This window comes from Pholis gunnellus (assembly GCF_910591455.1).
Source record: "Pholis gunnellus genome assembly, chromosome: 13".
Classification (NCBI taxonomy): domain Eukaryota; kingdom Metazoa; phylum Chordata; class Actinopteri; order Perciformes; family Pholidae; genus Pholis; species Pholis gunnellus.
Window position 1 is genome coordinate 6649750 of NC_136540.1, and position 131290 is coordinate 6781039.

The 131290-nt window shown below is 41.2% G+C and overlaps 7 protein-coding genes across 8 annotated transcripts; 2 read left to right on the forward strand and 5 right to left on the reverse strand.

The window, feature by feature from the left end:
* Window positions 1-21020: 21020 nt before the first annotated feature.
* LOC306704815 (forkhead box protein O1-A-like) lies at window positions 21021-32785 on the reverse strand (the record flags this gene model as incomplete). Its single annotated transcript, XM_079171340.1, has 3 exons — window positions 32192-32785; window positions 22469-22660; window positions 21021-22178 (listed from the first exon to the last, which is right to left on the reverse strand). The coding sequence occupies exons 1-3, from the start codon at window positions 32780-32782 to the stop codon at window positions 21021-21023; spliced, it is 1941 nt and encodes a 646-aa protein (XP_079027466.1). The 5' UTR covers window positions 32783-32785.
* A 1733-nt stretch (window positions 32786-34518) lies between these two features.
* mrps31 (mitochondrial ribosomal protein S31) lies at window positions 34519-37520 on the reverse strand. The gene is made up of 7 exons (XM_079172181.1): window positions 37375-37520; window positions 36208-36702; window positions 35924-36076; window positions 35635-35778; window positions 35476-35552; window positions 35084-35224; window positions 34519-34999 (listed from the first exon to the last, which is right to left on the reverse strand). Exons 1-7 carry the CDS (start codon window positions 37485-37487, stop codon window positions 34764-34766), a joined length of 1359 nt encoding a protein of 452 aa, XP_079028307.1. The 5' UTR covers window positions 37488-37520; the 3' UTR covers window positions 34519-34763.
* Window positions 37521-37826: 306 nt separating this feature from the next.
* On the forward strand, window positions 37827-43055 carry taf6 (TAF6 RNA polymerase II, TATA box binding protein (TBP)-associated factor). Its single transcript, XM_079172209.1, has 15 exons — window positions 37827-38021; window positions 39163-39320; window positions 39461-39547; window positions 39660-39813; window positions 39913-39969; window positions 40076-40195; window positions 40321-40442; window positions 40631-40708; window positions 40817-40918; window positions 41021-41203; window positions 41308-41382; window positions 41475-41600; window positions 41784-41957; window positions 42045-42236; window positions 42492-43055. Exons 2-15 carry the CDS (start codon window positions 39165-39167, stop codon window positions 42780-42782), a joined length of 1917 nt encoding a protein of 638 aa, XP_079028335.1. The 5' UTR covers window positions 37827-38021; window positions 39163-39164; the 3' UTR covers window positions 42783-43055.
* A 692-nt stretch (window positions 43056-43747) lies between these two features.
* On the forward strand, window positions 43748-46752 carry sat2b (spermidine/spermine N1-acetyltransferase family member 2b). Its single transcript, XM_079171227.1, has 6 exons — window positions 43748-43857; window positions 44022-44073; window positions 45090-45173; window positions 45436-45537; window positions 45679-45719; window positions 45821-46752. The coding sequence occupies exons 1-6, from the start codon at window positions 43795-43797 to the stop codon at window positions 45998-46000; spliced, it is 522 nt and encodes a 173-aa protein (XP_079027353.1). The 5' UTR covers window positions 43748-43794; the 3' UTR covers window positions 46001-46752.
* A 1145-nt stretch (window positions 46753-47897) lies between these two features.
* Window positions 47898-50845, reverse strand: LOC306704711 (claudin-15-like; the record flags this gene model as incomplete). The annotated part of the gene is made up of 5 exons (XM_079171203.1): window positions 47898-47997; window positions 48090-48200; window positions 48354-48435; window positions 49078-49242; window positions 50629-50845. The coding sequence occupies 5 exons, from the start codon at window positions 50843-50845 to the stop codon at window positions 47898-47900; spliced, it is 675 nt and encodes a 224-aa protein (XP_079027329.1).
* A 5624-nt stretch (window positions 50846-56469) lies between these two features.
* Window positions 56470-59847, reverse strand: grk1b (G protein-coupled receptor kinase 1 b; the record flags this gene model as incomplete). The annotated part of the gene is made up of 7 exons (XM_079171773.1): window positions 56470-56753; window positions 56854-57055; window positions 57169-57293; window positions 57454-57537; window positions 57896-58053; window positions 58189-58316; window positions 59149-59847. 7 exons carry the CDS (start codon window positions 59845-59847, stop codon window positions 56470-56472), a joined length of 1680 nt encoding a protein of 559 aa, XP_079027899.1.
* A 6840-nt stretch (window positions 59848-66687) lies between these two features.
* LOC306704875 (cytoplasmic polyadenylation element-binding protein 4-like) lies at window positions 66688-93293 on the reverse strand. Of its 2 annotated transcripts, XM_079171452.1 has the most exons (10): window positions 92867-93293; window positions 90804-92033; window positions 82171-82261; window positions 77015-77065; window positions 72857-73027; window positions 72531-72620; window positions 71975-72093; window positions 71723-71837; window positions 70694-70875; window positions 66688-69047 (listed from the first exon to the last, which is right to left on the reverse strand). In XM_079171452.1, exons 2-10 carry the CDS (start codon window positions 91986-91988, stop codon window positions 68820-68822), a joined length of 2232 nt encoding a protein of 743 aa, XP_079027578.1. In that variant the 5' UTR covers window positions 91989-92033; window positions 92867-93293; the 3' UTR covers window positions 66688-68819. The 2 variants fall into 2 exon arrangements, with proteins under 2 accessions (XP_079027578.1, XP_079027579.1); XM_079171453.1 differs by lacking the exon at window positions 77015-77065.
* Between the last annotated feature and the right edge of the window lie 37997 nt (window positions 93294-131290).

Consider the following 131290-nt stretch of genomic DNA (forward strand, 5'->3'; position numbering starts at 1 on the left):
TGTGATATTCAAGTGTGGAAATTAAATTTCTATAAACATAGTCTGGGTTTACACTCACCTGCGTAGTAGTTCAGTTGAAAATTGTCTGGTGTATGATTCAGTCGTCTGGAATGCCTCAGATCTAAACAGCAGTGCATTGCTACAGCATGTGTGACACAAGTTCTCATTAACACAGAGTGGAAGAACATGATTCGGCAACATCCTGACCCAAATCTCTGAAGTTTCTTCATTTGTCTGTGCAATGTAAACACAAGTTAGTGGTTAATTCCACAGTTGGTCTGTTCACTCCTCAGCAAGAGACGATATTGTCACTCTCCATCTTTTGACTTTATAAGTGTAGACTACACCATGTGGAGAAAATGGGGACACCCAGACACATACTTTTGCGTGCTTCTTTTACATTTTTCTAGGACCGCTTTTAATTTCCCCCTAATCTCCAGTTCAGCGAAATCTCAACATGACAATGCCCTTAAAGGGAAATCTACTCAGAAAAGTTTCTCTGAGTTTGTTGAGGATCTTGGCTGGCCTGCACAGAGCCCTCAACCCCGGCCAACATATTTGGGATGAACTGGAACACCAACTGTGAGGCCTTCTCAGCCAATCACGAATGTCTAGAGCTCACTGTAGTGCTGCTGTGGCTGGATGGGAGCAAATCTCAGCAGCCAAGTTCCAAAGTGTGGAGGATGTTTTGGCAGCACATTAACACTCACAGTATCAGAACACATGGACAAAACGTTTGCTCTGCACAGAGAAATCCCCACATAGATTGTACATTTTGAAGATGGTTGTGGTATTGCAGCTCTCACTTGAACGTGAATTGTTTTCAGGATTTTGTAAAAACACAGACGCATTCTTTCGTGCACGTGTGTGCAGTTAAATAGATTTCTTGCTGTTGGTGGCTAAACTTCCTGCTCGGACACAACACTCTGCTTTGCATATGTTTGGTATTTCCTCATGACTGTTACCCCTGCAATCATTTACTTCTGTTTTTTGACACTTTCAAGTCCAATCCAATTCGACTCAGTGCTGCCCTCTACAGGATACCACCAGCAGCGTCCGCATAACGCACACACCTACTGTGGACATGCATGATGGAGCTCAAACGCATTTAATTGGTTGGTTAGTTTCTTTTAATGAGCATTATTCTTCTTTGATGCCATTCATTTTAAATTCAGTTTATTGTCATTATACAGTACATAGTACAGCAGTGCCTCTTAGTGCAATTAAATGATTGTGCTTTGGCTACACACCACCTATTCAACTATGATACACACATACAAGTAAAAATCCTTTACATTATCAGAGAAAACATTGCACCATATAAAGCATATTCAGTGTCCATGTATAAATATAGCCATGTGGATCTGACTCTAGTATAGTGCTCAGAAACTCACTGCATATGTGTGACAACAAGCCTCGGCTGAACATGGATCATGTGTTTCAGGCACAAGTGAAAGGCAAAGTAAAAACTGAGTTTGTGTGTTTGTTTGTTTTTTCTTTATCGCAATGATGGAGGGACATTATACATCCTCTCCTCAGAATAGAATAGAGACTTTATTGCTCATGCATTCATAAGTAGTAAGTGAAAAACAGTTTAAAAGTTTTTGTTTCTCTGCTTGTCACGAGATCAAACCCTGCCAAGGCCATCTCTGTTGCCCTGCCCAGTTCTTATCGACTAATACAACGCAATCTTCCACTTGTGGGCCCCGCGTGGCACAAGGTCGCCTCTGTCTTGCCTCCTCGTTTGGCAGCCAAGAAGAAGACACAGGGGACAGATTTCAGTCAGGCCAAATAGATTGCTTACCTTAAAGAGTGATGTTACTCAGCAATAACTTCACATGGAGGAGCGCAACATCACTTTTGAGCTGGGAAAATTGTAATTGCTCGATGGTTAAGCGGTTCTCTTTAAAGTCTCTCTCATTATTTGCTGCCGCGTAGATAGTTCCCCCCTTTCTTGTTATTAAGACTGAATATCTTTCATCAGATTGAATAAAATCACAAAAATGACTGAATGTAAATATCAAATATTACAGAATATAGACTTTTAGCTTAAGACTAAGTCACATTCATGCTTTTTACTCATCGCCCTGTTAAACACGTCTGTCAGAAATCCCCAGGGATCCAACAGATTTCTAATGCATTTCAATAACTGTTTATATGTGCGAGTACTGTAGAGTATAAAGTGTATGCAGCAGTACGTGTGCTTAGTATTGAGTGCATGATGCAGAGTGAGCAGGCCCGTGACATACCAAATATATATCGTATTCATTTCAACTCATTGCACTTTGTGCATACACACAACTTCCGGAGCGTCTAACGGCCGTCGCCAGATGACCGTGTGGGGCTCGGCGTTAACGTATGCAGCAGTTTGGCGCCTCGTTCACAGCCAGTGAAATTCCAGCAGCATGGGAAGTGTCATCAAGGTCAGCAGTAGGCCACTGCAGCTTTGTAATAGGACACTCCACCCTGAGCATGGGAGGAGGAGCTCTGCAATCAGAAAAAAAAAGAATGCAGGTTCAGGAAGGAGGAGCGTTTTGTTTGGCAGTCACTCAAATGATTTATTTTTGTAAAAAAACAAAACAACCAAAGACAGGATGTGCACAGCTGTGGTAAACAATGACCACCGAGCACAAGCGGCTTACTTTTCTCAACCACTGAGGTTTTGGACGCCGTGGCTGAGTCGGCAAGTTTGATGTTGCAGGTGAAGTTGGACTTGCCGTTGGGCAAGTTTTTGAACAGCAGGCGACAGATGTTGCCGGGGAAGATGCGGACTCTGGCGCGCTTCTTGAAGGGGGCGTGCTGCTCCTCGTCCGGGTCGGTGGTGTCAAAGAGTCTCTCGCCGTTTGTGTACTTGCAAAACGGTTCTGGTGACCCAGCGGGTACCGCGTATTTGCAATCCATCCTGAGGAGGTGCTCACCTATTGAGCAGTAGTTCAACTGAATCACCTTCTGGGCTGACGCAAAGCCTATGAGTAGTATAGCACAGAGAGAGGATCCGATATTTGAAAAACCCACTAAAAAAAAACTAACTCAGATGAGAATATCGTTCATAATGTAATAAAAAGAAACATGCAGATATCAGGAAAAAAAGTCCTTTATTCACATTTTCTAAACCATAAATGATCTTACCAAAAAGTAAAACTGTGGCAAGGAAGAACATTCTCCCAAGTTTCCTGCCAAAAAAAAAAAGAGTTATTCAATAAAACAGTCAGAGCAAACTAACATCAGGTAATTGATATACATCAAAACCAAACAGCTGGCCTATTTATTTAGCTGTTATGTCTTTTCATTATTAAGGTCCGAGTCAAATAAAGCTGACTTTGCTGTACTGAGCCGGGTCAGTTTTCACAGACATTAGTGCCACACTTCTGCAGAGGTTACTGTAGAAAAGTCACCAGACCATCATACTGAACACACTACAGCCCCACTGTGTTCACGCTGCAAAGAGACGAACTGCAAACTTCACTGGTAAACTGCCAACAATGACACATTTTCTGTGCACACCTTTTGTCGAGTGCACGCGCTGATTGTTTGCCTACTTGTGTTAAATATGTCAATAAAATACATAAAGCAGTTGAGCTCTTGTGTTGTTTGCTCGATGCAAAGCTCCTCTCGCCTTCATTCAAATATTTGCTTTAGTGCTGACTCCAGTGTTAAGCCTAATATTTCATCCAGACTAAAAGAAAAGCATTGTGCATGGCACAGTTCGATATTTTACCATAGCTCATATACAGCGAATAATAGTGTATGAATCATTCTCACCTTGTCTGATGCAGTTTGAGCTTTCCTCAGTGCTCTGCAGTGTGATGCCAGGGGTAGATACAGTAGAGGTCGGCTTATAGAAGAAACAGAAGAGAGAGAGAGAGAGAGAGAGAGAGAGGGAGGGAGGGGAGGGGGACAGAGAGAAAAGGGGAGTGGGGAGAGAGAAGGGGGGAGAAAATGCTGCTCCAGTGGACTTTGGGGACATTTATCAGTATTGAATGAGAGTTTTATTGATTTTGAGCCTCTGTTTTACCACAGGAAAGAGGATCGCATGTCAGTACACAATACACCTCTGGCCTCATACTGAAAGATTGAATTCAGGCTGAATGAGAAAGAAAAAGGAAATGTTGTGATGAGGGTTTGATCAGCTGAGACACCTCAGCAGCTGTTCTACATTTCCTCCTCATTCAGTGTGCAAGTTCAATACGTGGCAGCAGTATATATATATATACATATTATACACAAATACGCAGATGATTAAATTGAACTAATATGTATACTACATTTACGTCTACGTAAAATAAAAAAACACATCATAGGGGAAAACAAAAGAACACACTGGAGGATATAATATGTGCTGTTAGGCTTATGATTTCTAAGTATATTAATATTACATTAAAGATGTCAGAGGGACTATAAAGAGGGCTCAGTCAAAGCCGCAACTGATCTACACACTAAATTTGAAAGCGTTGAAAACGCTGGGACAGCGTGTATGTATGTCTCACCCTGAGTCCTTACCAGATGTTGGCTGTAAAGCACAGTTTTATTGTTTGTGATTGAAATAAGATGATGAAGAGATCTGAGGTGTTTTAGTGTTATTTTTATATCTCACCGTGGAATTAGCGTTTTCTAGCTGTATGCCTCTGCCGCCAACCAGCCAAGTTGTAGTTTACATCCATGTCTGTCCAAGATAAATATCATCACTTTATCATTTTATCCTCTCAGAAATTTTTTTTTTTCGTAATTTGCATAGAAATTCTTGTGTTGGCCAAAAACGTGTTTTGATCACAGTGACCTTTGACCGCCAAAATTCAAACAGTTTATCCTTCAGTCCAGGTCGAAGTTTGTACCAAATTTGAAAAAATGAATTCAAGGCATTCCCGAGATATTACGAGAACGGGACGGACTCAAAATCACACACCAGAGTCAACAGGATTCACCCTCTGGAGATCATTCTTCTCTAAATTACACGGTAATCCATCCATTAGCTGTTGAGATGTTTCAGTCTGGACCAAAGTGGCGGATCAACAGACTGACGGACCAACGATGCCGTCCCTACTGCCAAACCACTAGAATGGCTTATAGTCACTGCTCGGCCAGTGTTAGTATAAATGAGAGCTATATAGCCTATAAATAACGTGACAAAATGTTTCTCTATGTGTTAAAGAACATGGATAAAATGATGTAATATTGGTTAGTGTTGCCTAAAAAACAACAACCAGAAATGTGTCTTGTCAAATTCACTGAGCTAGGCCCCCTGGTTCCCCTGTGTCCTCTCCCTGTATCCTCTCTATCCACTGCAGCCTATCCTCTTCGCACTGCTCATCCATTTTGTCAAGGTCCTTCTTGGACAGTTGCTGAACAACTGCCATACTGAAGCAGTCTCCCAGGACACTGACAGAAGTGTTGCAGAGGTCTCTGAAAGACACAGTCCACAGCAAACAATACAAGCAGAGGATTTCTGTCCCTTTGCACTGTACTCTATTTAATATAGCAACGCTATATATATATATATATATATTTTTTACAATGTTGTCTCCTCCCTTTTCACTATGAAAAGCAGATAAAGCAGGTGTAGTGATCCCTGCCAAAAGTATTCATTAAAGATTCTGTAGCTGTGATCCCTGCTGCTCCTCTGCTGACGCTGCTGTTGATACACTGCAGATGAAACACAGAGCCTCGTCAAGGATGTACACTATACTATTAGTATACGATCACGCTATACTTCCATTATTCTATTAAACTGCATTAAGTATTGATTTGTTTGGTTTAGTTGAAATTTCTGCATTTTATAGGAAATGTATTTTCAACATTTTCAAATGTATTTTCAACATTTTCAAATGTATTTTTAACATATGAGGGTTGACCAACAAAGACATTGTAAGAATATTCCACTTTCTGCATTATTGCTTTCCTTAACTTATATATTTGAAGGAAGTTATCCTAAAGCATTATGCTACAGGAGACTTCGCTTTCTGCGATGTTTGTAGAAAGTTTGACAGTCCGGAGCGCAGACTACATGGTGCAGAGAGGTGAGCAATAACAGCTTTGACATTCAGCTTCAATCTGCGTAGTAGATTTCCCAAATGTATACTGGATACCAACTGTATAACAATTCCAGAAAATATGAGATATTAGTGACAAATGTACATTATATGAATATTTTCATGTAAAACGTTTTTTTTTCTCTTCCAGTAGCTTGTTCTATGTCCCACTGACCCAGCACACAGTGTAAAGACACAGCGTGGGTGCAGTCTCATCTGCAGCCCGCATTGGGCTGCAGGCAGAACAGCAGACCCAGGCCTGCTATTATTGCACCAGTTGGATACAGTAGCATACTGTATGTATGGTGTGGATTGAAAGCGTCTTTGATGCTGCTTTAATTGTGCTATAATCAATGCTGCTTTAATCCTTGTATTCTAGGGCTGCATGTCCAATGTTCTCATGATGTCCCACGTTGCACATTGCAGATCATTGCAGGTCTATTGAATTCATTCACATTTGAAAAAAAAAGAAAATCCCTCCTGCTGCTGCCAGCAGATATTAAGTCAACTGCAATGCATTTGTACATGTGAAATCACTGAACAGCAACGAAAATGTGTGAGCAAGAACAGTTGCAAGTCACTGTTATTGCAGTGGAGAAACTAGCCAACTGCAGACATGCAGGTTAAAAACTGTGTTAACTTTTAAAAAGCTAAAACTCTCTACAAGCCTGGAGTGAATGAGTGGAATTAACAAATGTTGAATTAAGTTAACTTTCAAACTAAAAGGCTTTAATGTTCTCCACCCGATGACCATTTTTATAATGTCACAAAACATTTTTTGTCGGTGACATATGCGGTGGCGTTCCAATGTTCGTCCTGCAGAGGGAACTCTTCCTCTGCATCAAGATACGACAGCTTCCCCCAAAACAATAATCGGTGTAGCGTTGGCAGCACTATGGAATCTAAATTGATTGCCATTGTGCATAAAGTTTCAGTTCATCCACTTTTGAATGTAGACACTCCAAAGACTTCACTCCAAAGACGTCAGGCACGAGTCACACATGACGAACTAATGAGCATTAAATGCTGTAACCTTGCTCCCCGATTCATGGAATTAAAGTGTAATTAATTCCCCCGCTCCTGTATAATGAGGATTTAGTGTTTTTTTTTTAGGACGACAGCCGATCTGTATTTGTGCATGTTTAAGTCACTGCGTAGGCTACAGAGCAATAACAGCATCCTCAGTCCAACAGTGAGCGCTGCTCTGCTGATGCTGATGCTGATGCTGCTGCCCCGCATATATCGGCACATCGGCGCAGATCCAATTCGGGACAAGGACCGCATATCAGGTAAGACCGATTGTCTCATCTGCAGGGTGGAGAAATAATGTTTAGACATGTCAGTGTAGGGGAATTTTTCATTGTCGGATCGGGTTGCCGTGTATCTGCAGCATTGTCTGCGTGGCTGTCCGGTTCTTAAGGACACACTATGCGCATACACAGCAAAGGGGAGATCGGCAGCTTGCTGCAAAGCGGAGACACAGCATTGGGCGTAGTCCTTTATCTGCATTTGGGCTGCAGACAGAACCCGCACATCCAGGCCCGCCATCACTGCGCTTTAGAGGAATCAGGGGGCCTTTATGGTGCAATAGGCTACTTAAAAGGTTGCGTGATTATACTTTGTGTCTCTAAAAGGGTTGTGCCGAGCAGCTTGTGGTTTTCCTGGGACTGCATGCGCAACTTTCTCATGTTGTCCCATGTTGAACTCTGCCAGGCCCCGAGGTGGTGTGAAGGTTATTGATCAGATCGCCGGTCGCCATGGAGCTGCACCTGTTCGCCACGGCCTGTCTCCTCTTTGGCAGGATAATGATAACGCACCAAACTACTCACAGTATGTGTCATTTTTGTTGTTATTGTGTTTGTTTATTTTTCAGATCGTTAAATCTATAGGCTGGGGGTCGTTGTAGCCAAAGTTAGTTTGACGTTGGGGACTCATATTTTAAATTGGCTTTATAAAGGCCTATGGAGGATTATGACAAAAAGATGAATATAGTTGCAAAAGAGAAATATAGTAGCTTAACAAAGTGCCTGTTTTAAAGTAGGTTTAAGTCAATTTGAGATCAAGTCCAGATTGTCCATGACAGACAGATAACAATTCAATAATACTGCAGAAAAAGTGTCATTATAGAATTTCACCATATAGATCAGTAAAGTTTCATTATGATGATTTTATCCTAATGCAGAAGTTTAAATAGACACTTTATTACAAAGCCAATATACTTTAGGAGATGGGAGGGGATTAAAATGCAGCTAAGGTGACAAAAAAAAACATATCACAGTGACATCATCCCCTTGGACTTCTCTTTTTTTAAAGAAATAAATATCAGCATAGACTTGAATTAATAACATATACATGCAAAAGTATTACTAAGCCCCAAAGTGGTCAATATGGAATAAATACATAAAGAATAGGCGTCATGAATAAATAGTGTTCATTTTGTAATGAGTCAGCATCAATGGGACAGTATTAACAGCAGCAGCTATAATGTTGGCTGGTTACTTCTGCCACGTTTTGAATTTTAAAGATGTTTCTTTGAGAAAGACACACAACTGAAAAGCAAAATGACAAGAGTGTTGTCATGTCACGTTGACATTCAAAAAGAGGACCACAATGCAGAAAACCAGACAGGCAGGTTGGATTTAACAAAATTCGAGAGCTTTGATAACATAAAGCAGGTCCAAGAACAGAACTGAGTGACCAGGCAGCAGAAATACAAAGTACAGAGGAAACACAACAAACTGAGGACAAACCAATATGACTCGAGGAACTTCACTAACAAATGCAGACGACCTGACAAGTGAAAGAGGGACAACACACTGACTACATACTCATAGCAGAGCAGGGTGACTAGACACAGGTGGAACCAATCAGGGCCGGGCAGATGATCACAAAGGCGAGAAACACAAAGACAGGAAGTAAAGCAAGACAAGACCCACGAGGAGAGAACTTTCAAACTAAGGGAACAACTAAAACAAAAAGCCAAGGACCATGACACTAACCACAACGTGATATCAAAATGAGCTGAGTTGTAATTATTGCCTTACTTAATTAAATAAATTGTGCTTTACACATTTTATTCATATGTTTATTTATTTCAGAATGGCATTTTTAATTGATCAATATTGAACACTTTTGGGCTCCATAAGTACCTTCTTGAAGCACAATTGATTCTTTGTGATTGCAAATTGACAATTTTTGTCAATTCTGCCAGATATGTCTCTAAATATTGACACATGTCATTGTGTAGCTTTGGCTTTTTGGGATCATCATCATGCTGCAGATTACAAATCCCATAGTACACTGCTCTCGCAGAATTGTCTCCAGGCTTCCTCTGTGTTTTGCTGCTTTCAATTCACATTAAAAAAGAGATCATTTGTGATTCACATCCCGTTGGCGTCTCTTTCAGTGAACTCAGTGTCGACGTTTCTGTTCGCTCCTCGCGGGCCCCAGATGTTTCCGTGTCTGACATACCTGGAGCGAAACGTCAGGGTGGACTGTGAGTTTCCGCCCACCTACCAGGTCCCCGGTCCGTACTGTGAGTATCGGCAGGACAGCCGCCTGGTGGGCAGCACCTACCCCAACGCCGTCATCTATGTGGCCACAGAGGACCGCAGGAGGAGCAACGTCAGCCTGGTCACTCCTAATCTGTGCCGCCTCACCTGGGCCCCGCTGGCTGATGAGAAGCCTTTCACCTACACCTGCAGGGTTTACCAGGGCAGCAGCTGGAAGGAGAACAGCATGGCGGTCCATCACAGTGAGTGGAGTTTGGATCTTTATGAGGGTCTTTGTTTTTCCTTCAAACATCAACCGAAACAAAATCTAAACTTGACTTCTGCTCTGTTACAGGGATTCTTCCAATCTGCTCTGCAATCAGTGTGATGTTCCAGTCGGCACCGTGGTTTTTGTCTCTGGTGATGTCACTTCCCATGGCTGTGGGTCTCCTGAGTCCGTGAACTCTCACTTTCACATGGTATCGACTCAATGGACCTTTCTCACATGATTTGTGACTCACTGTGGTTCGATGGTTGGCGGTGGACTTTGTGTGGGATGATTTTATTTTCTATCATTTTATTCCTTTAGGCAGAGTGCAGAAGCCTTGAAACCCCCTCTAAATAAATCAGACTGGATGAAATCAACCTTCCATTGAGCATTGGGCTATTCTTTAAAAACATACCTTTTGCGGTGTGAAAGATTTTATACAACAGACTTCATTTTCACCACTGTACCTTGAACACCATTGTTTCACAGTGCTATCAAAAGGGGAAATAAATAATGACAATATAAACAGTGATCAGTGTTCATTTTCTATTAAAATGGCACGTTTTTAATTTGTTGCGTTGATCAGGTCTCCCTTGTAAATAAGATGAACTGGGACTTATTCATTTAAACAATCACGTCGTTAATGGCCGAATAAATATACATTTTGTGTTTTATTTTATTTTTGAAGAAAAACAGATGCTTCCTATAGATTTATATTGCATCCTATATTAATGCTCTGAACACAAGTGGGTTTGATTATGTACACTGGCATTAAAAGTGGAGCCCCTTCCCTCAAACACTAAAGGAACAGAGAGCCTTATGATTGGATTTATTAAGATACCGACTCATTAAAGAGTGTCTGTCACTTCACCCACTTATTTTAACTTGGCTTGTAGTAAAGTCTCACCAGTTTGCTCAACTATAGATATATAGTATGTAACCATAGACCGGTATTAAGGTGGCTGACGTGGCTATTGAGTAAAAGTAATGGATAACTGCTCAAACACTGCCTTTCCTGCTAGCAATGCTAATCTCTGATACCTTCAGTACCTTTAAGTAGAATTAAGACATCTTTATACTGGACCCCGATGTGAGGTTTACCGCATTACAGTCTCTTTTCTACTCCCCTTGGACAGCAATAAGACAACTACTTGATTGGGATGACCTTCGGGGAAAAAGGACTCTAATGTCAGTTCACCATGTTTCACTCAGTGCTTTGATGCTAATCTGCCATACAGCCTAAAAAGATGTTTAACAGTTTTAAATGCTAGTTTGCCAAGTCTGTTTAATCGTGTGGACGATGCGGAGGTTTATACTTCAGCTGAATGACAAAGTCGTTTCTTATGCAGCTCAAGTAATAACTGGTTGACAGACATCGCCCAGATGGTGTGTGGTGATGTTTTGCACACAGCGAGTATTAATTGTTTAAATTAGACATCGCTCTCCTACTGTATAAGTACGCATGTTTTAATGTACACAGAATATGTGTAGTATGAAACAATATTGTAGCTTTACATCTTTTTTCAAAGCTGCTTCCGTTTTTTTATATTTTATGTTTACAGGGCAAACGCCTTCCACACACACATTTATGCTGCTAATTTAATTTAAATGCTATTTTATTTTTTACTTTGATGTCACATTTTCAACAATAATTGTTGCCTTTCTGTTTTCTGTTACCATTTTTTTGTTTTATTTGCCAAATAGTACTTGCCATACAGATGTCTTTATATATTTTTAAATAGATAAGTCAGCTTGTTTTGTTTATTTTCTTCTACCACCCAAGGTGTGCTAAATGCTACAGCAAAACTAGAGTAACTAATAAAGGTTATGCACAAGAAAAGCTTCCTGTGTTCTCTCTGCACAAGTCACTCTTTCTGTATAGAATACATTCTTGCTGATAGTAAAATGATTTATTAATGCTCAAGATGATCAGAAATATATTTCCTCCAAGACCCTAAAAAGCTTCGCCTAATCAGCATAAGAAACTGAATTAAAAGGTCCGAATCTCTGACTGTGTATCAAGCACCTCACTTCCCTCTTACACTAGATGTCCTCAAAGCATTTAGTTGCTGTTTTATTATTTGACAGTTTTGCTTGAACGTTTGGCCTGCAGGGGGAACCCTTCTTTCACACTAACATTTGACAGTCCCCTAAAAACACACAGTATGTTCATGGTATTGAAGTTTTCAATTGAGCCCCTACATACAGTATATCAGGATCTACTTGTCTTTTTGAAAGAAATCGATAATAAATGTAATTTGTGCAATCAATAATGAAAATGGTTGAGTTCTATTCAGGCCCAGGGTGCTGGTATGGTGTACGGTGCTTGTCATGATTTACTGGGACATTTAAAATTGAACTGAGCCATTATTACATGTTATGCTGATACACCTGCTACACATTTAAACTGACCTTTCAGAGGAAAAATGTGTACTTTTTACTTCACTATTTGGGAATACGTTAAAATAAATATGGTGGATTGTCATTTATCGATGTGCCAGCAGTATATAAAGAAGTTAAAATAGCTCAGCACACTGTTGTATTGCTGCTTTTCATTTAAGTAAAAGATCTCAACACTTCTTCCACCAGTGCACAAAAGTCAAACAATCTACCGGGAAAACCCCACTCCTGAAAAAACAGTATGATATAAATTTTTGGATGACTTTGATGATAAACAAGCGTGTCATGTTGAAACCTAAGCTGCTTGATATTTGCCAAAAGGACACAATCTCGCTCTGTCTTTCAAGCATGGGTCTCTAGAGTATTCATGAAAAGAGGCAAAAACTATAATAACTATAATATAATAATCATGGCGATCAAATCCCGGCAGTGGGTTTATAAATGTCTGTAACTTTTATGTGGGAGATGTTTCAATTGTTGACTCAGTGTGCATGAAAAGGCAAATTCTAGATGGACTGTGGAGTCACGTTCTAGTTATTTTCTAATTGCGATTGTTCACAGTAGAGTGCAGCTAATGAGTCTAAAAGGACAAAATGGTGCCCTTCAGTAAGAAGAAGAGGTTCCCTTGAAGAAGCTGTCTCAAAACTGTGCTGCGAAAACAACAGCGTCACTAACGGTAAAGAGATATAAAAGAATAACATAAAGCAGCTGCAGCTGACGTCACTTCCTGTGATAATAAGTATAGTGCAGATGAGAGAAACCAGTGGAAATGTTGTCTGCATGGAAATGACATGCGGGCTCTGAGTACAAAGGAACAAATTGAAATACTATGATTGGCTTCCTGTATTTATGAATTGAAGTATACTTCCCCTCAGTTAGTACCTTCTTCTTCTTCTTTTTTTAATTTACGGATCAGCATATTAAGTGTTTATAACACAGATTGCTTAGTTGTATGTGAACTTTGTTGGAGAGTGATGCAGCATATAACATTCAAAACGGCAAAGGATATGCGTATAATTAACATCAGTAACAGAAAGTGACAAGATTATGACACTTACAACCAATATATTTTAGTTTGGGTTTATAACACAGTACTCCATTGACGCTGAATTGGGTCATGTTTAACCCAGTATTTTAGATCAGTGTCTTACTTTATAGAAGTGTTACTAAACGGCAGGAGTGTCCTTTCAACAGAAAAAAATAACGCCATCCACATTATTCCCATCCATTTCTTCCTCTCAACAACATTTACTTGTTACTGACATTGTATTATATTGTGCCTGAGAAATACACAGTAGCATCTCTATGTAGGTGAGTTGTTCGCCCTCGTAGGACCAACCTGATTTCTTCTGTTTCCTGTGTGATGGGACTTGCTGCTGCCAGGTTAATGTCATCATGAATTCATCTTCCTCCCGGCCTCCCTGTGAGAGACACATCAGGGATGCTTTGCAGGTCTGATGCTGGGGTGTGCATGTGCATATTGTGTTTTACATTAGCAAAGCTCCAACGGCCCAGACAGCCTAATTTCCTGGCTTTGTGCCTGGGTCCACACAGATAAATTAGCCCAGCCCCAGCTCGCTGTGCAGCCCCTCCAGGACAAACAAACATGGCAGGGATAATCTGCATCAGCTCTGAGCATTAAACAAGCATTCATCTTCCGCTGCGTTTAGATGTTAATAGAGGTGCTGCTGCTTTTTTCTACAAGTCAATTAGGAGCATCAGCCGGGAGTGGGAGCGCAGGAGGACACCTTTAAACCACATCTGTGTCATGAGGTAATGATTGTGCTGTATGTGTTGTGCTGCAGAATGATCTCTGCATTCAGAGTCAAATGTTTGTCATTGTTAAATAAATCGTTGGTGATACATTTGTGATAAATTACAGCCACAAGTTACTCACAGACCAACATAAAATGAGTGCAAGAGTACTAACTTTCAATTAAATAACACATTTTACAAACACGCAGTTAATTTACACTCCAGCGGCTGTAAGGTTTTTATTATATATTTATGATACATGTTGTGTTATGAATAATTATGTTTACTACTAAATACTGAGAGAATGGAGGGCAGCAAAAAACATTGAAGTGAATATTCAGAAGGAAATTAGATGAGAAGATTTACACCATTCTCACGTTCCCACACTCATGAAGCATCACACTGCCCAAAATCTGCCTTCCAGCACCTCTAAAGCTCACTAATTAGCACCTTTTTAAATTCATAAACAAACGTAAATGTAAAAATGAGAAGTTGTGGTTTCACAGGGAGTTGGTATTCAGCACATTTGTTGACCTTTGGGCAGAGCCAGGCTAGCTGTTTCCCATTAACCCCGCTTCCAGCCTTTTATGTTAAGCTAAGCTAATCGTTGCCCGGCTCTAGTTGGGCGAATTTGCATCTTTCCATCGACTTTGATTAATAATGCTTGCCCTCTCGGCAAAAAAACCCCAAAAAGATTATTTTCCAAAGCATCAAACTTTTTCTGCAAGTCTTCCGTACTCGATCTCTACTGTAACTTTAGAGGCGGGTCATACGTACGTTAGAGAGCATGTTTTGTAACCAATGAGGCTGACAAGACGTGCCCCATGTCAAACAAATACATGACAGCGGGTGTCCCTTTGACCCCACTCAGCCACCCACCTTGCTTCTACTAATAAACTTTATTGACCAGTCAGGCAGGAGAGGTGACCCGGCGGCTTTGGAAACAACAACCACTTAAGGGGTATGGGCTTTGTGATCTGCCTCCCGGCCGTTGAATGGCTCTCATTAGGTGATTAATTGTGTGTAAAGCAGGCTGTGTGTGTGTTAAACTGGCTACTAAAATGTTGGAGGAATAGAGTGATGAGAGAAGATTACATAAAATGACATTAATGCACGTTTCCTTGTGATAGCAAAGCCTTTGGAATGGGCTGCTGTGTGCATTCAAATTGATCTTTTTTAACTGATTCTGCTATTAAATTGATCAACACAGTCGGAGACACTAAACAATGCCTCGTATTGTAGCTGCAATGTGGCCTCGTTTCAAACAGGAAGCCAGCATGTTACCGCTGACGTCAAGTTTGTCACGTTTGACAGAAACCAAAGTGTGATTCGATGCTGTGACACTTTAATTGCCTGCTTTCTGTCCTGTTCCATTTGTTTGATCAATATATGCTTCAATGTTTCCCGTCCTCAATAAAAACCAGGCTTGAAAAAAACGAAAAAAGGCTTCAGGTGGCAACGGGAAACCGACCACATGGAAGATGACTAATTAACAATTTTGTTTGCTTGTTCGCTACCATAAAAATCGGTTTCTTGGAAGCAATTCTGTTATTGTGGTTTGTCATGTGTTGCAGCCAGTTCATGTGAGTGCTCAACTTTTAGCCATCAGCTAAAGTTTCACAACCCCTGGATTTCAATCTGGAACTTAATAAAAATCCTACAAAACCTTGTGATAAAGAAAAGGTGACAGATTCATCTGCTCATCTACTCCTGTTTTAAGATCATACCTCACATGTCTGGTGATTATTTTCTGTGCTTAAGGGTTTTCTTCATGGAGGACTGCATTATCTTCTCAAGTCTACAAAACAACAAGCTCTATGTTCCTATGATGTTGATATGCTGTTTTCCTCTCAGTATGTTCATTGTGTTACTGTAACTCATTTAAATGGACATGGCTATTTATTAAGAACACACTACAACTCTTGAAGAAAGGTAGAGGAGGACAGTCACCACTGAGCACTAAGAGACCTGTGAAGAATAGATCACAAACCACACTTCACACAGATCACATGTCTCTCCACAAACCATGTCACCGTCAAAAGTGTACTTTCAGAAACTGACAATCTAACAATCACAACCACCTCATGAGCTGATAAAAGTATGCTGGATTTGAACTTTTTCTTTCTTACTTCAATCACTTTGTGATGTGCAACACCATGACTGTCTGTCATCCATTGTCCCCAGTTGTATGATTCATTGCATGGAGACTACAAAGACACGTGATGTTTGAAGCACACCTACGCTGTAAGGGTAGCCCAATCTTTTCAAACTAATGGTTTCCGTTTCTGTTAAATGCTAAATGTCTATACTGCCAGAAGCCTTCAGTTAAGGCTCTAACAGCGAGAACACAGGTTACAACTCATGCAATGCCAGTCAAGACTCAGTGGAGACTGAATAAGTCACAGTAGGAAGGATTGAAAATGTGCCCTGATAGTAATCAGACCTGGAAACTTTTTGTAGAAAGCGTGTTTAGAGGTACAGCGTGTTTTTGTTGCCCAATATAATTTGATTCAACAGTAACTTGTTTCATTCATTTATTCCACTTCCTACGAGTAAATGCCGAGATGTCCTTTAGGATAACGAATGGCCGCATGACTCAACGGTGTGCTTTCATTGCAGAAAGACTTGCACACACACACACTCACACACACACACGTTTATACAAGCAACGCAAGAAGATGATGCTTGCCAATTTAAGGAATCAACACTAATCACATCACCTGCCTTAATGAGCGGGATGATACACTTATTGAAGCCTGCAGTGAGATGCCACATTCAAATTGGTGACTCATAACTGTCTCGCACATCGTCGGAAACATTCTCATTTTCTAAAGGTTTTTAAGGACAGCTGAATAACCGTGGGACATATTCTAGATATATTTCTTTAAAATGATTCATATTTGACGTGGCTGTATCTATCGTTTTGTCATTTCACACCCTAAAAATCCCCGATGTAAGCAAGCTTTACTTGAAGAACGTAGTGACCTGTGCGACCTGACATGACCTCCGACTATCATGGATAAGAGCATGCGGGCTGCATGTGTGCTTAACGACGGGTGTCCATCCTTCACGAGTCTCCCTCCTCACATGCCAGCGTCACTGTTTGAGATGCTCGGGAGTTGCATAATAGCTTCAATTCACGCTAGGTCAAGGTGTCAAAGGTCTTGTCTTCCCTTAACCCTTAACACTAAACAATGCAGTAAAGATCATCCAAAAACACTCAGACTGAAGTAAGCGTTGATGTCTGTGGACAGCAACATACATTAACTAATGTAGATGTGGTAGCACGGCTATTATGGGGAAAGTGGAAACATTTCAGGTTACAACCGGTGGGGCTGAGTAAGCTCTGACCATCGGCACAGTCAGAGCCGAGGAAGAAGGAAAAAGCATCTTAAAATGTTCCAGAAATCAGTAGGAACCCTAAAAAAAATGCTACACGGGGACAAAAATTAATATATATAAATATGAACAGACTGATTCAACTTTAAATTAATCCAGAAAATGTATTAGATGCCACACGGATAACATTTGGTTGTTCACATGGTGCACATGGTGATTTATGCACTGAATGGGTTTCATATATAACTGCATTATTTAAAGATGTGGATATCTAAGATAAAATATGACTGCATTCAATTTTCACTTAAAAAATGTGTGCACAAAAGTGAGTTTCATCATTTCTTTAATGTCCAAGATTACATAAAAAAATGCAATATACTCTCTTTTTTAAGTCATAAATCTCATTTGTTCAAGGTAGCAATTTGACCCATTATAAAAATGCTCCCATCACACATTTATTTCTGATAAGCTTTCGCAATTACAGAAATAGTTGCATTATTCTAAGATATAGTTCTATTTAGTTCACTGAATTCCTTTCCTTGAGTTTTAACAGATGAATTCATGTTTTTAAAAAACCTTTTTCAAAATGTATAATTTCACGCAAATACATGTTTGATTTAAAATGACTTACTTTGCACTGGTACAAAATATCTACAAGAACCTAATGGCTATAATCCTCCAACACATTAGAAATACAAAGGCAGATGGTGCATTACTCTGAACAGTATTAATCAAATACATAAAAAGAAAAAAAACTATTTACAAAACAAATTGTCAAGAATGAAGACAAATTCAATACATTACTTACTGAGGAGAATGGCAGGAAAAACCCCTTCAACACTTCAGAGGTAACATATTTTGAGGTATGAGTGTTCATATATTTATTGATATGGTTTGGACTCTGATATGTAAACAACCATTTCTAACACAATCATACATACGGTATAATACTTCAATATAATCCAAACAAGTCATTGAAACCCCGCATATACAAAAATGTACTTCTAAGGAAAACAATATGTACAGCGTTATAAGTCTGTGAGAGCGTGGAGGCACAGTGAATTGGCACGTTGTCTTTGATGTGTGTGGTAGAGCTGAAACTCTTTGGTGCATAACAACTGTAGCTGCTGGGAGGTAAACAGCACCCAATCATGTGCTGTGTCAGCTAAACTTTGAAGGCCATGATCCATTTCCAGTCAGTTTAGAGATTCCGTCATCAGCCTCTCTGCTGCTTCTCCCACTCGATCATACGTCTGAAGTCCGGTGAAAATCTCTAAATTCTACAAAATGTCCCTTTTTTTTTAGAATTTGACAAAAAAAGACCTCTGGTTTGAACTTTATCGCCATGCTTTTATCAGTTTTTCATAACTTCAAGCGTGGTAGAATGTCCCAATGTCAAAGACGTTAATGTGAGCCGAGACTATAGAGTTGGGTAGGTTTCCCCTGACAGCAACATTGAGTCCCAAAAGGCGAATTAAAATGCTGAGGAGCATTATTCTTGATAGCTGTTCCCAAACAGCCACATTTTCTAAATTCTCAACTATTGCATGTAAACACGACTAACGTAACAGGGAGCATTCACAGTGCACTTTAATACAAAAATGTAGATTGATATGGACTTTCAGTTAACTGTTTTTAGAAGGTGACATCTCTAATGTATCTTTAATTCACTTCTTCAATGTTAGTTTTATGTAAAAAAACAAAATACAGCATATCATGTAACTCAAACACAGTATATACATTGTACACAGCATAGGCACGCATTTTTATACAAGCATAGAAAGTACAACACAAGAATCCAATGATAAGCTACGATTAAAACAAAAATATGAATAAATACCTTCATAAAGTATATGAAAGACAAATTCATTTCAGTCAGAGATGCAGTTTGTCTCACGGTCTCTGAATGAAATCTAATTGTGAGGAGATATGGCTGATGTTCCATTTGAGTGCTGAATTTGATAGCACTGTACCAAGATATCTGTGTTTAAACATTTAATCTGTGTACACACCAATCAAAATCATTTCAGGATTTATTGGCGTTTGTTTCATAATCTGCTCTGTGATGTTGTCCAGAGGTCTATTCCTCGGGTAGTTTCTCTAGGTCACTTTAATTCACCATTGTAGCTAGAAAAGATCTCCTCCAGGTATGTATCTACTCTCAAACAAAAAAGAGTTCAATACCACTTAATTGTCCCTCACGACTGCCTTAAGTCAAGATGGCGGCGAAGATTAGAAAATCTGGGATTTATTCATCTTGTATCGTGCCTGACTTTAGCGGATTATAACCGATCACGTTCAAAGTTAGACAAAATGTTTCTATGGATGTTATTTCTGCTACTGAAGCAGCTGATGATCAACTGCGGCCCCCTATCGACCAGTTAAGAGTGAGGGGTCAGCAGTCAATAAACTGTATAAAACCGTCAATAAATATATGTTTTTTAAAAAGTGTGAATCACCACAGCCCATGGGAGGTCTTTGAGCATACAGTCATAAATGAGCACCAAACATTTTAGACTGATGGGTCGAGTAGTATACGAGATCAGCCGTGGACAGACAGACGAACGCACACACACACACACAGGCTTACGCCTGGCGGAGATAATAAAGTTGATTGATATGTATCAATATGCAGATGATACACCGGTTTATCTAATATTCAAGCCAAATGACTTCACTAGGTTAACACTCATTTGTCATTATCGGCTTTTCAATCAACCCTCAAAAACTAACTGATCAGACTATATAGAACACATTTTGCAGGATTTGCTCCATTAGAATGTAATATCAAGTTCTCCTTTAAAGATACGGATGCTATTTTAGACTTGATACTTGAGATTTTAAGCACTGGAACAAAAAAAACACTGCTTAATGGTTTAACTCAATATATACTCTGTTGGCCCCAAATGACTCCAAATCTGGCTCATTTCACTGAATGGTAGCTAGTAAAGACCCGATTTTAAAGCTGTTACAGCACCTAGAGAGCAGTGTGTGGTCACACCCTAAATAACTATAACTGTGCTGCTGTGTTCCTACGGCAATTTCAAGTCCCACAAGTATGCTCAGCCGGGCCTATTGACTGCTGCAACGCTCATTCTTAAATCAAAAGGTGATTGTGCAGTCATGTCAGACTGGCCACAAATCATACATTTTGAGAAATTAAGTACAGTATGTTAGGCACTCTGATTGTATGTTATGTCCTATGTAATATACTATATGCTTCTATGAACACAAATCAGCCAAAATAAACAAATATATAAATGTTTCCAGTTTTGGACAGGTAATTGTAAACAAGGCTAGTTTGCAAATGCTGGCTTGTCTCTCGTTCATTTTCTCTCTGCAGAGCTTATTTATGTTCAACGCAGTTATGAATCAAACAGTTTAGACTGTTGTGTCATTCAGTATCTTGATCTAAATGGTGAACTTGTTTCGTTTACTCTATCAAATTTAAAGGAATAACATGCATTGGTGTACACGGAGCTGCAACTCAAGACATGTACATTTTTTTTTGAAAATGAGTTGTTGCCGAATGCTCTGTGGCTGATTCACATTTTCCAGTCTTGAATGAAGGAGAGCAGTGGCGGAAAGCTGAGAAAAAACCTGTGAGGGAGAACGGAAAATGTTCAGGTATATGAAACATGGACAAGAAAACAGCCCGTTTCATTTTGTTCTAGTTTTAATACATGTATACTTACTGACATGCTACTTGTTGGTCTCACCTGCTGTGATCCACCGTGCGTCCTAGCCTGACACCCAGCTATGTGTGGTGGTCTTCACCCTCTGGGGAAACCCATGAGGCCCAGCTGTGGGGTCAAAGTTAAAGTCCAGTGCCCCGCCATCCATGAGGGTGTCATGGAGGACGGTCTCCATGTCGCATTCGAACCTCTCAATGGACACGTTGTCCAGGTCACTGGGCAGCCGCTCCTGGTGATGACCGTGTGGGTGAATCAAGTTGAGTTCCCTGTAGCCGTTGTTGCTGCCGTAGCTTGCCGAAACAGCGTAATTGTGTGCCGGGTGTCCGCGGGGCAACTGCACGCATGTCCTCAGGCTGGTCATTCGAGGAGAGGGCCCTGAAAGACTAGTCAGGCTAGTCAGGGGGATCATGTTACAGCTATTCAAATATTGCGAGCTTGAAGGACACCGGCTATGTATATCTTGTGGATTTACATGAGGAAGTAGGAGACTTTGAGGAGGAGTCATCATTTTTACTCCATTATGAACCCCCATGTGGCTCTGGCGGCTGTAAGGGGGCATTAGACAACCTCCCCTCCCCACCTGCGCATCCCTACTGGCCTCTGCATCTGAGGTCAGCAGCTCTTTGAGGAGGCCAGCAGGGCAAATATACTGGTTCTCATAAGCCCTAAAGCCCGGCTTGGTCTCTGGAAGCGTCTGCATGGGAGCAGGGGACAGGGAGTTCATCCTGACCTGGCTGTACATGCACTTACGGTAGTCCTTCTGGGGGTGTGGGGTCAAGCCAGTGGTGCTGTAGGGGCTACTCTGAAGCATGGCAGCATTTGATGAATGCGAGGCGTCAGAACCGAGCTGGTTTTTAGGAGACAGCACACTCAGGTTATCCAGCAGACTCTCCATGACCCTCTCTGAGCCATGTTGGCCCATGGATCCAGTAACCTCGGACAGGCTGGGCAGGGTGGAGGTTATCTTGCTCCCCGCTGCTCCAGGGTACATCATATGGCCATCCGACTCCCCCAGGTCATCCTGTTCAGAAGGAAAGGGTGAATGGCAACCACTCAGGGTGCTGGCGTCAGAGCTGGTGCGCGTCCTGAAGGAGCTCCAGGCTTCAAAGTCCTCGTTACTGTGGGAGTTTGGGCTTCCCAGCCAGTTAGAGTACTGGGAACCAGGGCTGCCCGCTCCTTCCTCAGCTGCTTCCTGTAGAGACATCTAAGGACAGGAAAACAATAAAGGTTACACACGCTATCGTAAGAATTACCAGTGTATTGTTAACTTACATCAAAATGATTAGAATAGTACGACATTTTGGGGTCTGTCCAAAGGTGACAAAATGCATGCAGTAACTGTTTGCACGATAGCAAATAACTGTATTTTCTAATATGTCAAACTCTTCTTTTAACATAAATTGAGAAGAATTGTGAGAAATAAACATCGTCAACCTATATACAGATTGATTTTATGAGTAAGTGAGTGTAGTGTTAATGAAAGGGAGACTTTACCTTTTTCTTCGCGGCCCTTCCTCTGCTCTTGGTGAACTTACTGTTGTTGTCCATGGAGGCAGCTCTGCGTCGAGGTGACTTTCCGCTCTTTCCCCCCTCTGGGTTCAGCATCCACCAGGAGCTTTTCCCCGTTCCCTCGTTTTGTATGCGCACAAAGCGGCTGTGCAAGGAAAGGTTGTGTCTGATGGAGTTCTGGATGGGAAACAAGTGAATCATTTGCAAGTTATCTGTTGGCTCACGGTTATGTAGAGGCTACAATGCAGCTAGAAGCATCAAAATAACTCCAAAGATTATTTTTTTTATGTCGGTGTGCAAAGTCTCTCTTTTCAAAGGTCAATATTTCCCTCATGAATTATTCTAGTGCAACTATAAAAGGTGTTGTTTTGCGAAAAACAGCACCTGTGAGTGATCCATGAGAATGAAATAAGAAGGTGTATCGCTGCAGAGGAAATGTTTGTCCTTTTTCATACTGAATGGAGAAGAAGCTGGTAGTTGAGTGTGATGTCAAAGCCAGCAGATGAACAGGAAGTATGCATATGTCCATATCCTCCGTCAGCAATATTATGTCTACTGAGCCTTTTCCAATCCCTCTTCACGCTCTCCAGCAAAAGACATTAGTTACTTTGGCATGAGGAAGCGAGGGATGGACGGGACATGTGGTCTCATTTATTTTACACTAAATAAACATGTGTTACCAGACAGACGTCAGTACAGCTAGAGTACAATATATCCGTTTCTGGATAAGACGGCAAAACAGCAAAACAACATTTCCAAACAAAAGAACCTAAAAAGAAAGAAAAGTTAACAAAAAGTAGAAACAGCAAATACAAGTGCCACAGGTTGATTTAAAATTAGCATTTTAGTGCACTTTGACTATTTAGCCTGATTATATCATATGGATCATCTCTGTGGACATAAAACTAGACTGATATTTTCACAGGACTTCTTGTATAATGTCGAGAAGCATTTTTATCACATGAAAGTATTTTAACTTTTTAAGTCAATATTGTTTCGCTTTTTGTCCTTTAATTACTTGTAGCTGAAGCCATGAATTGAACGTTTGCTTTGAAAGCTCCTATATTAGAGTTTATTAGCGGTCATTCTACTCTAATCCCTCCTCACTGTATGTGAGGCCATAATCACATGCTTCCTGTGATTTACAACATGTTTGATCTGCACAGCAGATTCTTTTTACTGAAAGAGCAGATTAAAAAAAAAACCCTCCTAAATATGACTTTTGTATGCGGTCACATTTGTCCTTGTGCCAACACGTATACACCTAAAGCCTCATTCAGTCCATTTTCTCTAATGCTATGTTATGAACTCTAAAAAGGACGCAGAGGCGCCTCCTGCGGTAGATCTCTCAGGAAGAAAAACAACGATAGAGAGACGGTCACACAGGACACAGATGTACTGTATAGCCTGGTCTCTCTGGACAAAAAATGCTGGTCTTGGGTTGAGGGGCATTCAGTGCATATTAGTCATCAGAATGTGACTCATACTAGTCTAGCATATTAATATGAGTTATTTCATACTGAAGATGGCTTTGTTTTGGCTGACTGTCCTCCATACGAAGGCACTGAACCACAGCAAGTTCAACCTCAAACTATACATCAACTCGTGAAGCCCGATCCTCAGAGGGGAGGCAGCAGCAGGCTGTGCATGAATGAGAAATGGTTTACTGAAAAAGAACGCTGGGGGAGGTTACAGGGTTCGAAGTGAGGGCGACAGAGTGAGATGTTTTTGCCGGCAGAGCTGGGGGTCAATGAGTTCACCGTGCACTGAACACGAGCTCTTCAGCTGGCGCTGACAGAGACGTGCAAACAGGTTGGATGGTGCAGGAACACAGAGAGAGAGGAGGAGAAGCATCAGATGTGACGTGCAGCCGGGGTCGGACTGTCTGCCCCCCCCCCCCCCCCCCCCCTCACCTCCCCTTGTGAACCGGACTCCTCCCTTCTCCTCCGCTGACTTTTTGAAATAAGGCTTCCTGCATCCTGCACATGCAGACTGGAGCTTTGCTGCATGACCTCAAAATGCAACGCTCAATCTCGTGATCATTTGATTCGCGACCTTTTCTCCCCCCTTTTTTTAAATTTTTATCTTGATCTCAATCTGTAAGAGAAAGACAGGAAATGAGTCATTAGCAGAGGACCTGAAATCTGAGCAGTGTGCTGCACAGACTCCCTCTGTGAACCAACTTATATATTCCGCCAACCAAAAGCGACACGTCTTGCTCACACACACACAGTTGAGATCACTAGTGATATGCAAATGTCTGTAGCCTCTGATTAGTGCCCACAATAGATCATGGACTGCATGACTGGGCCCTGGGAAGGGGAATTCTCTACTCCGCCAGAGATAATCCTTGTCTGAGACAGACCTCACCTCAGCCCAAAGAGAACAAAAGACGTCCCTGCCTCACTAATTCAGGAGGTGCCCCATTCACACATTATGTCTCTGAAAGCCCGGCCCAAGGTGGCCTATAAGTTTCATTGTTGCTAAAGTTCTTTATAAAACATATTGTCACGGCCCTCGTCTTTTAACTGACTTTGAAGCGGTGACATATGTGCACCTGTAACTGCACGGCGGCTCATGTGAATGTGGGGAATTAAGAAATTGATATGCTCTCTATTGACCTTTCATGGCAACCAGGGGAGTTCCCAGGCACAGATTATGTAGGCCTCTAAGTGACATGAATGTGTAAGAGAGGAGACATATTGAGTAATTTTGAGCAGGGATCCCACACAAGCTTGTGCACAAGTTAAGAGAAAAGAGAAAATATTGTAATATAATGCTAATTAGGCGATCTTGACTTGAGGAAAAAATATATTGCATTGTGTTTGTGTGTGTGGTGCATCATTCCTACTGTAGCTTTGTAGCTACCAAAAGTCTTTTCAGAGTCATGCTATTTGGCCTTTGGTGAATCTTATGTGCTAAAAAGAAATATATTGTAAAATATATTGCTTTATATCAAGCTTTGTGAAGGATCAAGTGGCTCTACACTGAAGAAGATGTGACACACTCTATTTTCAGTTTGCCCTCGGAAGAGAACAGCACGTTGCAAATGCAGTGCAGCAGAAAGCAGTTGTCTGAGTCTGAGTCCACCTGCTGCTACCAAGCTCAGATACATGGGAGCACTCAGTGTTAAGGAGAACCATCCACCACCATACAACACTTCAAATGTACCCAATGATCTCTGAATCATGTGTGATCAATGTCATCAAGACGAGCTGCTGCAGCATGAAGCAACTCCTCCTCCCGGACTTCAAAACAATCAACTTGACACAGCTGCTGTTTTTTTGTGTAGTGAAGCATGAGGCTTGCAGCAACGGTCGCAGGATAAGTAAACAAACCACGGCCAGTTGCGGGGACAGGTGCAGCCACAGTGAAAGTGGCCTCACTTGCACTGTGGCTGGTCCAAACGTACAGCATCAGACACAACCACAGACAGGAGAGAGGATCCCCCGGGAGACCCACTGCTGGAGACCAGCTGCTACTCAAATCAGTAACTCAGTTCTATATCAATGATGAGGCCTGATAGTGAGTTAGTGATGAAAAACTGGAGGGAAAAAGAGAATCGCTTTTAATTTACATACATGTAACGGCATCGTGCGGCTACAGTTAACACATAAATATTGAAGTGAGGCTGTGTAACTTTGATATAATCATTTTTCTTACTTCTAATCAGAGCTTCGGTAACCTCAGCGATGGGTGCAACCGCCTCTCAGTGCATTGTTTTTGTGGTTGCTTCTGCCACAAAGGTTTTTAAATGAAAGTTGTAGTGAATGAGGAAATACGTGAAACAATTGCCCGTAAATCAACATCACATTAATGGTGAAATAAGGAAGTATGCTAATCTCTTTTGGCTGCCATTGACTACAAAGAGTTCAGCTGTGGTACGCTGCATGACCAGTTTGTTGAGACTTAGAGAACTAGCTGATTGTGTAGCTCACAATGTCAATGCACAGATTGACTTCCTATTAGTGATATTTGGGTGACATATCTGAAATCAGTATTACAATATAATGTGATATATATATCAATCACATTATGGGAAATGTATACAATCACATGAAAAATGAAGCTGATGTTCAGTGTGTTCCACTGAAGAACATTACATCCCTTCACACATAAATATCTAAAATATTAATTATTATTCCAAATAGTTGTTCCAAAATTATGAAACAATATGTTGATATCATAACGATACAATTCTGTTGAAAGATAGTGCTGCAGACATATTTCTTATTCCTGTCAAAGTCAAATTCAAAGACAGGCAGATGAGGTTTCGTATTTAGCAGCAGCCATATCTCCAGCTGCTGAATAAAAAAATCATCTTATGAGTAAAGAAGACGTACCTGGTGAGACCAGAGTTGACACTGCCTGACCTAAAATGAGTATGGTTAACGTACTGCTTCTTGATCTTACACCGCATGATGGCTCCGGGTAAAAAAAATACAATTGCAGATGGCAATTAATCAATGCCGTTATTATTAATAACTGCTGGCATATCACTACGTCTTCAAGGCATGTCAGGTGGTGTAAATAAGAGAATAAGAGAGCAAAGCACTTGCAGAGATTGCAGCAAAAGGACAAGCCACTTCCTGCGTGTCTTCCTGTGACCCCCCCCCCCTCCTCTCCTCTGACCCAGGAAGTTAAAAATGAGCAAGCAGGACCTGAGTTCTCTGTTACAGGACGGTAAAAAGGCATGCGCTGCTGCTGCTGCTGCTGCTGCTGCTGCTGCTGCAGAGGGAGAAGAGCCCTCCAGCTCAGTGTGGTGACCATGTCGCCTCTTCATGGCTCCCGGCACAATGCAGGCTACTTCATTAACACTGAGCATCACACTGAGTGACCTACTTCTGCTGATGGCTTCAAAGTGGGACTGTGAAAAGGAATGGAGAGCTTTTGTGTTACAAGTCTGGCTTCAGATAAACAAGGAGGGGGCAAATGAGAACGATAGAAACAGTTAAACATCATACGTCATACTAAATATTCAGACATACTAAGCTGATTAGAAACTTGATCTCTAATCTTTCTCAGCCTAATCTTGAGAGCGACACACATTCTTTGCACACTTTACAGTGTAAAAAAGCCAACTGTTTCTTTTACAGGATTTGGCACTAATCTCAGTCACCTCTGATCCCGTTTCTCTTTCTTCACACCATATTTCTTCTCCTCCCTCTCGGCCCCCCATGTCCTTTATATTGTGCATAATGGGTTTGAGTTCATGTTCTGCCTGTGAACATAATAAAGGCGGGGAATATTTCCCCGCGCAGGGCTGGAAGACAATGCAGAAATCCACATGCCACAGATTCCACAGGCTCAAACACGTGCAGGCAGCAGACTGTACACAGGCCTCAGCCCAGAGACAGCCAGTCAGCTGACTGATCCCCTCCTTCCCTCAAGCCACGGACGCTCCTCTTTGAAAGCCCCTGCCCCAAGCCTCCCTTTCTTCATGGGGTTACTTGAAGCTTTCAGTGGGCCTCTTAAGTAAAGGAGAGTCCTCCCTTTTTAACCTTGTGATCCCAAGACAAATCGCTGGCAGCTATTCTGTTTTTATTGTTGCCCCTGTTAGCCCCTGGAGCGTCAATGTGTGTAACACATTTCATGGGAGTCCTTCCAATAGTTGCCGAGTCAAAATCACAAATGGCAGATGTTTCAGCGGAAAAGTCAGCGGAACACCAAAGTCATTAGGATTTAACCTCAGGTGACCATGAACGGCTGCACAAAATTCCATGGCAATCCATCCAATAGAAGAAAACTCAGTCTGGACCAAAGTGGTGGACCGAGTAACCGACAGAACATTTCCATCTCTAGAGCCGCACCGCACGACGAGTGCATTTTAAACCTGGGTTATCGAAATAAACTTCAACTTCTGGCAGTCTTTATTCATACTTGTGTAACCTTCACTTACATTATTGTAACTTTCCATTGGTCACCAAATTACCTGAGACACTTCAGTCCCGTGGCGGAACAAATGTAATTTTCAGTCAGGAAGACACACACACACATTTATACAGTTGCATGCTTATCCCTGAAGTTTATTTCTCGTTCATGCTGCCATTCACTCCTCTCACTCATAATTTCCTTACTGTCGTTGGTCAGGGCTCTCAATCATGCAAGCGCCAAAGACTCCAACAAGACTTTATTATTGCACATCATTTTTATTATATATATTTCTGGAATAAACAATGATCTTTTCTACATTTACTTGTCTCCCCTGATTGAAATGTTAATTCATGACACTACTAGCGTCTTCAATCATACGTCTAACTTGCACTCCCACTAGCAGGCACGTTCATCAGCTGTCATTTGATCTGGGGGATGTTGTTCAAATGGAGGTAAGAGTGAGCGTTTCCACTGAGCTCATCCTGAATGAATACCATCAGTAATGTCTGTCTGTAGTTTTGGTCATTATGCAAACATTAGGAGCCAGACTGCACAATCGACAGGCTTCTGATTTGTAGTGTTAAATCATACAGTAAGAAAAACCAACGTCACAGCTGCCTTGTATCTGTGTAGCACTACAAACCAATGGCTTTTACACACTTCATAACCTTTAAAAAGTTCAAGTAACTCCTCGTAAAAATACTTTCTTACAATGTACACGTTTTGGAATGAACACCTCAGAACCTCTGCGTCAGTTATACTGAGGAGTGCTACTTCCTGTTGCATTATTTAAGGTCACAGTTCACTGAGAAAAACAGTGGCTCTACCAGTAAGATGGTAAAGTACCTTGTACGCTGCACACTGCCACTCACAGACCCACCGATATCCCAGGGGAACCAGTTCTACCAGTTGGCAGAGGCCCCTCTCTTGTGGTAAAGGCGTGATGATCACCACACCATTTTTAGAGGGAAACTAAAAAATAAAAATCTCCATGACATGAGGGAGACAGGAAGCTCTAGCTGCAGCAGCAGCAGCAGCGTCGCCCTCGTCCTGCCCTCCACCCACCTTCAGTTCTCTAGGTGGAGCTGTATAATCACTGAGGTTCAAACACAACGCCCTCCACCCACCATGAGGTCTCTGGCTTATCTCTATCTGTCATTACAATCAGGGAACCTCATGCATGTGGAGCCCAAAGTCAATACCTGGGCCAGGATGTGACACAAAACACAACAACAAGCAGGCTAAATATTTCTTTAAGCATGCGGCAGGAGCGCTGAAATGGGATAAAATGACTTCACATAGAATTAGGCGGCACAAACATGATCCATGTTCGGTCTCTCCCATTAGTTACTCCTCTTTTTCCAGCCCTGACCCTCGTGTTTTGCAAGGCGGGGATGTTAACACATGGCACTGTTTTCCATCCACTCTGCAGGAAATGCATCATAGTTCATTGTGAGGGGACCGTCGTGTTTTTTTAACAGGAAAGTGTAAAAATAACTATAAGCCGGTGGTTCCAAGGCCCAGCTACGCATGCCAGCTTTTGGGAATGCAGAGGTTGAAGTGGCGATGTGTTGATTTAATATGAAAGATAAACAAGCGGGTGCTATTGTTATTGAGGCATTTGCTGCTTCTATGAATGGCACACAATGAAAAAAGGGGCTACCGTAAAACCTTTCTCTCTAACCCTGTGAGTAAAAGGGTTAAAAAGTAACAAAAAAGTCAATAAAACCAAACATCAGGGGCAGCAGGGTGAAGTGGAGTGTATGACCAATCAGACATTGGCATGTTGGCTGAACTTCCGGTTAGATGTGATTGATTGCTGTAGCTATTGTGAGTTTATAGACATTTATAAAAAAAAACCTGTGGATTCTAAACTCAATAAAAAGTAAGAAAGAACAGGCCATTGTTTACAGATATTGGTGCTGAAAGGACAGTTGGCGTATGAAATCTCTCCGAGCTCCTTCAGCAGAAGGCCTGAAGGAGGGCAGAGGAGGAAGTGGAAGGATAAAGAGCAGCGATCCCTTTCTCCAAGCTGTAGCATCCGCTGAGGAAACTCGAGATGACAGGGACACAAAGATATGAGCACACAGCTCAGGAATGGAGGATGTTTGACGTTGTTCCCAGCATTCCCTTCTCCCAAGCCCCTTCCCCTCCGACACACTCCCCAACACTGATTGAGCTGTTTGTGTCGCCTCCTGTTATTGTCGGGGGGGAGACTTTACTCTACGCTGCTTCCTTGGCAAAAAACCTGATTTCATTCCCACCAGCCAGTGCACCTTTACTGTCTATGTAACAAAGTGTAGTTGAAGAACTGCAGAAAGACTCAGAAAGACTCAGAAAAGGGAGGTTTAGCAGAGCTGTAAGTCATGATGGGAGCTTTTTCACAATCGGCTGTTAGACAATGGAATCTATATTTGATTGAGGTTCACAAAGGCATTTCTTGACATAACTTTAAAATGGCGTCTCATGGGAGGCTACAGGAAGGGCTGCAAAGATGAAATATATGAATTGGACTCATATACATTTTTTGAGAGTGTGCAGATTTTAATTTGCATTATTACTTTCTCTGTCTGCTCCCCGCCTCATTTCTATCCCTCATGGCTGAGTAACTTCCTCACCCGGCGAGACAATATTAAGACCTGGATTAGCATGTTTGTACAGGCATTAGGCTACTGCTTTCCCCTTGTGCTAAATATTTCCAATACATTTCCAGGCCAGAAAGCACAGCTTTGTAAACTTCTAGGACTGTACCAGTTTTTCCATGGACGTGGAAATGCTGTTTTCAGCGATTGCTCACTCTCAAACATCTAGTTAGGTGTCCTCAGTATTCTCCGTGCGAAACATGTCCAATATTTTTGCAGTGGTGGACTACAGGATTGTACAGGGAGATAAATGTGTGGGGTGTTTACAGTCAGACCTGCTGCTTCAGAGCTGTATGTCTCCTCACTGACACAGCAGAGAGGCGTGCACTACCTTTGACAGAGGAAACCACTCCAAAACTTCAAAGGTTACTGACGTACCAAAGCTCAGCAGCCAGATGCAAGAATAACTATTCAGCATTTTGAAACCACGTTCATAGATCTGGCAAAAAACGAAAGTTTTGCACAAAGAAAAAAATATTTTGCTACTACTACATCACTATACTGAATGTGCATTCAATATTGGCCTGTTTTTTTCTTCTGTGGGGTCATGTTGAACTGACTGAGCACATTGCAATCAGCGATGTCTCACCAGGTATACTTGGCTGATGGTAACAGTTGTTTGGGAAGTAAAACACAGGTGAAATATAACAAATGGAGTTCAGCCATTATTCATTTTAATATCTGTGATTTTCCGACTGTGACATGTCGAATTGTCCTGACAAATGCCTCCCCATATTTCCTATAGTACAACAGCATTCAGCAGAATAGGATGGAGCCCGTTTTTATACTGCTGTGTTGAGGATTGGAGTGATTTAAGAGACGTGTGTTGTTATTTTAAGAGGAACTGCAGAGGAAATTAATCTGCAAGACTGAAAAAAGGCAGGAAGAAAAACTCCCATCCTCTATAGAACTTTACTCTCTCTGCTCTTTAATTAATTAATAATTTAATTAAAAGTGTAAAATGTGCATCAGTGCAGTTAGACACTAAATATCTGCACATTCAGATTCATATTGTTGCTGCTGCTAATTGCATTGATTTACACTTGTCTTTACTAGGCTATATGTTGGTTTTTATATATTTTTGGATTGGCGTTAAAGGGGTTAATGGTCCCATCTCAACCATCAAAACATCTCAAGTTCATCCTGTTCAACTCGATGCTTCACGCGTACACGCGCACGCGGGGACACTCACCTTCCAGCCCGCGGAGCTGTTGCTGTCTCCTTTATCCTTGAAGTAAGGCACGTTCTTGACCATCCAGTCGTAAATCTGAGACAGTGTCAGTCTCTTCTCGGGGGAGCTGTCTATCGCTTTGGTGATCAGGTCCGCGTACGACATGTTCCCCCAGGCGTTGCGACGGGACGAGCTGCTCTTCCTCTGGACGGAGCTGCCCAGGGGAGCGACACCCGGAGGGGGCACCTGTTGCGGCTGAGGAGGCGGCTGCGGACCGGGGAGCTGCTGCGGAAGAGGATGATGGTGGTGGTGGTGGTGCTGGTGATGTGGAGGCGCACGGCTTCCCTCCCGACACTGAAAGTCATTGCAGGGCACAGGCGGTTTCTGCTCCGCATACTCTTCATAGTCCTCCTCCAACAAGCCGAGGTTGCTGATGAACTCGGCGTTTCCTCCCGGCTCCTGCTGCACCGACGGCGCCGGGGACGACGTGTTGGAGCCGGCCGGGTCGTTGAGCTCCGGCCGGGGCAGCGGCCAGGTGCAGGACCGCGGCCGAGAAAGGGGCTCAAATTCCGGGTCTATTTCGACCGGCTGCGGTGGCGGTACCTCAGCCATGTCTGAGTCGGTCTCACTGTCACGCAGACACTCACATAAAAAAATAAATGATAAATCAACAGGTAAAAAAGAAAATGTTGGGTTCACACACCAAATTATAGATAGACAATATAAAGAGGTCTGTAATTTAGAAGTCAGAGAACTGTTGCGTTCAAGGTCTTCACTGAAGTTCACACCATCCTGCAGCGACTAGTAGCAACTCTCAAGTCTGCCGCTCTGTCAATACAGACAACCGTCCACAGGCTGATGCTGCCTTCAAGGACCACTGACAGGCTCGGTCATCTGAGTGCTACAACTTCACGGTGCATTCAAAGTCGAATAATTTATATCGACTCTGTTTAAGTGCTCTTTGGTTGGGAATTCAGAAATGGACCCGGTTTCAAATTAAATGTGCATTTTATGTGCACGGTATTTCTTTAGAGTTTTAAGTTCAGCTTGGATAATTAAGTAGGCAATCATTAATTAGCACACTAGTCTTCATGGCTTCTCAGACTCATAGAAGCTGTCGATTCAGGAGAAACAAGAGCTTCAGGAGTTGCTGTGAGATGCTGCCATGGTGTCCTGCATAACAACAATTAAAGTCTGTATTGGCTCAGCAGTGAGTGAAAATACAGTAGGCCTCCTTGTTATTAACACCTGATTTGAACCGTACAATAAAAGTGATCAATCATTATAGCTGCTTTTCAGTCACTAAATCTCGTTCAACTCATTGTCATTGCAAATGATTGGATTATGTACCTACACATTTTGACAGCACCTAAATGCACCACACAGGCAGAGGAACATGCAGAGTCCCTCTAGTGCTTTGAGAGATATTATGCCCACCTGATCACAGGGAACAGGTTTCTTTTGTGTGTTTTTCACAGTAAAATATATTTACAGATGTGCTAGTTTAAGAACAGTGAAATGTTTATATTGTGTAGTTGGTTTCCCCCACACATTGTCTTGTTTTCTTAAACAGTCCAGCCATCAGTTGGTATGTTTGGTCAACAAAATGTTTTGACACCACATGCAGTTTTATCACAGTGGTTAATACAATACATTGTTGAAATATTTAGGGTCTTGTTGTAAAATAGTTAAGATATCCTAACATAAAATGGGCCATAGATGTGAGTAGTGCCATCTAGTGGGTTATTTGCATACAAGACATTTCTGAGCAGAACCAGGTGCCTTTCCACACAAAAAACACAGTTTTGAACTTTCTACTCATACAAGTCGGGGAATGTTGCCAAAATCTTATCGTGACAATCATGTGTTTAAGGAAAAGTGAACAAAATGGGGAAATGAGGCGCTCTCAACGGCCACGCTCTCATTTTCCACACTTTCTCAGACAATAGCTCGCCGAGTGTTTTTAGACCAGAAGGAATCTGAGTGGTACATTGTTAACATGTTTGTTTTTTTCCACTTTAAAAGCACTTCCCTTACAAAGGGCACACGGTTCATGGTCTCGTTACCCTCCTACTGTAAACCTGATCTGAGGTCCTAGATGCTACACATAAGTTATGCTTGTTTTACGACCTGCCTGGGAAAACACTATTAATCACGCTCACAGGTGTTTGGATGACCTTTTACACAAAAAGAACACAAAAAATGTTTCCATCATCCTGTTTTCTTTGAATGTGAAGGTGTTTAACCAGCTATCCAACTGAACAGTCCACTGTTGTTTTTGTATGTAAAGGTTGAACGAATGAAATAAACAACAGACCATGCCTGTACTTTTGTTGCTTTATATTGTATGTATACTTTGTACAAGCACCTGTATAAGCACCATTTCAACAGTTGTTCTACAGTCTGATCAGTACACACTGTTCAATGTTCCGACACCAGGACGCAGACTTGATGCCAGTCCACTCTAACAGGCCTCCTGGAAGAGTTAAGAAATCCAACCTGTGCGAGTAAAAAAATGATCATAGATGCAAAGCCCCGCTGAGTAAACAGGGCTTAGTTTAATGTGTCCACAACGTATGCAATTGTCTTGAGCTCAGTTGAGGTAAACGTCAGCCTCCTTGAGGACTTCCTCCTTCTGGTGGAAGTAGTCTCTGAACCAGGAAACGTGTTCCCTCTTCTGTTGGACTGTCAGGTAGGGGTTTCTGGACATACCGGCCACCACGAGCTCCATGAAGTGACGCACTGGTCCCTGTCGGGGGAAACCCTCCTCCAAGTGTTTCTCTAAGAAGATGTGCTCGTGGAACGGGACACTGGCTTCCTCCTCGAGGCCTAACATAGAGCGAGAAGACTCTGTCAGAGTGTCATTTTGTTCTTCTCTGTACATTTAGTAAGAATACAGCATTCATTACTCACCAACTTCATTGTTGATGGGGTATTGCCACATTTTCCCCTCTTTGGTCCACTGGATCATTTCCTCAAGCCCGTTGCGGGGCGCTTGGTTGGTCGACAGAGACAACTGATTAGCAAAGTCCACGTCCCATAGAGTTGGCCGTGCTGAAAATATGACGACAGCAGCGTTATGGGCAGATGTCCCGATGAAGTTAAAACCAAAAGCTTTTGCAAATGTCACGTTAAGGAGAGACAGCGTCCGCCTACTTGACGACATCTCATGACAATAAGCAGTAATAAAGGCTCAATTCTCAATACATCAGTTATTTCTAAGGCTAAAAAAGTATCTATACAAATAATTATTTTTCCCAGGTTCCCCTGGGATATTATTAGAAAAAATGTAAATTCCTTATTACCAACTGTTGATTCAACTCCATCTTCATCAGTAGTGGGAGAGAAGACGTTAAGTCTTTTCCCTGAGAACAAGTTCCTCCTAAAAAAAAAAATGAAAGGCACATTAAACACACGGTCCGTCTGAAAACCTAAACGAGTAAAAACATGAAGAAAGTCTTGACCTCCTCCGAACACCGTCCAGCTCAGCGGTGATTCCTCGGTCGTGCGTGTATCCTCGCCCGTCGTCATCAAAACGGATCTGATTAGCTGGCCGAGCGTTCTGCCGGTTGGGATTCTTTCCGACTTTCATGTCAGCGATTATTACTCTGAGAAAAGATTGTTGGATTAACGTTTATTACACATGAATGATTTTTTTTAGATTTTTCCACTATACAGAATGAAAATGCAGATAAAATATCACAGTCTCATTTAAATACTCAGTCCATTAACATTCCTATACTAGACACACACCCCAGGTTGTTCACGTCCCCTTTCTTCTGGGCCTCAGTGATGGTCTCGTGCTGCCTCAGCTGCTTCAGCAGCTCAGACTCAGCCTGGCTGCGGTCAGGCAGAGTGGAGGCAGCAGCAGACGCGGCTGCAACCAGTTCAGGATCCAGTGTCTCTCTAAAAAAACAACAACACAGTGGACGAAGAGAGACCGGGGCTTCAGATATCCTCCCGAGATTAGGGTGTAAACTCAAAAGAAACCTGCACTTTAACAAGGCAATGATGAATAACCTGAAACCCCCTCTCACCTCTGTGATGAAGCCTCCACTGTAGCCTTCTGAAACATACTGATAGTGCTCTCCATAGCTGCTGGCTTTGACTTGGGTGTCGACTCATAACTCGGCTTCACTGTCATGTTTTTGAGCTTCCTCTTACTAGTTACTTCCACCTTCATGGCCCCAAGAAGGTCGAGGAGACTCTCTTTCCCGCTCTTCGCTGCGTCAGTCTTCACTTGTTTTGGCGTGGCCACGACCTGCTCAATTTCAACAGCCACCTGCCGCTGCGTGGTACCTCCCTCATCTGTCTTTAACACCGCCGGCTCCTCCTCCTTATGTTCAGCCATCTTGATAATGTTGCCGTCATCTTCGGCTATCTGTGTAACCACAGTTGGAGTTTCTGTTGGCTCAGCGTCTTTATCTGTATTTGTTTTCTCTACTTGATTAGAATTGTCACCATCGTTTTTCTTTTCACAGAGTCTGACTGAACTTGTGCTGAGGGCTTTGACTCCACCTCCAATTGCAACCCTATGTTTAGAGAAGAAAACAGAGTTAATAGTCATCGGGGTCTGACTCAGAAGGGATGCTAGAAGCTTGAATAATAATAATAATAATAATAATAACACTATTATTACAAATGAAATACAAAACAATACAATAATTAGTTTCGGGGTGGGCCATGCCGTCTTAAAATAACATGATAGAGCAGAATATGATATTCCTGATGATAATAAAACACTTTATTACTATTTGCAGCAACAGATATTATATTGTTTGGCTCTTTCATAGACACTCTACATAATAGCAATAGTCTGTGAGGGAGGTAGAGACCATGATAGCTTTTTAAATGAATAGTAACTGTCTGTCAGCGAGATGTTAAGTTCTCCTGTCACAAGGAGGCTGCTGGTACCATCTTCTCTAGATTCACATCATTTTGTAGATGCAAACTAGCTGCTAGTGATGAACCTGAGCCTCTCAAAGAAATGTCAATCAAGATGTCCCGCCCCTTTAGTGCAGGTTAAGTAACTTAACAGCTAACATTAGCTGTCCAAAGAACACATTTTCAAGGTATATAGAATGCACATTTTTGTCACAATACAACGTTTTTATTTACCAAACATACACCCAAATAACAGCCCAATAGGTAGCTGACGTTAGGTCGTCACTGTGTGCTTCATATTCACTCACAGACAAACTCACCTTAAGACTGGAGCTGTAGACTTGTCATATTTAGCTGTAAACACACACGACTCAAATACACTGACTGAAGAATGTCGTGCTGTGCACACTGTCCGGAATATAAATCTATACATGATTGCTTCTTGTAATGTCCTTCCACGCTCCTGACATTTGTCTCCGTTGCTACATCATAAGGTCACCGACGTAAACTCGAGGATGTCATTAGTTCCGGGCACCGTACTTCATACATTTATGGTGTAAAGGGTACTTTCCATAGAGGAACTGACATTTAGTTAAGTTATACTGTCAATTTATATAATTGTGGTATTGGTTATTTTTGCCGTTCCAAACACACTTCCCGTAACTGACTTTGGATAAGTTACTTTTCGATAAACGGCTGCTCTCTAACGGTCCAGCGATCTGAATCATAGTCTCGCGATATCTCAACCGAACGTGACTCAAAATGGCGACGGAACATAAGCGCTAATTCACGAAAGGAGGTCCCAGCCGCAACCCGTGAATTAGTTAGTTATTTATATCGAAAGATGGATATTCATAGAGAAGAATTAGCTTTGCGAAATAATTATTGTTGCAAATCTCAACATTGACGGTTTTTATTCGCGTAAGTTCCTGCTTAAATTCAGAAAGGAGAGGACAACTTCACACAGGTAACATGTCATCGGAAGCTAAGTTACTAGCATGCGAGCTAAAACACACCATATCTAGCCGCTGTAAGTTAATATTAAAGAACTATGCAGTCGTCAAGTGGCTTACAATCATCCCTGTTAAGATGTTGTACATGAAGTCTTTGCACTTGCATGGATACATCTCTACTTTAGAAGTGGCTTCAGTATCGCATGCTGCTAGTTGATTGTTTTTCCGTCAGAGTGGATAACCCGCTCTCTGTGGAGCTCACTGTTTATTTACACACATGAAGTATAAAACCCTTTTAAAGTGTTTATTCTATGGACTTTTTCAAGTGTGCCTTGTAAACTTGTAAAGTGGGGGTAATCAGGATTATGAGTAAGATAAATATATATATAATATAGTATCGTAACGTAATAACCACCAAGTCGATAACGTTATTTCCTTCAGGCTTCTGCAGTAGAAATGACGTCTGTGCTGACATTACTGTTTTGACTTCATTTATAGCTTTGGCTTTATGTTTGCGGTGTTTTTCTGGTTTAACCATGTTAAAGAGTGGTTTGGCTTTTGGCTTATTTGTTTTATAAGAGTGCATTTGTGGTCTCGTGCACCATCGAGCCTTCCCGCACTCCATGTATTGAGTTTCTCGTGGGCTCTCTCACTAGCTGAGATGTCACAATATCGTTTTCAACACTGACTTTCTTTTTGTCATCATCCCTCAAAGCTGCATTGAAACACACAGGTGTGTGCACATTGTCTCACATGTCAGCCATGGATACCAGTCACTTCTTGAGTGATGTGATTGGCCTCTTGTTGAAACTATCTAAATGATGAGCTGCAATAAGACGCACGTTCTACTATTTACATTTGGGGAATTGGAGTAATGACGGAATAGAAGTAAACAATAGGCTGTGTATAATGTTTGCTGAACCATCACATAACTATATCAAGACTGCTTGTCTAATAATATGTCAAGATGCTGTGTTTGTGGCTTCTTTGAGTGTGAATTACTGGCAGGGAACCATTCACATTTTGTACAACGGAGCAATTTTTTTACCCCCCCAAAAATAAGTGTCTACTGAATAAGACAAGTACATCTGTTTTGATTTTTTGTGTGTGCACATTTGAGGGGTGTTATTCACAGACCTGTGTCCTTTTTGTTAGCCATGGCGGAGGAACGTCGGCAGAAGCAGTGTTCGGTCTCCCTGCCCACAGAGTCCATGAAGGCCATGGCGGAGTCTATGGGAGTGGGGCAGTTACAGGAGGAAAGCTGCGCTGCCCTCAGTGAAGAAGTCAGCTACAGAATAAAAGAAATTGCACAGGTAAATCATGGATGATAGATGTAGATATTGTCTTTGTGGGGTGTGTAAATTGCTCTCAAACTACATGTGTGATTGTCTATGGCATAACTGATACATGATCTTAATATTTTTATTTTGTTTCCTTTCTCCTGTTTACTTAGGATGCTCTCAAATTCATGCATCATGGGAAGAGACGTAAATTAACCACCAGCGACATAGATAACGCTCTCAAACTAAAAAACGTGGAGGTAAGGGATAACTTGCATACCTTTAACTTTTATTAAAGCACTCGATAGTTGTTGTTCAAAGGAAAGCTTCTTTTCAACTTCTGTGTTCTGAATACATTTCTTCCTGTTACAGCCTCTGTATGGGTTCCAGTCGCAAGAGTTTATCCCTTTTCGCTTTGCAAGTGGTGGTGGAAGAGAGCTTCATTTCTATGAGGAAAAAGAAGTCGACCTCAGTGACATTATTAACACACCGCTCCCCAGAGTTCCACTAGATGTGTCTCTCAAAGGTACGCAGATGATTAGTATTACATGCCGTTATACTCCAGGATATTGTGTTGTCTTGTTTTGATTCTAAGCTCACACACCATGCTTGTTTTAATCCACAGCCCACTGGTTAAGCATTGATGGGGTGCAGCCTTCTATTCCAGAAAATCCACCACCAGGTCAGCCCTGTTTTAGATTTTTTTTTCTCTCTTGAAAGACCAAAAAATACATATACATTTATCTGCAGGAAAAACTTAATATTTGGTTTTATTTACTGTTTTTCAGCACCAAAAGAGCAGCAAAAGGTTGAATCTACAGAGCCGCTCAAAATCGCCAAACCTGGTCAGGAGGACGACGGCACGATGCAAGGCAAGAGTCAGGGGGCAACACCCGCTGATGGCAAAGGTCAGTATCTTGTGTTGTATTAGAATGAAACATTTCTCTATTTTCTTCTCCTGTCCCCCTGCCTTCCTCCCTAATCCGTTATGATTTTGCCTCCATCATACCATTTTTACATCCGTCTCTTTCAGGAAAGGACAAGGGTCTCATAAGGTTGAAGCCGCGCAGCACTCACGAGCTGTCTGTGGAACAGCAGCTCTACTACAAGGAAATCACAGAGGCGTGCGTGGGCTCCTGTGAGGCTAAAAGAGCGGTACGTCTTGCTTGTCTGTCTGTTTATTTTTTTTACATGCTGAGTAACAACCTGATAACCTTTTCTTGAATCATTTTTGTCTAGAAGTTATATTGTGCGTTTTGTTAATTGGCTTTAAATTAAAGAAATAGGGCTCAAATAGTAGTTTTAACCTTTTTCTGATAAATGTTTCCTCTTGTCTCATTCAGGAGGCTTTACAGAGTATTGCCACAGATCCTGGACTGTATCAGATGCTTCCAAGATTCAGCACATTCATTTCTGAAGGAGTGAGCATCTTTTCCCTCTTCTCCTAATGTTCTGAAACATTTCTCACCTCGTATATAATAACCAAGCATACCTGTGCTGGAAGTACTGACTTGATGTTCTCCTCAAAGGTTCGTGTGAATGTGGTGCAAAACAACTTGGCCCTGCTGATTTATTTAATGCGGATGGTCAAGGCTCTAATGGACAACCCCACGCTGTATTTGGAGAAATACGTGAGTACAGAAAACAAACACATGTTATGTTACTTTTTGAATGTTATAATCTCAACGTTTACTTTTATCCTCATGCTTATATTTCTCTATCTGTATTTGCAGCTGCATGAGCTCATCCCAGCTGTGGTGACATGTATCGTGAGTAAGCAGCTGTGTTTGCGACCAGATGTGGACAACCACTGGGCTTTACGAGACTTCGCTGCGCGCCTCATGGCCCAAAGTTGTAAAACCTTCAGTACTACGACCAACAACATCCAGTCTCGCATTACCAAGACCTTTACTAAGGTGATCACTTCTTTAGATAGATAACTGTTACCCTCACTGAATTCAACATTACATCATTTTTTAAAACACTTCACATACTAAACCAGACTGACTTGTTTCCTCAGAGTTGGTTGGATGAGAAAACGCAGTGGACGACGCGTTACGGCTGCATCGCTGGACTTTCTGAACTAGGACCTGATGTGAGTGGGATTCTGTTTCCTTCATGTGGGTCTTTATCATTTTCACTCTTTTCAATCGGCACCAACCTCCTGACTGTTTCCTTCCCCTGCAGGTGATTAAGACGTTGATCCTTCCCCGGCTTACTATAGAGGGTGCTCGCATCAAAGCAGTGATGGAAGGACCAGTGGTCTCCAACATTGATAAGATAGGAGCAGACCACGTTCAAAGCCTCTTACTGGTAACACGTTTGTGATTATTATGCAGTGAAAAGTACACGACTTCCCACAGATTATAACACATTTGTATACTATAACAGTCAAAGCATTTCCCTAAAACATGACGTTCATCAGTAATTGTTTTACTTTGTATTAGACGAGCACTTAAGTTTAATTTTAACAAAAATGTGTTTTGTTTTTTAAAGAAACACTGTGCAAGTGTTATTGCCAAGATCCGACCTCAGCCCGACAACGCGGAACAGTATCGGACAGACTATGGGTACCTTGGACCGATGCTCTGCTCCCATGTGATGAAGGCCAGGACTCAAGCAGCACTGCAAGCTCAGCAAGTCAACAGAACCACATTAACAATCACACAGGTACGTTTGACACCGACACAAATGTATTCTGTTTAACGAAGTCAATTGCTGCTGTTCGTTCGTGAATGACGAATCCTTTTCTTGCAGCCTCGTCCCACCCTTACCGTGTCACAAAGTGGGTTAAGTGGGTCGGCAGGACCGCGCACTCCCAGCATCATTAAGGTCCCGAGCTCCCTCACGCTGATGTCTCCTCGACCGGGGACCCCATCGCAGCCCTCTCCCCCGGCAACAAAATACATCGTAATGGCAACCAGTGCCGGAGCCGCCTCAACTCAGCAGGTACTTTGATTTATTTAAATTCAGTTTAACGCTCATCAGTTGCTCTACAGCGCTACAGGACATCTCCGCAGGGTAACTTCTCCTGCCTGTATTGATAAGATAGCAGCTGCAATTTCAATTCAGCCATTTTATTAATTAGTTATGTGATTGGTGTGAAATGGAACAGGTCTTAAATTGTCAGAGGATTTACTGAAACCCTTCTCTTTGAAATCACAAGAGTATGAATTTACATCGGTCTTTTTGTCGTCCCTCTAGGTAATCACCCTCAGCTCTTCCCAGTCAGCCTCACCAGTCACTAGCACTGTTCCCAGTGCCACGTCGACCTTTCAGCCTTTGGTAAAACTGGAGTCTGGCAGTGGCCCGGGTCTGTCAGGTTCACGACCAATGCAGAAGTACATAGTTGTATCTCTGCCCTCGTCTGCCTCGTCCTCTTTGGAGACTAAGAGCTCCGTGCTTCCAACCTCACTTTCCTCAAACCCACTCGAAGCAGTGATGAAGCTAGACCGGTCCGAGTCTCCTGGAGCAAGCACCCAGTCGCCACACTGAGACTTGTGTAGATAGTGGGGATTTTTACCATGTTGATGCAGCTGAACACACAGAGTGGTTCGTTGGGGCTGAACATAAAAGGGTTAAACTCTGGCATGGTATGAAGGGGAATATCTGAACTCTTGACAGATGAAGAGCAAATGTGACTAGACATTGTAAATATGTTAATGCCCAATGAAAACTCAGGTCCAGCTGTGAGATCTGTAATGTTTCAGCTTATATTCTAATTGATTCCATGTTCTTTTTTTTACTCTAAAATAAATCAGATTTTGTATGAAATCCTTGTCTGGATGTTTTCTTTTTTATATTTGCATTATGATTTTTTTAGAAATTTTTTTATTGTCTACAGTTTGCCATAAAAATAATGTCCTTGTTTATCAAAACCAAATATCGGAACAACTGTTTAAACAAACTGCTTTTATTCTCTGCAACTGGCTTGGTGTCATCACGGACCACAAGCCAGTTTAAACCACATGAGTGTTGTAAAGAAGAATAAAACTATTATGGACTTCCTGTCGGTGGTAGGGTTTAAAAACTTACATTTGTTTTGTATATGGACGTGTGAATGAAAATATACCACTAACTATGGCTATTAAATCTATGTAGCGGAGTACAAATAAAGTGGCATAAAATGGAAAAATTCAAATACGTACATGAGTAAATGTAATTGGTTACATTTCACTCCTGCTTCCGGTCTGTTGGCAGACCAGAGTTCCAGAAGTAAATACATGAAAAGTTGTTTCTAAGTTTAAGACCACGGTAATGAACAACGACTCCCACTGAACATTACGGCCAAGATTAAAAGCTAATTTTAGATTTACTCTTTGTTGAGAAGATTTCCCAGCATTTCTAAAAAGTGCTCGTTTTTGAGTGAAATCCTTTATTTTGAAGGCAGAAATTGCAACACCGGAATCATTTCCTGTGAACACCCTGTAATCAACAGCGCGGCTCAGATTTGAGGATATTTGACTTCTCTCTGAGGAAGAAGACTGAAGTTTGGACTCCAACAAACATGAATTTCAAAGTCCGAGCTGCAACAAAAGAAGACTGCAAAGAAATATCGAGAATGATATTGGTGAGGCTCAGTCCCTCGTTGTAATGCCACTAAACCTAAAAAACTCGTTCTGCTTCACAATGCCGAATGTGAAACACATTACTTTAACGTTATGTTGTGAGTATATATCTACGTGCACTTTGGTGTATTTGCCACACGTAACGTTGAGTCCCGTCTTTCCTCAGGAGTTGGCGGTTTATGAAAAAATGTCCGACCAAGTGAAGATAACTCATGAAGGTAAATCTGTACTTAATATGATAGAAACATGAATGCTGAGAAAAGCATCGGAAGCCTCACCAAAGGGTCGTTATGCAAAAATAATGATTGGAACGATTACACCTGTGTTTTTCCTGCCGTGTGTGTGTGTGTGTGTGTGTGTGTGTGTGTGTGTGTGTGTGTGTGTGTGTGTGTGTGTGTGTGTGTGTGTGTGTGTGTGTGTGTGTGTGTGTGTGTGTGTGTGTGTGTGTGTGTGTGTGTGTGTGTGTGTGTGTGTGTGTGTGTGTGTGTGTGTGTGTGTGTGTGTGTGTGTGTGTGTGTGTGTGTGTGTGTGTGTGTGTGTGTTGAAATATTTTACAACCAGACTCACTTATTAGCACTCCATCTACTAACTAACTGTGATGACATTTTAATTTAAGCTGGAGTGAGGTTTTTTAAAAGTGGTTGTATGTGTGAGCAGGCTCCATTGCACTTCTTCCTGCTCTTTGTTTTTAAAAATCATTTGTCTTGCAATATGAGTTTGTTTATGAATTCCTACAAGCAGTCTCTCTTACAATTCTATCATTGACAGTTGCTTGAGTCCTGAGTGTAGCAGCCAGATACTACAAAGTAAGACTTTGATGTGTTAAACACACACACAGTACTTTTTAAAGGTACCTGGTTGAGTTTTTGAAAACTCCAGAGCAACGATTTGAAGAGCGGGTCCCCAAATTGTTTGTATCTCGTGTTCTACCAGCGCGAGAATGCCACACAGCACGAGCAGTATGATAAAACCTGCAAACATATGAGATGTAGGATGTGATATTTGTATGACTTGCTTCTTGCCTTATGAACAATGTTGTAGTAATGTTACCATGTGCTTGGATCTTAGCTGTTAATATCAAATAAGAGCAGAGTTGAAAAACAGTGATTAATTCATCTTCAAATGTTTCAATGTTTCTTGCACTTGGGTGCTGATGAATAATAGTATTACTTGTAATGTGAAGATGAAATGTTGCCGTGTTGTTGGGTAAATGATCTGTCCTGCTTTGCTTTAGAACTGGAGCGGGACGGTTTCTGCCACAATCCCTTCTTTGAATGCCTCGTTGCAGAAGTGCCCGAGGAGCATAAATCTGAAGACGGTAAAGTGTTGATCGAGGCCTCTTTCTACAGTATTCCTCTGTCAGACAGATTTAAACATGTCGGCGTCTTACGCAGATAACAGGTCTGTGACCTTGCTGTTTAGATATATTTCCATCTAACAAATCACGATGACTCCACAGGTGCCACCTCATAAATCAACAGAGTCAATTAAATATTCCATTATATTTGTAGAGATTACATTTTTTTTCTGGTATTCTTCCTGCTTGTCTTTTTGATTGCTTGTACTTTTCGTCCATGTAGGATTCACAATTGTCGGATACGGCCTTTACTTTTACACTTACAGCACATGGAAGGGGCGGTCAGTGTTTCTGGAGGACCTGTACGTGATGCCAGAATTCAGGGGTAAGATATATTGAATTGTTGTCAACGAAACACTTGCTTTGGTTGTGCAAATCATCATTTCTTAACGTTTCCGTTGCATCTTTTTCTGCAAATGTTTTGTCCCCAAATAAAAACATCTCTTTTAATTGATTTCCTTTACAGGAAAGGGCATCGGCAAGGGTTTACTGAGCAAAGTTGCTGAGGTAAGAATGTCTTTGCTGACCACTAAATCGTAGTTTTTCTGAGGAGAAATCTGTCCTGTGTGACGACGAGGTAACGGTGCATGACTGGTTTGTTTCCTCAGGTGGGGAAGAAGATGCAGTGTGTGCGGCTGCAGTTGTCTGTGTTGGACTGGAATACTCCCTCTCAAGACTTCTACGCTGCTAAAGGAGCTCAGGACCTCACCGCCAGCGAAGGCTGGCACTTTCTACGTTTTGACGGACAAGACCTGGACAATTTAGCGAACGAAGCTCCTAAAGATTAGATGTTTGCCAAGTAAAAATGTGTATCTTGCTGTGAAACAAATGTGTCTGTTAAACATTCACCCTGAAGACGGTGCCAAACTGTGCTTCACTGTAACCCAATTCCTCACTACCTCGTCTTTCTACTAGTTAAACAAAATCATTCATTTTGCAGGCATGGATGCATCTGGTTCAGCTTTGTCATCTTTCAGTGCAGCGTGCAAATTCAATTTGCGGACAACCTTTCATCTTGTATGTCAACATTTGTAAATGTATAAAGAAACAAAATATTGCCTTTATTGGGAAATTAAACATTCCAGCCCTTAATGATTTTAGTCTTTCTAGGATCTGATGATGCTTTGGTGAAGATTTTGGCAAATTTCCCAGCAAGACGATGTGATTTGATCTGATTTAATCCAATCCCAGATGTGATGCCATATCATTCCAGTAGGTGGCATATTTATCCAACTGAAGATGAACTCTCTGAGTGGAGACTCAGGCAATGCAGAGGTTAAATGTGCAATACATTAAGCTCTATGTCTCAGCTGTGAGTGTTTTCAGCTCTGGTTAAAGGAGACGATTACTTGGAAACTAGTTCTGTAACATAAAACCCGTTTCATGAAATCAAAATCTCTCATTAACACTTTCATTGTTTTTTTTTGCAATCAGTCACTGGAAATGATATTTATTTTTGTATAAAACATACTGAAATCCAAAGGAACACATGTGAAATCAGCCTAAAGAGAAACTGTGACATTACATTTGAAATATACACGTGTGCTAAAAAAAAGATTATAATACACAAAACCTACAAAGGCTGTGTTTGTGTTTCAACCCTGTTACTCAAGTGTTCTGGTTCAAAGACAAGCGTCAAAATGAAGTCACCCTGTGTGAAAGCCCTGGTGTAGCTATTACTGGTTACAGTTGAAAGTTAAAGTAACACATTTCCTCCATGACTTTTGCACAGTCAAGTTACATAATCAGATTTCCTCTCACTGATAGACATTAGATCCTTCCGCTCAGAGCTTTACTTTAAGACCAGACAGATTATTGATCAAGTACGTTGCAGAAATTTTGGGAATTGCCATCTAATTTCCGAATGGGAAGAGCTTTTAATATTTTGAAGAAATATTATTCTGAATTTGTAGCACAGCCACAAGAAATGTTGGGTTTTGTGGAAGGGGAGCGTCTCTCATCTTTCGTGACCTGATGGCAGGTTTGAGGATACACAGAAATTACAAAGGATTACACTTTATATACTCGAACACGATTGTAAAACAGTTTAAGGTGATCTAAGGATTAAATATTTCTGATTGTCCTAGTAAGACTAGTTTTTTTTTAAATATATTCTTAAAACCTTTAAAATAATGTCAAAGTATATCTATATACTTCAAGGCATATTTAACAGCTTTCTTGCAACTTTCTCTCATGATCAAGTTATTCTGCAGCAGTCATTAAAATACAGAAAAGGAAAAATAATTTGGTGTAAATGTGTGCTTATGTAAGGCTGTTAGAAATATATTGGTACCACCACCACGTTCTGGACATGTAGTCTAACATATATGTTCTTCACATAGACTAATTGTAATTTATAGCCGTGATCAACACTAACAAATGTTTGTTTTCATTATGTTTTTCTCTTGGTAAGGCGACAGCAAGCTAGTATGGTAAATTGCATATATATATATATATATATATATATATATATATATATATATATATATATATATATATACAGCATACATTGTTCACTAAAAGGTTTTGGATAAAGCCAATGAATCAAATCAAGGTTGCTGCTCTATATACAGTGATCACGAGGCTTTACAACGGTGTTTTCCATTGTAAATCCTGCCTTCTCATACTGCATTCAATCTAGTGAATTGACTCCCAAGCTGGCTTCCACTTCTCCACGATCACCTCTCAGACGTACGCGTTTCTACCATAGTTGCTCGGGACCGACTGAGTCATTGCCACAGTGGACAGCACATGTCCTCTGGAGGTCGGTTGGTATGGGTATGGCCTGGAACACAAAGGACGCGTTTCAGTTGAGAGATTATGCACCAATTCTACTACACCCAATGATCAAACGTTTCAGCAACACACGAAACTCACATTTTTTCCGTGGGTGTGTTGACTTTGCAAGCGCACATCAGGCATGCACCTCCAAGAATGGCAAGGGTGGCTGACGACCAGCCGATATACAAGCCCTCTCCGATCTCATACCTGTGATTCAATAACATTGAACATATATTTATATATATATATATATATATACTGTATTATTATTAAATCCATAACCGCAACGGCGCTTTGTGCCATTCAGCTGTCGTTTCTTTTCAACTCAGTGACACACTGATGCAGAGAGTATTGACTTACTTGGTCCCTGGATAAAACTGGTCAAAGAACTGCTGTGTGATGTTGGCTGCATACCAAGATATAGCGATCATGGTGGAAATCCCTACAAAACACAAAACATTGTTTACTTTAGACAGAGTGGGATGTTTTTTCAATGCACGCAACGCAGACAGTAACAGGCTGAGATAAAATGAACAAAGGTCAAAATGGGTTTTTATAGATAATATCATGATGTCAGTCCTCACGGGGCTAAAACCATTTCATACAACGTAATGAGATTATTCATGACGCCAGTCATATGGAGCAGAGTTACCTGCTTGTTGCAAAGGAAGGACTACTCCTTTATATCCACTCTACAACATGTAGCTTATAAGTGTGATTACTATGTAAATATAATGAAACAATATAGTTCTAACGTTTAAAAGCCTTTCAAATCAAACCGTAACAATAGCAAGTGTCCCGTCACCGCTCCTATTCTCACAATACAAATACCGTTGGTAATAGCAGGCTTTTGTGCATCAGCAGGTTTGTGAGACTAAAGATAACCTTTTGAACTGGTGACTCATTTTTGTTAAAGCTTGGAGAGTGCCAGACATGATTTATCTTTCTAGCTGATGTTCCTCACTTATTTTAAAGTAAATGCAGGGACCACAACACGTTTGAAGACACTTCTGACCAAACATTTTCTCATTCTCATGCGTTGTTTTGTGCCATGGCCATGTCATCCATCCCCCCGGGTCCTTACCCTGTAGTAAAAAGAACACTCCTCCAATCGCAGCGATCCTTCCCTTCAGGACGTAGTTTTCTCCTCCTATTTTTGAACACTTCATTCCAGCGAGAGTAGCCACGAGCCCGAGAGTCCCAAACACAATGGCAGCAATCATGAGCGCCCGGGAGGCCTGAATGTACCCTGAGTGCAAACATGAAACACATACGATGATATATGCGATGTGATTATGGATGGGACAATACAGGATTTCACTGCGGATTGCTGTAAAAAAAACACTGACAATAAGTTGAACGTGGGGAATTTCCATTATCGGGATAATTGTGAATATTGTCACATGAGACACTTGGAAAACCTGTCTAGCTCTTTATTATGGTAGTTAATCAAGAAATATAGCTTCATTTTAAAAAAATAGTAATAATAATTTATGATTATCTTATTTAAGATTGACTAAAAATAGTCACATTCTGTGATAATTGGGATAATATTGTTAATTGTGACATTACATTTTCATATGGCCCCATGCCTACTTGTAAGAACACGTTACACATAAATCTATATATATGTACAACATAAACATTGAAAGAAACTCAAAGCAAGTATCACATGTTCTTATTGCGTTAGAAATGCATGCTTTAGCCACAGAGATGACGTTCACTGTTGCAGCAGGACAAGGCTATTGTTGATGCAGGTGGGAGCCCCCTAGAGGCTCACTGACAGTAACCCTGGTCCTATGAGCACAGGCTGAGCCCTCTCACAGACAAGAGGGCAAAACGTGTGCCAAACAGAACTTCTGCCACAACACTTAACAAAGATATTTTCTTCAACCGGTCCAAACATTCAGCGTTTTCCAACAGATGAATTCTAGTCATAGTTGTAGATACCTCTGTAGCTTCAGCTGGCTGAAGGGGAGCCACACAGGTTTGATTCCTTACTAATACACAAATATAGAAACGTATATGTATGTGTGAACTGGAAAGCATGTTTATGCTGTGGTGAGATGAGGGCACGTTATACCTCAGGAATCAAGACTAGGGCTAGGCATCCAGTTTCATGTGTTTCATGTGTTATTTGTGCTCTACAGCGCTTAAATCGATGCCTTATCAGTAGTTTTGACCCAAGCATATAACAGTCTACAACAGATAGGAATGACTACTCTTAGAAATGTGTTTTTATTATTTTATGGGTATTGAGTTTGTCTGGGTTCACTGTTGTAGTGCTTATCATATCTTATATTCCCCGCCTTTAATATAGATTATAGCCAGTACAGTAGATTGCTCCTGATATGCTTTTAAAGGTACACTAATATACTGTCTAAGTCAAGGTAAACAATGCAAATAAGAACAGACAGTTCTACACTTTTGTGCTTGATCCAGCAGTGGTGTAAGATTCAGCTGAATTCAATGAGAATCTGTTAGAGTCAAACAGTTTTATTGTACATAACATTCTCACCCTTTTAGACATTGGAGATGAATTACTTTGTATTTTTAGTTTTTTCCCTCCATAACTTTTATACTATACTGCTTGAGGAGTAACGTTTTAAAAACTGTTTCTGTGTTGGCCACGTACCATTAAGTGCGAGCAAAGATGGAAAATCCCGGCAGTTGTGAACTCCTGTAGAGTCAGTTGCACAGGACATCCATAGGTTTTCATAGATGGTTGATGTGGTGATAACGTTACCGTCCACTGACGAGACCTTCCAGTATCGATTTGGGAGGGCGATCCCAACCATCAGCCAGGCCAGAAACCCCAGAAGGAAGGCCAACGCTTCCACTATCGCATTCATACTCCCTTGTTTCTTCTGTCAAATCGTGTACGTTATCCAGAGAGAGAAACACTTAATTCACACGTTGACTTCAAGCTATCTTCCTGCGCAAACGTGTGGATTTGTTGGCCCCAAATTCTCAGTTTGCCAGACTAATTCCCACCAACGCCCCGAGCGAAGACATTACAGAAAACCACAAATTAATGATTCATTCCAAATCACCCTCTTATGATGGCACCTTTTATTCTCCATTCTTTTGAACCTTTTCAAAGACTCCAAATGTTTGCCCAACTTAAGGGACAACAGGGAGGTGAAGTCCAACCTTCAAGCCTGCTTATTGATGACTTAAAGCTTAAAGCTATTTGTCACTTTTTGACGTTAGCTTTGAACACTGTGTCAATAATATCAAACCGTTATTGATGGGTTTCGAGTCATGTTTCGGCTCCTCACTTCCCCCTGTGTTCGGGCGATGATGGGTATGTTAGTGGCATTTAGGGGTGAGGTAGCATTACGACACACCGATCCGCAGAATGACCAGGTGTGTTGTCCAGCAGATAAACCTGTTTGCTTGTCTGGCAACTGAGCCCAAAAGTCCTGTTTTCACTTGTTTCACACATCGTTCGTTATCAGGCCCATTATCATCACGGTGACAAAGTACCACTGCAGCCTTTTGGCCACACATGAAAAAAAACATTTTACTTGACTCTATACCAAATCTTTACAACCTAAACACAAGAACTGCTTTACGTCAAAGTTGACTTTCTGGACACTTCTAAAGAAATTGTTTCAGTGGTTTTGTAGTGAATGTCATTATATCATTAGGAGTTCACTGTCTCAGCAAGAACAAAGTACCATTTCACACGAACTAAGAACAGCTTGGCTTTACTGCTTATTGAATACAGAATGCAGTTCCCACTCGTAAGATGGCAGTGCTCACTGGATGTCCCAACATATGCATTAAATACAATGGGTACAATGAAGGACACTGTAAATAGAAGCACCAGCACAATGTAAGGATACTCTTATAGCGCTACAGTACTGCTTGTAAGGTTTATGAAGTTATTTTGCTTTATTTAGACTGTGTTCATCTAAAATATAATGTAATCCAGTATAATCTATGTTGTTAGAAATGTTCATAAAGTGGATGTAAATTCCTCTTGTATGATGTAAAAAATTTTTTTACAAGCGTCACAAACTTTACAGAGCTATTGTGTTGGATTGTACAGCTGCTAATTAACATATATGTATGGCACCGGCATTGCATTACATATGTTTATTATTTTTTAGTTTTGTTAAGTTTGGTTTGATTTTGTATGTGTTGTTCATATTAAGTTTCTAAAACGAAAAAAGAGAAGCCTTAATCAGATAACAATTTCACTGACGGAGATAATAAAATGTACAGTCAGCTGTTACATAAAACTGCATCATCAGAGAAAATCTGAAAGCATAAATAGTAATGTCAAAATATTAATAGAAGACCAAGTAAATTGTTATAAATTACCAGTAACGGTCTCATTTACATTTTTTTACAGCAGATACAAAAAAAAGTGACTTTTCTAAGATCTTGTATTGTAACAATTACTACTTCAACTTACCTGGGAGAGCAAAAAGTGATGGAAAGTCACGGCAGTTATAGATCCCTGTTGAATCACTTGCACAAGACATCCAGAGGTTCTCATAGATTGTGGAGGTTGTGATTACGCTGCCTTCTGTGGTGGATTCTTTCCAATACTGATCTTGTAGTGATATGAAAATCAATATCCATCCTGCAAAACCTAGAAAAAGTGCTATAACCTCAATGATCTCTTTCATCTTGAAAGTAATCGTCTATTAATAATTAGCAAAAGTAATAGATAATACCTCTGTGAGGAGCTCTATTCCCAACTTCTGTATCTGATATACATTTTGGGAGTGTGAGAACTGAACTGATTTTTTTTTCCCCCCTCTCATGCACTCAAACCTGGACTAATTTGAACATTGATTTGTTGGCTGTAGCTACATTAGAAGTCTGCTATTCCCGCCCAAAATGCATGACATTTCACGTGCCTGACATATTACCATATAAATGTAAGGATACAATGAGCTTTTCTTCCCCCCTCTTTGGATTGGCGGTGGAGTTATAGATACTCTCTTGTAAAATAGTCATCACAGCTTTTGGCACTGGTTGCTTTGATGTGCCTTTGAAGCTTCTTCAGGAGGCAGTTAACGTGACAATTCATTGTTTTATCAGTGGTCGTATTTTAAGAAGCATTGTAGTCCGTAAAATATATCATAACTATATGATCAGGATGATCAGAGAAAAGTGTAATTATGTGGTCTGTGACGTGATATTCTTATTGTACTGCAGCTTTACTCTGTGGGTATCATTCTTCTGCTTTTTTTTTAATTTGCTCACATCATCTTGTCCTCCTGCCTGTATTCCCTTTTGAGGAATTGGTAGCTTGTGATTTTAGGGAGGTCATTTAAGGTTCTATAAGCTAATGGGAAATACTGAATAGAGGGCAAAGCAAACAATGAAAGCTGGGTAAGCCGGGTGATTTATTGAAGGCAGAAAGGGTCTATTTTAGTACTGGTTAAGCATTAACGAGTCTGCTGCGGGGACAAAAGATGCGTTGAAGTTCTTGCTCTTTGTAAGTGCATTATTTGTACTGTAGCATATAGATTTAACATGATGAAATGTTGTGTTGACATAGTACAGTGCTGTCACCTAGGAGACCAAACCAGGCTGTTCTAACACACCCTTATAATGAATCGGTTGCCTCTATACATTAAGCAACGTATGGAAGTACGCTAAAGATTCAAGATCTAGAAGTTCCGATGTACTTTAAGTTCAGTCTTTACAAAACCTTTGCAAAAAACCTCCTCAAAACTCCATGAAGATGACTTTGAAAGTAAACACAGATGTTTACCGTTTGTCGAAGTTTACGAGTAACTTCAACATTTACAGTCAGTATCTTATCAAATGTGAATTCTCTTTTGCCGACCAGTAATCAGAAGCACGGTTCAAAGTACTGTCATATACTTACAGTATTGAATAGACATTCAGCCTTTAAATCATAATCTTATGTCTGTTAATATTTTATTTACTTGCCCTTCCCTCAGTCGGCTGAAAGATTTATGTAGTTTTGAACGCATTGACCTCCCTCCTTAAAGGGAAAGTTCACTCGGGTTTGTCGGGCTCTGACTCTGGCTGTGACCATAAGTCTGCACTGGTATTGAGGTCACATCAGGTACTTAACCGAGAACAAATACATGCATGACTTTATGCAGAAAATGGTTGGAGCTAACATTTCAGTTTAAAATGCTAAACTGATTTTAAAACGACTTTCAATCTTTCATCTTTATTCTTTGTCTGCTGTGAATTCCCTTGGTTGTAAATAACTACTGTATTCGCACAGAGATGTTTGATCTTGGAAAAAGTTTAAAACCGTCCTATTTAACAGAAAAATGTGATGTATTATTATTATTATTATTATTATTATTATTAGCAGTAGTAGTAGTACTAGTACTAATAGTAGTAATCTTCCTTGAATAGCAAACGTGTCGCTGTGGTTTGACGTAGTGTTGGCAGGTGAACACTCAACAATTCCCATAAATACTTCCAAAAATAAAATAAGAAATGTGAACTTTTTCTTGCAGTTTTTTGTGTATGTGGCAGAGACAATGAATACATCATTTTGTTCCCCAAGCACAGAAACATTAGTGCTGTGCTTCGACATTTAAAACCTTACATTTGCACTTAAATTACTATTCAATTAAAAAATATATATAGAAGAAGTGAGTTTAACAGCAGCTGCTGTCGCTGACCAGGTAACCATGATATTGCACACAACTATTAAGCAAGCTCTTCGGCCTTCAAGATGACTTTGGAATGATGACTGAAACATCTCAACAACTATGGGATGGATTGTCATGGTGCCCAGAGGGTGAACCCTTGAGACTTTACTGATCCCCTGACTTTTCCTCTTGTGCCAACAGGTTTACATTTTCTTTTTTCGTGTGTGTGTTTAAGAACAAGTACTTTCAAAACTAATGACGTACCCATCAATCTCATATGTAGGCTACTTTGTGTTTAGTTCAAACTAATGTGGTGAACATGCTAAACATTGCATACCTGCATCAGCATGTTAGCATCCTAATCTCACAGCAGAGCTGTGCATGGCTGTGGACTCATAGTCTTGTGAAGCAACAATTTATTTTCACAACTGAACTCTAAAGTCACAGTTAATAGTAAAGTGATGATTTTCACTGTACTATTTCAATCTTTATAAAGCAATATGTGCGGGCAGTAATTACAACATAATTCCTTGTGAATTTGTGTTAAAGTAAGACCATTGTTTAGAGTATACCTGACAATGGTATCTAATCAAATGTAATCCCACAGTCACTTTTACTGCTGCTCCAAGTGTTAATTTAAGATTAACTTTTAAAGTTAGACCTGAAATGCTCTGTGGTTTAATAATTTACCCCTACGGTAACCCAGGAGACTGAGACAATTTAAATAAACAAAGTGTGGTGGTGATTTCAGTTATTGTTTGACCGAAATTGAAACTTTGTTGTATTGTTATCTAAAATAGAGCGTCGTAAAGTTAAACCACCCCATCACTTTTGTATACAGATATCAAAAAGTGGTTTGATGTACAAACTGAATATGTCGTCTGATAAAGACGTCGCTGTTGTTTGTTCAACGGAACACAAAGATTTTCAATGTGCTGTATTACATTTTATTAATAAAAGGGTTTTATAATAACATGATAATGAAGATAATGGTTAATATAAGAATATATGGTAGATCCTCAAAAATTCACATTTTTGTGTCATTTTCAAATGTAGAGTCACTTTTTTAATTCACCAAACTTCTCGTCATTGCTATCCAGTTATTTATGTGACTTAAGGTTTATAAGTATATCATCTTTTTCCGTGACAGCTTTTTAATCTAAGCTTTTGCAGAATATTCTTACATCATATGCTAATGAAGATATTTAGAAACAATAAAATATCCGTATTAAATACAAAAGAAAGAAACGCGTGATGTGTGTAAGATCCTTGATGTTTTATTCATGAGGTGTAATTAGCACTGAACTTTTATTTTTATTCTCTCTTGTTGTCATGTGTCGACGGCCTCATATAAACACACTGATGTGGACAGTAAAGCCATGAAAAGGAGAAAGAACACACACGTTGTGCTTTACAAGATTTTATTGATTGTTTTTTCTACCATAATAATTTGTTATATAATTAATAAATAAAGAATAATTACATAATGTCGATACTTTCTATAAACATTGTATATAGTTTCTATACAAAATTACTTATATTAAATTTGTCTGTAATTACTAAAATATTGACATATGTGGTCCGTCATTATTTTTGCAACCATATTTACATTTTATATTACAAATATTATTACACCATACAGTTATAATATATGTTTACCATGCTTCCACTTTTACTTCAACACTATAAGTATTACCATATAGGTACACGATAGTGACATTTAAATACGCAAATAGTATGAATTCCTCACCACAATGACAGACAATTGTGCAGATGACAGATGACAACAGATTAGGATTAAGTGGCACCAAATGAGAAATAACTGTATGCAAATGTGTTTAATAAGAAATCCTTCCCTCTGTTTCTGCTCAAAGCAGCACACATCCTCCACCTTTGGCTTCCACGTAGTTCGGATCGAGGTCATTGGGCAGCTTGCCGTTCTCTCCCCAGATATTCATCTCTCCAAACACACCTGTCTCGATCATCTCATCCTGCCAAGGGATCGGGACGTTGCCAGAAGAAAAGTCATTGTAGAACTCTGTGTCCTTGGCGTCCAGGACCACACCTTTGATCGAGCTGAAGGCGCCCACATCATCAATAGCTTTGGCATAGACCATCTTAGGGTCGGGGACAAACGGTGGAGGTAGCATACCTTTAGATTGAACACAGAAGAAGAAACACATTCAATACCTATTCTTTTTTTGTAATTCACCACGGTTTGAGCCGACTGTATCCAAAGTGTCCCTCTGTACCTGCTTCCAGGCGGCCCCAGTTAATCTCTTTAAAGAATGGCTGATTCTTGAGTTCTTCACACTCGTTATTTTTGAACCCGAGGCGTTTTGATGGGTCCTTTTGCATCAGGCCTTCACAAAGATCCGTGCATCCTTTGCTGAACTTGGGTGTGTATGGAACTGGATCGTTCAAGATTCTGCGAGCTACCTCGTCATTCTCAACCTGAAGAAAGAGACCATTATATATATATATATATATATATATATATATATATATATATATATATGTGTGATTTGGCATAAAAGTCACCCAATGTGTCTGTTCTACACATGTACCTTCTCGCCTCGTAGTCTAAAGGGCCCTTTGGCGGCAATCATCTCAAAAACGGTGACTCCCAGCGTAAAATAGTCCACCGAGTAGTCATACTGCTTCTTCTCCAGCAGCTCAGGAGCCATGAAACCTAAATTCATCAACAACATGATTTCACACACAGTAGACTGCTGAGAGAAACATGCTCCTCATGGTGGCACAGGGTTTTTTTTTCACAGTAATATTGACATGGATGGGCCATGTCAATATTACTGCGCAACTTAATATTAATATATTGGATTTTTACTTACCTGGAGTTCCTGCGTATCCAGTAGTTGTGTCTTGTCCTGGTGGAAGTTCAACAGCCAGACCCAAATCAGACAGGCGGACGTGTCCTGAGTGAACATGTGGCTATTAAATAAATAACCAATATATCGAAAAAACAAGTCATAGTATAGTGTGTTTTAAACAGTCAGAGTAAGTCATAAAAAAGTCTTTAGAAAAGTCATAGTATGGTATGTGTTAAAAAAGACTTACTATAGTATGTCATAAAGAAATCTGAGTTTAGTATGTCATAAAAAAAGTAATTGTATAGTATGTCGTAAAAAGTTATAAAAATGTCGTAAAAAAAGTAATGTAATGTAAAAAAGTGAGAATATAGTATATCGTAAAAAAAAGTCATAATATAGTATGTCATAAAAAAAAAGTCGTAGGATGGTATGCTATGAAATGAGAGCAGATTTAATGGCTCACCTGCATCATCCAGCAGTACGTTCTCTGGCTTCAGGTCTCTGTAGACGATCCTGTGCTGGTGAAGGTGCTCCAGCCCACAGATGACCTGAGCCGTATAGAAACATGTCCTCTTCTCATCAAAACCAGGATTCTTTTCATCCACATCATACATATGAAACCTGTAAGAGAGGGTGGTATGTTAGAGGGGTTTCTGAAGCCTCTGTGAAATCAGACACCAGTATGTAGCATGGGATTTAGAAGCATAGTGCGTAGGTCAGTGTGAGTGTATATAAAGCTGTATTCATATAGAGCACCTGAGGTCTCCACCATTCATGATGGTCATCACTAGGCAGAGGTCCAGCTTGGTCTGGAAGGCGTACGCCAGCGTCACAATAAAGCGGCTGTGAACTTTTGCGAGGATGCGCTTCTCCACAATTGCTCCCTAAACACAAATCAAGCATCAGAACATGATCAATCCAACAAAAGCAAGGATTAACAATGTCAGCTAGTAGGAGTATTTAAAGGCCCGATACACTTACTGTCCAGCCACACAGGTACTTTACCGGATTACACCTCTCCTGATGCCTTAGCATGTCACTTAATGCCATTGCATTTTAAATGCTGGCTTGGGTTGGCCAACCATGTGCCACGTGCAGGTTTTCATTCCAACCAGTTACCTCAGCAGGTGATTTCAGCAGCTGACTTCTTCTTTACTTGAAGCAAAGCCAATCAGGTGTCTTTAGTTTTAGTTTAACAGGATTAACTAATTCCCTAGTAGTTACACCTGTGCTTCTCTTTCTCCAACAAGTCAAAATGTCTGTTGTGTCTATTGTGATCTACTGACTGACCCAAAGGGAACAGAGACAAAACTGCCCTGCGCTCTGAGAAATGGTCTACTCTTATTTTACGTCAAGTACGTTACGCAAATAAGCAGTGGTCTAATCCGCATTAACTGAAGAAACCTGTTTGAGTAGACTTTAACAGACCGGGTGGGTTTTACTTGAAGATCTTTTTTTTAAGAATTAGGCTCAAGTGTTTACTGTCTTTGAGCTGCTTTGTGAGATCTTAAAGAGTCTCACAAGCTTCTTTGCATCGAGCCTTATTTTTCGTAAAAACTAACTGGGTTGAATTCTCTCACAGCCTGTTCTTTCTTATTTCCTGCTGCAGTTGAGTGTGAGGTTGCTAGTAGAATGATTTCACTTTGTGTTGTAACTCTTTTTATACACACAGAGAATGGTTGTAGGTGGGACATAGACGCCTCATCATTGCTTTACCTCGTAGCCTCTGCGCTTCTTCAGCCTCTTTTTTTCCAGCTTCTTGTTGGCGTACATTTTGCCCGTTGCCTTGGCCTGACAAGCAAACACTTCCCCAAAACCTCCTTTACCCAGGACCCTGAAGTCCATGAACCACTCCTCGTCAAAAGGCTGGCTCTCCACCCATTTGAACTGAACAAAACGCAGAAAGAACATGCTGTTCTTGAAGGAATCTGTGGCCGTCTTGTCCAGGTGTTTGAGAAGCTGCTGCTCGCTCTCTTTAAACAGGTCACCGCGGGCGTTCTTGAAGTCTTCAACGACTCGAGCGACGGCCTTCTCTTCCAAGAAGCTGCAAAAACTCTTTGAAGCTGACTTGTAGTATTTATTGACATGCTGTTGAGCCTTCTGCACCCTCTCAGTTTCTTTACATATGGTGTATTCTTCGATGTCTTTCCACAACTCTACAGCATTTTTATGGGCTGCGTCACTCTCCAGAAACTGTTGGAACAGGCGCTTGCCGATGGGCTGTTTGACACACATGCTGTCAAAAGTGGCGTCTAAAGATGTTTTCATGTGTTCACAATCTCTGATGTGCGGAAGCTTCACCCTGGCGCGCATCTTCTTGTCGCGCATGGACGCTGCTGCTGTTCCATCCAGACTGCCACGAGCCGAAACGTAGGCAGAGTTTGCCACCACTGTCTCCAAACCGCCGATGTCCATGGCTGTGCCTTTGTCTGGCACACACAAATCCAGGAAGGAAGTTAATGAGGGACTCAGGATGACAGCAGAGTCTTGACATTTTTAATACACAAAAAAAGGGATTTTTGATTAAATCTGCTATCATATTCTATTCTATTCTACCTCTGATTTTACTTTATCTATCTTGTACAGTTAAAAGCTTTTTTTGTCCTGTTTCCTTTTAATTGACTTCAATAGCACCAACACCATGTTATAATCGTATTCAATTTTCATATTATCATTAAAAAGCTTTTTGTACAAAATGACATATAAGAAGAGGCCCTGATTGTTTAGTTTTTTCTTAGTTAAACATAACGTTAACGTATTATAATGTATGGGTTTAGTCATCAATAGCGAATGTATTCCATGAGTTACTTGGTTTGATCATGTACTGTTTCAGTGTACTAATTTCCGCAGTGTTTACGCACCTACTGCTCAAGAGTACACTAACAATAACAATGACTTTTTCCAGGTAAGAGGAAATTGAAGTTGGAGAAGAACTGATGTTGTGATATGCTGCACCCTGCTGTACAATTCACAGAAGAGCGCTTTCTATTTCAGATGCAACAGACAGGAAACGAAGCTTTGCTTGTGCACGAGATCACGCAATCCAAGGGATCTGGGTTGCGTTGAGATGAGAGAGCATTAGCTCGTGCTTATTCGCCCAAGGTCTTTCACTTCCTCAGCCTGGTTCATCTCTGTCTTTTCCTTTCTGCAGATTACCTCCCTGATGCTGTAATGTGAACTGAGTGCATTTCCCATGCTGCATAAATACCACAAACAGAAGAGATGTTTATTGCTTGGCCTGCGTTTGCTGCACAGTTAGTGGAATTCTCATTCGATTTCTTCCTGTGTTATTGGTGCAAAACGGTCATTTAAGAAAGGAGTTTTTGCTTGTTAATGCTGAGAGACTGAGCCAAGAACATTCATCGTGGATCACAGATGTTTTAGATTGTTCAAAAGATATCAGCCGCAATTAAACATTATTTTATCTCTGCTGATGTCACACTGCATACTGGGTCCTTCATGTGCTGTGCAATATGTAGAAAAATGCATCTCCCTGCAACAAAATGGGACAGGAAATGAATCGTGGATCATTAGATCACTGTGTTAAGTCTTTCTGGGTGTAAATGTCATGTGTATAAGCTGCTCTATTTTGACCTGGTACATGTAGTACCAAAGGTGATACTGTGGTGCTTTCCTGACTCTAATCCAATGAAGATTGACTGCTGATAACGGGGATTTTAAATTCAGATAATTGTCATCCTTGTTAATTAACCTACTTCTTTAGACATGCTACTAAATGTGTTTAAACAGGTGGAAGGCTTAGCAGAAGTGAGGACCTTATCACGTATAAAATGTTATTCTTGGTCCGATTAAAAGTATGTAGATATTACCGACAATCTTTACTTTAAGTATCACTGATAAAAGTACTTATTGTTCGAGTGAGATGTTTTTTGATTATTATTACTGCTACACATGTCATATCAAACCATAACAATGATTTTGCACTTGGAGGGAAAGAGAAGTATAGCTACATGCTCTTCACGTAAATATATTACTGTTGTATTAAATCAGGCTTTATAGTCCAAGAGGTTTTTAAATAGTTAATTTAGTTTCAGATGAAGGACAATTTTCGAAACCTATAAAAGAACACTTCATCAGAAAAATTCAAAATCCCCACATTTTGAGATACGTGGATAGCATGTGTACAGATTGTAAAGCCCTCTGAGGCAAATGTGTGATTTTGGGCTGTACAAAAATAAATTGAATTGAATGTCACTGAAGTAAAAGTGTGTGAACAATTTTACTCTCAAAAGTAGCTAGTAACTAAAGCTGTCAGACAGATATTGGGGAGTAAAAAGTATAATATTTGCCTTTGAAATGAAGTGCAGTATAAGTATAAAGTTGCATAAAATGGAAATACCAAAGTAAAGTACAAGAACCTCAAATTCGTACTTCACTACAATACTTGAGTAAATGTCCTTCGTGACATTCCAGCACTGATTAGTCTTTAGAAAATAGGATTTCGTTTTTTTATTTAAATATAATTGATCATAAAAATATCTTTAATGTGTAGTATCTTTTGGGCAAAACCAATGAATTAATAATGCCACAACAATAAACATGTTATTTAAGAAAGACAGTATTTTACATCATGGTTCCACAGCTGACACTGATGCAGCAGCACTCACCGTATACGTTTCAGCAGGAGCAGAGAGTCAAATGAGGACTTGAGGGCAAAAAATTAAATCCAGCTGGGCAGCATTCAACATATATGTTCTTTCGTCCTCTTATCACCCAGAACAAATATAAATCTTCTCTGTCCCGTTGGATCCTGAACACATTTCCTTTTCTGTCACGTCTCTGACCATTCTGTTCTCGCCCTCGTTCCTACAGTGTGGTGTGTTGAAAAGGTCGGGGCATCGGGTCGAGGTTTACTCTGCAACTGAAATCCGACTTGATTGTTCATTAGCTGGTAAGGATTACACCCTGACATTATTGGAGAGCAACTTGGCAGAAGCTATTAGTGTCACTCAGCAGCAGGAGTGATTACTGATAAGGTGCTAAATCAGTATGGGCATTGAGGTTTTAAGGATTTTATACAAAAAAGGGCAAAAAATACAAACCACGACCCTTAATTGATACTATTCTTGATTGATAAATGTCTTATTTTTCTTGTCCAATCTATGTTTTGAATCATACCTATGAGGAAAAATGAAGGCTGAGATGCATAGCAAAGTAAAATCAACACATTTTGACTTAATTCTGCCAAACAGTCTGATGAGAGACAGTCTGTCGCAGACTGCAGATTGTAAGTGGATTGTTGCCTGTAGGTATCTAAGAGCACAACAATGCTGCAAGTCTTAACATAATCTTTGCACTATACTCTAAGACTGTATGCGAACGTACTGTTTCTATTCATTGTAGATGCTGCATGTGAATCCAGATCTTCACAAAAGTATTCACACATGCTTGAGCATGTGAGGGAGAAATGATGTGGTTATGTTTCAGGTAAGAGGATTTAGGGCGGCTAAGTAAAAAGAGACGAGGGATTTAAATCATGCAGCGGAAGAGGACAAAGACTACGTCAAACAGCAGAGAAACTACAGAGCACCTGTTTAAATAGTAACATTCGTGATTAGAAACACAAAGCTGCTTGCAATAATGTAGCTGCTGAAAGTAGAGGCCATTTAATTATGAGAAAGGGGCAGCAATGCACATAAACTGGTGAGTTTAAGCAGCTGCTATGTCACACTGTGTTTGCAGATTAACATATAATGAGCCAGTTTCCACTTTCAATTTGCATAATACCAAAAAGTATACTTTTATATGGCAAATCCTACATTCTTAGAAGGCAACAATATTGTGACAGTACCTCACTGAATCCGTTTACTCTTTCAGTTCTGCATCGAGCACAATCTTAACAATAAGCCTCGGGAGTTTTGGTAATATGAGCTGTTTTTTGTGTAAATGTGAGAATTTAGCAACTCCCTTTGGCTCTTTGTGTGAAGATTTTGGCACGTCGAAACTTGGTTGTGGGAATTTATGCAAAGCAATCGTAAAACACTGTAAAAAGTGTTGATGTGTGCAGATTCTCAAAAGTTAAAGAAATAATGTCGTGAAGGTAATCTGGAAAGAGATATGGTATCTTTTGTTAAAATAGAAAAATGATTTCAGTAAAAATCTCTTCAGCCTTACAAGAACCTCAGGTCTTGTTTTTCTATCAAACATATTCTACATTTTACATTTAAAAGCTACTAAGAAAAATAACAGTTTACAATCTGACCGATATTAACATTTTGGAAAGAAAACAGGTTGAAGTAAAGTAAGACAATTCAAAACAAATAGGTGGATCAACTTCCTGTCCTGTGCTTCAGGCTGGGGCACAAATCCTATTTGAAAATGGAGTAGAGGTGAAACAGACTTTACGTTCATGTCTAATCTAGCTCAGTGACGTAAAACAAACCCACCCAGACAAGGAGTTCAGTCTAAGACACTTATACTTGCACAGATCTAATCTAGTTAGAGCTGTTGAACTCTGCTCGCCGTCGTCGTGTTGAGAGGCAATCGAAACGCTCCCAATCCCGTATCTCGCACCTTTAAAGATTAACTTCACAAGACAAAAATCTTATTCTTTGATGACTCGGTAGTTCCCCTCATATTGCTACAGTGATGTAGAAGCGTACTCCAGGGTGTGGTCAGTACACCATGACGTCACTGCTGGGTATTAGGCAGTGAGGTACCACCTTTAAGCTGGTTGTGCACATCTTTCACTACATGGAGAGCCAAACTGTGATTACGATTGTAGGGTCTAGTAGTTAGCGGGACCATCAGCTTTAAATGTCCAAGACTTAATAAAAAAACAAGCACACCAGGCACATATTTTCATCACAGTTAAGATTTATTTCATTCAACATTTCACATTACAAATATTTAAAAATTATGCATACTGTTATAAATAGTTGGCTGCAAACAATTAAATAACATTAGATTTTTCTTTTTCGTTTCACTAGCACTTCTACAGACCAACTCCTAGAAATATGGACATATCCGTATTACATAACTTAATTAGAAAGGAAAATACAAAAATAGGAACTTATAAAGTGAAATGACAATAAAAATTAAGGTGATATCTTAAGTAAAAAAATGCTATTAATAAATACAACAACCTTCCCATACACAGTTAAAAACTATTGAAATCTTGCCATTAAGTAACATCATTAACAGACAAATATTTAAATATTTATTTTCCTTCAGAAAATGTGAACCATATATTGTGGAGCACAATATAGCAATTAGTAAAAACTAGACACTTTAACATATTAAAAGCTTCACCTCAAAAATATAACAAAAATCTGATCAAAATTATAAAAATCAATTATACATTCCAATTAAAAATATACCAATAAACAGCTAAATACATTGTTGACCTAATAATTACAATGCAATCAATCACAGTAGCTTAAAATAAACAAAATAAGCAAATGAGCACAAAACCTTTAATGTTTTAAAAATAACTTCAATTATTTATATTAGTACAAATAGTTTGATTTCTTTTCTTTTTTACAAACACCAGCATGAAAAGGATTACAATAACAGTAGAAAATGACTGTGAAAAACATATTAACATCTTCTTTAATTAAATGTCTGCAATTAAAAATGGCATTAAAGAATTACATTGCAAAGAGTCTTTATCTGGAAAAAGGTTCAAAAGAAGTATTGCACATAACAACTTGAAGTTAACTTGCAACATTTACCACATTCAAGTCTTTAAGCTCCCCTTCCTCCAGATAGGTCGATATAAGATCACCTCGACAGACAGCGGGAATGAGTTCTCAAGTCGTTTTAAAACAGTGTTTTCTATAAAGGATGCTCAAAGTCCTGCACTGCCAAAATCGATTACAAGTTACGTTTCCGTCTTGTTTTCTCGTCTTATCTCTGTCATGTGCATCCTGCAGAGGTCTGCAAATGGGGGAAGCGAGGAGATCAACACGTGGGGAGGGGAGTGGGGAGAGGGGGGGTGAGGTGAGGTGAGAGCAGGTTTGGGGTGTCCTTAACAACTTAATAGTTGAGAAACATTTGGTGCACACCACAACAATTAATTTTAATAGCTAATTCATGTACTTGTCATTTTCTCTTCTTTTTTTTTTTTTTTGTCATGCATGCTAAGGATTACAATAGGTGCTAGTTGGCAAGTTCAAGAATATATATATATATATATACTTTTTTTGAAATATTAAAATATCTAAACACCAAACATCCATTCTTGTGATACGAGATTCAGCGTTAAGCATGAACCAAATTTTGCATTCTCCTTATAATAAGTTATACTCCATCTATGGAGAGGAAACCAAGACAGAAGTTACCATTTTCCAACTAGTATAGCCATGTTTAGAGACATTAACATCAATTTCAAAGGACACCTGTTTTTTGTATTTTTTATTATTCTCGCCATGCTGTTATTGACCAGATTGACTGGAAATATCTAGTGTACGAAAAGCTAAGACCAAGAGAGCGATACACTTTGGTCTCTCCTCTGCAGATCTGAAGCCGCATCAACAGAATTGCGCACTTAGTTGTAAAGTTTCCTCAGCACTGAAATGTATAAAAAGCATAATTGAAAATAATATATATTGAAATCACCCAACTTTTTTTTTCTTAAAATGAACATTTCCATATATGCAGATCTCTCAGTAACAAAAGTACAAAAGCTACCTTTCACAATGTGAAAAATTGAGGTATTGCAAAAAGGAGTTTCCCCATTTGTGAAAAATGTGCCTAAAATGACTGTTGGAAAAAGAAAAAATATTTAGAAAAGTAGTGCATAATAAATGTTTATATGTGCATGACAAAATAATTTAGCTAGAAAACACTGTACCAAAAATCAGCAGGCCATGTATAAAATAATTTTTTTTTTCATCTCATTTAACAGCAAATTCTTCACAAAGTGTTTTAACTTCTAAAATGCTCACCCACCACACCCACAAAACTAACGTCCAGGGTGCAAAACTGGTGCAACAACGGCGATATGAGGATACGTTACTCACTAGTGTGTATAATCAAGTTTCTGTACTAACTCCCTGACATAGTTAAATGCTCGGCTAGGTTACCACTGAGTGACTTAAAACGTCAAACAAATGTAAGGATTAGTTTTACTTTTGCGGTGTGACTGTGCACTTTATGTTAAACTTTCCGCAGACCTATTTGAGATAAAAAGAACTGTGCCTACCAGCGTGCACCATCATTTTGAGCTATGAGGCCTTCTGTCTGTGTGTGTGTGTGTGTGTGTGTGTGTGTGTGTGTGTGTGTGTGTGTGTGTGTGTGTGTGTGTGTGTGTGTGTGTGTGTGTGTGTGTGTGTGTGTGTGTGTGTGTGTGTGTGTGTGTGTGTGTGTGTGTGTGTGTGTGTGTGTGTCTACAAGCCCTGTTGTTTTTCCAGTGGTGTTCTAATGTGTTTTGACTGCACTGTCAAATATACATATATAAATATATTATGTTCAAGGCCAATCTTTGGTTTGCTGGGCTTGACAGTTGAGCAAAACTGGGTAGAAGTGACAGAACTTAAAAAATATATATATATGAGAAAACATCCTTAAAGAAATGAGAAGGAAAAGAAGAAGAAAAGACCTAAATAAGAAATGAGCTACAGTATGACCCACTACTGCACAGCCATCTTTGGTTCCCAAAAAACCACTGGGTACAAGCGACTGTTATCGAGAGCAAACTGCATGTGGGTCACAAGTGTGGAGTAGTAGAGCACACTGCAGAGACTATCTTCATTTATGCTTCAAAAACACTGGATGCTGAGTTGGATTAGCTTAGCAGGAGAAAAGGATAAAGGGTTCGCCGAAAGGGCGGACCCGTCCGTGACTCAAATGTGTGCTGACGACTTTAATTGCTTCTTTCATTAAAAAGTAGCTGACTCTCAGATGCAAAGTAGAACTTTTTCATTAAAGACTGGGGAGAATTGCACAAAAAGCATTTAAAGAAAGACAAAAAAAAAAAAAACACCAACAAAAAGGACAGGCATTTCCTGTTTGGCGGTAGCCCCGTAGAAACTGCAATAAAAAGGGCGGCCACTTGACCCCCGCCTTCTCTCTCTAGGAGTTACCATAACTGCAGTCCTGAAAAGATCCGGATCCAAAACCCAACAGACACAGGAAGCAGGGTTCGATCCACGAGGCCCGCCACCTTTGTTAGCCGCTAGCTTAGCAGCAGAGGCCGCAGGCAGACATGAGGAGGGGTGGGGGGGGGGGGGGGGGGGGGGGGGGGGGGGGGGGGGGGGGCTGGACTTATCTCTTTACCAGCAGGCCCGTCTGTCTCTCCTGTAGCCGTACATTCCCCCTAATACACTGTACGATGCTCTGCTCTGTCCCTAGCACGACCCTGGGTTTGAATATAAAAATAAGGAGGTGATGAAGCAAGCGAGTACAAAACGGTGCCGGTCACATCACGCTCTGCCTGTTGCATCACTTCCCTTTGATTATAGTTCTAAGGAAAGGAGAACACAAGCAGGTAATAATGTTTTCGTTTTCTTTTTCTTCCTTTCTTTTTAACTGTATTCGGCACATTAGCAGCTGAGTTTGAGGTATTAGTTTTTGCATGTCAAAATGGAGATCGAAACCCAAATGTGTGTTGCTAAAATTTCGTTTGCGATTTTCAAGTAACATCAAAATATTTGTATGACGTTGGAAATCATAAAAAAGAAAAAAAAAGGTTCAAACATGTTGACACGGGAGGGAAAAGAATCTGCAGTGGGCCCTCTCTGTTCTTCAGAGTTAATTCAAGATTCCGCTTTGGTTAACTACGAAGGGTCTCGTGAACCGTCTCTGCACTCTTCAGGATTGGAAATAAGTGCACTCTTCTTTAGCAACACCTTTTTCAAGTCACATTTGTTCTGGAGCCTCTTGTACCAACAGAGAACTTAAATCACACCTCTCAGAAATAAAAAAGCTTCTGGAGACTCGGTACACCATAAAAAGCAACAGCTCTGCTACAAAACAAGTCAATCAAATGTCAAATGAAGTGTATCGTTTTGGGGCGTCTTGTATCAAAATTAAAATTTAAATACATTGTTTAGAAAACAAAAATGCCAATAGAACAGCAGAGTACCATATCAAACCTCAAACGTTCCTATATATGTATTTTTTTTGAGAACTAATAAAATATAAAAAAAATAAAATAATCAAACGCATAAATAAAATTATGTTACACATCTTTTTTCCTTTGCTGGACAATATTTGGATATAATTCCAGTTTTTCTTTTCTATCTTCAAAATATAGATATATATTAACTTAAAAAAAAACAAATTAGGAAAAAAGGTTCAGTGAAATTGGAACGAAAAGGAACCAGCAACAGAAAAGTGCATTTATTTGTACAATGATTTGCGACTCCTGCACTACCTGCCCTCCTGCTCCCCTGTTGCCTCTCCCCCTCTCTCTCCTCGTCCGCTCAGTTCCAGCGGAAGGAGATGTGACGCGGCCGGTCGCCTCCTTCCTTCACCAGGGGTTTGTGAAACTCTCGGCCGGCGCGCGAGTGGATGGCCGCCCAGCAGTACTCGCAGTAGTACTGCAGACAGGTGACGTTGGCGCAGAAGAACGGTGCAAACTTCCCGCCGCAGCGAGTTCCCTGGCACTCATCGCACAGCTGGTCATCCAGCACGTATGGCTTCACTTCCACCTGCAATCAGAGGCGGGAATAATTGGGGATTCAGTGATGGCGTTTCTCCGTCTGTAGGCCAGATGTTTTACAGCAAACTTGCAGGAAAATTAAGCAAATGGAAAGTAGAAAATTCATGTGAAAACGTATTGTTTGTTTGGAAAATGTCACAAGTGATACTACTGGTATTATTCAGAAAAGCTTTTAGATTTCCAATCAAAGCAGCTTAATATTATTCCAGTATTTCATACCATGATGTTTCCTCTTCAATAGAGATTTGTTGGATTTCTGTTCACTCACCTCTATTGTGCAAATGTGAATAATATTTGAGTAAATTCCAAAGTCATTGGCCGTCATAAGCCACCGCCTTAGCTCGAAAGCGTAAACGCGCGTTTGACTGAAGTCAACCTTCAACGTTTGTTATACTTTCTTGAGCTACTATCAATCCTTTTACACATTTCAAGGATTGAACCCTGAGAGCATAAAGCTTTTTTTTCTTCTTCCTGCATCAGATTATAACAAGGAGCCACTAGAGGGCAGTATTACAGAAGAGGACACCATGAAAGCCTCAACCTATTTGCCTCAGGAGAATCCCCGGGCCACGACTGATTCCCCACAGAATACAAGAGATTTAACCAAAAAACACAATTTATAATTATGCCATAGAAACAGGTGAACTCCCAGAATCACTTGAACAGGAACTGATTATTGTTGAACCCTATCAGCTCACACAGGCCCATTTAAATTGTACCCTGTGAATATAAACTTTTCCCCAAAGTCAACACGACCCGAACGGAATTCATTCAGAATAGACCATACAAACTAAAAACAGACATCTCGGTCATATTTGTTCTATCACGCAGCACTAGACGGGGCTGTTGTCTCTCTATTATTCGCTGCTGACTTTGAGCCTCTGGCCATTCATGGTATATTTGGTGACTGCGTTCATACTTTATGTTTTAATGCGGACGATATATCGGCAAACCTCACAAGTCCAGACGAATCTATCCCAGCTCTGATGGATACACTGAGAGAATATGGTGAGATTTCAGAATACGAGGTTAACAAAAATAAGAGCGCTACGTCACGGGGTCTTGAACAGTTGTTTAGATTATTATCAGGAGTTCATCACATGCACAGATATTTTCATTATGTGTACGAAGCCTGCGTGCACAGCGGTGATGTACGTCCCCGTGTGACTGGTGGTCACTCTGAATTAAAAGGGAGGAGACATTGTTTGTGTTGATTTCGTCTAAATCTAACAGTCGTTTGTTATACTGTCCTGTGCTCTTACTCCATGGCAGACATTTTGGTTGAATTCAATTTGGACTAGTGAGAAAAATCTCTTCTTGAAGCTTGGAGTCATGACAAGTATTGCTACTTGCTCTGATCTTCTAAAGTGAATCAACTATTATGCAAAATGTACTTCCCCACCACACATTCTCCACTAATAAGCAAACACATTATGTATACGGTGCTGCATTTTTTTCAAGCTCTAGAGAGACTTTCTCTCTTCCAGCACAACTCAGAAAAGGAGGAAAGGCAAGAATAGTTTGAGAGAACGAGAACAGGAAGTGTAGATGTGGGGAGACAAATGAAGAACGAAGGGGGCTGGAGAGGGGAGACCAAAAAAAAAAAACACTACGCTCTCTTTTCTTTCCACTCACCCGTTTATCGATTTCTCCATGCTGCAGCTGTACAAAGCGAGCACTGATAGCAGCAATGTAGCTCTGCTGATTAGAGAAAGCGACCCGCCCTGCTCCCTTGGGGTACTTCAGCTCGGGGTCTGTGTCGATGCCGGCGTAGCAAACCCCACCATACAGGCGGTCCATGATCATGGCCAGCTCCACTGCAAAGGGAGGAAAAAACAAGACACGTTGAACAAAAATATTCCCAAAAACAAGTGTGACGCACAGAAGAAAAAGACATTAATCAAATAAACATTCTGGCACACACACACACACACACACACACACACACACACACACACACACACACACACACACACACACACACACACACACACACACACACACACACACACACACACACACACACACACACACAGGCTTTACACATGAACTCATGTCCAATGTAGCCAATGAACACAAACACAACATGTTGATGAAGGTTGTTGATCTGAGAGTTTAAAGCCGTCGACACAGATGGATTTAAGTTCAGCAGAATTTTAAAAAGGGACAAATATGAGACTAGTGTCTGCTGTGAAAAGGGCTGCAATAAATCCCATCAAGTTTATTTACGGTCTGGAATGTGTGTCTCTTAACAGCAGTTCATTTTAAAAAACATGCAAATTAAGGGGAAATAAACTTTAAATTAAAAAGGCAGCTTTACTTGTTCAAACATTGAAATGGCAGTTTTATTTGTAGTGTGTATATTTTACACGTGTAAATTGAGACCCAGAATTACACAGGGTCATAGAATATTTGGTGCACCACAGGGACGCAACATTGCTATCAGGATAAAGAGCCATTTAATATTCTTCACAGCCCAGTGTGCCACAGAGGGTACTTCCTGACAGGACCAGTGTAGGTCAAAGCTGATCTCAGCACACAGCGACTCTCTTAGCGCGACCCTCTTAGCAGGTCTAATGTTTATCATAAACACAAGCTGTCATCATAAAACGCTGATTCGTTGTGGATTCACCTCGTGGAAAGACTTATAAAACGGACGGATACCTGCACGGAGCGGACGAGGGACGCCTCCCACAAAGATGGTTTTCCTCGGGTCCAGAGGCTGAGAGCCATCCATCACGAAGTCGCTGTCGTTCAGGTTCCACGGGCGGATCTGGACCTGTCACACCCAAAGCCAACAGGTTTCAGCACTCGCTTAGCACAAGCTGGTCATAACCGCAAGTTTCACTGAGTTCAATGGAAACGACAGAACATTTGAGCAGATGTGTGTGTGTGTGTGTGTGTGTTCCTACTGACCGGCTTGTCTTTGATGGTGGGGCTGGACACACAGAGGTACAGCTTGCCGTCCTCTTCGATGCAGGCGTCAATCAAAGCCTGCACTGAGCTCTCATCCTGGAACAGCAGGAAGGCGTAGCCTGCACAAAATACAGCAGCGTTATTCAGGCTGCTGGGGACAAGATGTACTGACAAAGAGTCACGCTGGAATTTAGCGCAACCATTACTGTCAACACAACATTCTGCATTCATAGCAGGAAGGCATAAGCTCTCGCAAACAGACAGAGAGACGGACAAACAGTCCACACATGGTTACAAAACGCTTCAGACAGTAGCCTTAAGACACAACCAGACTGCACACATGAATAGTGGTAGTACACAGATACAAGGCTAGCAATGCTGTACTGAAGAATACTAGAATCAGTTACCAAAAAATAGACGCACAAAGACACTGAAGCAATACCTGAAACATATCTGTTGTAGTAATAAATTGGTTCAGGAAGTAGTACGGATACATTACTCTCACAAAACATGAATGTGAGAAAATAAACCGCACAGAATGAATCATTTAACAAACCTTTGGGTGGGAAATAGGATTTGCTCTCCGCTTTGTGAGGCCAGTCCACAAACAGGTGTCCAAAACGCCGGAAACTGGCGGTTATCTCATCTGAAATCAAGCAGACAGAATGCATGACTTGTTGGCAGCTTAAAAATAAAATTAAATAAAAGAAAAAGCTAAAGATTTACAGGAAAAGCCCTACATCAGACGGTATCCTTAATGTACAGTAAGATGCTTGTGCTGCAGGTGTCTTGGGGCATAATTTGCCCTTAAGTTACCCATCTCTTCAGTTTCAATCATACCCAAAATATGAAATCCCTTTGATCTTAATGCAACTACTCTACCTTCATCGATGTCCGGGGGCAGTCCTCCCACAAAGACCTTGCGTGAGTAACGCTCGACGCGCTCTCCGTTCTGGTGAGGAAAGCAGTGTGGAGAGCCCAGGCCTGCGAGGCCCTGATCACCACGCTCGTCATCAGGGAATCCATCCTCCATCGGGAAGAGAGAGGAGTGGCCTGAGAGAGGAAGAGGAAGAGGAGGAAAAGTTGGTGTAAAAGGTTCAGGAGGCGTCGATGTTTTCACGGTTACAACATTAGGGCAGTAATGAGAACTCTACATGAAACCGTTCATTCACTTTTCACTGCAGTGAATAGTCCACCTGGTGCTGGGTGGAAGGCTAAGAAGCTAGATATGCATTATAGTGTTGATCTAACATCCCTTACCACATAATTTAGGCAAGTTAGTAGCATGCACACGTTTCTATGGATGGATTATGACATATATTTCACTTTCATTGGGCACTGGGGGGCCTTTAACGCCCTCTGGTGAGAGTGAAATGTTGCAGGTGTTGGAGGCGCATGGAGATAACTGAAGAATAAACAAAAAGTAAGAAAGAAACAAAATGTCACGCAATTATTATTAGTTGCTATGCATATGAAGTACTGAACGTGCATGCAGCCTCTCTGTAACAAACACAGCAGCTTCCTCAGGGAGCCAGTCTAGATAGTTTCACAGTGTTAGGGTATGTGTTGTAGAGACCTATTCCTGAGCTGAGCTGCTTTATGCAACAGAGTTAGCCTCAGCTTAAAGTATGAGCTGTGTGTGAGTGAGGATGTGTGTGTGTCCTGCCATGTGCCTGGCCATGTGCCTTTGCTTCTGCTGCAGTGTGTGTAAATCGCATACTACAATTTCTGTGTCTCTCTGCTTCATTAACTTCCAGCTAAATGGGACAAATAACAACAATTGTCTGACTTAACAATATTGCATGTGTGAGAAAACGAGTAAAAAAAAGAAAAAGAAAAGCAAGCAGAGTCGAGCGTAATGAGAGAAACGCAAACTAAACGATGAAAGATGCATAAGATCATTTCACAAGCTTACAACAACCATGCAGACACACGCGTCACTTCACCGCACTGATACAAAGCGCAGAGTCATTAAAAAAAAAGAAATACATCTAACAACTAACGCCCTACGACCCATAAAGTCATAACGGTAGCTTCAGTCAATATATTGAGACCTAGAGAGTTGATTTATGCCGGACGTAACACACCCATGAATAGATTTTACCTCGTCTCCTGCTATAATTCCTGGCTGCATGTGGAATCAGGACAAATCAAAGAAGAGGGTGATTATAAAAGATACATAATACACTGAACCAATAAAAGTGTGCCAGGTGCTTCCATTGTGAATGACAATCAGCCTGTAAAACCGTCACCATGCCACTTAATTGAGGCTAGACTATAAAGTTAAAGTCCAAGTCGAGCTTGTGAAGGTCTGTAGACAAACACTTCAGGGAAGAAAGGCACTGACAGCAGCGTGATCGTGTCAACACGATGACGTTCTCTCAGTGTATACTGAAACAGAATGGACACTTTCAAACTAAAGCTTCCTCACCATCAATGAGATCAAAAATACAATCCAAAGAAGACAAAGGAAAGATCAGGACAACAGTAACAAAGATTATATAAGTCCTATAACAAAGGAAAAGTAACACAAAACAAGTAAATTAGACATTAGAACAGAGGCTTGCGTAACAGTGGAGGGAGATTTCCTGCCTTCTAATTATGACCAAGAATAATTTAAGGGAAAGAAGAACTTGTCCAAGGACTGAACCTTGAGGCACACCATAGGTAATAATAAGGCACAGTGATAAGAAAGTAAGAGTTTAGTTCACCAGGAAACAAATACAAAATGACATTGACCTCAAAAAGAGAACAATATATGCGTTGTACCAGATTTAGCTCATATCCTATCATCTCCACTGCGTAGAGTCTGTTGCTGATACGAATGCAGAGGAAGCACTAGTGTGGCTAACTGTGGGTTAGTTACCATCAAGTGTTTCAGCCATTTCACAATATGTGATTTACCCTCCTACAGTCACACAGAGTTTTAAGCAAAATGCATCAACAACCAGTTACTGTCGCAACCTTCATTGATTCAAACACAATGGCAGCCCAGGAGCCCAGGGAAGGCACCAAAGACCGTTATGCCACTGCTATGTACGTGCGTGGCGATCTGCTTCTGTCGCCCCAGCTGATAATGGTTGAACTTATGTGACCATGGCAAGATATAAACATAAAAAAAGGTAACACTGGCTGATTTTTTTTCGGCTGATTTTACAGGTCCATCCGCCCACAATGCAGTTGACTTTCATACGTGTAGTCAAGAAGATGCTCTTTCTGCTCATTGGATTTAATACGCTCACAGGAACACAATGTTTCTTTAGCGACACTGGAGAGATGGAAGCATCGACCCGTCTAAAAGAGTAAGGACATGGAGAGGATGAAGGAGCGGCCAGAACACACAAGCAATAATCCCTCAGTGGAGTTTCCAACCCAGATGGACATTAACTCTGTCGGGCGGGGCAGCGGGGGGGGGTCAAAGAGAGCTAGAAAGAGAGAGGGCAGAGAGAGAAACAGAAGAGCAGATTGAAAGAGAAGAGAGCAGAGTGTGCTATAAAAAGGTGCATGTGTGCATGTTTGTGTGTGTGTGTGTGTGTGTGTGTGTACATTTGTGTGAGAGAGAGATAAATAGATTGGAAGAGATGGAGAAACGAGCTGATAATACACAGTGTGTGGGTGAGAGAAAATGAGAGTGAGCGAGAGAGAATCAAGAGAATGGGGGAATGCAATCTGTGTACACTGATGAGACACACACACACACACACACACACACACACACACACACACACACACACACACACACACACACACACACACACAGAGACAGGGAGGGAGAGAGAGCTCTGGTGTGCAACCTCTGAATCCTGCCTATCCGCTGGCACCATCTGTCTCAGAGCTTGATGACAGCTCCTGACCATGTGACCTGACCATGTGACCCAGCGATCTTGTGAAGGAACTACTGGCCTCTCGTGTTTTACATCCTGGCCCAAGACCAGAAGGCGAAAGCTACAACAACACAATTACATAATAATGAAGGGAATGAGGGTGCGCGAGGGCAAAGGAGAGGTAACGGAATATTAAACTGCCGTTGTGGAAACTGTGGCACGTCAAAGGGATTTTATTTTATTCAACCATTCGAAAAAGAGGTAAAGAGTTATTTATATACAGTTTAAAGGCATTCTTTACTTCTGTGCAACAGGACCATATCTCCTCATTGCATCTTTCAAATAATTAAGAGTATTAGATTCTGTTACTGCATTGCCTATTTCTCGCCTCAAATGTTTGCAGAAACACATTTTAAGTGCATCATTTAGCTTCAGAATGTGAATGATTGTGAGCCGGCTTCCATGTCGACAACAGTATAGAGCCGAAACCAAACAATGCACAATAGGCAATAGCTGTGAAACGGTCCGCAGTTGAACGTTGATCTGTGCGGAACCCCTCTCACGGTTCTGCACACACGTGAACAACGGATTAATCACACAGTTTAACTGCACATCGTTATCGACTGATATTCAGTAAGATATGTGGTCAGTAGATCAGCAGTGATGCTCTCTAGTCCCGATCCCTGATAATGCAACACTGTGAACAACAAATACGTGTTGAAATCAGCAGGAGGAGCGCTAGTGACGTTGCCAGTTACAGTGCTAACAGCCAACATACGGAGGTTCAGATCAATTTGTATAGAGCCAAGTTACATTATAACATTATCATGTGTTCAAATGTAGAAGGAATCGTTTTCACAGCAATATAAAATAGATATTAGAGAGGGAATTATGCCCCTCTTTGTCCATCTATGTATCTGAGTGACAAAGCCGTATCAACAGTCAAACGAAAGGAGCCGACAGGAGTTCATAACTAGGTGAAAGGTCACTTCTTTACTTTGTATTTAACCTGCCGGGTGGGTGCATATTGTCAGATTAATGATGATTAACGACAGCTACATTCAAACACTCCTTGAAACGTGATAATCTCTTCTAAAATGACATTTAATCAAATGTGTTTTAAAAGATAATGGAGACATTTTTCACACCAAATCCCTATGATTTATATTTGATTCCCTGGTGGACCCTTGAAACCCGAGTATGTTGCCATACGTACCATTGAGGGGTAAAGGGTTGTCTCCTCCTGGATGAGGGAATCCCAGACGACCTGCACAGGGAGACAGAACCGAAATAATGAACCTCCTAACAGGACGACGCCTGAATACACCATGCAGACGTGCGACGCTATTACTCTAAACAACAACGTGTGTTTCAGTAAAACGTAGAGAAGTTTCCATTTTGATGAATGTATAGCCTCCAAATAATATCCCATTATTTAAAGCCAATTTTGAGATTTAACAGAAAACACGTCAATGATGAAGTACAGATCAGACAATGGCAAAAGATATCGACACTATCCGAGTAAACACAGCACCACTATCAGTTAAGCAGTTTGTAATTTGGTAAAAAGGCTGTGACCATGATAATGATGTTGATCATTGCCGCATGTGAACAGATGTACTTCGCTGACGGGCAACATTTGAACAGTTCTGCACACAATGTAGGACATATTCCTCGGTGTCACCTGTGTGACACCGACCATCTCTCTCCCTCTAATCGACCTCCATTTCCCTGTTTGTGCCTCACGCTCGCTGTCTCTGAGCCGCATATCATACATTTCACATTGAGCCATTTGCCAGGCCCGTCTCGCACACACACACACACACACGCGCATATACCCACACAAATACATGTTATGATGCCAAACAATCTTCAAAGTTATGCAAGGCCCAGCTTGCTGCAGAGGGATAATGAGATGAAAGCGCTGAAATAGTACAGCCATTGTTGTACGGGTACGAACCACCCTGTGATTGGTGCATTCCGACGCCACATGGAAAGCTGCTGGCCCCTCCCCCACACCTCGCTTATTGAGTCCCACAGCGCTCCGTAGATGTGGTGCAAACACAACGAGAACTAGACCACAGAAACCAGGACGGGACCACCCGTGGCTCGAGCCTGAGCACTAACACTACGGCTTTCCATACATTCATCATAGTCGTGACATTATGAGCATCAAAAACACAAATCACTCTCTTTCTACCAAACACTCAGTTTAATCAAACTACAAATTACAAGTGCCAACAAAAAAACTGATTACACAGACGAGCTCAATTCCTCTTGACTGCGTGGCACATTTCAACAGTTTATCTCTCTGTAATTTAGCTTAGTAATATATGTGTGCTGATAGGTGCACCGCCTGAAATCAAAGTCCATCTGAGCACAACCCCGTCATATTGGGCGTTTAAGAGCCTTTAATAGTCTCTGAGGAGCAAGTGCGCCGACACGTACACCACATCCCCCGGTGTGTCTGCGGGGTTCTCTGTGCCTGCTCTGTGAACCGGATTTGCAAGCGGCTGGCTGCGTACATGTACAGTGCCGTAACAGTTTAAACACATGCGTGCAAGCACACACACACACACACACACACACACACACACAACACGGTGGTGTGTGTGTGTGTGTGTGTTGGCTGAACAGAGGGATCCTTTCTGTTCGTCAGGACAATGTTGGAAACGATTCAAAGCCACTTCTACTGTAGACATTTTGTCTCGCCTCCTCCCGTGCTTCATCGCGTTCACTTTGTTTAATGCGTTCTGCTGGAATGAGAGATTTCTGCATCTAAACGTGCTATGTGTAATGCATGCGATCTGAGATTATTATACTCGAGTGTGTGCATGCTTGTATGCGTGTGACAGAGAGCAGGAGGAGGACGCAAGGGGCATTTAATCTGGAGAAGAGTCCGCGCTACAGAAAATGCGCTGTAATTATGTTTTTCTTTTTTACTTTGCTGCAAGGAAAAAAGGGAAGGACTCACTAAAGTCACTGCTACACTTGGCACAGCAGGGTACAAGCTCGGACTATAATTACAAAAAGGAGGAATAAACATGTAGCAGGCCAAGGGCTACAAGACAAAAAACAATAAAGAGTATGGTGTGAGATATGTCGCGATGCATCATGTGAAAGCAGTAAAGAATGGGGCACTGAGGGCAATTAAGAGGGTAGAATGTAGCGATACAGTATATTGGACAAAGCATCAAATGAATTGTCGAGATGGAGGATTCATTCGCTATATAACAAATGAAAAACATACAAACAAGTCTGCCTTTCCGAAACAAAGAAACAGAGCTGCGACACAAAATGGACACAGCAATCACAGTAAACTGTTACAGGAAGTCAGGTCAACAATACCTCATCATTTAAAAAACCCTTCACGGTTCAACTCCTAATGAAGCAGAAGCGTGTGGGTTTTCAATTTAGAAGAAAACTTGTCGTTGCCAAGCTCTCGGATCTAATCTAGTCGCAGGAATCTGTGCCAGCATGGCTGGAGCTAAGACACCAGAACACGGCTATAATGAGGTAACCTTCCAGTCTTCCACTATTAATATTGAGAGAAGATTTACTAAAAGGGTTGACAGCAGGACATTAGATCACAGCTGGATGTGGCTGAGCACAGTGGGTGTGAGGCTGAAATAAATACAAGGTGATAGTGAAGTGTCTGCAGCTCATGAGTGTTCACTCATCTTGTTCTTCTGGTCGTGAAACTGGTATGCGTGTGTGTGTTTTTACTAAGCTGCTTCTTTCTTTGACGAACATTATATGGGATTAAATATGATTAAAAACAAGTACGAGGAGTAATGCACTTACTATTTTCTTTTTCTGCACAATAACATTTAAGATGTTCAACAGTTCGACGCAGTCAACTGTAAATGCAAACCAGAAAAGGAACAACGTAAAAACTCTACACCCAAATCTCTTAGATTCCACTAAAGGTTGAAAAAAAGGTGTTTCCTTTCAATCAGTCATTACCAGAACTAGTCCTACGAGCTACTCCCTCTCAGCAACGTGAACAGTCTCCCTCATTCTTTTCGTTTCCTCTCATTCGTTTGACAAACAGAATGTGCGCTAGTCCTCCATTTTAGCTCCAATGTTATAAGCAGGCTACATTCAGGCTCCCTCATGTGGCAAGGGATACAGAAAATATGAATGCTAAATAAAAAGATTATAAAAGAAAGTCTGCACGTGTGTTTGGCAACCTACCTTTGGGTCCAGAACAAGTTTCTGGGACTGGCTGCTCTAAAACAATAAACAACACCGTCTACCTGCCGTATTTCTGGGTTACCATTGGCCGATGTTGCCTCACACCATTCAGCCAATAACAAACACGTCTCTATTAAAATAATCCAAAATAGTTAAGAATCCAATTTCCAATGGATGATTCTCTTTTTCAGCCAATTACAAGTGTTAGCGCCTACTTTGTAATTTATAGAATATATATTCAGTTTATTAACCTACTAGTTTTAATAAGATGTACCTATTTTTGTTATTTTGTCAACCCAATTCATATCAATAAAGATAGGCTACTGTAAACACATCTCAGTATAACAACCAGCCTCCAAAATGACCACAAAGTGGAATCACCACGTCTCTAAAACAAGAACTGAATATTATAGCTGATAATTAGAACTTCATTAAGGGAGGATTGATTGCAGAGCTGTTGCATTCGACTGAATTAGTAATAAAGGGATTTACACAGACCCAGAAATTAAACATCTCTTTTGCCAACAAGCAAACAAATGTTTCCTTTTCACACTTTTTTTACTGGCAATATGTGGAAAATATATTCATTCTGATTCGACGTGTTGTTAATAGATAAACAACCACCGAACTTCACACTACAGGTAACGGCAACATGCATCTGTATCCGTGTGCCAGACCTTTTGGATAGAAACAACTGTGCGTCATTGTGTTTTTTTTTTATCATCCTTCAAAACGGGAGGCTTTGCAGCAGTGATCATTAGAAACTAATGATAGCCAACAACTTCAGTTGAGCTCAGTGGGAGTCTTTCCATCTCGCTCACAAATCCCGTCTTAAGTACAAAGCCTAAGCTTCCATCGGCCCGGGATTCTCTCTGCGGCTCCTTCTCAAAAACGCACGAGAGAAAAAGAGGTCAGACTCATTGCATTGAATTTGATCCAAAAGTGAGAAAACTTAAATTCAGTGTGGGAAGGAGAGAAAGGGAAGACAGGGGTGTGAGTTGACCTCCCTTTTTATTGTTGATCACAACACTAAAAGACAACACTCTGTCTAGACATGTGATCTGTGGAGGAAGTGAAACTTTTCTGTTAAGGGATGGTGTTAAATTGTGAATAAGTGTGTGTGTGTGTGTGTGTGTGTGTGTGGTTATCAGCTCTACCTTGAAGTGAAACCATCCTACCGAATGTTTGGCCGACGTAATTAAATCATTACACATTTGTTTTCATATTCATCACATATGTTTGATGAGAATATGAATATTTTATATAAATGTGAACAAAAACCACATCCGAAAAAATTATTGATTCACAAATGTATTTTGGATGCACACACACACACATATTTCTTGCTTTAAGTTAATGTAATAAAAATCCACAAAATATTTGGATTTAAAAGGATTTGAATTTAAAGTTGTTACATTTATATAGAAACTGTATTTGTATAAACCTCCGTTTACAAACGGCTTGTCATGTGTGAACTTAACTGTGTGAACATTTTGGAGACTCCCGTGACGTCGCTCAACCAGCGACAGTAAAACATGAACATGAGAGTTTATCTGCCTTTACCAGTTTATTAGTAATATGACAGTTGAGCGAAGTGTGTTAACGCTTTCCCAGGCTCCTCACTGCTGTGCCACTCGTCTGCCACCGTCAGTAATCGCCCTCGCCGTCTCTCCGGCGCTAGAGAACGTTAGCCAACGTTAGCGTAGCTACAAACTATTTGACTGAAGACGGCCTTTCCTTCAACATTGCGGATGTATCCTTCAATCCAGTTGCATATAAAATGACGACTATTTTTGTGTGCACTGAACATGTGTGAATCTGTCTGTGTGCATTCATGAATGTATGGTGTTCATGGCAATATTTTTGGAGGCTTAATCATTATTTTGGAGCTTTCAATTTTATATTTTAAATGAGTTGACACATGACCATGGCATATGTGCACCACACGTTGCTAAAAATGCACCGTAAGTAGAGTAAAATACACTCGTATGTCGTAACATATTGTATATGGATCATCAGTGAATGAAATCCAAACATTAATGTTGTTTTGACCACAACATATCACGATAGCTTCTATGCACTACGTCTCTGCTGTTAACAGAGTGTAAAATGAGAACTGTAGTATTGCTGGCGGTAGTCTGCTTAGTGTTTTATGTTCCTGGTTGACGTCTTTACCTTTCAGGGTGTCCTGCTCAGCCCTCATGATGTCGATGAGGGAGCTCTCCAGCGTGTTCATGTTGAAGCTGTCGAATGACCGGGTGCGTTCCTAAAGAGAGGAGAGAAAGAGGAGACACACCATTTACTTTCATTTACAAGGACGAGCCATTTAAAAAAAAAAAGCCAACAGTCTTTACAATTGGTCCATTGGAGCAACTGGGACAATTAGATTTATCTACATCGTTTCATGTAACTAACCCAAGCTGGACAAAGAGCAGAGAAAAGAGGAGACGAGCATGCTGACAGATTCACACTCTAAACACAGCCTGAACATTATGGACACTATTAATTACAAAAAAAAAGAACTTCATTCTTGCTTTAGCTCGAGCATATTTCAAAGAAAAATACAAAAAGACACGACACCTCGCTTAATTTGTGTCAACTCGTATTTCTTTGAATACATGCAATACCGAGATACTGTGAGGATTCCATATATTAATTTAAGATTCTGGCACTGTTGGCATTGGCATAAATAGCGGGAGTGACGAACAAAACAACTCAGGAGTGAGCCCTAGTTTCACACAAGTGGAATCTCAAGTGATTCACTGATATATTCTGCCAACTGATGTAAAATCGGAGATAAAAATAAGTTGGATAAACCTTATTTAAAAAATACTTTTTTCTGCTCGAATATTCCCCAATGCTGGTTTTCAAGACAGCAAACCGGAGTACCCATGTCTACGGCACAGGTGTGTGAACCACTTTTATTAGGAGACACTCCTTATTTATGTTGTCAGCATTCATTTAGTCTTTGTCTTATTGCATAGTGAGTTTGTATTGTATCTTCTTTTTAAATTCCCCTCTTCACATAGTTATTGTGCGTTTAACTGCTGTTACTTGAAAACTTAAGTGACAGAGCTATAAAGCTTACTCATTCACCTCGGCAGCATAATGGAAGTCAACAGTAAAAACATCAGCAGGAGCTGGAGGAATTCTTGAGCGACAGCTTCGTCACCCACAAACAAGGGCATCCTTGGCATACCAACCATACTGGAAATGTTTGTATGCACACAGAAATATGTGTAAGAACACACAACTGTAAAATGTGTATACACAACATGAGCCTTCCCCCCACAGACACACTGCAGTGCCATGCTGATAAGACTTCTGTTTTGACTCCACCTCACCACAAAATATGCAGCCTTTGACAACAACTTCTTAACACATTCTGATAAACTATTTTGGCTTCCTTCTGTACAAAACAACCACAACTCAGGCAGACACTGGCGCTGAGGACCACAGAACAGAATTCATAGCCTCCTTGTTTACATTTATAGTTGGTGCTAAATGTCCTCATAACATCGTGTGATCGATTGTCTCATTTCTTCCTCCGTCTCTTCCTCATTTTTCCAGCCGTTATTCAATGCTACCTTAAAAGCAGAAATACCTTAAAAAAGATTTCTATTCCTCAGTTATGCGTCAGAGCTCTCACACTGCACAGAGCCAATGACTCTTCTGGTTACTAGTTGTTCAATAAGCTGTGCATCGTGACTAAAATCTTTAGTCATGATTGTGTTTTTTCTTTACTGTCTGGTCACGACAGAAATACACTTTTTTTTTTTTCCTTTCTGCATCATATTGGTTATTTTAAAGTACAGCTGTGAAAAAGACATAATGAAACACTTAAATAATATTAATTAATATTATATTGGTAGAAACCATGATTCAAACATTTGCAGAGATACTGTCAAAACAATACTCTGACCAGGCGTGTGAAGAGTAAGGTGTTATTAATAATAACGCTGCAGATTGCATTGCTATTTTTTCTACCCTTTAAAAAAATAAAATAATAATATGGTGCATAGTTTAAGAGAAATTCAACATTTCCAGAACAGCCACCATTGTTCTCCCGTTGAGAATAATAAGCAGGTGTAGCAACAGTTTACTTTAAGGTCTGATTGAGCTCTATTGTACGGCCGTCTCAAGCTAACAGCGAGTGAAAACAGACAACTATGAGCCGATGTTAAAAAGAACACATTTACATTAAAAAGTGTGAATAAAGCTTAACATTGCATGAAAGCCTGTTTATTAATAGCGGCCTACAACATCCTGCCTTCATCTCTGTTTAATCAGCTCTGCCCTCATCATGACTGATAATAAACGAGCCTTGCACAACAAGAATTACCCAACCTGCCTGTCAACCTGCAGGTAACCTATCTATATAGTCAGTCACTCTTCATTCGCCACGTTGTCTGTCAGACAAATGCATCCAAGCACAACCTCTCTGTTATGTACTCGTTCGTACAGCGACCAGGTAAGACCCTCGCTACAAACATCAGACCAATGTCTGAGGAGAACGATCCGAAAGCAAAACCACCTTGAGGAGAAAGCCTCATATACTTTTGTTACACCACGAACTCCACAAGGGGTCAAATGCTAACGGGTTCAGAAAAACAGACCTGCGTCAGTGAACCACATGACCAAAGGTCGGGGCTCATTTTTTCATCTACCGTCTGGGTAGTGGCTCCTAGAATCTAATGGCTGCTTTCAACTATCTGATCTGAGAGCGTGGTTGGATGCCTGGCACACACTGGCTGATGAAACGGCCAAAAACTCCCCCAAGCTGTAGCCAAAAGTTTTACCAGCATTTTTGGCTGGTGCCGATTACCCACACTGACTGAGGGAACATACGAAACACAGAGATGACATGGTAGGAAGAACACACCCAGTGCACACTCTCTCCCTCAAAACAAATATCAACACAGGGATATAGGCCAGACTAGGTCCACTATTTTCTCATATCCGCCTCGGTATCTTATGTGGACTTAGGGTATTGCTTAAGGTCAAATAAACCAAACAGTCAAAGACAAGGGTAGCACAAACGAGAGGTTACTGTGGCAAGTACACACCACTAGTGAGTATATAGCTGAGGCAAGCACGTAAACACATTACCCAAGACAAACACGGATAGGTGTAGCAACAGAGTGCCATATTTGTGGGATCTTTTCCAGAGGTTCTGGTCTTTCTGTGACGCATTATGACAACCTCCTACTTTAGTGTTTTAACAGCTTCACGAAATTGAATGCTTTCATTGTGTGTCATTATTCTTTACAGTACCAGCTCACTAACGCAGCACTGCGAGGTAATCCTATTAGATTGTTTCAGGACGATAGGAATTAATTTTGCGGCCCGAGATGGACGCAGTGAGCGGACATGAGGCCCCGGCTGGTGCTTGGCAGTTGCTAAGCATTAGCCTGGATAGGTGCAGAGGGTGATTAATCATCAGATTCGTGCATTCGTCTCTCTCTCTCTCTCAACAACTGTCCAGCTGACCAGCAAAGTACTCATCCCAGACAGATTGCACGGCAAGCACAAATACACACACACACAGATTAGCTGCAAGACACACAGAATTTAAAGTGCAGATCACATTATATGCGTCTATGAAAGCTTATCCATGGATATGGCAGTACATAGTATGAACAGTGAAATGTAGCCCAGTATACGTGGGCAATCAGAAAAAAATATAATAACCATGAACCAATCAAGTTAAAGCTAAATGGCTCAATACGGCAAAACACGCCCCTTTTTTACAGTGGCTGTCAATAAAAACCTGCGTGATGGATCGATTTGCATTATACGGTAAAGCAAAGTGCATCTACTAAGCCCTGAAAGTGGATATGGATCAAGAAATCTTGCAAATATGTGTTGTCATATAAACAGCTCATCTGAAACTGACATAATAGTACTGTGATGCCAGAGCTGCAACGATTGGTCGATTAATCGGTTAGTTGAGCAAATGTTTTGATAATCGATTTATCATCTAAGGCCTTTTCAAGCAAAAATGACGAACATTTGATAGTTCCCCGGCGTGACTTGATGAAGTTCTTTGTCCTCATCATATCATTTTAGACTGAATGGTCTTGGGGGGTTTTCAACTGCTGGTCCGACAAAACAAGACCATTTAATGACCCGAACGTGGGCTCTAGGAAATTGTGGTGACCATTTTTACTTTGTTCTGAACGATTCAGCGATCAATCAAGAAAATATTTTTAAAGCTGCATTTGTAACTATAAAGTGAAAAAAGGTTGAAATGACAAAATGGATCAGATGGCCTGTCATTCAACTCTAGACAGGTTTTACTCTTAGGCACCATAAAACAGAGAGGGGGCAACCTCCAACAGATTCTGATGACACATAGGGAAGTTAAGAATGATTAAAAACAGCAAGCTGTGGGTGATTAACTCCAACATTAATCTTCCATGTCGCCTGCCTGTTAATGAAACATGGGAGTTGAGGTAGGGTGGAAGAGTGGAAAAAGTAAAAGGACATATGAATATATAGGTGCATTATGTTTTTTAAGTTTTCAAAAGGCGTACGATGTTCCACATTAACCTCACATTCATTTATAGGAAGGCTGATGTTTTTACCCTTATTGTCTTTCATCTAATCACATCCCCGAGACAACAGGGAGAGAGAGGAAGCCAAAAGCAAAGAAGGGAAGGGGAAAATAGATGAAAGAAAGGGGATGACGGAGAGAGAGAGAGAGAGAGAAAGTGAGTAGTGAGGTAAGGCAAAGTCAAGAGAGAAGAAAGGAGGGCAGGAAAGGGAAGCAGGTTGTGCTTTCGATGCTCGCGATTATGTTTCTTCCTGGTCAAAGTATTTCAAAGGCCCGCTGTGACATTAAATACCCCAAACTGTCAAAAACAAAACTATCACCCAGTGCTGGCTGAATGGCGTGCGAGTGTGTGTGTGTGTGTGTGTATCTGGGTTGCCACAGGGTGACGGAGGTAAGGGTTCCAGCAGGATTTGCACTGACTCTACTTTATTGCATGCTATAAGCTACAGGGCTAAGCTAAATACAATATGACACTTTTGCGCCGACTCTGCTTTGTCGTCTTCCTTTGTTAAGACACATGTGCAGAAGACAGAGGCCAGGGACTAATTAGGGCTTGTGCACTCATGGGCACACACGCACGCTCGCTCACACACGCGCACACATACACACACACAAGCTCTCTTTCTTCTTGTTTCAGAGCGTCTGTCTAGGGTGTGAGGGGGGGCACAATGAGGCTGTATGAGCAGCAGAGTTAGGTGCTTGCCAGCACAGCTCAGGCCGCTCATTAGTCTAAAAAACATTTCTCTCATTTAACACCAATGTCGTAAAAGACCAGAGGTAATGGCGGAAACCTCTACAGCTCGATGGCTCGGAGAATTTATTTATAGACATGCTTGCAAGAGAACTTGCATGCACACGTGAATAGCACGATTTGTGATACTTAAGACCTGCCGCATTGATTAGATTGCCTTTCAAACAATCAGAGGTTAAAAAGGAGGCAGAATCCTCAAGTCACACAACAGGTTTGTTTCCACTCCATGCCCGGAGAGGTAGTTTATTAATGAGCCTTCATATAACAGCTCGGGTATACGGCTGCAGTGTATCTAAGCTGCACAAACAGTGAGGAGGGAGGAGGCTGTAACCAGCAGTTACCCTGGTAGCTTACCGAGACAATATCCTGTCCTGGCTTACTCGCCTTCAGGCGCTGCAGGTCTTGATCTGGTCCCAGGCCAAATTTACCAGTCTGAATGAGCCCAGTACACCTGACACAGCAGAGGGCCTCTGACCTTGAATTTCACAGGTGAGGAATTAGGGAGCGAGGAAAGAAAGTAGTCACGTGGATTTTCTCCAGGTGCTCCGCTGTCCTCCAACCACCCAAAGAGGTTCGGTTAATTGGCGACTCTAGAATTGCCTGACGTTGTGAATATGAGCATGTCTCTTTGATTGACTGGCGACCTGTCCATAGTGTACCCTGACTCCTGCCCAGTGTCAGCTTGGATTGGATTCAGCCCCCCCCCCCCCCCCCCCCTCGCAATCCTCAAGGATAAGCAGGAATAGTGGATGGATTGAAGGACGGACGAATGATGGATAGAAAAGCAAGAGAGAATAAAAAGCAAAGCAAGGACGGCTTGCCTGGCATTTAAAAACACAGTCATTTCTGGCCTGAGGCTAGTTACTAGCTGACCAGTGTATTAGCAGTTAGCAGCAGTGTGTCTGGTCTGGAGCCCATCCCGAATACTAAAGCTGCTCTAATACAGCAGTGGCCCTGCCTGCTGCAGCCACAGTACTGGAACATTTTCTCTCCGTGTGTGTGCCACGGTGCTGTACACTTTGGATGAAATATGGCATATGGCCTTGCTCTCAAATTGCATCTACACATTTCCTCATACAGACACAAATTAATGTCGAGGCCCGAAAGGCAACCACAAGAAAATGCCACACTCTGTAAAAGGGGACAGAGAGAGAGAGAGGGGGATTTTTTTTTTGCTTTAGCAGATAGCTGTTGTAACCTAACTCAGCCGTGCCAAATTGCCATTTTAATGTGTGATCTGCGTGGTCTCTGTGGAGCAATGTAGTTATAATAACATCTGATCCCAAAGTGTACAAAGACACATGCGCTATGACGAACTAACTTTGATTGTACACAGGCTGAAAAAACAAATGGGACTTGTAAAGTAAAAGGGACTCATCCTTCATCCGTTGTGTCGGTGCTAAAAATGGAGACAGTTGGAGAGGACTTACTGTGAAACAGTGTGACAACAGTTCCTCATGGGGTCGGTTTAGGAGCTACAGTATTTCATTACCAAACCCGGGGGTGCCTTGTGCAAGGCAACATGTGTCATCAGTCCTCTAAACAGTTCATGATCTCGACAAGCCCCGAGAAGAACCATTTTGGGTACACGTTTGGCTCTTCCAATCAGCAAATGCAATAAAATAGGAGTGAATGGGAAGGAAATGGCCTTATTTTCTTCAGATCCTAAAGACTAAACTACACCGAGGTGGCTTCTGGCGAATAACTTGACACTTGGTTGCCTGTGAAATAATTTAACAGCAGTTTCTATAGTGACAACTTCAATGATGCAACATTATCCATTTGCTTACACCAAAATTACACATTTTCCAATTATATTACAGGGGGTGGAACAATACCATCAGTTTATGGTTTAGAAAAGAAACAAATGAAATATGGACCTAATTTGATATGCTTAAAATATTCTTTTATGAGCCCGTCCCACAGAGAAACAATGCTCGTTGTCGCAGCAAATATCTCTGCTGTGAGTCAGAGAACTCGTCTATCGCCTCTCAAAATATCTTTATATCACCTCAGTCCTATCAATTACAAGTCCAACAGTTTAAAGGTTAAGTGTCAACTTACATCTTCAATCAATAAAAGCAATCTTCATGGCTTTGTGTAATCTAGACCAATCATCAATTCTTCCACAATTCTGATTGCTTTGATGCTAATTGCATAGCCTTTTTATGAAGCATCTACCTGACGAACATTGTGACTTTTCATTAAAATGTGCTGCTCGTAAGAGTACATTTTCCCACAACATGACTCCATAATATTAACGTGGATTAGGATGTTTTAGAACAGCGATCAGGCTGTTAGCTAATGGTACATTGCACCTAAGAAGTAAGCTTAGCTGCCTCTTCAGCAAAAATACATGTCAAGACATGTCCGCACAACATCCTTACCGTTTGACATGTGCTGCACTGTGAGTCATTCATTTCAAGTAGGGATAAGGAAACACGTGGAAAGGTCACAGCAAGCATCACTTTCTAAATTGGAAAATGAATTAATTTGATTGTAAGATTTTAATTAATACCTAAATAAATTGTCAGAATGAAAATGGAGATTATGACGTAAACTTAACAGCTTAAAGAAGCCTTTCATTGGGTCACTTGGCCAAGCTGGCGCTGATGCAACCTTCCTCTCGTCACCCCCACCTCCTCAATCAATCATGAGCTGGATCAATACAATTAATTTACCTCCATGCTCCCTTTACCTGTTTCCATCAATCCTATCGCCTCGTTTTCTCCATGCGATTGTACAATTATTCAAGCCGTCTTCATTGTGAGTGGACCCGGCTATCAGGATTACACTATGAATAGGCTGGCATTTTGAAAACGAGTTGCTAGGCTATGGCAGCCACGATCTGGGTGATTAATAATTGGCCATCCTGAAAAATCATTGGCCATTATGCCCGGGCCATAAATCCACAGTATTGTGGAGTGTTTTTGCTTTAAGGCCGGAGTAAAAGAAATCCCATGATGATGTCTTCTTGTTCACTGCTGTATCTAGATTATTCTTTACATCTCAGTCATTCTTGGTCCTCCATTGCTGCGATTGTTCTCTTCGCAACCGGCCTGCTTTCCCCATTTTTTTTTTTTTTACCTCCCTCTCCCCATCTTTTTCTCTATATCCACGATGCCTCCCCCACTCCTCACTCTAACCCCCCAGCTCGTATACGTGGCACACACCACTGCAGTGACAGAGCCACATTAGTCATCATCAGAGACATACAGCTGTGGAAGTGCAGAGCCCAACGACTGATTTCTAAGCTAACACGGTAACAAATGCATCGTGTACATTCATACCCATCCCCCATGTCTAAAAATAGAAACTATAAACATACAGTAATAAAATCAACAGCTAACATAAATTACCCATTGACATTTAAATCATTCATGTAGCACACACACACAAAAGCATGAACACACAAAGTGCACACACACGCTCAAGTTAAATGTACGAGTATGCCAGAATTATTGCTGAATCATACAATGAGACTATCGCAGGAAAACTGACCTGAAAGGGGAAGATGTTATCACTGCGGCCGACTCCATCATCCATCCAGGACTTGGGGTTGAAGCCTGCGGGACTGTTTCGAGGGTACTTCTGGGACGCCACATGGTTGTTGGGAAAGGTCTTCTTCAGAGGAGAGATGGAGTTGATGGGGGTCATCCCGCCGTTCAGCCCTCTGCGATAGTCTCTGCCCTGAGACCCTCCCCAGCCGCCGCTACCACTCCCATAGCCTCCTCCAGGACTCCAGGAGGTAGAGGAGCCGGGGGAAGGAGAGGGGCTCTGGTAACTGGCCGGACCCCAAGGGGACGGGGGCTTGTTCAGGCTGTTGGACAAATGCGGCAACTGGCTGAACGCCGGATTCCTGTGCGGAAAGGGCGGTGGAGGGTGTGGAGAGGCCGGGGAGCGCCGATGCTGCTGGTGTTGGTTGTGGGGGTGTTGGAAGTGAGGGTGTGGCGGGGGAGCCGGGTGGTGCTGGGACAAGGCCGCCGCTGGTCCAATCTGGGGAGAGAAGTTCCCGCCAAACCCGGGGCTGACGTGGTGTGAGAAGTTCTGGAACAGCAGGGGCCCGTTGTTGGCAGAAGCCGGGTTGAAGAAGCTGACGTCCTCATTGATGATGGTTGACGGCGCCGGCGGGATAGCAGCTGACCAGTTGTTGAAGCCAGTAAGCGATGACGAGGTTGTACTGGACTGGACTGGACCAGACGTCTCCTGGTAATCAAAGCCCGTCAAGACAGGAGACTCGAGACGCAACTGCTTCTCCTTTCCGTTACTTCCTTCAGACGAGCCGTTGTCCGTCTTGGCTTCATCTGACCGGGCTTTTTCCAGTTCTGAAATGATCCCACCACCACCCCCACCCTCCTGGTGACTCCCAGGGGACAACTGCTGCTGCTGCTGCTGCTTTTCTTGCGTTTCTTGCATTTCCTGTTGCTGCTGTGCTTTGGGCTTCTCTGGGCCCCCCAGGATTTCGTCTTGCACGCTGCTGTGGGTGGCTGAGGCAGGAAAGAGCCACGGAGAGCCTCCCGTGGTGCCATTCCCTGCGGCTGTGGTGCTGTTTATGAAAGCAGCAGGGCTCTGCGACACATTTTGGTGGTGGTGTGGGGGCTGCAGATGCGGGTGGATTCGAACCGGGAATGCAGACTTGTTGCCAGTGTTGTTTTGAACTAGGACTCCAAACCCGTAATCCCCCATTTGTTTTCTCCCCCACACACAAAAGCTATCCCGTGATCGTTTGTCCTATTGAGAGAAGAGCACACAGGATGGCATGCACTGAGTTAGCAGTCGGCCCCTCTCATTCCACTACACATCAAGGGATTTACAAACAACTGGGTGACGGCCATAGACAAATTATTGTGACATTAAAGACATTTTTTCTTTCTATTAGGTCTGTTTTACTCCCTCAGAGAATTTCTAGACACATGATAATCATACACCACTGTCATGAATGAGCTCATTCTTGTACTTAACATTCTGTTAAACCCTTATTATTACTCTGAGCAGTTTTAAAAAAATGCCAACCAGTTAACGTTACATCTTTAGCTAATTATAACCCCGTGACGTTGCCAGCTTGTAAGTCTTCAGCTGAGCTGCTGGCAGCCTCCAATATATAGCTGCAACGCTGCTGTGTCGAGCCGACACAATCTCCATTTACAGACGTTTTTCTCAGCACAAACCAACTGACAAACGATCAAGTACCCGCAGTGTAACCTTAGAGACATCACCGCTGTGCACAATAAAAATGAATGTTGATAATATTAAAAATAAACCGTCTTAACGGTCAGAGGAAAAAAAACACTCGACCTTGTTTGACAGCTGTCACCAGTCCGTGGAGTCCAACCTCAAAATGTACCAGATAAAAGTCACACAATAAATAATGTCACACGTTAACGCGCGTTAATAAATTTTCACACATCAAGTAGCAGCCGAGCAGTTTAAATAAACGAGACATGTTAAGCTAGCCAGCTAATTTCCATCCGTTGCTAACGTTAGCTAGCTAGCTAGCAGGCTAGGTAGGCTAGGTGCTAGCTAGCCGGACAGGCTGAATACGGGCGAACAAAATGTCTTTTCACCTTCTGATCACCACCTTCGACCTCGGCGATGTCTTTGTCGAGATCCTTTCCTCGGTTCGAAAGCAAAGTGGTGTCCTTGAAAAATAAAAGAGTGCGTCGGGCAGATCTTTTCAGATGTGATAGCTGACTCGTACAGTGCAGTCGGTCAGCTCTTTTTTTTTTTTTTTTCTCCTGACGTGTCCTGCCTGCTCAATGACACAGCTCTCTATCTGCTGCCTCTAATCTGTGTAATCAACGAGCTTTGTTCACGTGGCAATGACTGAAATATAATCGGCCGCGGATCTTTCACAAGCCTTATTCGATCGGTTTCATTGTTTGCTTGATTTTCGGGATATTTTCTCGCTAACTGTCTTTTTCCTACAGAGCCAGCCCGATTCCTTGTGTGCTTCCTTTGGCTCTCTCTCTCGCTCTCTCTCTCTCTCTCTCCTGAAACCGACCGTGGCCGAATGACAGCGACTGTCAGCGAGAAATCAGCCGAGACACACTTCCGCTTCTAGCGCCACCCTTTCCCCCGTGACCACGCCTTCCGAGGACCACACCTCGGTATCTGATTGGCCGGACGACCGGCAGCCTCGCCTAGTTTTTACTACATTAAAAGGCCATGCACCAATAATACACCCATGCCATCCATAAGTACTGCCCACTGAGGTCAGATATGATTTTTTTTTTTTTTTTTAAAGAGAGAGGAAAAAAAATCCTCCCAGCACAGCCCCGTCCTTTCAAGATGTAGCCGGTATCAGGTCGTGAGAAAACAGAGATACCCAACCCCCCCTCTGAAAGCATGGCATTGCCTCAAAGAAAGAGTATCCTTGGGCCAAGCTTTTTGATCTCATGCTCCTTCATTGTACATGTGGAAATGAAACAGGGATGCATGATACATTTTAGTAGCTGTGATGTTCAGTTTTTTTGTGGAAAGTGTCAAGTTGCAATATATTTATATTGTTTTTAGCATTGAGGTCAGTTATGTGCTGGACTAAATTATATTCAGAGGTGTTTCTGATATTCTGCCTCTTTCATGTCAGGAAATGTGAAGGACAAAGGATTAAAAACACCTGTCAGTATAATGTAGTCAACACAAAGCTACAACACCACCTTTAACCATGACCTCAATATAAACATATTTTAATTTACACATTTTGAACAATGTCTACACAAACTGGACATATGACCTTGCAAAGATAGATGTTGTGGCACGACTATTTTACTGGATTGCATTGGCTTGAAGGATCTCCTCTTGTATTTAAAAATGAAACCCATTTCAACTCTTCCCTGCACGCACAGTATTCTATCTGATATAACAGCGTTAATCTTAATCTCCTCCAGTTTGTGCAGTTTCTGTACAGTCTATCACACGATGCTAGCCCACAACCCATGTGTCTGCTTTTCTCTACTCGGCCAGATGTCTGGCCATCCAACCCTTTTTTCCCCTCATCACCCGCCCACACCATTCCCCGTGTCTCTTTTTCTCCCTCTCTGTCCTCCTCGGTGTCCTTCTCTCCTGTACGGTCATTATCACCTCGAGGTCATCAAACGGCTTTGACTCTGTCAGTCTCGCTGACCCTCAACTGGCAGTGTTACGCGCAGCAGCAAATGGCTATCTAATAAATCTGTCATTTCAAGTCCAGCTGGGAGAGAGCGATAAATTAGGGAATCCGTAGTGTTGTGTGCATTATTAAGTGTGTACAGAAAGGATGGACTGGCGCTGGGAGGTGGGCGATGGCAGGTATTGGCAGGGCTAGGGAGTGACCAGCTTAAAGTAATCCGATTAAAAAAAAATAGATTACAGATGTCTGATAGTAACACTATTCACATTAAGCTTGCAAACTGGTGAGACCTGTGCAAATACCCTCACATGCGATATCATTTGGAAGTCTCATAAGTGAATTTGAGTCAATTATTTTGTTGTAATTTGATGGTAAAAATGATTAAAGGCAAGCTCCCCATGTACCTAAAAGAGAAGACAAATGTCAAACTCTCCCTACTTCTACTGTTCACCGAGAACATCATCTTACCCACAGCAACACATTTAAACTTTTGGAAATGTGTCCACAACCAAATGTTTTTTTATTGGGGTTGGATTACATTTTAGAACTGAGTAGCAGCTCAAATTACTTCCAGAAAAATCTCTCAAGCTCACATTGTGTAATTTTATTTTTCAGTTCCTTTTATTTGTAATGTGAGGCACATGCCATTGATGTCCTGCATCAGAAAATAGTGAATTTAGAGTGCAAAATATTCTGTTCTCTTTACCTCTTCTTGAATAACATAATTAGCCCATCAAGCAAGTAATCTCTGTCTGTGTGTTCTTCACATATCTCGAGAACCGTTCATCTGATCTACTTCATACTTGGTGGGTGTATTGCTGGGGACCCAGGGCAGTGCTTTGTTGAATTTGGTGCAATTTTTGACATGCAACACTTTCAATACAAGCTGATAACAGGAACAGCACCACTCTGCCATTTTAAGTTAAATTGTATGTTTTTCTTACACTAATTTATAACACTAATGACCTTACCGCCAGCAAAAATAACTCGAGCCCGGCTGACTGTGAGTCCCTTGGTTGTGTTTGAAATCACATACTAATATAGTTAATTAGTGTTAAGTATGATTTTACAAGCAGACTGTTTACAACACAAATTCACTAAAGTATGCAAAGCGACGATGCCGGTCTCAGGGTACCTGTAGCTCATCTCCCCCATCCGATAACGATTCCACACAGACGCTATTTGGATAAACTGACCGTATAGTGGAAATCTAAATGGTTACTTTACTAGTTACTAGAAAACTATTAATACTGCAATTTTTACTTCACGTGAAGAGTGAAAGAGGCAATGTGCTTAAATATACTTAACGTCTGTTCAAGGTGGAGCGTTCAATTTATAATGCTGGATAATTACATGAATAAATAATTCATCATATAATAATTATTATATACTTTGTGAGTAAAATCTAAATCTGGAATGTAACAAGTCTATCTATCAGGCAATTGTAGTACTACAATGTGTTCTTATGTAGTAGAAGTACACAGTAAGTAGTATAGTATAGAGTTCAGTTGCAGTTTTGTAAGTGCTTTTGTAAGTTAATTTGGGTTACAATAAGTTTGAATAGTAGCATAATTCAAGATGTTTCATATCTAAACATTCCAATAAATCTATAGCTGTTAGACACAACTTGGGTTTATGGCCAAAGTCATGGCAGGTGTATTGTTCAGGACTCAAGGAAGCACAGCTTTGTTTAAGCGTTTCTCTGCAAAGCTGAAAGCAGCAGTATCCCTGCATGGCTTTTAAATCAATGTACTAAGTCCAACACTACATGTGCAGGTCAGAAACTGCAGCCAAACACTTGCCTCATGTAGTTCTATTATATATTGTCATTTCTATCTGTGGCCTCCGCTCCCTTTCCTCACTTTTGAATCTCCATTTTGTTCCACAAACGAAAGTGTTCAAGTGAAATCTTAATCATACGCTGGAGGGCAAGAATCAGCAGGAGGAAGGAAAAAAGTTTGATGGTCCTAAATGTGCTCTAGCTTAACATTTCTCTTGCGTAGGGCAGAGTACTCCTCTCACAGCGTGGTGGATGTCTAGGCGGAGTGCTCGACACAGTTAAAGGGTTTCTAGGACAGAATAACCGGTCTTACAGGCCTCACTCGGGAGGCAACACCCTCTCCTCCTTCTTTCCCCTTCTCTGTCTGTCGTTCACTCTCTGTCACATCATGTCCCAAGCAACACAAAAACAAAGCAAACTTATTTGTCTACAATTTGCTACAATTTCAGCCCAAAATGTTACTGTGTACAAAGCTACTGAGATGTGCAATCCATCCGCTGTATGAAATAGCTAATAGCCAGTTTTTCTGGCATAGATTTTTCAGTGTCCTCTGCCATACCCAAGATTGGATAGGCACTATGAATAAAACATTGACTCCATTAAAAAATTAATCGCCTTTTACCATAGGTATAATTATGGTGCAATTCCTCCCTGAGTGCATGTGAATGTGTGTGCGTGTGTGTGACCACAAGTGTTTATTTGTATGTGTGCATAGAGGTGCCGAGTGCAAATGTGCACATGCTAATTTCACAACTCCGATGTTGATTATTTATATCTTAGAATCCCATTTTGAAACAGTTTCCTCCCACTCTGATGGTGAAAATTCCTTTCACTTCAGCATGTATTCCAAGTTTGGGACAACAGGGACTTTTTGTACAGCTTTGTAGGGAAAATATCGCAATTACATTTTAAAAATTGTGTCAGGACCCAGTGATGTGTCCAGAAGGATCCCTGCTGTGGAAGAAACAGGTGAGCTGTACCACAGCGTGTGAATAATCTAACATGACCAGATATATTAGTTCCAATATACCACTATTTACACCTACTACTCATGACCTATTGTGCTTTTTTATCATCAACAGTAGAATAGAGACTGCATGTGTTGGCATAGAAAAAAATCTGTGTTGTTTCAGAGAGAATGGTGCATTATAGCGGAGTCAGACTTTCATAGTAAAGCTGTAATTACAAAACCTTCCGGGCTGAAAATTAGTCCCCATCTGACCCTGTTGGGAAATTCAAGGTTTTGTATTTGTGTAAATTATGTAAATGTTTAACAGATAGTTGTTTTTTTGGATGATGTAACGAAGCCTCATGATGTGCTGTTATAGGGTTGTGTTTGTGTCCTAATCAAATATTGAGAGTGTGTACATGTTGCCAACATAACGGTGTGGAGGTGCTGCTCCTGGGTGGCTTCGGGACACAACAAGGACCTCTGGGTAAAGGGCGGAGTTGAAGGGCAGGGGGGGAGTGTGTGTGTGTGTGGGGGGGGCATATATAAGAGAGTAGGTTAGAAGGATAAAAGAGCTGTGGGATATAATTATCAGGGATGGATGTAGAATCAAACAATATGTGTGTGTAAAGAAGGATTTCTGTTGCATTGCATTGATTTTGAACCCAAAGACGACTTGATAGATGAGTGTCAGGTTTCCAATATTTCTACCATATTGATCTGTTTTAATCAAACATTCATTATCATTGATGAAATAATTAGAAATATAAATAAAAAACATCAATGTTTTTTTTTATATTAGAGAGCAACTCCTCTCCTCAATGTTTTTTTTCTGACAGTCTGAGACCTTTCACATCCTTCTTCCATTCAATGTATTTTGTCCTGTTGTTCGCTCCCTGGGGACTCTACACTAATTAAGCTAAAGAGGTCTCTGCTGGGTAGAAGCCAGGACGACTGTTTGAAAAAGACACATGGACTGAGTGAGTGAGTGAGTGAGTGAGTGAGTGAGTGTGTGTGTGTGGGTGTGTGTGTGTGTGGGTGTGTGTGTGTCGCAATAGCCAGGCTGATTTCATGACTCCACTGGGCACAGACGGGATAATAAATTACAACAGAGCAGCAGCTGGGGGTCTGTGATGTGAGCGTCAATGTGTGTGTGTGTGTGTGTGTGTGTGTGTGTGTGTGTGTGTGTGTGTGTGTGTGTGTGTGTGTGTGTGTATGTGTGTGTGTGTCTTCGGGCACACTAGATTGAGCAAATAAGTAGTTAAGTGAGTTAACACACATTTCGAAATTCAACATCTTTCACCATAGCAAAACTGGAAAATCTGCAGTTTCATTCCTAACTTGTATCTGGTCATGGTGTTACTTCCCAAATATGACAAGCAAGTCTTTTTTTAAATTTAATTTATGAACTGCAACATTTTTTTTATCATTATATGTATTTGGAGAGGCACCATCTTCAGGGGAAAATTGGCATAATTACTATAACTGGCATAGAAAATGAGTACTGGTGGATTACCCGTTTTTGCCCTGGTGGTAGTTGTGATGATCAGACGAGGACTGTGCATATAATGCCAAACACGTTTCACAAAGAACTGGGACTGAACACAGTGTCTTGGTTTAGCAGAAGTGTTGTTGATCCTTCTGGATAAATTGGGTCAACGATGTACTGAAAAGGTATAATTGTGTTTGTCTATCTTTCTCTACACCTCTGTATCTTGAGTGATTCTTGTACTACATGTGTCAGTCTGCAATGTGTGAATTTGTTGTTGCCATGGAAATTTGGGCTACTTGTTTATTTATTCACTGCTGGTGACACATGCAAGGGATTCAAACGCTGCTTATTTTCATCTATTTGCATCTTTATTTTTCTTTCAATGAAGAAAGAAGGGAAATAATTTAGAAACACGTATCAATCTGTCAAAGGGTTGTGTGCGTGTGTGAGTGTGTGTGAGTGTAATTAAAAAATGTGCACAGATGTGTGTGAAATCAATCGAAGGACTGCGCCGCTAAAGCGGGAGTGGTTTCATTTACCTCCTGGGCACTTCTCCATGGCTGATGAATCTGGCTGGGTGACAGGCTGAAAGCAGCCAGGACAACAGACGCTGGCTGAATGTAGCGGTCAGCTTCGTACCATTTTCATCCTTTTCAATGTTTTTGTTTTTTTAATTACATGATGTTTAGTTCACAGATCAAGTCTTTATATGAGTCGTTTTCTCAGGAAGTGTTGTAATTTGGATTCTAAAATAAACCAGATTATATGATACTATACGCATAATCGTGTTTCCTCAATGTGCCTCTTTCATTTCTGTTTGTGATTTCCTTTTTTTTTACCCAGAATGATTTGTAGCCGTGCTCCTGGCACGGCTCTATGGACGACAATACCGGTCTGTCAGTCCGTTGGCCTGCTGGTCGGTAGGTCCACCACTGAAATATCTCAACAGCTATAATAGATTGCCATGAAATCTGGTAGGCACATTCATGTCTCCCCCAAGAGTGTAATATTCATTTCAATAATGTTGTTGATCACCTGACATATGTCAAAATTTCAAATGTGTCCAGCACTTTGGTTTATAACCAAATACCTGCAAAAGTAATGACATTCCCATCAACCACAGCTGTACTTTGCGTTTAGTGCTAATTAGCCAATGTTAGCATAAATTGTGAGCGTGTTAGCATCCTGAAGTTAGCATGGATAGATAGTGAATATTTACTTGTATATCAGAGAAATGGATATTAAGCCTAAATTAGATATTTTTAACATTGCATATTTGTAGAAGTTCACAAATAAGAGTGTAGCTCATTTTTAATTAACTCACTCAATTCTTTGTGTGTTCATATATCAGATTATATTCAAGTCTAACTGCCCGTGATGGTTGATTTGCAGTTATTTTGCCACAATTTCTTGAAACTTCTGTAGTTTTCTTTTTCTTTTTTCGCCTAGCAGGAGACATCGTTGCCCTCAGATATTCCTCGACATAACGCGGCAGCTGACATTCCCACTTAGCTGCTAGCCAACTTGTTTGTTATAGCAATGGTCGCAGCTACTCCTCTCACTCAAAACACGTCTTGTATGGAGGTCAGAGGATGGAACTGGTATCTCCAAGTCTCTCAAAAAGTCTGTTTGTTGTCCACTGACCTGCTGGTTGTACACCGACTCTGGCTGTGCCTCTTGTAAGGTCTGTCTGCAATGGGTTCATTGTGTGTGTGTGTTTGTCTTTCTCTTGTTTTCTCTTTCCTGTGTGTCTGTACACACACACACACACACACACACACACACACACACACACACACACACACACACACTGCTGACAGAGACTAAAAGAAAGACCAATGGACAGAGGAATGCTGAGTCAAGCAGACCTGAGCCACTCGCTGCCCCAATAAAGGTACAGAGCATGTGGCCTCATCAATAATGAAAAGTCCTCCTTAAAGCCCTGAAAGTCACTTTGTGTGTTTGTGTGTGGGCGAGTGTGTGTGTGTGTATGTGTCGGTCAGTAAAAGAAAAATAATGCGTGTGAGTAACGTTTGTTCACGAAGACATCAGGCTAGTCTCTGTGGTCTGGAGAGGGACATGGTTAGGTTTATGGTATTTCCAGATCACTTTAACTGCGAGGTGGAGCTCCATGTGTCTCTTATCAGTCGGCGCAGCTGTACCTCCAAGGATACTGTGATGTACTGTGATGTTTGTGTCAGCCAGCAGATGTAGTGAAAGCCAGTCAGAAGGATGTGCACACTGTGACTATTAGCCGGAGGTTTCCAGACATGAACACACGTAGCTCCCTCCAGCAACCCTGTAATCCCTCAAATCTCAGGGTTTTAACTGTGAACTGAGAATTAAGGAATTTTTGGTAAAAGTTCCTCAAGGCTGAACCTCGTTGCACTTTGAATTGCTTTGATCTTAAGTCATCACTTACATTAATTGGGTATGTGTTGTGTGCATCCAAGTATCTAGTCCAATTTAGCATTTAATGGAAACATTCTTACTGTAATATATTCTGCATTTTAATTTGTCCAAACGCTATTTAAAAGCATACAAATGATAGGTATATTAAAATCTTGACATTCTTCATCAAATGAACCAGTCGATGTCAACAGTTTTTGTTTTGCAGGTACAGTAATAATAGCTTTTATTGTGTTTTGTTGTTGTGTGATGTTGGTCCTTCAATTGAAAGGGTGTTTAAAAGATTTGACATTTTTGGTATCCTCACAGTTGAGAGAATTTTGTTTATTTTGCCGTCTATTTGTTCTATTACATAAAGCAAACTGCCCACATGCCCCCTATCGCATGAGGAAATCCTATATGTCAATTTAGGTTTCTGCTATCCATGCAGTTATACAACGCACTACCGATAATATCAATGCTGATGAATTCACAAATGCACTATGCGATTATTGCAAGCCTGCTGAGAAATATTCATGTGATGGGTTTTATCAGGTTCATTTGGCATGGTCTTCTATATTAGGAATCAGTGGGAGTTGGGAGCCTTCGAAGAAATAAGTGATTCCTCCCTGTCATAGATTTATATTCTTATATTCAGATAGTTCATGATTACACTTACAGATGTTTCTGTCATCACTGTGGTCCCTTTAGACCTAAAAGCTTTGCCAGCCGAAAGCTAACTACGGTTAGCGGTTAGCTACCTCAGTGATAGTGTACTGAGGCCTCGTTCTCTTTCACCCCAACGTTGTTTGGAAACTCAAACAGTTTAAACCACACTTCAATCACTGATACATTGTTTTAGCCTGAGCTTGCACCAAAAGGGAAGTACTTGCTTATGCTTTACTGGTTGCACACGTAAGGGCAAAGTTACATAACATGACATGCTCCATGATTTCTTAATCTGCTATAAAAAAAAACGCTGATCTCATACAATATGTCAAGACTTTGAGGTTTCAAACAGATCTGAGGAAGGACTCGTGCAAAGGGAAGGTGAGATGCATAGGAAGTCACAGTAGTTTACAGGGTTTCATTAATCCTTTTTGATGTGTGGGCGGGTGATGACTGCTGTACGAGCTGCGTTAGCATTATTATCAAGCAGAAAGACTTTGTGACCTTTCCAGTGAGTGACAGTGCAAGGAGGGGCCCTTTAGTAAAGAGATTGATCCCGCCCCAAACCCTCAGGGCCCCCCAGATTATTGACCTCAGTTTGCAGTCACAATCTGGCCCATTGGTAGTTAGAGCCATTGATTGAGGTATAAACTATAGATGATCAATCTGTTAAAATCACACTGGCTTGGAGCTCAGCCAGTCACCAGCCTCTGGGGTCATGGGAGGCACACGGCAACGTGACTGGATGGGGGGGCTGATCCTGGGTCATGGAAGTTCTGCGTGCATGCAAACAAAAAAAGCATTTTGTGTGCATTCATGCATATCAGTTCAGCATACTTTCACAGAGATGCACTGTGTAAGCATACATTAATCATGAACATTCCATATACACTGTCCACACACACACACACACACAAAGGTAATGGGGCCCACCATGCAATCCCTCCAAAAATTCATAACAAACGGATATACAATATAACGTATTCTTTGATCATCTGCAATGCTGTCCCCAGAACAACCTTTTAAAGCAGATAAATGGATGGCGAATATCACAGTAATCTTTTTTCTCTTTCACGATTTACAATTTTTGACATCCTGGGATGGCTCTGGAATGTCTGTTGGACGGTAAACTACCATGGTTCAGACCAAAATACCTTATCAACTACTGGATGGATTGGCATGAACTGAGAGTTTGGTGTATCTCACTTGGTACAGTCCTACAAGAATAAAAAATGCTCTTGCATAAGGGCCACTGTGTCCCTACAGGAATAATTGTAATGCTTTAGGTGGTCTCCTGACTTTCCATATCATTTTCCCAATAATTTGGTTAATGATTAAATACCTGTAAAAGTAATGACATTCCCAACAGCATTTAGTGCTAATTAGCAAACGTTAGCATGCTAACACACTCATGATTGGCTCTGTGAAGTTTACAGAGGTGAGTTGTACATTAAATATGTACATAAAAATGATATTCAACGGTGCAAAAGCTGGGTGTAATAGGGGCATTTGGGTATTTACTCTGCTACTGCTATTTATATAGCACTTTACCAAAGGGCTTTACATATATAATACATGCAATATTATATGATATTTGTCATTATAGTCAAGCAAACATTCCATATACAGGTCTACCATATTGAATCTTAATGAAATCATACATTCAATGACGAGCGGTCAGTCCTCTGTAATGCTGCTTACACCATGACGTGCTAACATTTTGATCTTTTTCTTTTAACCGTTGTGTCTGTGTTTGCGCCGTCTACTGTAACCCGGTCTCTCTGCAACTCTCTTCCTCTTAGCCAGCAGTAGTGGACAGATGTTAGGATCAAACCCCATCAAACATTTACAACCTCACAGACGCAAGCCTCATCACACTCACTCCCTGACATCGGAGAGGTTTACCCAGACCCCCCCCCCCCCCACATGTACATACACATGCCTGCCCCAGCCGTTAGCTTGGTATTATTTTCAAATATTAAGACTTTAAGAGTTTGATGGAGCTTTGACACAAGTCTGAGTGGTACAGTAGACCTTCCTCTTACTGTCTAACTTCATTTTTTCAGCAAAAAGGATCTTATGTGCTCGGCTATACTTTAGCTCAACGCCGTACATTCGTTCAATTCTTGAAATGTTGGTCAAGGACTTTCATTAGGACATATTGAATCCATCAGACTTGTTTTACTGCAGCCTTGAGTCCCCAGGGTCCTGTATCTCAAACAAAAGGAGGACGATAGAGAGGAAGGGAGGACAAGGATGATGAGTCAAGGGAGAGCGAGGAAGAGAGTAAAAGGAGGAGGAGGAGGAGGAGGATGACTGTGTTGAGGAGGATGGGAAGAGAGAAACACAGATGATTAGCAGGCGGGGGAGATGGAGGAGGAGTGGTGGAGGTGGAGGAGGAGGCACAGGAACTAAAATGGATAGCTGCATTGCTGTCATGCTACAATGTCCTTCAGGCTTTCGCTGAAACAACAAGCACCCACTGAATGATGACGATAGCATGCAGCAAACTCACACACAGGGAAACTCAAGCCGACATGACTTGCAGAACCACGGATGTATGTTCGGCATTGTAAACACAATTTCCTATATGCTGAGCTGCACTGAACAATGTTATCTAGCCCGTACATAAATTGCAACCGTTCCTCTGGTCAGAAAAAGATCATTTTGTGCCTGCAGTCAATGCAGAAACGCATGTTCAAACACGCAAACATAATGCATCCTTACATGGAGACGAACGCACAAGTTAAATATTTGTAATAATGATCAGTCTGTTTCTGTCCCAACAACCCCACAGAGATTTGGTTGCCAAGTCAACCACGGCCACCTCGTTGACAACCAGTCATCAGCAGTAGTCCGCTTGTCTTTACCTCTATTCATCTGAATCACTCACGCTGCTTTTCTTATCATGAATTTGGATTTAGTCTCTCATACTTTGGGGATCATTACTAGTTGGCATGTCTAAGTCACTGGTGAGACAGATATTTCCGTCATGCGTCGGTGGCGTCCAAAACAAAGCTAAGAGAAGTGTTATTATTGGATTCATCAGACACAGACACAACTCCAAATGAATGCTCATGTTGCTCCATAACTTGTGGATGTGTAACAACTGTTTGCCAACGAGTCTTCCGTTTTAAAAGGTGATTATAAATCAGTGCTGTGGTTAGAGCTTGTTTCCACTGTCCCCAAAAACTGTTGTTGCAGGTTTAGAACAATTAAGGATGTGTGTCATACTCACTCAGATTTGACTCTTTGTGTTATTTCAATATGAGCCAGTAGTTCCATATGCACATTATTTCTGTGCCACTTCTGTCTGAAGGCAGTCCACCTGAAAAAGCCTTTATTTAAACGGGCATATTTGTTCAAACGTTTCTTTGTAAAAATGTTGACAGGACACTTTGTACATAAGACAAGGTCAGTTATTAATCTTTCTATTATAGAATGAGCTCAATGTCCTGTTAATCCAAAGTTTGTGAGATAGGCTGTCGAGTTCAGGCAAAGTGTGCACGTGTAGGAACAAGGACGCAAACCGGGTAGAGAGAAAACCTTTTTGGCACATGCACTGGATGAGCAACTATCACTGTAATGAATGGGCGGCATCTTGAAAAACTACTTTTTGCAATCTATCTATGTGTCTAACTGATCATTGGAATACAATACCAGTGAGAGCCACAGTAATTATGGTGGATCACAAGGAGGCTGTGGTATTGTGGGAATGTCTGCTGACTGAATATTTCACAGGATTTTGATAAGATGTACCATGGCGAAGAAAATCTGCCACAGAATTCAGCGCTACTGGAGCAATGCCTAGCCGAGCTTACTGTGGGATAGTAACACCTACCACGAAATGAAGCTAGCTTGAAAATTGAACACTAAATCAATGGGGATGTGCGTGCAGCAATACGAGTGGAGATTCCAGTAGAAAAATTCAATATGACGTCAGAAATGTTTGATATGTTACACACTTAAGGAGAGTGAAAGTATGTTACCAACACTTCTGTTTTTATTTTGGTAAACAAGGTCAATCTATTTCGAGACATTTTTTACGGCAGGTCCCATACATTTCATTAATAGATAATTGATTGCCTTGGAGTCTCCGAAAGTTCATAAAAGGTTTTCCACTGGGAGTAACAAACACTGGTATAGAGAGGCTGGCTGCAGCATGATCAGCAACACAAGACACGTGATTCTCTGTGTGCAGGCTTTAAGAGTTTGAAGAGCTTTAGCAGAGCACAGTGAAACAGTAATGGCATGAACATGAACAATAAAGCTGATTCTGATTCTGAACATACCCAAATCATGCATAACCTACAGGGAAAACATTTGCCTGCTCACACATGCTTGGATTCACTCACTCACTTACCCACAGACAGCATCGCTGTCCACGTTGCTTCTTGTCACACCTTGGTCTGTAATCAGCTGTCATGCCATTTTACAAAAGTAATTACCCATAATGACTCTGGGCATGCAGGTCACCAGAACGACATAGGTGCAGAATAACACAAAGGTCACGACAACACAATAGCCTTAATGCCAGTCAGTGAGTCATTAGACACAGTGTGCATTTTAAGTCCATCTTTAATTTGAGGTGAGTTATAAAGATAGTCCAAACAACACACACACACACACACACACACACACACACACACACACACCCACACACACACACACACACACACACACACACACACACACACACACACCTTAGCATTCAGAAACTCAACCCCAGAGCCAGTGATGAGTCTGAGAGCTCTCCCAGTGTTGACAGTGCTTGACTCATTCTGCAGTGTGCCTGCAGTCATTGAGATGCATAGCAAGGTCTAAACTGAGTTCTGCCAAGTTGTAGGCAGCTATTTAACCAACACACACACACACATGCAGACATAGATGCACAGGGAGGGAGAGACACAGCCAGGATCACGTGAAAAGGCAATTAACTAGAACCCTTTGTTTCTGTGGTGTAAATTCAGGAAGTAGAATATGTGTTGTGTCGATTTTTTTTTAAGAAGAAATCATTTCAGGGTGTTTGCATGAACGTTGCAGAGGTGTTGTATTGTGCCTCCTCCCCACTATCATTGGTAAACCTGAAAGCTAGCAGCTCTGTGACGTTGCAGCTACTCAGGAAGAGTGGTTCTTTGAGCTAAATGCTAATGTCACAATGCTAACATGTTTAGCAAGGTATCTTGCCATCTTAATTTATAATAGTCTAGTATAGTATCACTATAAAAGCAATATTCCCTCTGCTGCTCCTTTGAAAAGATGAATGGCGTTGCTCCTGCAAGAAGAGCATCGCTCAAGATTCCTGCTGGGGATGACGAAACAATGCAGAAACCATTCAACGCGCTTTTTTAAAGTGCAGGTTAAATAGGGCCACGAGGAGCTGTATGAGCTTCGTCAATGTGAGTCTTTTGTTCACCTCTTTAGCTCCAGTGCAAATGTCTGTCGGCCCGTCAATTGATCCACCATTTGACCTGGACTAAAATACCTCAACAACTATCGAATCCATTACCATAAAATGTGTTACATATATTCATGGTTCCCACAATGACTTAGACCAGCTTGTGACCAGCTATTGAAAATATAAAACTACATTCTCATCAACCTCAGCTGTACTTAGTGAATATTGTTCATTAGCGTATATTAGCAAGCTAACACGCAAAACTCATATGGCAAACTTGGTAAATATCATCAGACATCAACATGCTACCACTGCCACTGTCAGTGTGTGTATTCGCCACGTGATTCGGATTTGATTATATTTATTTTCAATAAAATCAGCCCAGTATTTTCTCCGTAATCCTGCTGACAAACCAACAAACCAACCCATAACCTCACATGCTAAGATAATTACCTCTGTATGGCCATTTCTTTGCTGCGGCACAGTAAAAATCTTGACTCAAAAGATGACTACCTTCATAAAATGTATCATTGATCTATATATTTTAATTTCAGTTAGCTAGTTAATTCATCACACCTCAGATGTTGCTGTTAAAGCTGCTGTTGAACTCAGTGAACTCTCAGTGAAACACCACTAACTTAAATCCAACCCGATGTGGCACACATGGAAAGAAAAAGAAAGCGTGGACTCAAACACATGTTTAGCTTAAAAGCAGGTGCATTTCAAACCAAAAGCACAAAGCAACACCCTGATCTGTAATCTGTAAAGAGCATTTAGTGGAACAAAGGTCACAAGGCAGCAGTTTATCTGCGTGCATGTTTGGGGGGAAGGGTTTGGCACGACGAAGGGATGATCAGCCAGTCAGCAGAAGGTGATCTGAATTGATCATTTAGCATGTTTACTCAGCAACGTTTTCATAGTGTTTGAATTACATGTCAGAATTTTTAAAGAGGAACAATAGTCCACCATGAACATAGTACAATAATTGATGTTGTTAGTCACCCTGCATCGAAAACTACTAGCCAGAATACCATGGAATTAGTAGGATTATTTAGGATATTCATGATCCCCAGAGGATAGATTTAAATGTATTTGGAGATCTGACCTTTCATACAGTGCCACCACAGGGTCACATTTCACCCATGACTAACAAACGTATGCACAAAAATGAATGGCCAAATATCCATGAAATTTGCTGCGGAAAGTCACGGTTCATTGACGGTGAAGCCTATTGTTTCAGGTGAAATCAAAATCTAATGTGCAGATGTCCACGAAATCTCCCTGTTCTTGCTGTGATGAGAAAATCCCATTTCATTTGAATGACCATATGTTCTTCCCTCAGCGTCATTCTTAGGACACAGTGGGTTAAAATTATAACACATTCCAAGAAGGGATCATTTATTTTTTGAAAAAGCTGAGATGTGGATATCAGGTGACTGTTTTGTGATTGATATTTGCATTTAAATCCCATATTTACTTTCCCTCTTGGCATTCACTTGAGCTTTGCTGCCAATTAAAAAAAAAACAGTATGTTCACTATCAAGTGTTTTGCACAAGGACACTTGAGAAAATCATATATTGCCTTTGCATCAGTGTGAAGGAATTAGCTGATTTTCTTCGTACTGTGTCCGTTATTATTCAGTCAATTAACATTTCTCTCTGCATGCAAACCTCACAGCAGAATAGACATCCGACTCTTTTTTTTCTTCTTATTTTCAAGAAAAATGATGATCACCTGATCCTGCTGTTTATAATTGGGGCCAAAGAGAACTCATCATTTATGAAGAAATGTCCCCCTTCTCATCCCTTTCTCTGCCTCTCCCTCTCCATTTCATCATCTTCTGTGGAAGGTGTCATGGCACCCGGAAAAAAACTGTGACCTTGCTGTTCCACTCCAATTGATATCCATTTGTGTGTGTGTGTGTGTGTGTGTGTGTGTGTGTGTGTGTGTGGTCATCTAAAACGGCCTCATAGGAGGTCTTTGTCCCACATAGGCACCTGACAGAAATGTCTCCCTAATAAGTAGACCACAGACCCCAAACACATTCACACTTGCACAAAATGAATACACAGACACCTGAGGGCAGAAACAAAAGGGAGCAAGAGGTCTGTATCAGAGAGAGAACTGCACTGTCAGTATACATCCAGCCTCATTTTCTAGAAAGCTCTACAGTAATTCCTCGATGAAAGGGAAACTGCAGCGTCACTCCAAACAGGGATGCCATTTTGTTTCAGAGGCAGCGCAGCACGAGAGTATCAGGACTCGTGTGTTGTATACATGCAGGCACACGTTTGTCTCCCAGCCCGTCTATCCGTCTCTCTCACTGTTGATTCCACCGAGTTTCGCTCTGACAATTTGACACTTTTCTGTCAGTGTACATAATGTATGTTTGCATACTGTTTTTTTTATCTTTGTCTAATTTTTCTGTCACACCCGCTCTCATTTTTCCCGCACTCTCTCTTTTTCTCAGTTGTTGGTGTCCCGATGCTTCTGATTGCAACGGGTAGCAGAAATAAAATGATGAGATTACCATGACAACATGAGGGAGTGAAGTTGGGGTTATTTCTGAGGCCGCGCAGTCTGTGTGGACGAACTTCACGACGCTGATGAATTAATCAAGAGAAGCAGGACCGGTACGTGAGACCTACCTCCTGCTTATCCAGTATGCATTTATGCATGTATATGCTTAAATGCTTGCTCAACGGCACCTCGTCCGTGGGTAGAGCACTACTTGTTCAATTTCCTCGCACAGATTTTCAGTAAAGCTAGACTGAATTTACCTCTTTAACCTTCACAATCACAAAAAAACACCTTCCTCATTTTTCACAACCCATACTTGACTGGTTTTCTTTCACCTTTCTTTCTCCTTCTATTGTTTTCTTCACCTCCTGACGTCTCAGACTTATCCTGTACCATTTCCTTTTTGTATTCCTCCTCCTGTTCATCATCGCCATTATCCCCAGCCCTTCGCCTTTCTGTCTTCTGTGGTGGTTTTGCAAACGCAGTCTTCCATTTTCGCACCCACAGCCTTGCCATAGCAACAGAAGTGACTGTGTGACTGCCTGCATATCAAGGAAGGGAAAAGAGGGAGGAGAGGAGAGGAGAGGAGAGGAGAGAAGAGGAGAGAAGAAGGATGGAAAGGGATGGAGAGGAGAGGAGATGGAGGGATGAGTTGCAGTAACATTTGTCTGCTTGAAGAAAGATAGTGAGGGGAAACGCCAAGCTTTGCTATCCGAAAAGATAAGTAGGTCAGTCCTAATTTGGGGTTGAGTTTAGCATATAAATAAATAATGAAGTCAGCTTCACAGTAAAAACACCAACTAGGTGGAAAACACTCCAAATACGAAAGCCCACTGAACTGCATTATGCAACGTATCCTCATACACGTTTCAAATACTTGGTTAAGTTTAAGAAAACACGGCGCTTTGTTACGTCAAATAACTACGTCAGTTACGTGACTTACGTCGGTGGCGTTTGTTAAGTATGTACGTTACGTAGCAGAGATAAGGTGAAGTGAGTTGACTTTTGGTTTCACACGAGTCACCAACAGCGGTCTCTAGGGTGGAATTACAGTGTTTGTTTGCCTCATCCATCCACCCCGACCTTTGTCCTTCTTTATACTACATCACCTGACTTCCTTATCGGCAGCTCTGCGTGTCTTGGCTCGTGATTACATGGGTTACATGTGGATTACAGCGCATTACTTTTCATAGCTATAAGTGCAGACGGTGAACGGTGAACAGCCTGCACTGTGACATATACACATACCTGGTTCACTATCACTGTAAAGCATCATAGTGATGAATGATCAGTTGGACATGTAGTGATAGAGGCAGATGTAGCCTGAAGAAACCGGCCGCAAGACAGCTGAGATACAGTAGATAGTGAGGAGGTAATCAGTAGCAAATTGTGTCACTGTTTGTGTGTGTGTGTGTGTGTGTGTGTGTGTGTGTGTGTGTGTGTGTGAGAGAAAGAGAGAGCCTGGACCTTGTTGGGGAGATGGCACTGTTGGAGATATGAGGTGCATTAGACAGATGGGGCATGTGATAGGTCACATCTGGTGTTTGGTGGAGAAGAGAGGACAAAAACAAAGGGTAGATCGGTTTTTTTTTTGCCTCGTGATTTTTAGGGATATTTCTGTACTTTTCAGGAGGGAAACTATTTATATATATACACGCTATATAGCTCAGCATTAGGATTCTTTTTCTCCAAAAAATCCCAAAACATGCTTCCCTTCTGAGTTAGTTACAGCTCACTCTCAGACAGAAAGTGCATACACTTGAACTGTTCCTTTAAATGGAAATATACAAACTCTTACACTACCAGACCTCAGAGAAAAGGATGGTGCCATTTCCCTCACTCTCTGCCCCCAAGCACTCTATTTTCCATCTGTGCATGGTGCCAACAAGGTCTTTAGCTGTTGGGTGTTTTATCTGTCATTTCGTACTCAAAAACATATGTATTTATCTTTTGTAGACAGCCCAACCAACACATACGCTCGCACAGACTTCACAAACCACCTACAGCGGTTCATATATATACTGTATATACTGTATGTATATATATTCCATTATCACAGTTGATGTCACACCCTTTTCATTAACTTTCAAGGTCATTTTTTCCCAGGCACGTGTCCTGACGCTGGTGTCAATGCACTGCTTTGTGTAATGACCTGGTTCCATAACAAACATCTTGTTCTGAGGAACAACACCTGCACTTAACCCTGTGCCGAAATGAGGGACACCGGTGTGCTGCCTGACACACTTCTTTGTCACCATCAGACTGCACTGATTGGATCTATTTTCCTTTGCCCTAATAGGGTGTTATAACGCCACCTTTCATTTCTCTGTGAGCTGAAAAGAGACAGACGGGACAAAGACTGCAGTGGACCCGGCCAACATCTTCCCTGCTGGCATTAGGCTTTAGCTTCCTAATCTCGCTTTGCAGAGGCTCAGTCATTTTGTTAACCCCGTTCACAGTGAAATCTCGAGGAATTATGGATCACAAGGCACATGTTGGTAATGTAACTGAATATATAGGTTGTCTCCTGGAACACTTGAACGTGCATGAAATAACACTGCTAGTCTTCATAACCTCCATATCAATGGTGTTTGTGCTTTTACATGCAATTCAACAACTTATGCATTTAAACCACATGGAAGTGCTCCGACTCTTGTTATCTTGTCCTCTAACTTCCTGTCTACAACGGAAGTGAGAGTGTGTTGTGCAGTGTGGATTAACATCTGCTACTCATGGTCGCAGTGTGGCTACTTTTTTAGCAAATATGTGGATGGTTCTACAAGAGAACGTAAAGCATGAAGCGCTGAGCCGGAAGAACACGAGGGACGTTCTACAGCAGTCAAACAGACAAACATCCACTAGATATCCATAATCCATAATATCCATTAGATAAGTCACTGTTATGATGGTGACAGCGCAGAATGTGTTGGGTATACATCAGACAGTCATATTATTGTGTAACAAGCTTATTGTTACAATCTATATCATCAGAAACAGTTTAAGAAGAATGCAAATAATGTCGTTAACCTGCATCATCATGCTGATAAGTTAGCACCAGAACTCTTAGAAACAGCCACAACACACAGTAAGCTTTGTAAGCAAGTTGTAAGCTTATTTAATGCCAAACATAACGTTATCCCAAAGATCTGTGGTCGATGTCGTGACGTCAGGACATATAACCTTCTTAAAAATGTGGAAGGTGTGTTCCCAACTTCGAGAAATGTATGGTAGGCTGTGTGAACTGATCAGGACTGTAGTTGTTTTACTAGTATTAATCATAGCCAGTAATAGTAACCAGAAGTTAGGAGATAAAATGGGTTATGGAGTAAACGGGAGGCCTATAATCTGACAAAATGTTACTTTGAAATTCTTTCAAAAACCCGACTCGGATTTCAGACGTCAGTCTGCAGAGATGTTTTCACTTGTGGCTCTACGTCATCAAACCATTGAGGACGTGTGGACTGGTTTTTGGGGCCTGGCTGTAATGGGTGATCTGATTTCCCAGGACAATGGGTGACCTCACCATGTGATTGAACACCAACACTGGTATCTCTAGTTACCGTCGTCATAGCAACAAACGCTAATGCTGCATGTCCTGATCTGTTTTGATGATGACAGCCCGGTTTGGACAGTTAATCCCATCCTATCAGCAGAATCTTCTTTTTTTTGGCTTTCCATTTACTCTCCCAACCCCTCATCCTCCTCTCTTTATCTATGTCGAACCCTAAATCACTGCTTTATTTGTCACTCTCTTCATGAATAAGTAAGGATGATAGCGGTGGTATTCTTTTTTCCAGCCAGGCTTATTAAAATATGCTTAAAGATGAAACAAATACTGAACACATCTTTGCTGCCTGCGTCAGCGTTCTTATTGCCAGTACCAGCAGGGCGACGAGGCGAGTTTGTATCATCTCTGCTGATTCCTCCCATGGGCTGTGTAAAGAATGTCGTCAGATTTAAATAGCAGATTAGGAGACACAATGCTTTACATCCTGTAAAACTGCAAAACAGTAAGTCATGCCACTGAAATGTGCACCAAAAGCAGATCAACACACACTGCCCTACAGCTCCCGATAACTGAAATAGATCAGGTAACATCACTGAGCAGACCAGTCATTACATCACAATTACATTACAGTCATTTAGCTTAAAATTCAGATTCTACCACACCGTAGGCACAGCTACGGGAGCAAATTTGGGGTTAAGTGTCTTGCTCAAGGACACATCGACATGCGACAAGCGGAGCCAGGGATCGAACCGCCGAGCCTCTGATGGAAGGACGACCCTGCTCTCCACTTAGCCACGGTCGCCCCTCAGTCCGTCACTATCAAATCTCATGAAAAGATCAGAACCAACTATAAAGTGCTCTTGCTAAAGCGTGCTGTTAACCGTTACACTGTGTGACATGTTTCTTCATTACTACGGACATTACTATGTGATCCACACCGTCCTGCTGCCGTAAATACTCACTAATGCACCAAATCCACTCCTGAACAAGTGCACCATTTACTCATGTTTGAATAGTAAAAACACATTTGCTAAAAACCACAGTGCCCTCAATTAATGTTGTAATGTAAAAATAATAAAATATTAATGTATGCAAGTGTATGTGCATGAACATGTGATGTATATGAGTTCATGTGAAGATATATGTCTATATTTGTCTGTATTTATGTATAAGAATGGGTTGTATGTGGGTATATGCATATTAACCTAAACAGTAAAAGTAACAGTTACAATGCAAAAAGAAACAACACAGCGTCCTCCTGTTTAAGGCAATTTTTAAGCCTTTAAAAAAAAATGAAGGTATGTTTTTGTGACTTGTCTTTTTAGATGTACCTCTTCTGCAGCAACCAATTTGCTTCGGGCTGAGTGCCACAGTCGGCAGATTTTGGTCTTTTCATGAGATCTGTAATATCAACAGACTAAACCAATAACAGCAGCACTACAACGCTGTCTGACAAAAGGTGCCTTTATAAAAGAGCTACCGTACTGCATAAAAACATATTAAATCTACTGTAACGTAACAAAGTCTCAAAAGCCAGCGGATCTGTCTGGCTGTACTTAAACTGAATGATAATGATATCATGGTCACACTACGCACAAATGCATTAACATTTCATAGAGATCCATCCGATAGTTGTTGAGACTCTGAAACAAAATGTCAATCTGTTGGTGGCGCAAGAAGGAATATCAGAGGATCAGCAAAGTCATCGCCGTGATGAATATCTGTACCAAATGTGATGCCATCCATCGAGCAGATAGATGAAAACCTGACTTTGTGGTGGTGGAACAGGAAAGGTCTGGGGATTATCAAAGTCATAGGGATTTATCCGCTGGGGACCATGAATTTGTTAACCAAATGTCATGGAAATCCACTTAATGCTTGTTGAGATATTTCACAAGCAGACCCGCCAACCAACAGACGTTGCCACCCCTATGGAGCACTCCTGCTAGTGTGGCTATATACATTCAGTAAAACGCATGTATAAAACAAACTCCCATATAGCTTTCATCACTTTGAGTGTCTTTTCCTGCTGCACTCTGTCACCTCAGAGTGGGTTTCATATGATCAGCTCGACGGTAGACTGCACTGTGTGGTCTGACCGAGCACAGCTGCTGTTTATGATGTCCTGTTGTTATTCCTGCCCCATTAGGACACCATAGAGCAGCTGAGGGAAACAACAGAGGACCACACGCCGGATGTGTGAGTACTGGAAGATCACCAGATCGACTTAAAAAGGTGAATATGTACCAGTCTTGTCTTTATAGCTCGTTGTGCTGCCCAGAAGTAAAAGAAAACTAGTGGATCAACCGCACACATTTATGTTAAAAACATACTGTACGTACGTATAGCTGCTGAGCTTTGCTACTTAGTAATTGGTTATTTTCATCCTTCTCTGTGAGAAAAGAGTAAGATATGTTAAAAAACGACACAGTAGAACCCTTAAAAGAAGAATCCTAATGCCTAATGCAGGCCTCTGTGTTATTCTATCGATCGACCACTTTCTGTCTCTCTCTTAGCTCCTATCATAGGCTACACTGTGACTTAGACATGTTGTTTTCACAGACACCTGTGACCTTCCCTCCTCTCCTTTCACTTGCCTCCTCCTCTTCTTTTCGGTCCCTCTTGGCCTCTGACTTTCTGTCCACCTCCTACATCTCTCTGGATGCATTTTTCCCTCCCCCTCTTCTCTCTGGACATTGTGGTTGGAGCCGGACAAGAGCGGAGAGATAACGCAGGCTGATAGATGGACAGAGAAGTGGGCAGAAGGGCAATCTGCATCAATTTTGTCCAAAGACAATCATTGTCTGAGGATTTTTCAAACTTATTTAAACTTCAGACAGACACACAAGTGTCAACAAAAGACTATGTCACACCTCAAAATCATTATTAACAGCACTATATGCTATTTCATTATTACAGTGTGTGTGATCACATCATGGGTCTCAATTTCAGTTTTGATCAAGTATAATAAAAAAAAAAAGGTTTCAAAAGGCTTTACGTGTACGAAACCCTCTCCTTAGAACCTCGATTCAGATAAGAATTAGATCGTGAATGTTGATGTGACCTTACTGACAACTGACAAAAATACATTTTTGCTATTTTTGAATTGCAAAAGACATGAATTGCAACGCTTATATGGTTCTATTTTTTAATCTCCCATCCCTGCCAGTTTGTCACGCAAGCTTTCTGTTATACATCTGTAGACTCCAAGCCCAAACTAAGATAACCCTGATAGCACCACTGTGATAATATGCTGTCGTGTTTCGTGGCCATCCTTGTTGCAGCCTGCTTACCACACTGTACTACAGTGTGTGATTATGCTTTCAGTGGTGCACGGGAGGAAGTTGATCAGCAACTGTTTGGGTACGTCGCGTATTTTTGGCTTCCTGAGGTAGTGTAGGGACTGATGGGCTTTACACAATATTTAGGGGATGTGTACTCCTAGAAACCTGAAGCTAGGGACTTGCAACCATTTGAAGATGCTGCAATTCCATCGTCTGAGACGAGACTAAAGCTCTTTGAATCTCTCCTGAATTTGGAATTGTTGTGTCCGCTGCTAATTATCGTTCCACGCCCGTCAGATTGGGTCATTTTTGGGATGACATAAGGCAAACTGACCCAGCATAGTGTTAACAGGTTTTCAGGTTTTGTCTTATTTATTCAAATTATTATTAGAAAAGTCATCTCACCATGAAATTTGATTTCAGATGAAATTACACTTTCACACTGCAGTCCTTCCTGTCAGGCAAACAGCAAAGAAACCAGTCACACAAACAAGACACACTGAAGCACATTCACAGCACTGTTTCGTTCAGCACAATCACACACACACACACACACACACACACACACACACACACACATACACACACACACACACACACACACAGAGAGGATTGTTGTGTGAAGCCAGTTCACCAGGCCTCAAGCAGCAGCACATGGTGAGCCCATGTGACCGTATCCATGTGACCATCGCTCTCTCTCTCTCTCTCTCTCTGGGGCACATCTGCAGCGCTACAGGCTTGAGGATACAGAACATCTGATAAGCACATATGACACACATATACTGTATAGTGCTGTCAACACAACACATATTCAGTTCTTTAAACAGGCACATGTTGCTCACAAATACACAGAAAACACACAGAAGATCACTCTGATAAACTTTGACGTGCAGTTGTGCACACAAATCTACGATTTGTTGGCCAGAGATTCAGGTGATACTGATCACAGAACCAACTTTCACTCAGTCAAAGTCGACTTAACTCTGCAAGGACAGCTGATTAACGCAGCGTTGTCTTGGAAAACAAGCCAAATGACCATCTGCAAACACTTTCTAACGAGCTAATTATTGTCCTCCTAAACAAGCCAAACGTCATAATGTTTTATCTGCACTCTACCAGTCAGGTGTGATGGGGAATCTCACAGCCGTGGTAAAAACATAGGGGCAGAGGCATTGTAGCAAATTGAAGAAATAAAATTCCAATCATGAAGATTTCAGTCAAACAAGCCTAAAATGCTAATTGTTAGTTATCGTCAGTTATCACCTGCAGGGTGACGGTGTGAAATGTTGCTATATTTAGTTGTGTTAACTCATTTGTGAAAGGAGGTATAATGATGAAGAATGGTGGATTACCAAAGAAACAGGGACAAAAAGTCCCAGTTTATTTCTTATCTTAGAGAAATGTAGGACGTCTGAGATGTCTCAAACTGAATAATAGCTTCTTTATCTGGGATAATGTTGACGAACACACTTTTTGTGATGTTTTTTAGGTTTCCTTTTCTGACATTCATTCTCGCACATTTTGTATCTGCATTATCCGGAGAGATCATGAGACTCTGTTTCACTGGCTTCTGTAACTCTGTAAAGTGTCTTCCTGGGATTTACTTTCCATATTCTGAGACAAATTGGCATCAACCAAAGCACTTGCTATTTGAAAACTTTATTTCAAAAAGTTTGAAACGACAGTCAAAAATGCATGTTTTGGTCTTTCCTATAGTGCTATTTATCCATCTAGATTGCTTTGGTGTAGGTTGCCAATTGTTGGAGATATTGGGTGTAGAGATGTCTGCCTTCTCTCAAATATAATGGAACTATATGGCACTCTGCTTGTGGTGCTCAAAGCGGCAGTAAAAATATATTTGGGAAAACCAACCGCAACGTCTCTTTCCAGAAATCCTGACCCGGTGACTCATGAAAATCCACAGAGCTCGCTTTGAGCAGTTTCATAAAGGAACTATTTCCTTTCTACCTAACTACACCCGACAACCGTATCACCAGAGGGAAGTGCATGTACTCAACAGCTCCCATGAAAATGTACCAGTGTGGGTCCATTCATTTCAATATTATATCCTCAGTCTTTTGCTGCTGCAGACACCACTACTGTTTGTATAGCTTTAGACAAGCCCCACGCTCTCTACAGCAGCCACCTGAAGGCTCTGTAGGAGTTATTATCATCACTCCCCACTCCCTCAACACCAAATATCAATGCTGTATATATTCTTCATTCATTCTATTTCCTGCTAGTTGGCTGACTGAACTGTTTGCGGTTGTTGTCTGTATCCCAAAAAATGAATCTCCCTGTACCTCGTCATTTAATGTGGATAGTTCCTGCCACAGTGCACCCTGGGTAATTCAATGATGAAATAATACCTGCAACTGAGTATTGAGAGTTATTCAAACTTGTCTCCAGGCTACTTTATAGCTTCCACTTATTATATTTGAAACCCATGTGCAAATAATGCAATTTTTACAATGTATGGGAAATGCCTTAAGTCAGGACGCAGCACACGGTTAGTCTAGGATCCCACTGACCACATGACAGGGTGTAGCTGCAGAATTGTGTGTGTGTGTGTGTGTGTGTGTGTGTTTGTGTGATAGTGTGGAGGACACTGTGCTTGTGAGGATCCTCTGAGCTCCTATAGAACATGTGAAGAATGAAAGAAAGGGATCACTGCTTATCTCAGGACCTCAGGGTCTCCTCGTCCCCCTTACCCTTTTCTGCCACTGCGCCTTCCTCTCTCCACGCTTCTACCATGATGAGTTATCGTGTGTTTGGATGAGTAAAAGGAAATCTACCTAGGGCTTGTCCTCGAAAAACAACTGTAAAGGCTGACGTGTGCTCTGTATGGATAATGTAATTTGCTGCATATGTATGTGGATTAGCAGCTTAGCAGAGGGGAGGGGTGTAGGATGTAGGAAGGGAGAAGGGCAAGAACGAAGGAAAGGACAGTAAATGAAGGATGACAAAATGGCAGGATAGAAGAGGGAAATACAGCTCTGGCCATGTGTCCTGGCCAGCAAGACTTAATTGACTGAGACAGCTCACTTCCAGTAATTCAGCTGATGAAGCGTTTCACTCTCAGGACTGCTGGCTGGACACAAACAAACTCACTAGCAGGGCAGCAGAGGAGCGGAGACCAAGATAGGGGAGCCGAGAGAGGGGGATGCACGGTGTTTGGTTAACATGTCGACCCACAATCAGCCCCCTCTGCACACATACACACACACACACACACACACACACACTTCCATCACGGCAACTGAGGGGAGACAAAGTGCTGATAGTGCTGTTCCCATTCCAGGGTTGGTGAAGACACATGCATGGCTGGCTGGAGCTGTGAAGATAATGTGGAATGCTAGGCAGTAGACAGTCCTACTGGTGGTGCATAGGAATGTTGTCTGACCCTGTCGGGACTACATTTCTTTTTAAACTAACACAGCCTGAGCTCTTTCAACTTGATTCAAATGATTTAATCTAGTATGTAGCCACTGTAAATCCAGTCTAACATGTCCAACAATCCACCCAAATCAGCTCAGTCCAGCCCGGCCTCGACCCAACCAAATTCAGGCATCAGCAGCAGTATGCAGGCAGATTATAGACCAGTGCTTTCGAGTGAAGGCAGCCTTGCACTTCTCACCCCTCCCCTCCTCCCCTCGAGGCTCTCCCAATCCCTGCCTCATTCTCAGCCATGCTGCCGCATGTGCATGTGAGCCATAAATAGCATCAGCGAGGCTGCAGAGGGAGATCTGTAGACGAGAGACGCATGGCCCTAAGATTACACCTTCTACCGCAGTCTCCCATACAACCACAATCTACTCTGATGTTCTGGATTACGCAGTGGGATTGAGGCGAAGGAAAGGAAAGAGAAAAGAGGGTGTAGCATAGGAGGATGGTGGAGAGGACAAAATGAGAGTAGAACTGGTTTTCTGGTGAGGTTTCCCAGGCTTCTCGATAGATATTACTCTGATATTTCATCATTGCACACTACAGTAGATTAGATTTCTGTCCTTAAATCCCTTTTCATGCTGGAGCGTGAAACGTCTCTGGTATTAGTTGGAAAGCAATAATCTGCCTCTGTGTGAAAGCCACATTGGACACATTTATGAAGCAAAAGAAAGAGAGTTGATAAAGGGATTGGCAGAGGAAGGTGTGTCTGCTTTAACCTTGTTGTTCCTGCGCTCACGTTGAAGGTCCGTATAAGTGAGTTAGTGTGCGAACGTTATAAAGTGCATTGAGCTTTGAGCAATGGACTCTTTGTTTTAGCCAGACACGTTATATTATTGCTGTCTTATATCATTCTAACGAGTTTAATGCACAGGTTATATGACCTATGAGCAGAGGAATGAAACCAATGAATGAAATAAACACAGAGAAAGAGAATTACAGTCGTGTGTTGTGAGCAAAATGCTAACATCAGCAGGCTAACATGCTCACAATGAAAAAACATTTTCTAATTTAGTACTAAACACTGAGACTGAAGGGAATGTCATTGGCTTTGTAGGTTGTAGAGCAAAGTATTGCATATGATATATAAACATGTTAAATACTATACAAATACAAAAGACCAACTAAATTAATTTAGAGTAAACAGGCTTTCTCGTACTTAACCCTAACTCCTCTCATCTGTTAAACAGACAGAATGTAAGCCTTCATATTAGATTCAATGTAACATGGATGCTACATTTATCGCGACATGAACATTCCGGATCTCTACGGTGGCACAAAGGTGTACTGCAGATATAAATATTACATAAAAGACTATGGGAAGAAATCCTGTAAATTTGGCTGGCGACCCTAATACGAGCCAGTCTTTGGGGGTGACTGCAGAGAGAAAAAGTCAGGGGATCTCCAAAGTCATGGGATTCATTTGAACCATGAACGTCTGCACAAAATGACACGGCAATACATCCAATAGGCGTCATAATATCTCAATATATTTTAGAGCGAGTCTGGGACTGTCACTCAAATATTATTAAAAGTGCCATTTTTTTGTTGTCTTCCTGTCAAAAGTGTTTTCTCTCTCAACGGTGATGCAACAACTGGGGGGAAATGCTGCAATGCTATATGTAGCTTTCCAAATAAACATTGACACAATTTTCACACAAATATATTACTGTCTAGAATCAGTGGGTCTTTACATTGTATTACCACCATAATAACATGTTCACGTATCTATATTATCAGCCATATTTGTCACCCTTTTCTTACTTAATCGATCTCCTCTATTGGGACTTTTTGGACTCATTGCCTTCAGAGATTTTCCATGTAAAGTCAAATGGCGTGACAGTCAAACAGTAATATTAGTGGGTGCCTAATGAGTTGAAAGCCAAAGCATTCGGATAGTTGACACATTTAAAGATTGTATTCAATACTACAGATGTCATTCTAGATTAAAATGTATTATAATTGAATATGATAATTATAAACACAACTGACAAAGACGTCTTTAGGGCCAAATCTGTCACTCAAGCCCCATTGATCTCAAGTAATGAAACACTGGAAGAGACCCCAACAAGGCCATTGTGTCATAGTAATTACAATGAAAAATAGCTCAATTAAATGGTATAGGCGAAAGGGAGCAGTTTGGAAGTAGAGTGGAAGATACATTTCCATCCAAGAGTGTTGGCTTTATTGTTAAAAAGTTAGATTTCAGAACTTCTATTCATATGTATCCTGTCTGTAATGTTTCAACACTGTACTGCAATGTGATATCAATACCATTAATAATTGATTGAAAAAATTATTTATTTAGTCTTCATGCCTACCTCTCACTTTAACTTTAGATTTACTCGAAATGAAAATTACATGGAAGGGTACGAAGTCAGAGGTCAGTGAATCGCCACTTTTACAGTCAGACAAGGCCAGATACAAAAGGGATAAATGTGGCAAAGAGAACGGTGTTTAAAACCACGACTGAAAAAATTATGTTATTAACACATTTTATGTCCAAATATCTAAAAAGGCAGAGCCTGAGGTACAGAGTGCTAAATCTAGAGAAAACAGCGACGTGGTCTGACAAGGTCTTTGAACCTTTTTCCTGCATTCACATCATTTGGAGAATACCAAATCAGTCAGCCCACAATGTTTGCTGCAACAAGATGGTGGATCTGAACCAATATGGCAGCCATCTCATGAGAGCCATTAGGTCCAGTGATTGCACTGCATGGGCGTAGAGGGAATATGAGGCTTTATTACATGAGCAACAGATACCATTATCATGCAAATACTGTTTCCTCACAATGTTTGCATATTCAAAGTGTCCCGTGTGTACACCTTGGATGCCCTCCCAGTTCACCTCAGATCATCGCTGCACGTTTATCATGAATACTGCAACAAAAAGGGACATTAGTTCTTCACAGTCAAAATATCTCTCAATACTGTATGAGGGGAGATTCAATTGAAGTGACTCTGAAGACAAAATACGGCTTTATTTCTCCTTATGGACATGAAATCTACACTTTAGGGGAGGGATGGCAATGTCAGTCAGTCCATCACTTAAGCCCAGACTGAAATATTTTAACAACTATTAGATGGATTATCATGAAATTTGGGACAATTATAGTTTCCAGATGACGCATCTTCATGACTTGTGTGAGACTTTTCCTTATAGCGCCATCACCACATCAAAATTCACTTGTCCAATACTTTTGGCGAAAGAACAAATACTTCCAAATACTCCCTTCCGCCTCAGCTTTATTTTATTTTCAGTGCTAATGAGCAAATGTTAGTTAGCTAAACTACGGTCAAAAAAAGAAATGACTGTTTATACCATGCTAAAGATCAGCATGTTTGCATCGTCACTGTGAGCATGTTAGCATGCGGATGTTAGCTCAAAGTATTGCTGCGTCTCAGTACAGACTCACGAAGCTGCTAGCATGGTTGCAGACTCTTGATAATTACTAGATAGTTGACTTAAGAAATGTGACGCTACGTCAATCAAACAGCCTTTGTATTTAGCTGTCATTTTCAAAAATTTCAAAAGGGGGGGGGGTTCTGTCAAATGCTTGCCCAGAGCAATCCATGTACTGAATTATTCTTTCACAAAGAAGTAAAACCACTTTTATTTCACAGTGTGAATTGTGTATATAACTACAGAATGCAAAACAGAATGCACCGTTATGAGTGTTGAGTAATTAAGAGATGTTGTTTTACGTCCTAATTTACTGAAACGTTTTAAAAACTGTACGGTTAAATGATGAAACCAGATGCAGACTTAAGTATCAGGTCATATGGCCTGACAAAGACTAAAACTCATGGCTGAATGAGGCCCCAATATCACATCATTTGAAATTCAAATCTTTATTATGTAAATGTCACAGCAACTGGCACAAAAAATAAAAAATCTACCATGAATCAGGTATTACAAATGTTTGACAATTAGCATTTTATCATAAGTCTGTTACTTTTCTGTGGCATCCAGTTAATATATATATATATATATATAAATATACACAACCATGCAGCACAATAATTAACCCCAGCGAAGACAATTTACTGAGCCAGATCATTATTCAAACTCTGAACTGGTGAATACAAATACATGGCACGCTCAAAGGGTGCCCTTCACATCGGTTTTGACATGCATTGCAGTAGGAATAGATTTTTGCGATAACTAGGCTTCACAGACTAGCGACATGTCAGACAGAAGCTATGTGACAGTAGAGGGAGACACATAAGTGGGCACAGCGGGAGTTTGTCAGGTGCTCCAAGGCAGGGAATGAAGGAAAAAGGGATCCTGACACTCAAGGAGGCAAAAGAAAACAGGGAGGTAGGAAGGCAGGCAACATATTGGTCTCCACTCATTACATTGTCACCATGAGCACCCAATCTGGGACTAGTTGGCATGAATACAGCCTGATCCCACCATGAATGTGTGTTTGCATATGTGTGTGTGTGTGTGTAGGCTAAATGATTTTGTCAGAGTTAAACCAGGCCATGGCAACATCTCCTTTGGGAAAATAGGCAGAGCTTAGGTCTGAATTCATATTAAACCAAGGATTACACTAATATAAAGCCACAGGGTTGAGCAGTGGAGTGCGTGTTTGTGTCCATACAGTATTTCCGTCTCTCTGTGTGCGGCCATGAGTCTGCCCGAACACATGCATGGATGACTGCTCGTGTGTGCTCTTGTCCACGCTGGTACATATGTGCATGCGTAGTGCAGCCACACTCTGTGCGCTGATGGGTGGGTGACCGGGGCCACGTCCAGCCATGCTAATGCATGTGTGTGTCAGAGCATCGTGCTGTTGCTGAGGGAGGCTGCCATTTGTTTGCCCTTGGCCCGCAGAGGACGATCAGCTGCCAAGGACCGGCTCAGCGGAGTGGTGGAGAGAGGCATGGAGGACTAGAGGACGGGATTGAAATGAGGATAAGAAGGATGAGGGGACATTTCATTTTACGAGGCTTTCATTTAGGTGAACTGCAATTAAAGAGTCAGTTCACCTAAATTACAAAACACATCCTCATTTACCTCTAATGGTCAATCAACTAATCCCATTTGGTTTAATGTAGAAGAAGAAAGGAGAACACAAACGGAGATAAAAAAAAATAGATAAGCACAAAAATGACAATACAAAAAGACAGAGAGAAAGGCAGTGAGGGGAGGAGTGAGACCAAAGGCCACATTGAAATAAAAAGGAAGAAAGGAAAGAGGAAAGGACAAAGAGAAGAAAATAGGATGTAACAACAACAAAAAAGACACACAAACATAAACACACACACAGTGGTATACAGACCATGATCACTTATTCATTCAGACCTGTAGAGAGAGCTGGGAGGATCAGGTTGCCTAATGACTAATACACACACACACACACACACACACACACACACACACACACACATACACACACACACACACACACACACACACACACACACACACACACACACACACACACACACACACACACACACAGGCAGTGAATCCCACGGGCCAAGGCTCGCCAGCTCAATTGAATTACTGTTATCGTACACCCACGACTGAGACTGGGACCCAGTCTGCCCACTAACCACACCCTCTCTGTTTGCCCTGCACTGGAGGACACACACACACACACGCACACACACATACACACACACACACACACACACAGGACCAAATACCAGCACTATATCCACTTCTCACTGACACAAGCTCCATCTACATCACTACTGAAATGACCCACCACAGGCATGGTCCCATTATAGCCATCATTTACAGTCAGTATTGATTACTGCTCTGGCTTTCTGTTTTAGGCCCGCGCAGACACACATGCACAGACTTAAACGGAAACAGGTACACATATTTGAATAGATACGCAGGTGTATATATATTCACATGCATACTGCACAAAGACACATATACACACACATGTACATACATGCTTATAGAGTACACACTCGCGCATACATTCCCAAGACGTTAGATGTCGGTGTATTGATTTCTACCGGGAATGGAAATCACTCCTCTAGATTACACCACTCTATCTGCTCCCTGCCGTCTGTTCTTTTTGTTTTCATTCTGACGCGTGTCGTTTCATTGTGCAAACTAAACAGAAAAGAGCAGATGAGTAGACTGATGAATGATGAAGATCAATGAGGAAAAAAAACGCAAAACAAAAAGGCCCTACTTAACAGACCTCCAATGAATAAAGTGAGCATTAAGCCACAGAGGCTGAATGGTTTGGTGTTGCGTAGAAATTTGGATGAAATAAAAGCATCCAATACAAAAAATCTGATAATGAAAACCAATACGAAGTGTGTTGGATTTCAATCTATATATCTGTATAGATATCAACGTGTCTCCTTTGTAACACAGCAAAGCAGGGGAACAAAGTGAGAACAACAACAAAAGTCAAATAAAGATGGGTAATAAGGGAATCTACCAATGTGCAGTATTCATGGAGGAATCGTGGGATAGCATTGTAGTGATATGTGTAACATCTACATAATTTCCATAACTCGCTGCCAGAGACGAGAGAGCCTGGCCAAGGACCAACTGTGCCATGTAAATGAAGGCTGGTGGCCTGCTTACTGTGGTTTGTGATGGAGGCAGCAGAGTGAGAGAGAGAGAGAGAGACAGAAGGATGAAAGAGAGAAATAAAAGGGAGAACGAGGGAGAGAGAAATATGGGAGTAGAGAAAGACAGAGCAAGACAGAGGGGAGGAAGAGGGAGAGATTTAGAGGGCTGATGTTGCTGCCATGGTAACCGGCGTCACCTTGGAGAGGAACAGAACAGAACCGCTCAGGGGAAAGACCCAGTGCACACACACACACACACACACACACACACACACACACACACACACACACACACACACACACACACACACACACACACACACACACACCCACACACACAGACACGCACACACGCACACACGCACAAAACTCATCAAAAACAATCACTTATTCATTTATGTTTAATCGACACAGCCCTATTTTTGGAAATGTAGTCTTGGTTGAATACGTGAATACTGGGTTTCATCGACGGTATAGGTTCGGTGCAGTCCCTGCAGTGACGCCCCGCTGGCCATTGATGTTTAATTGATATGCTTGAGCCAGGGCAATGTCTTATAGATGCCCTTGCCTCCGTGTCTCTCTTCATCGACTGCTCTTTTGTGCACTCTACAAAATTCACCAAGCCCGATATCAACCGGCTTCTGTTTCATATGGATTTTACGTATATTTTAACACCAAATATGCTTGAGTTTACCGATAGACCTCAGCCTGCGCTCGAAAAGCCTCTATATGCGTACTGTATGCCATACTGTACGCATTCCTAGCCATCTGAATATGCATACTGCATATCCCCTGCTGTGGCTATGAGGAGTTCCCATCCCCCCACATTTCATCCAGAGTGTAATGCGATTCTGTTCTGCATACGCGTGGAAGATTCCCCCCATTCTGTAATGTTATCTTCCATTCTATTAATTTTATGGGCATATAATTAGATGTTTGATTAGCTGTGCCTTCTATTAACTAAGTCTCGTATTTCTCTCTTCCCGTCTGATTGTAATGTCGTTGTGTGAGACAAAGATCAGTCTCAGTGATGGGAAAACCACTTTAGTCAATGTTATACAGAGTGCTATCCTGTCACGCATCATATACTGTATACTGTGAAGTATCTGTAAAAGACAAAAAGGCATCTATGCTTAACATCTAGGGCAGCAAATAATGATTATTTTATTTATGAATTCATATGCTGACTATTTTTTTACATTTAGTCGATTATTTGTTTCAGATAATAATTAAAAATGCCCATTACAGCTTCCCAGAAATTGCTTGTTTTGTGTAACCAATGGTTCAAAAATACAAACAGATTATCAATGATACAAACAGAGAAACACAGCAAATCCTCACATTTAAGAAGCTAGAACCAGGGATTATTCAGTTTTATTTTCTTGTAAATGACTTAAAATGCCGATTAATTTTCTTTGAATCAACTAATTGATGAAATCAACTAATTGTTTCAGCACTGAATCTATACAACAACTCTTGTTCTGGTGTTTTTTTCTGCGCAGTGCAGTGAGGATCATACTGTAAATGAGCATCCATGTCCTCTGTATAGAATGTTGCAGTAGTTTCAAAGCACCAGATTCATTGCAGATGCAATTTAGCTATTTATAGCACATCATGTGCCAGAGAAGTGTTCAAACAGATGCAATGGGTGTAACAAGGACATATAGCAAGTAGGGAAGATGAAGACAGTGATGCTTCAGGACAGGCCAGAAATATACGGCTGTTATATGTGGAGATGGGGCTGGATGGGATGAACACAGAACAAAATTAGTCGACAGCTATGCAATCTGCTCTGTAAGGCTGTACTAAATGCTAACATGCTTACCATGACAATGCTTACAAGCTGACGTTTACTTCCTCATCTAAATTGAGCTCGTTAGCATGCTAGTTAGCACTAAATACAAAGTACAGCTGAGGCTGACTGGAATGTCGTTAGTTTTGAAGACATTTATGACAAATTGAAAATCTGTGTTGCTAGATGAAAAGTCTGGAGATCACTACAATCATTACTTTCTCCCCAAAATCCCATAGCAATCCAATCCCACAGTTGTTGAGGTAGGCTATTTCGGTTAAAACAACAACAAAAATGTCAACCTCATTGTGACACGACAGTAAAAGTCAGGGGATGTCTAATGTCAATAGGATTACAAAATGTCGATGATGATCCATTTAATGCCGTAGCTGTTGAGATATTTCAGTGTAGACCAACGCCGTGGACTGACATTACCATCCAGAGTCATGGTGCTAGCGTGGCTAAAAACTGGCAAGCTACACTCTCAGGGTAGTACAATCTGCGAGTCCAATCTACGTCCAAAACATGTCTTTTTAAATTGTAATTTTGCCAGCCTGCCAGCGTGACAGCCATGTAGACTGTTACTTATCTGGCTTTGTGCAACACATCGTAAAACAACAAGACCAAGCTTGGACTGGCAACAGGGAATACAGGTGATTACCAAAGCATCTATTATCTGAGGTGTCACATTATTTGTTGTTTCTTAGGGAATATAGACAGATCACCTTTGTACTTTTCCTTAATTGGGTTGAGAAGGCAACAGAGTGGGCTGGTTTTTATCTCAAGCACATAATATGGTTTCATAAGTGGGAGTCTCTTCACCCTTTAATTTGATTCCTGGATTCCTGGCAGTGTCTCTGGTAAGTAATGTGTTGGTCCTACCTACACAGACGCGTCTATCATCTTAAATGGGATAATACAAGGTCAGCGTCTGCTGACCATATGCTTTGTGGAAGGTATTGTGATCCTGTGATAGGTATCTACACACCTCTGCTGCAGTATCGATTCCATTAAGGCATTTAAAAGGCACATACACAGAGTCTTAACAGTGGTGGACATCATTTCTGTTATATGAAAACCTCATAACTCCCCTTCTATGCGTTTACTTAAGCTGAAAGATAATATAGTGCTCTCAGGGTTGAGAAAGCTCCTTAATCTCTCCAGTTTATTAAACCCTTTCAAAACCTCATTCTTTAATGCCAAAAATGTTTTATCATCAAGAAAAAAAATCATGTCCGTTCCTCTTTTATCCTGCAAAAAAATACATGTTGGAGATAAGAGATTTCACCTGGCACGGATTATATGTAAAATGATACAACTATGACTTACAGCCGGATATGCTGCTAATGCACAGATCATATAGTTTACTACACGGGCTACTGCATATCCGATATCAGTTCATACTCTCTCATGTCTGCCCATGTAACTGCAGCTTAATTAAAGCAAAGGTACACTTAGGAAACATGGACTAGTTTTAATCAGTATTTGATTGAGACATATTCTTCACCTTCCTTCTTATTCTCTAAGGTATATTTTCCATTACATTCTCTGCAAATGTGTGCTTTTCCTCCTGTCATCTGTTCCCCTCTTGCACCAGTTCTTTTCCCCTTTGAAGGTATGTAGAGAATACGTTTGCAATTTGTAAAGGCTGTGAAGTGGCTAATGAACGGGAGAGATGTTGTAGTTAACAAAATAGTGCCTTGAGCATAAGGAGAGGAGTTGGAGGAGAAGGATGGGGAAAGAAGTGAAAAGGTGTATTTGAGAGGCGAGTAGAACGGAAAAGTAAAAAAAAAGAAGAAAAATCCGGGGGAGGCAGGGGGAGGTCAACAGAAGGAGAAGCAGATGCTTGTGCCGCGGATGCCTGTGTGTGAATAATTATCCTGATGAGAATCACCGAGAGCGACACGAAATGCAGAGGATATGGGGAATACCACACGACAGAAAAAGAAAAAAAAAGCGGACAAAGGATGATTACGTTTTATACAGACATATTGTAGTGGAGTGCGTGTCAGGCACCTACTGTTTCTCCTTCATCTGTCTCGTGCTTCCTCCCTCCTCGTCATACATGGCGTGAGAAAGTGGAGCCTCCCTCTCATCTTTTAAAGATGCATGAAGCAGCAGCTACCGAGAGTCAGGCGGAGACTGTATAGGAGAGAAAATAAAGAGGAAGCACCGAGCACCATCGACTCTATTAAAAACACATAAAGCTCCAAATAAACTCTCAACCCTTCAGCTTCTGTCTGCTGAGAGAAAAAAAGGACAACAAAAATAAGTGCATTATAATGTGTTCGTCTCTTTAGATGCCAGTGTCAGTGATAGCTTTCTGTTTCTAGTGTAGCTGATATTTGGACCACTGTGTGCATCCTAATATCAGTAGCAGACTCCTTTTTGAGATTCTGCCCAGCACAGTGGGATGGCAGCACATCAAAAAACGGATTCAACACCAGTCTCTTTCTTCATGCACATGGTGAAAGAGCTAGATCTGTGTGTGTCTCTACAATCCACCGCTTTTCCTGAGATTAAAAGACAACACCTGTCTAGTTTTATACACACAGTCACAAACCACTTCCAAAAAAAAAAAAGAGTTGACCATCATCCTCTCAGTTTAGCGTGTTAGCATGCTAACATTAGCCGATTAGCACTGAAGTGCGGTTGAGAATGCTGGAATAGTCATAGTATTAAACTTATTTTGACCTAATGATGGTGCTAAATAAAACATTGAGGGGTCATCAAAGTTACAAATCAACCCGAGGGGGATATGAATGCGTGTATCAAATTTTATGGAAATCCATGCAACAGTTGGTGAGACATTTCACCCAAGACCAGAGGCAAAGTCAGGAGATCACTGAAGTCATCAGGAGACGCATAACAACATGAATATGTGGGGAAATGTTGTAATAATCCAGCAAGTAGCTATTTCAAATACGTTTCCACTACATTTTTAGAAACATAAATATGCCGTTCTTTTTTTTTTTTCATTCCTTGCATTGATTCTTCTTTTCAGAGGCAGGCAGGCAGGAAGATCCATGAATTGGAAATCAATTGTGGCCAAATTATAAAAAATGTTTCCTACATACGATGTCACTTCTTGTCATTT

What these genes read in the sequence shown, in the direction of transcription:
- LOC306704875 (XM_079171452.1), bottom strand. Translation starts at nt 91,988, where the DNA reads ATGGGGGATTACGGGTTTGGAGTCCTAGTTCAAAACAACACTGGCAAC. An exon ending in ATAACATCTTCCCCTTTCAG is followed by an intron (nt 82,262 to 90,803) that starts GTCAGTTTTCCT and finishes TCCTCTCTTTAG; the next exon opens with GAACGCACCCGGTCATTCGA. An exon ending in CAACCCTTTACCCCTCAATG is followed by an intron (nt 73,028 to 77,014) that starts GTACGTATGGCA and finishes TTCCTCTCTCAG; the next exon opens with GCCACTCCTCTCTCTTCCCG.
- mrps31 (XM_079172181.1), bottom strand. Translation starts at nt 37,487, where the DNA reads ATGTATAGATTTATATTCCGGACAGTGTGCACAGCACGACATTCTTCA. An exon ending in TGGAGTTGAATCAACAGTTG is followed by an intron (nt 35,225 to 35,475) that starts GTAATAAGGAAT and finishes TCATATTTTCAG; the next exon opens with CACGGCCAACTCTATGGGAC. An exon ending in CCCCATCAACAATGAAGTTG is followed by an intron (nt 35,000 to 35,083) that starts GTGAGTAATGAA and finishes GCTCTATGTTAG; the next exon opens with GCCTCGAGGAGGAAGCCAGT.
- sat2b (XM_079171227.1), top strand. Translation starts at nt 43,795, where the DNA reads ATGAATTTCAAAGTCCGAGCTGCAACAAAAGAAGACTGCAAAGAAATA. An exon ending in AAATATCGAGAATGATATTG is followed by an intron (nt 43,858 to 44,021) that starts GTGAGGCTCAGT and finishes GTCTTTCCTCAG; the next exon opens with GAGTTGGCGGTTTATGAAAA. An exon ending in CGTGATGCCAGAATTCAGGG is followed by an intron (nt 45,538 to 45,678) that starts GTAAGATATATT and finishes TTTCCTTTACAG; the next exon opens with GAAAGGGCATCGGCAAGGGT.
- taf6 (XM_079172209.1), top strand. Translation starts at nt 39,165, where the DNA reads ATGGCGGAGGAACGTCGGCAGAAGCAGTGTTCGGTCTCCCTGCCCACA. An exon ending in CCTGTGAGGCTAAAAGAGCG is followed by an intron (nt 40,443 to 40,630) that starts GTACGTCTTGCT and finishes TGTCTCATTCAG; the next exon opens with GAGGCTTTACAGAGTATTGC. An exon ending in CCACATTAACAATCACACAG is followed by an intron (nt 41,958 to 42,044) that starts GTACGTTTGACA and finishes CTTTTCTTGCAG; the next exon opens with CCTCGTCCCACCCTTACCGT.